This window comes from Elgaria multicarinata, chromosome 4 (genome assembly GCF_023053635.1).
Source record: "Elgaria multicarinata webbii isolate HBS135686 ecotype San Diego chromosome 4, rElgMul1.1.pri, whole genome shotgun sequence".
NCBI lineage: Eukaryota > Metazoa > Chordata > Lepidosauria > Squamata > Anguidae > Elgaria > Elgaria multicarinata.
Genome location: NC_086174.1, coordinates 44,538,155 through 44,682,333, shown reverse-complemented (window position 1 = coordinate 44,682,333; position 144,179 = coordinate 44,538,155). Strand labels below are relative to the sequence as shown.

Here is a 144,179-nt window from a genome sequence, read left to right as displayed (position 1 = left end):
CCGCTCCGCTCCGCTGCGGAGCTCCAGATCCGGATCGGAGCTCCGTTTCCCCCCCCCATAGGCTTGCATTAAGCTAAAAAAGTATACAACTTTTTTTCTGTGAAAGTTAGAAACCTCAAGTTTGGCACCATGACACCTCATGGAGGTATACACATGCACGCCAAGTTTCAAGCCAATCCCATCATCCCCTGATTTTTGGGGAATTTGTAAAAATTGGGCACCCCATTCACACCCCTTTCGATAGCTCCGTCAATTTGCACGTTAAAAATCTCAAACCTGCCACCATGATAGCTTATCCAGGGATATAGATGCATGCCAAGACTCAAGGCAGTCCCATCATCCCCTGTTTTTTGGCGGGGCTTAAACCTGCAGACATCTCAATGGGGCCATTTCAAAGGAAATCCCAACATGCCATGAATTGGGGAGTAGAGATCATCAACCTAATACGAATCTTCTTCCACACTTGAAAAATGGATTTGGAACTTCCAAAACTCCAAGTGAGCGCAGGAAGGACTTCTCCCCTGAGTCAAAGCCAGACACACACAACATCCCTGCGAGGCGGGCAGGGGAGGAGAGTGGGAACGCAGGCAGGCAGCAGACATTTCTGGGGGCATAAGGAAGTGAGCCAAAGATAAGCCAGTAATGCATATAAAATGGAATAAATAAATAAATAAATAAATAAATAAACGAAGGATGGGTGGAATTAAAAGCAGCAGTGTTGCTGTATAAACAACAAGAAGAACTTTTAAAAAAAGGCTATATCTGTCTTTTACCAGCAATAGGGGGACGTGTCCAGGGGAGAGAAGCAGCTGCCAATTTGACTGGTCCTAGTAACCAGTCTTTTAAGAAGCAAGGCTGTCAGTTCAACTGATGAAAGCCATTGCTCCACCATGAGAGCTCTGAGAAATAGAACTCTCACTTCAACTCATGATAGGCATTGCTTCACCGGGTTACTCTCTTGGAAGGCTTTGATGGCCCTCCAAGTACAGGAGAGAGTGAGGGCATGTCCACATGGGATGCCCTAGGGGAGCTCATCCCCTTGCACCACATCTTTTCAGTTGTTCCCCAAAGTTAGGGTGGGTAGCAGTGCTGTGTTTCTATCTCTTATTATTGGCTTAGTATATGATTTCACAGATTGTGTTTGTGCGTTTGGTGGGGCTACTGTTTTAAAAAACACTGGGAAAAGTCCATTCAGAGTAGAAAGAGAAGTTCCCAGAATCCCAAGTTACCAGTTTTGCCTATCCCCTCCTCCAACTTTGGGATCATGTGATCATGACCGGGAGTTGACTCTGCCCCTCAGCCCTTCGAAAAAGGTATTTCCCGCCGGTTTTTTAAAAAATTCTAGCGCACGACCCGCACCACGCAGAGAGCTGAGAGTAGTCTCAAAATGACCCCCATCCACGACTCTCCAAGCACAAGAATTTTCAGAAAGATAGCTTCAAAAACAACACAGTTATCCCCCTTTCTTTTCCGCAATGCAATCCTATGGGCGAAACGTTTCAAGATGGCGATAGAAGCGGACCGCGGAAACTGGAGCGCTCCGAAAATGGGCGCTTCTCTTCGCATTGCTTCTAGGGGTCCGTGGTCTGCTTCTACTCCGCCTCTGGGCAAGGCGGAGCAGGCCAATTCGCTCCTGCTTCTGCGCTTCTAATCGGAGCGGAGCACATGCCTACTGTATATTCCCATATGCAGGGTTGCAACAGACAGCTGACTGGGTTCAGGAGCCTGGTGGACCGCCCCACATCTGCCTCCCCCAGGACCCAGTTAAGTGCTCCTCGTGTGAGCGCAGGCCCCCCCCCAAGGATTTGCAAAGCCCTTCCAAGTGCTCAGCAGTGTAGGGGGAATTTTCTGGCGTTTTTTTTTAATTTATTTTAAGAGGTACCGATACCGAACGTAGGCTGCTTGGAAGCGTACGTTCCTGCAATACCTTGCAAGTACTCCTTAAATCCCCCACTATAGTAGTTATAAGGAAGATCCAGAGATAGACACCCAGAACGATTGACTTCACTCAGACTCACAAACTCAATGAAACTGTTATAACTTTAAAACATTTATTACAACAATTTAAGAAAGTTAAAGTCCAACAGACACATGAACCTCCATTCAGCAAAGCAGATTAAAAGAATATACTCACAACGTGACAGATTTCTGGAGAAGAAGACAAACATAGACAAACACAGATAAACACAGACAAACTCAGGCCTTAGCTAGACCTAAGGTTTATCCTGGGATCATCCCAGGGTCGTCCCTGCCTGCTCCCGGGATCCCCTGTGTGTCATTTACATGAACTGGGACGACCCCGGGATGATCCTGGGCTAAACCTTAGGTCTAGCTAAGGCCACAGACTCTGCGAAGGAGCTCTTCCTTACAGAGGAACTACCACCTCTCCCAGGCAAGACCCAGGGCTCATCTACACCAAGAAGGATATTCCACTATGAAAACAGTATATAAAAGGCAGGAGCCACACCAAGCAGCATATAGCAGTATGAAAGCGGTATATAGTATGTCTCAATGGGCCCCAACAGCTGTCAGTGCACTTCAATGCCGCTATAAAGCAGTAGTGTGGCTCCTGCATTTTATATACCACTTTCATGCCGCTTTCATAGCGTAGATGAGCCCCGAGTCATGCCTGAGGGAAAGGGAAGGCATCTTTTCCCTCTGTGCTCAGACTTAAATGCCCAATTTGACATCATCAATTCCTCCTATTGGCATCTTCTAAACTCCTAAACCCATTGGACCTCCTCATAATTTAGACCATCCTTTCCTGAAAACTTCCTCCCCTTTCTCCATTACTTGTTTATGACAATGAAAGGTCAAGTTCCCTGTTCTTATGGGTAACCTGCCTGAGTTTCTTCTCTGTTCTTATGGACACAGGGATTTTTCCAACCACAACCTCGCCTGTCCTTCACCCTGGACCCTTCACCTAGTTACAGTTAGTACATGTCACAAGTTCTTATGACTAATGTCTTTTGAGCAATAGCAAGTTGCAAGTCCTCATGAGTAATGTCTTTGAGCAACCTCAAATCATATTTCCAAATCATTTCCCATCAGGCCATATCTGAACTAAATCATCTGACCCTTGATACAGTGTTATATGTGTGCATGCCTACTTGCCCATTTAATATTAAAGCAATGCCCTATCACTTGTACACTCATTTAAAGCCATTCTATTCCCCAAAAAGCTTCTTTCTCTATGCTATGCCAACAAACTTCTATAACCCCAGTCTTACACTTAATTAGTAAAATTTCAAATGAAGAAATAATCTTACAGTAGTCACCCACCCAGACCCCTGAAATTCCGCACTTTACCCTTCCTGCTCAATGGCAGTTGCCAGTGACGCAACAGGGGAAGTGCGCATTTTGGGGAGCTTTTGTAAATTCTCCATTCCTCTCATGCCAGTGGCAGCCTTAAAGGCCCCATTGATGCCGGAGGTGGGAAATGTGTGATTTCAGTGCGCACACGGGTGGCTGCCAAGTCCTTGCCGGACCAAGCTGAGCCTCAGAAGAGACTCACACAGACTGCTAATTTCAGGTTTTCTCAATTTTTCATTTTTTCCAATCTTAAACTTGGTTTATCCTGAACTTTGTTTTGTTTTAATTTTTGCATGAAAACACATATGCTTTTAGTATGTTTTTAAGAAAGTTTTAACAATGTATACTATGTTTTTAATCAATATTTTATGTATTTTACACTTATTGTTGTTCCCGCCTCAATCAGGATGGAAAGACAGATAAGAAATATTATTATTATTACTATTATTATTATTATTATTATTATTATTATTATTATGCCATCAGGACTATTAGCCATTGATAATCTTCTCCTCCAGGAATTTATCTAATCCATTTTTAAAAAAGCCATCAAAATTGGCAGTTGTCACTATACCTTGTGGTAGCGAATTCCGTAGTTTAACTGTGCAAGGAAGTATTTCCTTTTATCTGCCCTGAATCTCCCACGAATCAGCTTAATTAGATGACACTGGGTTCACATTCTCTGCACCATGCTGATTTTTGTATATCTCCAATGCTACGTTATGTATTAAAATTTATGTACATGACCTTTGCAGGAAATGATCAACTCAAGGATTAGGAAATACTGTTGATTGCTTAGAATGCTCTTGAGCAAGACATGTACACATGCCGTGCTGCTAAAATCATCTTTAAATTAAACATTCAATCATAAATGAAACACTTCAATTCAGGCATGAGAGCCAGTGTGGTGCAGTGGTTAGAGTGTTAGACTGGGACTGGTAAGTCCTGGATTCAAGTATCCACTAAGCCATGAAAATCACTGGGTGACTTTAGGGCAGTCACTGACTTTCAGCCTAACCTACCTCACAGGGCTGTTGTGATGATAACATGGAGAGGAAGAGGAACATATCTGCAGCCTTGGGCTCCCTGGAGGAAGAGAATGGATATCAATATAACTAATGTGGTCAGAGCAATCATAAGTGTTCAGATGTGAACATAGCATCTGGGGATGGAGAGGAGAAGGATCATATATGCCAAAGGTGAAATTTGCTGCCACATCCAAAGGCTGTCCAGGGCAAGATCTACATTACTGCTTTAAAGTGCTTTTTAACAGTTTTGACAACTGTTGGGGCCCAGGACACACTCCATATACAGTTGTCAAAACTGTTATAAAGCGCTTTAAAGCAGTAGTGTAGATCTGGCCCAGGTCATTGCAGGCAAAGTGTGGGGGTGATTTTGCTGGGGAGGGGGGGTTGTCCATGGGACTTTGCATTCAGGAATATGTCATCCTAACCCCTGGAGCCAACATCAATAGCGGGTAGGGTTGTGCCCTAAGGGTAGCATCTCTCTAACAGTCCTAATTATTCCTCTCAGTTGCAGTGTCTACATTTCCCAAGAAATGTCCCAGTTTCTCAACTAGTAATTTCACCACCTGCAGAGAGGATAGCAGCTTTTGCAAGAAGATCTCAAATAAAGAACTTGTGGACTTGATGCAACCTTCAACTTCAGTAAACTTTTATTAAAACAAAACAATGGACTATGTGTGCTTGACCTTGGAATCTGAAGGATTGCCTTATCCCATATCATTCCTAAGGATGCATAAGAAATTTGTTTTCATTAGGTTTTGATCATGATTTTACCCTGTTCGCACCTTCCAGACCAAACACAGACTCAGGCAGGATCTACACTACTGCTTTATAATGGATTATAACAGTTTTGACACCTGTTCAGGCCTAGGACACATTCCATATACCATTTTCAAACTGTTTTCAAAGTATTATATCCTTCTTGGTGTAGATCTGGCCACAGATGCAATTGCGCTCTAAGTCCGTACATTTCCAAGTTTGCAATGTGATTCACAGACTAAAAATAAATAATAAAAAATGCATTCAACATTCAACAGCATGCATACATGTGAAGAATGTGTACTTTTGAAAAATGCACAGAAATATGCTTTAATCAATGAGAGAATGGCTACATTTCAAAAACCTGCACAGCTGATATGTACATTTGGGAAAATATGAACAAAAATACTCATGGATTTTCAACTCAGATACAGACATGACTCAGAACGGGCTCCAAGATTGAATTTGGAGAACTTCAGCAACCTGAAGTTTGCTGATTCACAAATTGGCAGTTTAGGAGGCAGAAAATGTAACATCCTTCAATTCCTTACATAGGGATGTATGGAATTTTACAAATCTATTCTGTCTGCATTGGTCAAATTTTCATGTGTGTTTCATTCTGAGATCTGCTCACTGATAGAATCAGTTTTTTTCCCAATTTCCAAAATTTATGCAAATTCACATTTGTGCAATTTTGCACTTGTAAAAATGTGCTAATCCATCATCCAAAATTCCCCAGAACACACAACCCACCCACCCCAATGTGGGAAATGCACAATTTTGGTCAGAGAGAGAGAGAGAGAGAGAGAGAGAGAGAGAGAGAGAGAGAGAGAGAGAGAGAGAGAGTATTTTGCTATTACTGAATTTGTGTAAAATTCCAAAAATGAAAAATGGTGCACTCCTCAGGAGGAGTGCAGAATCCATGGGTCAGATTCACATAAATCCAAACTCGTTTGATTTCATTGTGGATTTCTCTGACATCCCCTAGAGATATCGAATACAAAGAAAACATTCACCCAGCACTGTTAGCTGCCTTCAGTGATTAGGCAAGCTCAAAAAATCTACAAAAATAAAGTAAAGAATGCCCTGAGAATGAAGGAGAACAATGGAATCCTCTTTCACAGTGGAAGACAATTTTCAGCAAATTGAAAGAGAATTTTTGGCTCAGCACTAGCTCCTCTGCTTTCCTGGAGGCAACACTTGCCCCTCACACCTATGTCATGGTGGATGCAAAATAGGGGGGGGGGGCAGCCTGCCCACAAAGTTGATGCAGTTGCCACGTGAAGTGGCAGCACACACACACACACACACACACATAGTAACAACAGCCAAAAATAAGTGAAAGAAAGTAGCTGTGCTACAAGTCGTACCAATGGTGACACGTACTTATGGAAAATTGTTCAGAAATGTTATTTTATTACTTATTATTATTTAAGAAATTAAGAAAATTACTCCCCGAGAGAAATCTGGTGAAATTCCACCACCCCCTCTGGAATTTCTCTACACACAAATAGGGTGGAGGACTTTGAGAAGCCCTTTGCCCACAGTTTGCTACCTTGAGCGGTCTCCTGCCGTGAGAGGTGGCCTAGGAACATTTTAAATAAACAAACAAACAAATGCCAAGTTAATACAGATTGAATTGAGCCTGAGCCATCCCTAGTTCAATAGGGCTTATTTGAGTAGGGTAACCATATGGAAAGGAGGACAGGGCTCTTGTATCTTTAACAGTTGCATTCCAAAGGGAATTTCAGCCGGTGTCCTTTGTATGCATGCAGCACCTGGTGAAACTCCCTCTTCATCACAACAGTTAAAGCTACAGGAGCTATACTAGAGGGACCAGATACAAAAGAGGGCAGGGCTCCTGCAGCTTTAACCATTGTGATGAAGAGGATATTTCACCAGGTGCTGCATGCAAACAAAGGACACCTGCTGAAATTCCTTTTTCTATACTACTGTTAACGATACAGGAGCCCTGTCCTCCTTTCCATATGGTCATGCTATATTTGAGTCCCTGCCATCTCTGACTTACAGAAAGAGATGGCACTTTTCAGTGTTATTGTGAACCTTTCTGTTGCCCCATAGCCTAAATCTCAGTGGCAACAGTCTCTCCTTTTGCCAACAAACAAATGCATTTTAAAATGTTGTATAGGGTGACCATATGGAAAGGAGAACTGGGCTCCTATATCTTTAACAGTTGCATAGAAAAGGGAATTTCAGCAGGTGTCATTTGTATATATGGAAAACCTGATGAAATTCTGTCTTCATCACAACATTTAAAGGTGCAGGAGCTATATTAGAGTGACCAGATTTAAAAAGAGGGCAGGGCTCCTGCAGCTTTAACTGTTGTGATGAAGAGGAAATTTCACCAGGTTCCCCATATATACAAATGACACCTGCTGAAATTTCCTTTTCAATACAACTGTTAAAGACACAGGAGCCCTGTCCTCCTTTTCATACGGTCACCCTAATGTCAGGCAGCATTAGGTGACTTGTTAGCACAAATCTTCCTCCAGCCAGCGGCCAAAGGTAGCTCGGATGCTGCTCTCTCTCTCACTCCATCACAGCACAGGGGAGAGGTGAAAAGAGCAGCTAGAATGCACTCTTTAAGTTTGTGCAGGCCTTCTGACAACAGATGGGGTGATTTAATAGTTTTTTACTTCTTAACGATCAGCATGCTAAAGATGGAGGTACATTGGTGGGACAAATGAGAAGCAATAGCTAATAGTCAACTATTGGACTATTAACATCCATTGTAAGTGTTGGTTCAGCTTTAGGATTTCACTGCCTCCCCAGGATCTCTGCCAGTTTAATTTCAAAGGGGGCTATTGGATGCATACAAATGTATGCACAGACCATGAAATGTACACCTGGCCATTTTACATGCTAGGGTGGCTTGTTTCGAACTGATAATAATATATTGTGAGATCATTGTGGTTAGGGTGGCCATATGAAAAGGAGGACAGGGCTCCTGTATCTTTAACAGTTGCACAGAAAAGGGAATTTCAGCAGGTATCATTTGTATATATGGAGAACCTGGTGAAATTTCCTCTTCATCACAACAGTTAAGGCTGTAGGAGCCCTGCCTTCTTTTGTAGAGTGACCAGCAAGAGCTTCATGAAGGGGGGCACACCAGCCGTGGACTTTGAGCTTGTAGTGAGGAGCTGAGAAAACTACTACAAAACCAGTCAGCGATATTCCTGAATAACTGAGCGGTGGAGACGAGTTCACAGTGGGATCTGCAGTGTGTCATGCAGCCATTATTCCATTATCCTGGAATAAACAAATGGCATAGACATGGCCTCGGTCTGGCCCAGCATGGCTCTTATTATGTTCTTATGTTCTCTTGGCTTTCTCATCTTCCTCTACCCCCATTAGGAAGGGTTGAAATGTTTCTCCTAAAGCTGAGTTACTGGCACTCAAAGTTTTAAACTAAAGCAAAAGCTTGCATTTTTGGTATTTTGGACCCACTCCTTTTGCCTTTGGCCCTGCCCGCCAGTGGAATGTGGCCCCCGAGATCGTCCCCTAAATTGAATTCAGCCCTCGGGCTGAAAGAGGTTCAACATCCCTGGTCTAAAAGATTTGCAGCAGTGTAATTGACCACTACTTGCTACTGGTTGGTCCACTGTGTAACCTCAGGCAAAATTGCTCAGAATATACCATGCAACTTCTCCTGACTTTTCTTGCATGTCTTTCTGACAGCTACAAAACAATATGTATTGAAGTGGCCTTTAGCAGCCTGTTTTTGTACTCATTTTCCAGATATAGCCAAATGGTGTCCATGCCATCACCTCCATTTTTGGAATATTCCACCATATTCTACATTAACCAGGTCTGATGGAAGAAAAGTAAGAGGAGTGTAGATAAAAAAGAGCTATCCTGACATCTGCAAAAGCAGGTATTCCTGGAGAAACATCTGAGGGCATGTCTAGAATAGCCTTATATCCCGGGGTAGTTCCTTGAATTGTCCGTGCATCCCACAGGGATCCTGGGGACAACCTGGGATGACCGGGGACTTTCCCTGGGGTATCAGGAACTGCAATCAATCAAGTTTATTATGGTAAAATAACCAGCATAATCAGGAACCGCAGAAAACCTGATTTTTCTGTGGTTCCAGGTCCATCCCGCTGAGTGAGGGCCGTGTGGCCACTGCTCCTGGTTCATCCTGTCCTCCCCGTGAGTAGCAGGGCACTTGAAATGGGCATGGAGCTGCACAGCAGCAGTCCGTGCCCATCAGGGGCAGGGGGTGGGGTCGAGTTGTTTTTTTAAAAAACCCTTTATTTTGCAGAGGAGTGCAAGTGTTCTCCTTCTCCTCTTCTGTGAAAAAAACTGGCGGCTACAATGTCCTTCCAGGAAGTCACGTGGCCATCAAGATGCCCAGGGAGGATCACGGAAGCTGGTAAGTCCGCAATCCTCCCCCCTCCCTCCCTCTGCACCCTATGGTGTAGACATGCCCTGAGAAGCCCTGTGAGCTTATAAGTAAGAATGGGAGAGAAATTCACTCACCTAATTTCACCTAATTTTAAACTACTTATGTTAACTGAAACTTGGGCATTAGCTAGACGGGGCGAAATCCCAGGGCGATACCTGGGATCGTCCCTGTGCATCTACATGATGCACAGGGGATCCCGGGATCAGGGAGGGATGATCCCTCCCTTGCCCTGGAATCTCACCCTACATTTTAGGCCCACTTTTTCTGTGGTCTCGAGCTGAGCCTGAGACCGTGGAATGTGTGTGCAGGTGTCACAGTTTGTCCTGTTTCCTAGTGGTTCCTTGCAAGGAGCCAGAACCTGTGCACCGGGTGCAGAGCTCCTTAGGAGCTCTGCACCCATCGGGGGTGGGGTGGGGGGAGCGGGGGAAATATTTTTTTAAAAAAACCTTAGCTTTTGCGCACGAGCGCTTGTGCGCATCTTCTTTAAGAAAAAGCAAAATGGCGGGTGCGATGCCTCTCCCTCTGAGATCAGCATGTACCGCATGTGAACAGAGGGGGGGATCTCACGATAAAAATATCGTGAGATCTTCACCCCTCCATCCTGCTAGGCCGGTAGGTCTAGCTAATGCCTCGGCCATCCTTTGAAATACTCCAAATTTTGCCATGGAGATCTCCGGTGAGAAACAGAGAGAAACCAAAATTGACAGATTCATCCATCCCTTGTTACACATTGTGACAATGGGAAAACACTCACTTTGTCAGGCTGCAGAGCTACTGCAGCTGTACCCACATATCAAATGGATATAAAGCCATGAATGAGTGGTGGGCGAACTCATCTGCATCCATCCTGTTGGACGCTCGGCCTGCTGCCGCCATCATCTGCCCCTGTTCAATGGGCTGCACAAGTTTCTACCAAGGCTCGACTCGGCCCGGCAAGCTCTCGGCAGCTGTTCACCCCCCACTGCCAAACTTATGCACTTTCCCCATTGCATCAATGGAACCTTCTAAGGCCACGTATTATTATTATTATTATTATTATTATTATTATTATTATTATTATTACTAACTGTACCCTGCCACACATTGCTGTGGCTCAGTCTGGTTAAATTGAAAAGTAAGAAAAGACAAAGCGGATGTTTCTAATATGTTTAATTTCACAATGCTTGTGGATATACAATATTTTTAGTTGTTCCATTGTCTGTGGAGATATAGAGATTGTCTGGTTTGCCGACTCTAGAACAGGCAACATATAATTGTCCATGTGAGAAGCAATCTGTGTCTAGATCTAAACCGCACAATTCTAAAGATTGGCCCTGAGCTTTGTTGATGGTGATTGCAAATGCCAATCGAATTGGGAATTGCAATCTCTTAAATTGAAATGGCATATCCGTTGGAATCATAGGAATGCGAGGAATGAGGACATCTTCACCTTTGAAAGGTCCTGTCAAGATTGATTTCCGACTATAACAATTGCCACTTCGTCTATAGTTGGAGCATTGAATCTTCGCACAAAGATTAAAACATTGAAAATTAAAACTGATATATTAGTACAGTTAAGGGAAGTGCACAACTTCCAGAGCCTCCATGGTGTGCACAATGGGGGCACCCAAAATTGTCCACTTCTCCCTGCTGCATTAAGGCCGGCCTTAAAAGCCCCACTGGCACAATGGGGGACGGGGAAGTGCACAATTTCAGTGAACACTTGAGCATGAGTCTGTGTTCACACGGTGGGCACCCGATTGGGACTAGCATTGTGAATGTGGGGGGAGTCCATCGAACCCATGGACTTAGTTGGGTGCTCGAGACGTCCCTAATGGTGGATCAGCAGGTTACAGATGCTTCCAAGTTTGAATCTTTACTTCTTCATGATCCAAGGCACTGGTACTCGAAATCTAACACTATGTGGGACTTCAGATCAGCTATATGTGTTGAAGAATAGTAATGTCCTTACAATTGTGGAGTTGATGGAAGAATTTGATTCTGTAACTAAGAAGCATCTAAGACAGAGGTGGTGCACCTTTGCCCCTTCAGCTATTTTAGGACTTCATTTCACAGCCAGCATGGCCAATAATCAGGGACAATAGGACTTGTAGTCCAAGAACATCTGGAGGGCCACAACTTCCAAACCGCTGATCTAAGAAGACAAACTACCCAAAACACATCCACTCTTACTACCTGGGACGAAACAATGTGATTATCAATATATTTCTTTATTTAAAAATATATAAATGACCCCTTGATCCAAAAGGATTTCCAGGGTGGTATACATTAAAACAATTCAAACATATAACACAATATTGAAACAACATCACACTTTAAAGCAACATTACAATAAAACTGAGAGGCGTTACTGGCAATGGAAGTCAAACAAAAGATTTTGGCTTGCCTGAAGTCTGCAAAATATTACTTTGTCATTTTGGATTGTGTAGCTGACAGGAGCTGTGCTGAACAAATGACTTTAATAGCGCATTTTGTAACAGCAACAGAGCTGAGTGCAAATGCACCTGCAACAGTGAAGGTCAGAGAGCATGACTTGGAATTTATTGCTGTAGAAGATAAAATAGGAGTAGGATGACAAAGGCGTTGTTTTTTTTAAAAAAAAGCTGAAAGAAATGGGGGTTGATGTAGTATATATAAGAACTTGGGCCTATGATAATGGAGCTAACGTGAAAGGGAATGCAGGCAGAAGAGTAATTTCCAAGCTTTGTGTGGTTGTGGGTGTGGGTGTGCGTATTCATTGAGTTGCCATTCTTTGAACTTTTGAGGACCAGGCCTACTTGTAGTGCTTATCACCTGGCAAGTGCATAATTTGCAGGTGTCTATTATTATTATTATTATTATTATTATTATTATTATTATTATTATAATTATTATTATCATTATTCCGCCCCATAGCTGAAGCTCTCTGGGCAGTTTACATAATATTAAAGCACTTAAAAATAATATACAAAAATTAAAACCCACAAAAACATACAATATACACATGCACTTAAAACCACTATAACAACTTTAAAACCTATGAGCCTAAAAAAGAGCCAGACTCATTTCATATTGCTGAATGCCTGGACAAGAGAAAAGTCTTGACCTGGCACTGAAAAGATAATAATGTCAGAGCCAGGCAGGCCTCATCAGGGAGATTGTTCCACAGTTGGGGGGCCACCACAGAGAAGGCCCTCTCTCTTGTTGCCATACTCTGAGCTTTCCTCGGACTTGGCACCCGAAGGAGGACTTTAGATGTTATAACATAGTGTTCAGGTAGGTTCATGTTGGGAAAGGCATTCCGTTAGGCTGGCTCCTTACCCCATCTTCTTCCTTATAGGTGTGCTCTTTTTTTAGAACCTCAAACCCCATATTCATCTAACACCTTCTTAAGAGCAAGTCCTGCATGGTAATGTCCTCTCTAGATGGTGATGCTGGAGCAGAAGTGGGTAACATGTGGACTTCAGGCTGCATGCAACGCCCACTGCCCACTGCCCACTGCTCCCTCCCCCAATTTGTATTTTTGTTTGTTTGTTGTTGGTTTTGTTAAAAAACAAAATGAAGAAAACAAGTGAATTTTGTCCCTTTTGGTATTCCATAGCCACTCTAGATGCATTTTTAAAAATTATTATTCATTTTTTATATATATATACACACGCACACACGGCATTATAAGGGGTGAGTGGCAGCTTGCAGTGGGGGAGAGCCAATGAGCAAAAAGAAGCATCCAGGCCTTCCGAAGTCATCCATCCCTTTGCTGGAGCATGTGAGAATTTGAAGTGTTTTGCACAGATAGAGAGGAGGCATGGTCAAGCCATTGCCTCTTTGCTTTCAAGACCAAGCAGGGAGCGAATCGATTGCTGCAAACACTGCAGCATGATTAGGATATTTTCATAAGATCTTCCAGAGTTTCTTCTACACGCCATTAAGCCCTAATTGTGACACTAACGTTTTTCTATATATTAAGAGTAGCTCCAAATTCCTACTCTTATCGTCCCCAGTGGAATCTGAGCAGCCACTTAAGCCTTGCCAGGTTCTTGGATGTAACCTTTACAATTCATAATTATGATTCTGCCAGCATAGGCACACTCATTATTACTTACCAGTATCACTCCTTTCACCAAGACAATGTGCAGTTGTGTAAATTAGAGCCATAATTAACCCAGTTCAGTGCTGAAGGAAGCACCTTTCTACTGACACATTATGAATTGAAGGAGTCCCTGCCCTTTCTTTCGAAGGGAACTGCAGAGGTGGGGAATATGAGGCTCTCATCTCTTATGAAAAAGGTTCTGATTTGTGATCATTTGGGGCCAGCTTTATCATTAGGCAGCCTGAGGCAGCTGCCTCACTCTGCAGAGGCTGAGGGCAGGGAGGGAGCAGCAGTAAAATGCCAGAGGATGGAGTTGTGAGGGCACTCCCTCCGAGAGCCCGTAGCCCTGAGATGTGGCAGAATCTACTGCTGCATATCTAACCCACTTGCGGGGGGATCTTGTTCTTTCCTTTAGGCAGAAAAATGTCTTAGGCAAGCACTGTGGATACTAGTAATTGGTTTTAATGGTAAACTGCCCAGAGAGCCTTGGCTGCTGGGCAGTATAAGTATGTAATAAATAAATAAAAATATTTTTTTTAAAAAAAAAACCAAATGGTAGTAAATAGCACTATTTATTGATTGATTGATTTTATTATTATTATGTTTATGTCCTGCCTTTTTTCTCTTTCAAGGAACCCAAGGCAGCTTACACCCCTGATCTAATCAAAATCACTAGCCCCTGGGCTCATCTACACCAAGCAGGATATTCCACTATGAAAGCGGTACATAAAAGGCAGGAGCCACACGACTGCTTTAGAATGGTACTGAAGTACACTGACAACTGTTGGGGCCCATGACACAACTACACCAAGCAGGATATGAAAAGGTATGAAAGCGGTATATGGTATGTGTCCTGGGCCCAACAGTTGTCAGTGCACTTCAATACTGTTGTAAAACAGTAGTGAGGCTCCTGCCTTTTATATACAGCTTTCATACCACTTTCAAAGAGGTATATCCTACTTGGTGTAGACAAGCCCCCTGACTCTTATGGAGATTCAAGGGAAAACATATATGCAATATTCTCTAATTGCTCAATACAGGGCCATCAAAAGTCATTTCACTGCTTGAGCCAAAGGACAGAAGCCAATCAAGTGATAGTTAAATCCACTTAGGGAGGTTTGGGAAACTGATCTAGGAATCCAAATTGAGGAAAATGATTTGAATGCCTTGTGGGATAGATGTCCGTTTAACACAGAATCATGTGGAAACGGGGAAGTAATGTTAAAATTGACACATAAATAGTATCTGACACCAAGAAAAAGATATCACTGATGAGCCCAGGGACATCTGAATGTTGGAGGGGTTGCTTGGGAGTTGGGACGTATATACACATGTGGTGGTGATGCCCAAAGGTGAATAGTTTCTGGAATATAGTGTTCCAGTAGATTAGCTCAATAACTGGATAATGGGTTCACTCATCCTCTTACCTAGCACTGCTAAATTTATATAAAGGACTGGATAATAAGCTATTAGACAAGGTTTTAGCAAGCCACCTTCTCCTGGCAGCAAAATGGCAGATTGCAAAACACTGGAACGATGGCAAGGGACTTCACGTTGATAATTGGTAGCAAAGGGTTTGGCAGATTGCCCTTTCAGAATTATTGACAGATAAATGAGGAAAATGTGAGGACAATCAAGTGAAGAAAATTTTATTGACTTCGTGAACAAAGATGAAGAAGGGACAACTCCCCCGTTGATATATACAGACATTTGGAAAGGATAGGAGGAGGGTAACACTAGAAAAAATAACTTCCAATCCTTGCAGAAACCTGTAATCTGTATTTGAATCGATATGGGTTGTACAGATATAAATGTATAAATAAATATTGTAACACCTGATTTATGCAACCAGAACTACCAATAATAATAATAATAATAATAATAATAATAATAATAATAATAATGTCAAAATGTTAAACTTATTAGATTACTTGTATGTATGGTTTGGTCTTCAGTTTTTTGTTCATAATGTCCCCCCTGCTCCCCATTTGCCACTGCCTGTGTCCTTAGGCCCCATTGACAGAACCAATTGTGACAGGCCTTCCCCAGGCTCTTCTTCCAACCTAGCTCCTCTGCTTCCCCAACATTAACTTGTTTCCTGGGCCCAGACACAGCCAGCATGCCCCCCCTCAAGCCCCTGTGATTTGGCAGCCCAATTTGCCAGCCAACAAAGCCAGTTCAGAGCTTTGTGACAAGGTTGCCTCCCCAGCAGATCAGCTGGGCCACCAGCCAACTGGCCGATGGGAACGTGTCTGTGTGTGAGCTGCCAGCCACCAGCCGTGGGGAGCTAGCACTGTCAGGAGGCCGTGTGGGAACATGGCTTCAAGAGAATGAACTCTGTCACCTGGCTGAAATGAGAACCACGTTGATTATTCACCTTAGCCTGAAGGTTACACCACATGTAAACTATTGTGCCAGATGTTAAAAGCATGTTAAATTTGTCACTAAAAATGGATAAGTCTGAAGTGGAAATAATGGATCATGAGGCCTTTACTTTTCTCTTCTTTCTTATTTAAAATTATTTTAGGCCATCTTTAAGAGTAGAAACCCCACTTTTTTCTTTTTCTTTCATTTCCTTCTCTAGGGTGGCCAGGTGCTTTACAGAGGGCAATACTCTTATTTTGGAGAGCTGGCAGAGGACAAGGCTGTATTTGAAGGTGTTGTCTATTTGGAGAGGTGTTAAGTCAAAGTTGCCATCCTTCCAGATATTGTTTAAATGTGATAGAAACATGTGTTGTAAACCCAGGGAGCTTCGGCTATGGGGCAGTATATAAATGTAATAAAATAAATAAATAAATAAAGTAAGTAATTCCGATTTAAAGTTAAACATTGCAAGTGGAGAGAGTCACTTGGAGTGGCTCATTCACAATTGGGCAACTGGACAGCAGGCTGAGCAGGCACACAGGTAAGGATGTCACAAACATACGCAGGGCACCAGACCGCCTTACATCCAGCCCTCGTGGATCTGACCCAATGCTCTTGGTGCGAGCCCCACAAGTCCTTGGGCATGGGTCTGCCCTGGCTACCAGGATGGTGCCCTCACCCTCTCTGTTAATGGCAGCTGCCATTCATATAGCGGGGGAAATGTACGCTTTCCAGAGGCTACAGGAAGTGTGCTTTCCCCCTGCTCCAACGGGGGCCTTAACATCCCTCTTAATGCAAGGGTATCGCCCATTGGAGCGGGGTGGTGGTGTAGGCATGCTTTCTGAAGCCTCCAGAAAGGACACATGCTAATGGCAGCCACATTAACAGAGTGGGGGCGGGGGGGATGGACACTTTCCAGAGGCTCCAGAAAGTGCACATGTCCCACTTCGGATTTAATGGCAGCGGCCATTCACACAGCAGGCCAGCACAGGTGAGTGCCAAGTGCTCGCGAGCCTTGTAAATGCTCTGCGGGGGCTCACAATGCCTGATTTGTGGGATGGGTTGAAACAGCAGCAGGGTGAACACTTGGACAGTGAGTACTCGCTGAGTTTGGGCGCCCCTACAAACAGGTCCCCTGGTTAGTTGTCTCCAGTTTGGAGAGAGGTATGGTATCTGTGTGCAAATGTCAGTTATTATTTCTAAATTTGCACCCATATATATCTCAATTTGCATATGCACATTTCATGTAAATTTGTGTCCCCATTTGCCCTCTTCTTTGGCGATACAGTTCCTCTTTTTTGCCAATCCATAAATGGCCACCCAACTCCTGTCTCTTTGCCTCTCTCTTTCTTTCTCTCTTTGAAAATGAAATCTGCAGTTGGACCTTCTGCTGTCTTTTTTCGTGAATGTGAAACGTAAACAATGTGGCTATTTAGCTGGCTCATTTGCAGCGACATCTCCCTTCCATTAAATGGTGCCCAGCTGGGTTTTTCAGAGGGACTAATGAAGAGTGAACAAATTGCAAACACCCCATAGGCACAAACCATTGTTCGCGCAGGAGTTGGGGGAGGACTAGCAAGGGTTGGCAACTGCTCACTGCAGATGATAAATCCGCTCCTGCAGATTGGGATTGGTTAATAATACAATGATAGGGGTGGCGGGTGGGAAGGATTCAGGCTATTTCATAATTTAGTTCCTCTGAATAATTCAAATGGTTCTAATTGAAACAATCAGTCACAGGAACCAACAATGGGATTTCATCAATGAACACGGGAAACACCGTGTTCAGTGGAAGCCATGGAATCTGTTAGGGATGTCAGAGGAATCTGGTTGCAGAGCAGAGCTCAACAAGCTTTCATTGGCTTGCCTCCCCCAGCCCCCAGCTTTGGCTCTTCTACTGCTAGTGGGTTGTCCATTTTTTATATATGGAAATTGGCACAAATATTTTTTACATATGGACATTGGCACAAATTGCAGCAGTAATTTGCATAACTTGTGCAAGTTATGCAACTTGCGGTCAACATTTACATAAATGTCTATTTCCACACATCATCATCATCGTCATCATCGAGGAAAAAAGCTCCCAGATTTCATGGAAAACCCATGGTTTGGCTCGCAAATGCAACCTGACTTGGTGGCATTACAGAACTCTGGTGAGCCCCAAAGGGCCCAGATTTCCTGGTGACAGACATCCCTAGAATCTGTTAGCCCTTCGAGTTTGGCTTCTTCTTCTTAGATTGGTATGCCATCTTACCAATGTGTCACTGGGCAGTTTCCTCCCTGTGTAATTCCCTCCCTGGGGAGGCTCACTTGGCCAGCTTGCTAGTGACGTCTGGAGGTTGTCATAGATGTTTCTTGCTCAAGAAGGCTTTTGAATTGTGGAATAACTGATGTGACGATTTCTACAGCTCTTTGGTTATTGTTGAACCTGCTTGGTCTTTGTTATTTATTGTTTAAGACACCATGTGTCACAATTATACTAAGATTTTTAACTTCATTATTGTGAGCCAGATGTGAGAGCCTTTTGGCAGATGTATTGAAGGGAGTAAACACTTTAAGATACATTAAAGAAATAAATCAACACACGAGGCACACTGAAGTCAGAGGATTGTAGTCAAGTGAACCCCACAAATATAGGCCATTTATATTTACTCCTACTCCTCCTCCTCTTCCTCCCTCCTTTTTTTCCAGACATGCATCTTCCGGCTTGACTCATAAACCATTACAGACAGTAATTAACTGCCTGGCATGAAAATACTCCAGCACTGTTCATCCTGGAGAGGAAAATCCAGCCTATTAATAAATTATACATTGATGACTTTAAAAATACACTAACCCCAGTGGGAAAGAATCATTTCTTTCTGCAAAAGGAATTGTTTGAGGGAGCCATTCTCCATGTTGAGGCATGGGAAGCATTTAGAAAAACAGCAGCCCATGAATAATTTCCAGAAATGCAATTAATCTAAGTGAATAAATAACACCATTTAGTAAGCATTCAGAAGAAAGCAAGTGTTAAGGACTGGCTCCCTGGGAGTCAAGACGAACCGAAGTTAAAAGTGGATATCAAAGAGTGGTCCCCTCCTAAATGAATAATTAATATAGGGTTAAAACTACCATTGCATACTCCTAGGCAACAGCTTATATAGTTACAGGTTATTGATGTGTTGGTAGTGGGCAGTATTCAGTGCAGGCAGTCCATCAGTGTCAATCACGTTGCACTAGGAGGAATAAGCAGAAGGACATAGTAACTGACAGAGCAACCCTGAAAACTAGGTCAAACTCGCCCTTCTAAAGAGGAACGTATCAGTGGAGTTCCCTTCCATTAGCTCTGATGTCTTGGAGCATTTCAGAAGCGCTGGCTTGGGCGAACTTTCAATTTGTTTATTTATTTACAATATTTATATACCACTCCATATCTAAAATAAAGTCCAGAGCAGTGAACATAGGAATAAAAGTGTAAAAAGAAAGATTTAAAATAGCAAATTGAAATCATTTAATATAAAACAAAGTACCATAAATACAGTGGCTGGTCAGTTGAGGAATGCTTCCTGGAAAAGACGCAGAATCATGTTGGTGCCTGCCAGACCTCCAGGGACAGGGAGTTTCAAAGAGAAGGGGCCACCATACTAAAGGCTCTATTCCTGGTGGACTCCAGTCAGGCCTAAGGTCCATGTGGAACCACCAGGAGCATGCCCTCTAATGACCTCAGTGACTGGGCAGGTAGGTAAGGGAGAAGGCACTCTCAGGTATCCTGGTTCCAAGTTGCGCTACCATGCACTAGCTTCCAATTGTGCTAGTGGACATGTGAATCTGCAAAACTTGAGCTCATTGAAGTTTCTCCAAATTAGTATGGCTGTGCATGGACACACACACACACACACCAGGACTTGCTTTGGATCTTGATTTGGACCTTCCGAATTCAGGCCGATTCGCTTGAGATCGATTTGGACCCAGTCCACCTCGCGTTTTTGCATTGGGGAAAAAATAAATGCCTATAAACTTTTTTTTATTTTTTAACATAGAAACATGAACGTTGGTGACTTTACAGATGCCCAGGAGGTGCTCATGTGTGCCAGATTTCAGACACATCTGTGCAGTAGTTTTCCTGTAATCCACTGTTAAAATGTGATTTTTTCAGACAAACCATTCAAAGCAAAGTGCTATAACTTCCTCATTTTTTATGATACAAACATGTATGTCGGAAACCTTACAGATGCCCTGGAGGAGCTCATGTGAGCCAAATTTCAGGCACATCTGTTTAGTGGAATTTCTGTAATCCACTGCTAAAGATGTGATTTTTCAAGGAAACAAAGCAGCCACTCAAAGCAAAGAGCGATTTGAGAAGGTGTGTATTCATTCAAGCTCACACTATCCCTTGAAGTGCAAATCTCCCCTACTTTTTGTTTGTTTTTTCTGAAGCTGACACATCCTCAGACTCTTCCCATTCAGAGAGAAACAGGGAAAGTAGGGTGCCTGCAATACACACATTACCTGACTGGGAGCAATGCGAGTCAGAAATTGAGTCAAAGCAAAGCCAGAAACACAAACCATCCCTGCAAGGCGGGACCAGACAGATCATATTGGAGAAGTGTGCAGGTGCTTAGGCAGGCAGGCAGAGTGGCAAGGATGCAGCTATGCAGGTGGGCACAGAGATGCTGGCAGAAAGCAAACAAACTGACCCTGTGAGGCGGGCACAGAGGAGAAGAGGTAGCAGGCAGCTATGGCCATGGAGCACTGGAAGCAAGTATGCCATAGGCTTGTGGGGTTGACCCAACCCAGCCCATCTACATCTTCGAGGCACCAGGAGGGCAGAGAGGCAGGCTGGCCCAGACAGGCTGGCAGAAAGCAAATAAACTGGCCCTGTGAAACAGGCACAGTGGTTCAAAACATAGACAGTGAGAGATGCTTTGGCATCCCCTTAATAGGAGGCTAGAAGGAGGATTGTTTCAGGGTCCATCTTATTGCACTGTAAGCAGCACAGCCAATAACAACAACAACAACAACAACAACAACAAAATACCCTCCATGAGTTCTGTGTTGTTTACATTCTCAGGCCTTAGCTAGACCAGCGGTTATCCTGGGCTGATACCCGGGATTGCCCCTGTGCGTCCAGATGACGTACAGGGGATCCCGGGCTCAAGGAGGGATCACCCCTCCCTGGCCCCGGGATAAAGCCCTATACTTTGGGCCTGGTTTTTCCCACAATCTTGGGCTGAGCCTGAGACCACAAGCGTGTGGCCTGTTTCCACGGCTTTTCCCGGCTCCGCGCGATCACTTGCGCGGAGCCGGGAGCCGCGCATGGGTGCAGCACTCCTCAGGAGTGCTGCGCCCATTGGGGCTAGGGTGGGGGGAGCAGGGAAATTAATTTTAAAAAACCCTTACCTTTCTGCTCCAGCGCTCATGTGCAACTGGCCCTTTAAGTAAATTTAAAAATGGCGGGCGTGACACCTCTCCTCTTGAGCTTGTCACGCCTTGTGTGTAAACGAGGATGAGATCTTGCATTATTCACAACGTGAGGTCTCCCCTCCTCTCCCCAGGATTTTCAGTAGGTCTAGCAAAGGCCTCAGTGTCTTCTACTTTGTGTGTGTGTGTCTGTTGTGTGTTGTGCACAAGCAGTTCACAATAATAAAACCCACATGTATAAAATTCCATCAAAAAACAATTGTTCAACCGATCTGCTTCAAACTTGGCATGGCTGAAGCCCTACATGGTGCTAATTTTCATGTCTTTATCTGTAATTTCACCCCCCCATGAAACATGGTTACTTCTCAAGATGCTAGACCCCAATGAGGATGTTTGAGTTTGAAATTTAAAAATTCCAACAACAAAAACCCCCAAGGGATGAACTGATATGCTTCAAACTTGGCATACCTACAGCCATATTTAAGAGCTATTATAGTGCCAAGTTTCATCTGTTTATCTTTAAAAAATGAAAGTGTATTTTTAAAAAATAATTTTAAAACCTCATTTTTCAAAAACTCCTAAATATCAGGAAATGAATAGATATCGTTCAATCTTGGCATGCCTAAAGCCCTACATGAGAGCTGTCATGGTGCTAAGTTTCATCTCTTTATCTTTAAAAATGACAGTGTATTATTTAAAAAATAATTTAAAAACATCAAAAAAAATTAATTGCTAAAAATCAGGGGATGAGCCAATGTGCTTTTGCACATAGGATGAAGCACTACTGAAGCCCTACCATGGCACCAATTTTCATGTCTATCTGTGCTTGAGAAAAGGTCCAAATCAATCTGAATCGATTCGGATCATGCCGATTCGCTTCAGACAGATTCAGACCAGTTTTGATTTATTTCTTTCAAAGCCCTCCAAATCACCCTGATTCACCTCATATTTGGGATTCAAATCCAAAGCGATGCACAGCCCTACAAATGACATCTTGAAGCTTGTTCCAACCCAAGTACCATTGGATTGCGAGCTTTTTATCCCCTTCAGCATAGAAATCTGTCCATATTTCCATGTGTATTTTTCCAAATATACACATGAATTTTGCACATCTTTAAAATATATGCATTTGTCTCTCCTGGATTAAAGTGTATTTGTGTGCATTTTTTCCAAAGTACTTATCTTTCATGCACATTTTCAAATGTACGCATGCTGTTGAACACATTTTTCAGGGGTTTCCCCCCCACACACACAAATTACATTGCAAGTTCAGATACTGTACATACAGACTGCAACCTTACATTGTGTTTGAGTCCATGTTCAGTCCTGAAGATGTAAATTCGATAAATCTTGTTCAAAATGGAACTGGAATGAACTCTTCATACATTCCTAACTAGTGATCCTTGCTGTTCGTACAAGAGTAGTTTTGGATACTACCCAGTGTCTAGTTACAATTTTAGAATTACAGGTTGATATAATGCAAACTCGTTTCTTTAATAAGCCATAGATCCCCACTTACCAGAGGCAAGGGTGGCCATATGGAAATGAGGACAAAGTTCCTGTATCTTTAACAGGTGTATAGAAAATGGCACTTCTGCAGGTGTCATTTGCATACATGTAGCACCTGGTGAAATTCCCTCATCTTCACAACAGTTAAAACTGCAGGAGCCCTGCCCTCTTGACCAGATACTTTGAGAAAAAAGCAAAAGTTTGCATGAGAGGTTTTGTGAATTTTGTGCACATTTCTTCTTATACACACATTTTTTGTTCACAATTTTGCCCAACATATAGATTTTTGAAGCAATTTTCCTAATGTTTTGGACGTCCCTTAATATACATTTTTGTACTCATTTTTGATTGGGAACTCAACTGTTTTGAGTGTTGGCTATTGGTGGTATAAAAATGTAATGGATGAAATACATGAATGAACGATTGCAAAATTCAGAGAAGTGTGAATTTTGAAGGATAACTGAGATTAGGTTTGCATATTTGTTCAAAAGTGTGACCTTAGGGAAGTTCACATGAATAAATTTCTCCCCCATCCTTATTCCTATGTGGCAAATGCTATAAAAATAGCTACAAATCACTCAGGCCTTAGCTAGACCAGCCTTTATCCCGGGACGAACTCCGGCATTGTCCCTGTGTGTCCAGATGATGCACAGGGGATCCCCGGATGAGGGAGGGATCATCCCTCCCTGGCCCCGGGATACAGCCCTACACTTTGGGCCCACTTTTTCCGTGGTCCCAGGCTGAGCCCAGGACCGTGGAAGGTGTGTCCCGTTGCTGTGGCTTGAGCTGCCTCCTCTCAATTACTTGCACAGAGCCGAGAGCTGCGCCAATCGGGGCTAGGGTGGGGGGAGCGTTAGTAAAAAGCCCTTATCTTTGCACACGAGCGTTCATGTGCTCCGTCCCCTTTAAAAGAAAATTAAAAATGGTGGGTGCAACGCCTCTCTTCCTGAGGTCGTCGCGTCTAATGTGTAAACGAGGGCGAGATCTCGCGTTAATCGCAACACGAGATCACCCCTGCTCCATCCAGGATTATTCGGTAGGTCTAGCTAAGGCCTCAGTTGCAAGGGAAAGCAGAACTGGGTTATTTCAAAATGCATTCACATGACTCAGAGTGCAATGTGATGCAGAGACTCTTCAGAAGAAATGTCTATGTAAGAGCATTTCTTGTGAGGACTACATACTTCCAAATCTGAAGGGAGGCAAAAGTTCAAAATGGGTCTCTTCTCATGTTGCACAGTGCAGGAAATGACTGCAATACCTGAAAAAACATTGCAATGTTCCAGAACTCTTAAAAGACTGAAGTCTTGTGCCCATTGGTATCTGGCAATCCTATTGACGGTGGTTGTGAACCTTCTGGAATTTTGCTAGGTCCTAAAGTGTGTACAGATACAGAAAGAGTTACAGCTCTTCCTGTATCTGTATACAGTCTAGGACTGGTGGGTTATTGGTTCAATCCTTGACATCTCCAGGTAGTACTGAGAACTCTGGAGAACTACTACCAGTCAATGTACCGTAGACAATACTGAACTTGATGGAGCAGTGACCCGACTCAGTACAACGTTCCAGTATGTTTCTTTCTTGATGTACATATACATCGTTTGTATGTCAAGAAGAAAATATATATAATGTACATCATTTGTACATCTGGTTACAGGTAGATCAACGTTTTTGTAGATCTGATGGGAAGCCTTTAAGCTCTGTCAGTGAAAAACCATATTTAATGGTAAGTTGAGCAGCATGGTGCACCCAATTTTTAGTTGGTAATCCATAAGATAATTCTATCAAACATTTTTTGGGTAGCCTAGTATTATCCATCTGTTGTACCTTAAACCAATAGCATATTATTATTCTGTCTATTTGGCTCTCAGTACTCAGCACACAAGTTTCTAACCTAATCAAGGCAGATAATACATCTCTGGGTAAGCCTGCAAACATTCTCAAAAAATAATTCTGAAGGGGGTTCTAAATGTATGTTCCTTGGCACGTAGCTCTGTTTGCCACAGCTGCCAAAAAGATCAGAAAGAAACACATAGCAGAGATAGCCATCAACTGTAAAGGAGATGATCACATTTGACCATATCTGATTTATATTATACCACATATGCATCACCCATGACATGCTATTCCATACCTTCAAACTTTTAAATTTTGTGTATCATGTGTTACATGCAATATGTTTATATGCATTATGACTAACTTCTGTAATTTCTTTTGTTTTCTTTTGTTGGTGATTGTATCATTGTTGTTTGTTTTATGCAAAGACCATTGGCCAAAAGCAATAAATGTGACATTCATTTAGATCCTTTCCATATTTGGGGTTGTTGACCATCTCATATATTACAGATGATGAACTTGGGTTTGCCAGCAATGAACTGCATTCAGGCTTGATGAGTCTAAGGGCTCATCTACACCAAATAGGATATTCCACTATGAAAGTGGTATATAAAAGGCAGGTGCCACACTACTGCTTTATAGTGGTATTGAAGTGCACTGACAACTGTTGGGGCCCATTGACACATACCATATACCGCTTTCATACCACTTTCATAGTGTTATATCTTGCTTGATGTAGATGTGTCATGGGACCCAACAGTTGTCAATGCACTTCAGCACCACTATAAAGCAGTAGTGTAGATCCTACAGTGCACTTCAATACTGCTATAAAGCAGTAGTGTGGCTCCTGCCTTTTATATACCACTTTCATCCTGGAATATCCTGCTTGGTGTAGATGAGCCCTAACTGTAAATGTTTTGTTTTCTAATATATGTCTATTGCATTCACATATTTGGATCAAATCTTTGTATATATTTGATGGCCCCTGTGGTGCAAAAGGGAATAAAGATGTCCTGGGAAATAGGAAAATTCACATTCAAAAGTTGAACATCCTTATGTAGCAAAAAACTGTGTTAAATTCACCCATAGAACCCTAACAACAACCACGGCTTGGGACCACAATACCTGACGGAACGCCTCTCCCAACGTGAATATACCCGGTCATTATGTTCAACATCTAAGGTCCTCCTCCGGGTGCCTACTCCGAGAGAGGCTCTTAGCGTGGCAATGAGGGACAGGGCCTTTTCGGTGGTGGCCCCCAGACTCTGGAACGATCTCCCTGACGAGGCTCACCTGGCACCAACACTATCTTTCCGGCGCCAGGTTAAGACTTTCCTCTTTGCCCAGGCATATGGCGGCACATCTTAATCACCCACATGTTTAGTTTTTAAATGGTTTTTAAATGCTTTATGTGTGTACATTCTGTGTTTTAGAATTGTATATTTTGTATACTCGTTTTTATCTTAATTTTAGAATTTCTGTAAACCGCCCAGAGAGCCCTGGCTATGGGGGCAGTATATAAGTGTAATAAATAAATAAATAAACTTTAACCTTTGGTGAGAATTCGAAAAGGCAGTTATGCCTTGAAATGCAGGGCAATATCTTTCAGAACATTGCTCCATTTCACAGCTAGATCATTATAAATAAGAAAACCATTCCAGTCATTCTTTGTATTCATTTTCTACTACTATTCCATTAAATGGGAGCAATTTTCCTTTGCCAACTAATACCAAAAGAAAACACGCCACTGTGTGGACTCGGGCTGTCACATGTACATCACCACTTGATTCTCCTGCATGTGATTCTCTTACACCTGATGACTGGTAGATGATTTTGTGAACTGACTCAACTGTAAAGCACTGTGGCAATACAGAAGTTCTATTTGCGATTCTGGCGTTAGATCTGTGGTTGGCTCCTCCATCCATGCAAGTGATGGCTTACTCACAGGTTCAGCATCAGGTGATGGACATTCAGCTGTGAATCAGCTGTTGGTGGCATGAGATGTGCATACACATCCATATACAACAGTAGTGTTTTCCAACTTCTGCAAAATGTGCAGTAACAAGAGAGTAATATCTGGTGCTATGTGGTATAATAGCATCTTCTGTGACAGCTAATGCTGGAGAAGAGATTTGGAGTTGGAAGCATATTTCATTTGGGCTGACGCATGCATATGGGGAGGATATGTATGTGTCTGAGCGTGTGTGTGTGTGGCCCATTTTGAAACAAGCAGTTTCCAATGATTCTTCTCTCTCTCTCTCCTTTTTTTCTGGTCTGGGAAAAATAATTAGAAACAACAGAAAAAACATACAGATCAGCAACAGGCAATCTATAATCTATATATCTATATCTATGTGAAATAGGCTCTCTGGGCAGAAAGTTATAGGAACAGAGGCAATAGAAATGCTATTCATGGTAATTTCCCCCCTTTATTGTTCTGTTGTTGAGTGGCCTCCAACGTCAGAAATGGTCAAATAGCCCTTAATAAATAGATTTGCAACATTGCTCAGCTAGCTACTTCCTGAAATGTAGCTGGGTTAGGTGTTTGGGGACATAATATAAAATGAATCAGTGATGACCTTCTAGGTGTTTATTTCCTCTTTGAGGAGATAAGCAACAGGCCTGTGCATGGACCCCCCAGATACACTTCCAAATCAGCCCCAATCAACTCAGGGTGCTTTAGGCCTAGGGCAACCCACTTTGGATCTGGATCTGAAACAAGACCTGGACACCCAAAGAGGGTTGGCTGTTGAGGTTTTCTAGGTTCGATGCCAACCAGGAGTCCAATGGACTCCCCCTTTCCAGCTCACTTTCCCAAACCCAGAGCTGCAGCCCCTGCCTTCCCATGGGACTTACCTGAGTCCCTCAGCAGCTGCCTGTCCTCGAGAAGAACTGTCATTTTCAACGAGGATGGGCCCCCTGCCATTTATTAAGTCTAAGGTCTCAAAGTACAGCAGCCATAAAGGGCCATTTCAGAAGTATTTCTGAGGCAGACCAAACAGCTTCATACCACCTTGGCCTGATCTGATCCTGACTTGGATTTGAGCTAAGGCAGGCTAAATTGGCTTACCTCAGCTTGGATTTGGGCCCACAGCGATGCACAGCCCTAATGTAGGGTAACCATATGAAAAGGAGGACGGGGCTCCTGTATCTTTAACAGTTGTATTGAAAAGGGAATTTCTGCAGGTGTTATTTTTATATATGGAGAACCTGGTGAAATTCCCTCTTCATCACAACAGTTAAAGCTGCAGGTGCCCTGCCTTCTTTTAAATCTGGTCACTCTAGTATAGCTCCTGCAGCTTTAACTGTTGTGGTGAAGAGGGAATTTCACGAGGTTCTCCATATATACAAATGACACCTGCTGGAATTCTCTTTTCTATGTAACTGTTAGATACAAGAGCCCTGCCCTCCTTTTCATATGGTCACCCTACCTAATGAACAATTTGAGGGATCAAATCTGCATTTGCAATGCTGTAACAGGAGACTCTTTGTTATTCTAAAAACCGGTGCAGAAAAGTCAGTACTCATGATGCCCAGCAGTGATTTCTGTGTAATAACCCAGGGTTGACAATTCACTGACTGTGCTGGTGATGGGGGAATGGAAGTAAATGGATTCTAATGTCTGCACAATGTAATATATTTACACAGATGCCACCACCTTTAAGTCTGACAAGGCTGGATTGGAGACAATTAAGAAGAGTTGATATTTGTGCCATGAGGACAGGTGTTTCTTCCCAGACACAGGAGACATTATGGGTGCTGATGGGTGGTAATCAAATGTAAGTTGGGTCATGAGGAGGTCACTCCTGTACACTGATAAGTGCTCCAGTTTGAATGACCTGAACACCTATGATTTACAGGTGAGTTGAATTTGATGGGAATACTGACACACAAGCATTGTATTGGTTTTCCACATCAAGTGCCTTCTATGGTTATGTTCAAGACAGCAAACAGCAGTTGTGACAATATCATAACATACTTTAAGATATTTGAAGACCACTGTCATGTTCCTCCTTAATTTTCTCTTCACCAGTCTAAAGATACCCAACTCCTTCAATCATTCCTCATAGGTTGTGGTTTGAAGACCCCTTCCAATGGAGGCTTTTTCTTTCTTTTTTAAATACCACCTTCCATGGGAAAGTGGAATTTTGTGACAAAAGTGGGTGGATGGGAGAAACTTAAACCCTCCTCTCCCAAAGCACCATGGTCCCAATCCAAATCAGGGCCTAATGCACTGTAAGAAAGGAAATAAAAGTATAGCTCCTCTGTGCATGCCTATAGGAACATTTACGCCTAATCTACACCAAGCAAGATATTGCACTATGAAAGTGGTATGAAAGTGGCATATAAAAGGCAGGAGTCACACTACTGCTTTATAGTGGTATTGAAGTGCACTGACAACTGTTGGGGCCCATTGACACATTCCATATGCTGCTTTTATACCACTATATCCTGCTTGGTGTGGCTCCTGCCTTTTATATACTGCTTTCATGCCGGTTTCATAGTGTTATAGCCTGCTTGGTGTAGATTAGGCCTTAATTTGGACTGAGTTATTTACAGTCAAGGGTTATTTCATGTACGGAAATGACAGCTCTTGTGATCTGCAAGTAACCTATCTGGAGGAATGTACAATTTCACAGGTGCTTTCTTTTTGTTAGAAATATTCTTGGTCTAGTATTCAAAACAAACCATCAAAATAAATGAATGAAAGAAAGGAGGTTCAATGTTCCCAATAAGGATTTCTTTCTTTTCTTTTTACTGTACATTTTGTAGCAAAAGAGAGGGGGGAAATAAAATATTTTGATCACAAGGATGTCATTTTCTAAAACTTCAAATAGGAAACATGACAAATAACAAGATCAAATACACAGCCATGTCACAATATATCTCTGAGCTTTTTCTTTAAAAAATAAATAAATAACACATAGAGATTGTGTGTGTGTGTGTGTATATTTCTTTTGCACTTTACAATCTTTTTCTGCACACCCCTTTGAAATAATAAATAATGTGCAATTTCTGGAAGAGATTCTGGGTGGACAGATCCTTGGGAGCAAACAAATACGGGAAATGTATCTGAATTAAAAGCAGTTACTCTCACTGCTTTAAATGCTGAAAATTCACAGTTGTCATGATGGAGTAGGGTGTGAGGGAAGAACACATGTCCCCAGAACCATCCCAGGGCCTGTGGCAAGGCTCCCACCAATGCCATTGATGATCAGTTTACAATCCATAATGGATGGTTGCATATGGGCAAGGACCTTGGCAAGAGAAAGGGACACTTGAATGTGATGTGGGACTAGGGAAGGAGAAGACGCAGAACGGTTGGACCGGGGATAGGTATTCCCTATTCTGCCGTTGGTCTAGTTTTCCGTGGCTCTTGAGGAACATCCCCATCAACAAGGGGGGAAGCCTCAGATCCAAAAGGCCTCAGACCCCATGCCCTGGTTGTGACTGACATTATTACATGGCATCTTGTGGTACTGAGTGAGCATGAGGGCCTTGATTTTTGTTTTGTTTCCCTCCCCCCTCTTCACAATGGTATGTGTGAGCCTGCATTTTTCTTGCTCGGTTGAACAAACAGTGACTGCATAACCTTGGCCAGAAGCAATTTGTGAAGAGGTTGCCGGAACAGCTTTCTCTCTCTCTCCCTCCCCCACCCCGCCTTTGATTATGAAAACTGGATGTCTCCCTGTCTCTGATATCAAACTGCCTCCTCCTGTTGACCAATAACCTGTGGCAATCCACCTTGCACATTGACAAACAGCAGACCATGAATAAACAGACAGGTGTGTGTGTGTGTGTGTGGAAAATAATATTTTTTAAAAAATATTAGCCCCTAATGTATTCCTCCCCCCACCCCTGCTAGGATATAAGGTGGGAGGAGGAGGCGGAACGTCATGCAGCTTATTGGGTAATTGGACTTTTAAAAATTGGACTTTTGATTTTTGTAAACCACCCAGAGAGCTTCAGCTATTGGGCAGTATAAAAATGCAATAAATAAATAAATATTCCCAATAGCTGCCAAAACCATTTAGTTGGGGAAATAACAAATAAAGGCAAAAATACAAAAACAAAACCCAGAAACCCCCCTTTTTTATTCCTGGGAGGAAAATATCTTCCACCAAACGTTGGCAAGAGAACCTCCACAGGTTGCTGATACCACAAGGTGATTATGCTGAGAAGATGCTTTGAGTGCAAACACTCATTTTGTCCAGATGTTGTCTTTATGCAGCAGCAGCTGAGGTGATCCTCCTGTCAGCCTTATTTCCATGGGAGTGTTCTTCGCAGACAATGAGAAAATGAAGAGGGAAGGAATTCCCCTTTGAGTTAAATACGCATCGCTTAACCTGTGTTAATCCTCATTTAATCGTGTTCGACAGTTCACCAGGAGACTGGGAAAGCACTGGATGCTACCAGTGTTTTCCTTGAGACATTCACACATACATAACACATGTGTTGGGGGCCTTTCATCAACTCCTCACGCTACCTATTGACATGTCATTACCCTCTCTTATCCCACTTATTTCTTGTTTTTAATTTTAATATTTACTGACCAAGATACGGCTGAGTATGCGCATGTGTCTCTGTGTTTTCTCCCATCGTATTTATGGCCTTTTTTTTTTTTTTTTTAACAATCATGGACTTTATTATTATGCTTGACGGGACTAAGAATGGAATGGAGGGCAACTCTTATTTACACTGTGCTTTCCATCACCCACTCTGAGCTCCCATATGTCCCCTTTGCCCCTGTCAGGTCACTGTCATCATACTGCAAAAGCATCCCATTCACTGACAAGCTACGTTTTGTCCAAATGTTCGTGATCTTTTTTGGGTAGTTGCAACACTGAGAGGTGGAAAAGTCCCCCATGTCAAAAGAATGGCTACGTTTAGTTTTCCCCTCCAGCGGTAACATGAGGAGGCTACGGAACTTAGATTCCTGCTGGCCCAGCAGTGGCTCTTTGTCTGAGTGACGGGCCACTGTTGAAGTTCTGGAGTCTAGGGTGTCCTCCTTTTTCTGGCACTTCAGTTCCAGAGAGGCAAAAGCTCCCATGAGCCGATCAATGTTGTTGTGCTTTGACCTCGACGGGGGCCTCCATTTGCTGGACAATGTGCCCTGCTCACTTTGGAGGCTGTAGCCATCACAGTCACGGCTATTCACAGAGCTAGAGGAAGAGGAGATGCTGCTGTGCGCAGACTCGCAGTTAAACTCCATGAGCTCATTCCTGACCACCACTTTGGGGTTGACTTGCGGCAGGACCCCATTCTGGACTGGTTGGGATCCGTTGGTTTGCGAATAGACATTGCTCACATTCGCCATCTTCCCCGGGGCGTTGTTGCAAACCTTGTAGCGGACCATGAGTATGACGATGAACACCAGCAGAGTGGCCACAATGATGCCTCCAATGATTAGGATCATGGTCCCACCCAGGAACTGGCTGTGCATGGACTGGCACTGGGGATAGTCCTCTTTGGTGTAGAACTGGGCACAGCCCACAATGTTGGTAGCAGTGAGTGTAGTGGCAGTGTCATCCCACATGGCCAGAACACAAAGATCGTAGCCCATTCCGGACACAAGGTTATTCACGACAAAAGCCTTGTTCGTAGCAGGAATCATCCTTTAAAGAAAAGAAAAGAGTGAAATCAGATTAAAATGTACGTGAATATAGCAGGAGTGTTAGGAAGGCAAACATAGCAGGAGTCTGACAGAGGCACTAAGCAGCAGCAGACAAATATTTAAAGCTTAATTTGTTTCAACAATACTTCAAAGGACAATTAAAAAATAAATAGCGAAAACTTGTTTAGCAGCTCAGCCCTGAATATGTGCCATTTTTTATTTTATTTTTTTAATAAACCAGTTCTGGCATCAGATCTCCCCAGTGTGGCCTGCTTGTGGCAAACATTGTTATCTTTTCAGCACGATCTACAGCATATGATAAAGCTTTTAATCGGATCCAGGGATTTCTTATTGTTGATGGTTAAAAATGTATGTGTGTTTTCTTTTAGTATGTAAATGGTTTCATACTGTATTGGTGCAATATTGTATTTGTAAGGTTGTTTATCTTTTTTAAGCCTCCCAGGGAGCTTTGGCTATTGGGCAGTTCAGAAACGTAATCAATGAAATGAAATGAGATCCTCCCCGCAACCTTTCCAGTATGGTAGGGCTGTTGAACTTCTTTCAGCCCAAAGCCAGGTTCGGTTTCAGATTGAATTTTATTTGCCTGGCGCCAACATTATCATCCTTTCGGCACCATGTCAAGACTCCCCTCTCCTCTCAGGCATTTGATGGCATATGATGGGGCATTTATGCCAGTTATCTAAACAATCCTAGTATTTTATTGAAACTGGTTTTAGTGGTCTAATCTTTTAATTTGGGAGGGGGATATTTATATTTTGATGCTGTATTTTTAATGCTGTATGTTATTGTCTTATTAATTGTTGCAAACTGCCTGAGAGCTTTGGCTATTGGGCAGTATAGAAATGAATGAATAAATAAATAAATTGTGGGTGGAGCTGAATGCAAAAATGGGGTGGGAACAAAGGCAAAGGGACCAGAGCTAAAGCACTAAAGATACCATCATATTTTAGTTTCAAGGTCTTATTGCCAATAACTACATTTTGGAGAGGCATTTCAACCATCTAGAATTGGGGGGGGGGTGTCACAGAAGCCAGGAAACGATGGCTGGTCAGGAGAAAGTCACGATGGCCACTATTTATGTACCATTAGTCTTTCATTGTTCCTTCATTGAAAAGGTTTATTATTGTCCTTTAATTGAAAAGGGTGAGGGATCTGCCTGAGAACCACAGTTAAACATTGATATACTATAAATTTATATGATTGTTCATATGCTTGTATAAACATTCTTTTTGTGTGGTGCTTTACCAATGCTCAGGAGAGAATTTGCATATTACCAAAACACTGTACAAAAAGAAGCTTGATGAAACCATACAGAAAATCACACCAATTGCTTGTTTGCAGTGTTTTGTTTATACCCATGTATAACATGGGAGAGGTGTATTTAAACAGGAGGAACTTAAAGCAGTGGCACATGCTCCAATTCTAAACTTGATTCTAGAATTTCTTCTAGTTGAACCGGAATTTGTTACACGTGAACATAGAACAAATCGTTAGAAATCCTTTAATCCAGTAGTGGGCAAATTTGTGGTTATTGGGTCTGGGGAGTCACTTTCAGTCCTCAGCACACCACCCCCAGCCACACTCCTGATGCCATGCCAATAATAATAAAAAAAACCTTGATGGATTGCCACCAAATATTGGCAACAAACTCCTAAGGGGAGGGATAAAAAAGGGACACATTTTGCACACTTAGAACCATTTATTTTTTATTTTTTATTATTTTTTGCTGCCTTGGATTTTGGTGGCATGGCAGTAGGGTATGGCAGGGCAGTGGGGGTTGCATGTGGGCCACGTGCCATGTATTGCTCACCTCTGCTCCAATCCCTAACTCCAAAACAGATAGATGAATGCACGGGCATTATTTTCAACTGTAAAGCATTAACTTTGGTTTCCTCTCCTAATCTCTCTCTTCCTAATTGCTGTCATTTAGTCACAAGCTGACTGACAGATTCATCTTTAGCTTTTCTTCCACATGTTCTGAGTTAATTGCACCCCCAAAGCCATCTTTTCTCAGTAACTGCCAATGTCAGCCAAGAATAGTTTGGACTACTCTAGAGACATAAGGAAGGTGTAGGTATCTTCTGCCAGCCTTACTTTTGTAACCATACTGCTGGCAGCTCCTAGAAAAAGGCATGTTCTTCTTGACAGTTATAGTCCAAATAGTTTCACACAATCATGGCTGTTTTAGAGGTGATTAGGCTTCCATTGGGGTGGACTAATCTAAGGCAGGACATAGGGATGTTTCTCAACCAGCAGAATAGGTCAATCTAAACAGTGTCTATAACACACATCCACTGCTACACATATATGGTAAGTGTTATGTGAATATATTAAATTATAATAATACATTATCAAATAATAATAATCTACAAAGGTAACTGCCACTTGTAGCTTTGAATTTTCTGTAGACTGAAACAGCCTGTCAGTCATAATAACACATGTGAGAGTTAATGAACAAACATCGGGTTGATATTTCACCTTTGTGTTGCATCCAACACCAGCAGAGTAAAGCAACATTTTCTGCAGTTGTATGAAGACTAGGAATGGGTGAGTGAGCGATGCTAGGGAGCACAGGATTTTCCAAACATCATGTGGCTGCTCGTCCCCTGCCCGATTCCCGTTTGCCTTTGCAAGCGCTGCTCGCTCTGTGCGAATGGAAACATTGCACAAATCAAACAGCGATCCAACGGGAGATTTGTGCAACTTTTCCCCATTTGATTTGTGCAAATTTCCTGAATTTACTCAAATGCTGTAAATTTACACAAATGTCCTCAATTTATGCAAATTTCTTCCATAGAATAAAATGGGACTGATTCAGTTTACAGGGAAATTTGAATAAATTGAGGGCATTTTCATAAATTTAGGGCATTTGCATGGAGTTAGGACAATTGTGCAAATCGAATGCGAGCACATGTTTGGCAATTCACTAACATTTTTGACGGACGCATGGCCATGCTAGCAATCACATTAGGAGTTCTGGACAGGACACACTCTCATGTTTTGGGAGCAAAAACAAACTTCTTGTATATCGCTATAAAGACTGGCCCTGTGGCCTGCCACCCATGGTTCTTATGGTGCATGACAAGCAGTGAGTTACATCACAGAAAATGCATTCAGTATAAACAGCACTCTCAGTAGTGTTTTGTCTAAATGAGAGTTAACTATTTGAAATGCCTCCAGTGAAGTCTACAATCCCGTCTGTCCATTCCTCTCATCTCCCACCTTACTCCCTACTGCTACATTGTCTGCAGAAAAGGTTCAATTGTCAGTAAAAAATAATACCAATAAACATTACTTCTTTCATGTCCCCCTATGGAAGAATAACATGAATTGTTCCCCCCCTTCCTCAGCTGAAAGTTTCATTCACACTCTTGGATTAAACAAACAGCAGGTCCATCTTCTTACCTCAGCTGAAGTGTGAAACTAGCTGCTCTGGATTAATCATACTTTAATCCTTTCTTTTTAATTCACACAAACTTCATTTGAGATAGGAATTAGCCAGCACCTATAAGCCTTGTTAAATTCTGAGAGGACGCGGATGCCTTTGCTGGTTGTCTTGGATCATAAAGCATGAAAGCCAGAGGTGCTGTTACATCTGCCTTGCTGTGTTTGTATTCTATGATTGTATTCTGTGGAGTTGTCACCACAGACATCCTGAGCCTGTAAGACATTTCGTCCTTCTCTCACTCCTGAGGCCACATCCTGAGCAGCCCTTCTTCAAATGCTACCACTATCTCCCTCTTTCCTTGCCTTGACCTTCTGTGGCACTCCCTGAGAAAGAATTAATATCAATGTTAATTCGTTTTTACTGCTATCATTTTTACACATAAAGTAAGCCAAGTTGTTTTCAGTCCTTGGCCACAATCCCGACCTTGTTTTATAAAGCTGTCACAGAAATCCCTCTACCCAGCTTACCCGTGTAAATATATTGATGGGTGAGAAACTGCTTTTTAATGAGAATTTGCCAAATAAATAAATAAATCTGATTACTTCATATTCAGGACAGAAAGAACATACAATTAAAAGTTCTGAATGTTGGAGGAATAGAAATGGACAGATTCTTCCATCCAGGCCCAGGCCTTTGACTGCTAAGGTTTTATTACTTTGGCTTTGAATCTTTGTGTATTCCCTGTGAACTAGAGTTGACAGGGAATACACAAGAATACACAAGTTTTCCTCTGAGAGGCTCCTCATCTTTATCAGTTACATGGCAGGCAGGTGCACCAGGAACCTCTCTATGCTGGGAGTAATTAGGGATGTTGCGGGTGCCCGACTGGGTTAGGGAGAATGACAGGCTCCCCCAAGTCCACCCCTGGACACAGCCGGGCGCACTCGTGAACCCACACTCCGGGTGCCCGTGTGGCCTGATGAGCGGTTGGCAGCCATCTGCCCTCACCTGGAGCCTCCATTTTGTGCCACAATGGAGGATCCGAAAAGTAAGTAAATGGGGCCTTTGCAGCTGCCATTTGCACAATGGGGAAAGTGTGCAATTTCCGGAGTCACGGCAGACAGCTGCCAAACACTTGTCAGGCCTCACTGAGTCTCAGAAGAGGTTTGTGAGGCCCAACAAGCAGCAGTGGACAGCAGCAGCAGGGCAAACATCCGATGAATTGGATGTGGGTGAGTTTGCCCAACCCTAGGAGTAATTCTAACTATTGCATTTGGCCAGGGCAGAAGGGTGAAAATTTCATTTCAGTTAGTTTTTATAAGAATTTACCAATATTTGCAAACTTCTTTGTATTCAGGATGGAAGGACACTGAGATATTGTTTTTTAAAAAACGAATGCAGGAAAAAGCAAACATGACATATACATCTACCCCTAAGTAAATAGCTGCTTACGTGTGAGTCTATATTGAAGAACAGGACTCATGGAAGAGGATAGCCCTTCCTCCATGATTAGGAAAAAAAAAGAGATGGGTTTGTAATAAAAGGCAAAGAGCCACAATTTCCCACACCAGTAGACCACTCACATAAACATTATTTGCATGTACAAGTTGGCTACATTAATTTCTTCACTCTCTTTCAGTTGCCCCGAATAATCAGAAAAGTATAGCACAATGAGCTGCCCAATTTCCACATTAAACTAGCATGATCACTCCTTGTGTTCATATATTACTCTTAATCTATGTCACATTTGTTCTTCCTGGAATTTTTTTCCCTCAGCAGTAGGTGAATTTCCCCAAACAAAATTGTACATCTCCAAGCATAAACAAGTAAGCATGTTAATCAGTGGTTCCATTTCCAGCATTCTTTCTTGATGAGCCATTATCTCACTGAGCAAAGGCTAATCCACAACGACTAATTGCTGCTGTTTAAAAATTTGTGTGGTGGCAGCAGCATGCTAGGGTATTATATAGAAGCGATGTGATCCCTCCCCAGAGGACTTAGCGTTATTACAAGTCAGACAAGAGAACAATAACCTGAATAGGGAGATGAAGGAGTAAGAAGGACAGATGAGGGGAGGGTTAAGTTGAAGTAGATGGAACAGAGAAGTAGGACTGGGTGGACTTGCCTATGACCAGTTTCTTCAGGCAGTCCACCCCTACTCGCCCCCTCCCAGACCTGTTTGTGAGCCCCCAGCCCTTACTGGACCCGTCTGTGACTGCCCAGCAGCCATACTTCCCTTCAGTAAGTCGCCACTTGTGGAAAACAGCAACTCGTGTTTTTGCGTAAATTGATTCTTACACAAGTGGTGGCCATAAAGCAGCCATTTACGCAACACTACAGGCATAAATGGTCCATTTACAGCTGTAATGATGCGTAAATGGCCTTATGGCCACCAGTTGCTTAAGAATTTATTCATGAAAAATCACAAGCCACCATTTTATACAAATGGTGACTTGTTGAAGGGAAAGATTACTTCTGGGCACTGACAGAAGGGTCTGGTAACAGACAGGAGCTCATACTGCTCACTGAGCGGAGGCGGAGACTCTCTAAGTAGGGTCTGTGAGGACTCCTAGACCCAGTCGGGTGTTCATACCATCCCTACAGAGAAGGTGAACCTAGGGCGGATCCGCACATCGGCCCCAGAGCGCATTTATGCGACTCTAGGGCACCCCAGAAACGATAGTCTGTACTTGCCTGTAAAAAGAAACTAGGAAGAGACGGAGACACCGCTGCCGCCCAGTTCTCCCCGGCCGGCTCCTCGACCGGGACGGAGAGCTCGGCGGAAGAAGGTTGGGTGGACAGTGGAAGAAGCTATCTACTCCCGCCTTCTTCAAAAAGAGCTCTCCGAGCCGGCCAGGGAGAGCTGGGTGGTGTCGTCGTCATCGTTGTCTCCGTCTCTTCCCAGTTTCTTTTTACAGGCAAGTACAGACTATCGTTTCTGGGGTGCCCTAGAGTCACATAAATGCGCTCTGAGGCCGACATGCGGATCCGCCCCTACTGTTTTCCTCAAAGAATTGGATTTACAGAGAAGGAATTTTAAGGAAAGAGAAAAGATTTGTAGAGCACAAGGGAATGACAGAAATATGCTTGTATAATAGTGCTGAGCTGAAAGGGGGGTTGTTTCAAAAATATTTTTGTCACACGGAATGCTCCCCCTTTTCGACACCCTTTTACCAAGTGGTGCAACTGTCTGCAAGGGGGCAGGTGTTGTGGGGAACATGCAAAGCCATTGTCAAGGCAACTGAACCAATGTTTCCCCGTATTGGGACATTTCTCGACATATGCAGCAACTGAGAATAATGCAGCGCAGAGGAATGACATCCAGAACTGGATCTGAATGGAAGGCTTGAACTAGTTGTGGCCCTAAATTCATCGCTTGCCTTTGTGCCTTTCTTTATTAAACAATAATAACAACAGGTGTGGGGGCGATTTTCATCAGGACAACAACAGGGGAAGAGTCGACTCTTTCCTCCCACACCATGGTGAGTTAATAGTATGGGGGGTGATTTTCATTAGGAGCACAGCAAGTTAGGGCAAGTTTACACCTGCACACAAACACACACCACTCACCATAATGCTGACAAAATTTGGACCCATATTTGTCTTTTAAACAGGTGTTTTAAGTATTATTATTATTTAAGATGCAGGCACAAGTGACATGCTTGGTATCAGATCAGTTCCGGCCCTAAATATGCATCTGAATAAAGATGTCATCTTTCCTTCATGGTTTTTCCTTTCAAGGTGACAATGTAAGGGAGGGTTGGCCTGGTTGCCTCAGCGACAGGAGATCTCTGTCCCCACACTTGTAAGCAGCAATCGGAAGTGGGGTGTGCGGGGTGGGATGACAAAAGCATAGAAGAGTTGAAGAATGGGGGACGGGACTTTGTGATGGGAAAAATGCAACTTCTTAAAAAGAGGAAAGTGGTGCAAAATGAATGTGAAACAAGACGCTTGATTTGTGTTCCATGAACCTAATTAGTTCCAAGTTGCTCAGTGGATTTATTTTATTTTATTTTATTTATTTATTTATTGCACTTACCGCTCCCATAGCCAAGGCTCTCTGGGCGGTTTACAGAAATTCTAAAATTAAGATAAAAACGAGTATGCAAAATTTAAAATTCTAAAACAAAGAACATACACACATAAAGCATTAAAAACCATTAAAAAACTAAACATGTGGGTGATTCATTTCACGTTCAGAGAAATGCAACCTAGCTGTACCAAGGTCATATTTACTTGTGCTTGCATTTGTTTTACATCCCATGATCTCTCACTGGAAACCCAGATATACTTCCTGTGTTTGAATTAACCTGGTAGCTCTGCCTTCCTGCATTTAAATAGGTGGTAGTTTGGCTGCAGCATCCCTGAGTTCAGGTGCCAGTGCGAAACCTGGTTAGCCTCCTTTTCTAACCCACCTTAGGATCAGATCTGAGCTTTAGAAGTGCCTCAGCTAGAGGCAGCTGCACAGATCTGATGACATAGAAGTAGTTGCCTCAACACCACAAGCTCTCCACTCTGTGTAAATTTTTAGCAATTTCTGGATCTGATTGCCCCAATTAAAGTTTGTCCAGAGTTTCTAGCTCCCACAGGGACGGCAGCACAGATTACAGATAAAACTCTTGGGACATTGCCGAGTCCTGCCGTGTTGCAGGTTTATTTTGTGTGTTTTTAAGAGCCCCTTTGGCTCTTTGTTTCTTCCCTGCCACCAGGCCCACATGGCAAATGTTCCATGATTAACAGAGCTAGGAGTGCAGAGCAGCTGTGAAAGAATGCACCATGTGATGGAGCAAGGCAGAGATTGAAGTGGCCTCTCTCCGCTCTCCGTGTTGGGGATAATCAAAGAGTCATCAATATCCTAGAGTGAAAATGTGTCTGCATTGATTTCAGGTGTGAAGCCTCTTCAGAGGCGCCATCAATCACAGCCGACTAGCACTACGTTCTGGGGAAGGGCGGGGGGTTGTTTCAGAAAGTGTCTCGCAAATAGGCTCGAGATTAGGTAACTTCATGAAAAAGTAGATAATCTTCAGATATGGGAGAACAGGGGGGATTCCACACGTCGTACTGAGGGCGCTTCCATGCGCCCCCAGTGCGCACCCAAAGTGATTGTGTAGCTTGCCTGTTCAAAGAGACGAGGAAGAGGCGTCCTTGCCGCCGCCGCCGCCACCCACCTACCTCCTTGCCGGCTGGGTCCGAGAGCTCGGCTGAAGAACTCTCCACCCTGCCTTCTTCGGCCGAGCTCTCCGACCTGGCCGGCGAGGAGGTAGGTGGGTGGGGGCGGCGGCGGCAAGGACGCCTCTTCCTCGTCTCTTCCAGGTAAGCTACACGATCGCTTTGGGGGCACACTGGGGGCGCATGGAAGCGCCCTCAGTACGACGTGTGGAATCCCCCCTGGTCTGGCTTGTACTTGTTGACTCCCAGAGGACTTGGATATTTTCTTGTTCAACCCAAAGTGCTCATTTGTCAGAACTGAGTTAGAATTCCTCTTTGGAATAATAAGAAATACAGATTTGGCACGCAATTATGCGAGGAGGAGGAGGAGGGGGGGGGGAAATGCAACACAATTCTGAACGGTACTTTGCATGCTAACACGAGGTCAGAAGGGTATGGCAATGTTGCCTCTTCATCTCCGCCTCCAACATGCTGAGGAATCCAGAAACAAGACAGGATTGTATATCACAATAGACATCCCCTTTGCTACAAAGCATTCTCAGCAAATGGAGTAGACAGGGAATGTATGACGCATAGATTTCCTACTCAAGCCTAGGGAGTGTATCAGTTCTCCTGAGCATTCTCGAAGAGTTAATTTTTTGGTAATTCTGATATGAAGTGACCTGATGACGCACACTTCCCCAACTAAGATGAAAAGGTCAGAGCAGTTATCCACCGACATTTATGCTTCCTGAATGTTTTGATCCAGTTCTCAGCTCAAAAATAAATAAATCAAAGTACATTTTTCAAATGCATATATATTTTTTAGAGAAAATAGTTTAAAACAAGACAAATATGAAAACACACACATATTTATAATTTTATAATTTTTAAATTTTCTTTTTCAGACATCTTGATGCCAAAATCTCAGGCCTACTGATGCTGAACACTTGTGAGAATGGTATGGGATAGAGATAGCGATGCAGAAAGTTCTCAGTTTCTCTTTCTCTCACACTCAATCTTTTAAAATCTCAAGTTCTTTCCATCCGGCATGTGAAGAAATTTGTGGATTTTGGAAAATCCTGAACAAAAATGAACCCAAACAAAATCCTCACCCATCTGCACTACACCTGGTGTCCAGAGAGCTGCCGCCACCCGCCCATGTTTGCCACACCACACAAGCCCCTGGATAGCTTGGCAACTACCCAGCAAGTACCATGGGACCACCCATCCTCTCAGCAAGCTGCTATTTTGCCAGCAACACTGTCAAATACACAGCAATTCAAACTCCGGCTATTAGGAGGTGAGCACTCAAAGCCCTGGTTCTGGATGGATGAATCTGTCATTCAGTGTTTAGCCCTAATCCCAAATTTTTTCCAATCACATTTATGAAGAAATTTGGGGCAAGTTCTAATTAAAAATAAATAAATAAACCAGACAATATTCTCACCCATCCTTAACTGGAAATAGAGTGATTCTCCCATGCCGAATCCTATTGTTCTACATGGTTTGGGTCCAGGCTACCTGCGGGATCGCCTTGTCCCGTACAATCTGCCCCACACACTCAGGTCCTCTGGGAAAAATCTACTTCAGCTAGCAAAAACTAGATTAACAACTGTTACCCAGAGGACCTCTGCTCCCATACTGCGGAATGGCATGCCAGAGGAGACTCGTCAACTTAACAGTCTACTAGCATTCAAGAATTCCAGCAGGCCTATCCAGTGGAATTTTAAGATGTTTTTAAAATGTTTTTAGGATGTTTTTAACAATGTATATTATGTTTTAATTCAATTTTATGTATTTAACCATTTACTGTTATTCCCTGCCTCAATCAAAATGGAGAGGCGGGTAAGAAATAAAATTATTATTATCATCATCATCATCATCATCATCATCATCATCATCATCTTTGGAAGCTGTGGAAAATCAATGCCCCACGCCCTTACACCAGAGGTGTTGAGCCTCTTTCATCCCAAATTCCATTTCAAAGAAGCTCTCAGGATCTGGATTCCAGTGGTGGGCAGGGCTTAAGGCAAAGGGGGTGGAGCCAAAACACCAGCATACTTTTAGCTTGAAGCTCGTACTGCCTGTGGCTTAGCCTTAGGAGAAGCATTTCTGCCTTTTAGAATTGGTGGGGGGGACTGCACAAAATCCAGGAAACCACACAGTGACTGGTGGTCAGAGGAGACGGGTTGGGTCTAGGAGAAGAGGGCCTTTAAACCTGCCCCCTGCTCCAATCGGGGCTTTATACACGTGCTTTCCATGAGCGAAAGTGCACATTCCCCTCAGCTCGGTTAATGGTGGCCACCATCAATGCAGTGGGCCAATGCAGGCAGGTGCTGAGTGCTCACAAGCACTTCACAGGGGGTCACAAGGTCTAGTTCGTGGGGGTGGGTATCCAACAGTAGTGGGGTGAGTACTCACAGGGTGAGTGCTCCCCAGGTTGCTCACCCCTACCACACACACACACACACACACATTGTGAGGTGCTGATACCACCCCCGGAAGCTGTTTGCACCACCAGTGAGGTCTCACCCAATCTCTGACAATCACCACTCTACAGATTTTGGTGGTTCAAGTCTAATAAGATTAATATGGTATTTTTCTCTCAGCACTAAATATTAATGAATCCTATAACTGGATTTAATTCCAGCTCTCTTCTTTCATTTCTGTCTTGACAATCCACACCCCCTGGTGTGTTCTTTGGGCACATATCGGTAACATGCCATTTGATCTCTTGGGCACAGCACAACATAAATTGCTGCTTCTTCTTCTTCTTCTTCTTTGCAACATTTAACTAGGTCTGTGGCATCATTAACCAAATTAGGAAATAAAAAGCTTTGGAAACCCAGGAGGAATTTTTAATTCTCAGGTTTGTTGTGGACTGCACTCTTATTTCTGATGAGAACTTAATGCATCTATGTCCTGTCTGAAACCAATGGAATAACTCACAAGTTAACATTCCAACATTAAAGTTAAAAGTGAAGCAAAGGGGAAACTGATTAGGATAATTGGTTTGGCTATGTTATTCCCATTCTCCATCTTGTGGTAAGGGATAAGCTGCTATCTATTCTTAGCCTGATATGGGGAGCTTAGAAAGGGTGGATTTAAAGAGCGCCTTGTGTAAAGGCATCCAACCGCTGGATACGGTTGAGCATTTAGAAGAGCTATTTAGAATGACAGTTTAATGAAAGTTGCTGTGTTTGCCAGGGCAAAAGTCAAGGAAACATGTGCTCACCTTTATAGTATGAGGAGCATAATGAATTTTGACAAGTGAAATGTTTGGCTAAATATTATTCAGCCTGGAGATATTGAAGTTTTTGCTAGGGGGCAGAAGAGGTCCTCTTGGGTTAGGGTCCACATTTCTAGAATGTTCTGCCCAATGGAATATGATGTCTTTTAAAGATATCAGCCTGGGCAAAAGATTGGTTTGAAGTGCAAGCATTGTTTTGTTTCTCCCCCAAAAGCAAAGCACAGATGCAGTGCACAATCTTTTTGCCATGGGCTGAAAGGCAATTGATGGTAACCCATACAGTTATGAATTACAGAATCTGATCTCTGGGACAGGTCTGGCACCAAGAGTAGGCATGGTGAGGCACCTTCCAAGGGGCCACACCACAGTAGGGCTCCCTGCGCTTGGTCTTCCTCTTCACCTGTACAGCCTGCTTGTTCACCTGCCTCTTCCTCTGGTCCAGACAATGGTGGTGGTTAGAAGGAGGAGCAGGAGATGCTACTTGCTCCCTGCCTGGCAACAAAGAAAGAGGGAGCAATGACGGAGGATAAGAGGAAGACGAGGATAAGGATGAGGACATATATAATATCTGCACAGAACCAGCACAGAGCAGACTTGGAATTGGTAAAAGTAGGATGCCTATGAAATGAACTTGACAGATCCACCGATCCCTAGAATTCAGTGTTGGCGTGAGAGGGTGCCAAAGCCAAACTTTCTTCAGAATTCCAGAATGCCCCACCTCACAAGCCAATCTCCACAATGCCTTCCCAGAATTCTTAAGGTGGACTGATGACATCACAGCCCCCTTACGCACCTGTTTTGCTCCCAGGATGAGCTGCAGGGTGCTATGCAGGCACACGGTGAGCAGTGCACAGCTTCCCCACCCTTCAGTTAGGGAGCCACCATTTTGCCTAAAAATGGTGGTTCATTTTGCATAAAAGGACTTTTATGCGAATGGACCATTCATGCCTGTAATGTTGCATAAATTTACGGCAGTTTTACGGACACCATTTGTGAAAAAGCCCTTTTACATAAAACAACTATCTTGCTAAGTGGTTGGGCAGACATGCCCCACTTTCTGGGTGCCCGCAGACCACTCAGCGGCTGGTCCAGGGAGTTGAATGGGAGGTAAATAGCGACAGTGTCACGAGAGGTGCATGGGGCAGACACAGGGTGTTTCATCCATACCTCATTAGTTTTGTTTTTCAAGCACAAGTTCATCCCATGCCCCCCCACATCAGTTTGCAAAAAAAAAAAAAAAAAAAAAATTAAGTATGAAATTTCATATGCATTTTCATATACACACATTTTTACAAGCAATATCCAATAATACATGCCTTTTATGCTACCTTCCCCTAATGTGTATATTTTTGTACACAATTTCCCCTAATGTAAGCATTTTTGTACATGTTGTTTGATGGCAGAACTGCATCACAAAATTTGGAGAAGTGTGAAAATTTGGACAACTTTGTGTATTAGTTCAGGAAGTGTGAATTAAGTTGCTTTGTATTAAAATAGGAACTAAACCATTTTCTCCCCATCCCTCTCAGCAACATCATCAGTATATACCAATGGAGCATCTCTCTTTCTCCTGAAGCCCATGAATTGGAAATTATTATTATTATTATTATTATTATTATTATTATTATTATCAACATCATCATCATCATCATCATCATCTCACAGTTCCCAGACTAGCCAGCAATCCAATTGTCATGAATTTTCTGCTTGGTTCCTTTTCAATTTTTAATACATCATCCAAGCCCAGTCCTAATTTTGCCTTTTCAAAAAACAATTCTCATTAGAGTCCACTCCTTCCCCATCTTTCTGAATCCTGTCTTCTCATCACTCATATATCCAGCTGCCCTTTGGAGAATTTGTCTTGTCAGATGAAACCCACAGTACATGTTGCCTCATTATTATTTCCTAATTTGATTATGCTCTTTTCAACTCATTTGGAAAAGGGGGAAGAAAAGAGTGAGTCAAAGGAGCATTGATAAGCCTGGTATGAAATGGTGAGCAAGACAGATAGAGATAATGAACATTCCCCCTGAGCTTCAAAGAGAAAGGAAAGGCGTGTGAGATTCTGTGCATGAGGGAACATTAATTAATGTTGAAATTTATTAGGCTATGGAACTGTTTCTCAAGGGAAGAGTCAGAAAAAATGTTTTAAAGGTGATTGTACAAGTACAGGAGCACAGCTTAGATTTCTGCTATAAAAGTCCCACTTATGTGGGACAAGTCCCATTTATAGCCCCTGTTAATACTTCTTGAATATATACATTGCCCTCTCAGTGGTGTGGCACCATACTAATTGTACATGCAAAGAGACTCATTATGAAGGGAAAGGAGTTGAAAACCTCACAAGTGCAAAACAATCCATGTTTGCATTTGTGCTGTGCACCATGAGATTTTTCTCTTTATGATTTGGAAGAATATGAGTGCAGAATCAGGAGAAGCATCACACACCTTGCTCCAAAGCTGGCCAAACGTTCACTGAAATGTATTTTTGTCATCTTCACTGGCCTGCACTCCATTTCCAGGCACTGTCCAAAGGGCTTGGTTTGACTATTAAAGCAATTTATGGAAGATACCTGGAGGATCACATCTACTAACTAGAAATGGACTGATCTGTCCATCTCAGTTTCACTGGGATTGTTTGGTTTTTTTGAGATCACAATAATTCCATCCCATTTCTGCATGAGTTGAGGATTTGGATTAATTTTAAATTCTGTACAGAAATGTGTACTTTTTTGCATATTTTTTGTAATGTATACACTGATGTACATGTTTTGTGCGCATTTTAAAATGTAAAGGTTTCCCCACATACTTTACAGTGCTGAAATTTCTCAAATATGTGCATTTTGTACATATGTACATTTTTCTGTGCAGTTTTCCCAAGATCAGCTGCATCTGAAACCTTGCAAAACTGTTGACAGACTTGGGATGTGTGAATTGGGTAAATTTGTAAAACAAACAAAGAAATACTTTGATGAAGTATTTTTCCCCCTCCCCACCTGTGTCTACATGAAATGGGGTGGATGGCTACTGTGGAAAGGGCCTTTTCAGAAGTGTCACCAGGTTAGGGAATGTCTTTCCTAGTGAGACTCACCTAGCAACTACTTTGTAAGCATGTATGAAAAAAATGTTTCAGTTTGTTTAGATCAGAATTTATCCAGTTTGTACCTTTCGTATTGAATGTGGACTTGAAGCAGTGTGGACAATCTGCAGTTGAAATCCATACATTTCTAAGCTTCAATGCGATTCACAAATCTCCACACAATGAGTTCAACAGCATGCGTACATTTGGAAAATGCATATGGAAAAAATATAATTTTGAAAAAAATGCACAAATATGCTTTAATCAAAGGGAGAAGAATGCATACATTTCAAAGATGCGCACAATGGATGCATACATATGGAAATATATGCAAAAAATACATGTGGATTTTCATACAAAAATCATGATATGGACTTGAGTTAGAACAAGCTTTGACTTCAAACTCGGAGCTCACTATTTGCTGATTAACACATCCCTTCTGTCATTTTGCCACCAGGTGAGATTTTTTATATATATATTCGTTTCCCAAACCTTCTAAATATGTATTAGAGTGCAACCCTAAGGGATTGCCTTTCGATAGACCGAAGGCTCCAGTCTCAGAGCCCTCTGTCTATCCTATGTCCTGCCAACGGGAATGAGGCAGGATGGAGGGAAGACAGGGGTGAAAAAAACCTTTTCTTTCCATTTTCAGCTAGATAGGCTTAGGGCTAGTCTAGCTGACCTAACTTTTTATGGGTGGAATGGGTGTTCAAGAGGCTTTAGGATCATGTGGATCCTGGCATCTCTTCTTCTCACCCTTCTCTACCCACTATTCCTCCCACTCCCTCTCCCCAAGCTCTTCCAAGGCTATTGTTGCGACTTCGGAAGATCAGCAACCGTGTTGCTTCCCCCCTCCCAAAGTCTTATGGTATCTGAGATGCTTTCACAGGGAGCATAAGATTTCTCTGCTCGATCATTAAATCTCTGTAAATCCACTTTTTATTCTCTTTCCTGAATACTATGGCTGCACTGTATTTTATTTTATTCTTATTGTCATTGCGATTGAATTTTTAACTTGCTTTATGTTACAAGTTGCCCTAAGAATGTTTAGTTATAGAGTGGCCTCTAAAATCTGTAAATAAAGTCGTAAATTAGATGAGGAGTAAGGACTTACTCCATAGAAAACATGCATAGGGTTGTACTGTGAATGAGCCCTAATGACAAAAGCAATGCCACTTGTGTATGAGCAATCCCACAGTTCCTCTTTGCCCTCCACCTCCCTTAGCTCTGTTAGCAAACACAAAACCCTCATTATTTCTTGGCACCGCCTCCTAATGAGTTCATTCAGAACCCTATTCTCCTTATCAATAAACCACCATCTTAACTCTGATCAGCGTCTTGAGAATCCAGGCCAGATATTTGAAATTAAGCAAACACTATTATCTTGCCTCATCAAGAAACTCAAACATTAGTTACGGCAACACTCTCAATCACGATTTCTTTACGAACTGGTGAAAGCCAAGTGCGTCAAACAAATCATAAAGGCTTCCAAATTGGAACTCTTTTTATCTCCATTATGAATATATCAACAATAATTTATGGATAATGCTCAGAGACAATTACCATTCTGTGGTACGTGTAATATAGCATTTCACAGTTTTGTATCTGAATGCTCTCATAAAACCTATTAACATGTGGAGGTTATAAAGCATTGATTTGAGATAGCATTTGTTCAAAATGGATGAAAACTGCTTATTTTAACAAATTGCTAGAATATTAATTGACGAGGCTAGAAAAACCATTGATCACACCAAGAGTCCTATGTTGTTTCTTTCTTTTTTTTAGGTTAATTTTTTTATTAGTTACATTACATTAAATAAAACAACAGTGCACTGTCCTATGTTGTTTCTGCAGATGAAGTTATCCTCATTCATTTCAGTGAAGAGAACACCTTCATAGACACGTCTCTGGCTCTTCCCCTGAAGTGAATGGGGAAGTGCTCCTGATCAGAGAGGTTTGTCGTTGCATCAGAGCATCACTGTGAGGTTCACTTGACCTCTGTAAATAGAGGTGGCTCACTCAAACTCCTCAGTTGAAGATGGTGGTACTTCCCTGCTTTTTAGGGCCTCTTACACATTACACTGGGAATCTCTTAAAGCAGCCTTTCTCAACCTGGGGCGCTCCAGATGTGTTGGACTACAACTCCCAGAATGCCCCAGCCAGCTGGCTGGGGCATTCTGGGAGATGCAGTCCAACACATCTGGAGCGCCCCAGGTTGAGAAAGGCTGTCTTAAAGGAACCATAATCGTGGAAATCTCTGTGTGGAAGAAGAGGCGCTTTACCTAAGTGTGTGAAGTCTGGCACACCAGACAGGCACCTGATCACATACTACTGTATTTTTTTCTCTCCAAGGAGTTTATTTCTTTGCAAAAGGTGCTATGTGTGAAGCAGCCTCTTTTCTGTTGTTGATAAACTACCATCTTTATTAGAGGCTTTGGCCATGGCTGTGTGGAGAGGGGTCAGCAGCTGTCAATGTCTGTTTGCTAATGGGGGATATTAAATTATTATTTATTATTATTATTACTACTATTATTTATTTATTTATTTATTTATTTACTACCCGATAGCCGAAGCTCTCTGGGTGGTTTTCATAGGCCCTGTTCAGAAAACACCTTAAACCATGGCTTTAACCATGGTGATTAAGCCAGAAAGCCTCAAGCACTGTGGTTAAAACCGTGGTTTAAGGTGTCTTCTGAACAGGGCCATAGGCAGTTTACATACAAAGAAGGAGAAGCTTGAAAGCAATTCTGCGCTTTGTTCTTCCTTGGCTTTGGAATGAATACCCAACAAGGCCTCCTTCTTTAGCTGATGTCTATCTGTTTTAACTGCAATGTCACAGACTGTGGCTTCACTGTCATGGCTGAAGAAAGCATTTGATCTCTGGAAAGTGAGGTGCCTCCCTCTATTAGGGATGCCGAGCACTTGGTATGGCTAAGTTTCCTGTGTTTACCAGCACCCAAAGTGTTGCTGGAATACTGTGGAATGGGGATATCCAATAGTGACATGCACCAGTGTTATTCATTTATTTAGTACATTTCTAATCGGCCCAATAACTCATGTTCTCTGGGGAGATTAAAACGAGTTTTAAAAAATGAAAATGCCACTTTAAAATATAGGTAATATATAAAACAGAATACAAATGCATAAAATAATAAAATTCAATGACCCTGTTCAGACAACACACTAAGCCATGGTGGCAAATCATTTTGAGCTAAACATTATGATTTAGCGTGTTGTCAACCATTTTTAACCATAGTGGCTACAAAACCACCATTTAACGATTTGCTGCAAAAGAGTTAGCGGTCTAATCATGGCTTAGCATGTTGTCTAAACAGGCCCAATAAAATGTAAAACAGAAGGACAGGAATCAGTAAAGCAACCATAATTCCCTAAAACTAGGGCCCCAGCTAGACCTAAGGTTTATCCCGGGATCATCCAGGGTTCACCCCTGCCTGAGCACTGGATCCCCTGTGTGTCACCTATATGAACAGGTTTGACCCCTGGACAATCCAGGGATATACCTTAGGTCTAGCTATGGCCTAGGTCTCCAAAATGCCTGAGAGAAAAATAATTTTGCCTGGTGCTGAAAAGATAATAATGTAGGTGGCAGGCAAACCTCTTTGGGGAGTTTATTCCATAAATGGGGTGCCACTACTGAGAAGGCCCTCTCTCTTGTAGCCATCTGCCTTGCTTCCTTTGGCAGGGGCACTCAGAGGAGGGCCTCTGAAGAAGACCTAAGGGTCAGAGCAGGTACATGTGGGAGGAGACATGTCTTTAGGTACTCTGGTCTCAAGCTATTTAGGGCTTTAAAGGTAAACACCAAAACTTTGAACAGGGCTTTGAAATAGACTGGAAGCTAGTGCATCTGTCAAAGCACTGGCATCACATAGTTGAACTGGCCTGTCCCAGTTACAAACTAAACTTTAACTAACTAACTAACTGCTATAGACTTTATTCCTGATGTTACCAGCTCCTGAGTAGGGGTGTATGAAAATTCTGTTTATGTTCACAAAACATGCAAATATGTCCCATTTGCAACCCCAAATGTGAGCAGGAAGTATGTTCTCTGAAAATGCTAGCAACTTACTGAACATTACCAGTTGGGAAAAAAATGTGCATGTTTAAAAATGTGAATGTTCACACTTTGGTTTATGGGCGGGGGGGCAGTGCATATTTTCATTATTATGTTTAAAGTGCCTTTCCCCATTTGAAATGTATACTTTTCTTATTCACGTGTGTGTCAAGAACTGTGTCGAAACATTCAGTACATGTGTAATCCAGGAGATCATTAAATTCTAATTTGCATGTTAGTCCAGGAGATGTGGATTGTGTCAGTTCATATCACAATTCAGAAACAGTGAATTCTTCAACCATCCCTACATGCAACTACAAACATACAAACAAATAAATAGCTGCAGTGCTTCAACTAGTCATAAATGGCATGCAACTTTGAAGAAGTTGCCCATCCCTGCCACAGAAACTAGGCATATCATACAGTGCCATCTTGTGGATATCTTGGAAAATCCACATAGAAGGGTAGAGATGAGTCTGAAAGCATCTTAAGGAAAGCCCATATTTTTATTTCCTTGATCATGATATATTCAGAACCGCAGAAACTGAGGGCATGACCCAGTAGGAAGTTTTGATGCACATGCACCACTAAAATATGTGGATTAATGAAATGGGGGCCAGGAGACCCACACACACCATCATTTTATTTGGCTAGGAAAATAGAAGGAGCTGGAAAACCAGGTGTCCTTTTAGCCAATTGCTAACTACATTTTCAGCAATGAAGCTGTTCAAGTAATCTGATCAAAATCAATTCCATGGGAGCTAAAACCCTCCTTTCTAGAATGGCATTTTAAAGCCAGGATTCCATATCTTTTAATTACACAGCACAAAATCTACTTACATGTGCAAATTCAAATGGATGTGCTGCTTGATTCAGGAATTTAGATGTATGACCTTCAATATTTACTGATGTACCAATTCAGAAATTTAATTCTGCATTATGGCTGGTTGGTCATGTAATCAACATTGCAACGCAATGCCAATCTCCAATTTCAAATCTCCTCTTCCTTCCTTCCTTTCTTTTTGGAAAGAAATATGAACAACTAATCAAAATTAAGAACATAAGAACATAAGAACATAAAACAGCCATGCTGGATCAGATCACGTGTCCATCTAGTCTAGCACTCTGTTCACACAAATGGTGAACCAGCTGTCAACCAAAGGACCCACAAGCAGGACATGGTGCAACAGCACCCTCTTGCCTCTGATACTGGAGGTAGCACACATAGCCATCAGGGCTAGTAGCCATTGATAGCCTTCTCCTCCAGGAATTTATCCAACCCCCTTTTAAAGCCACCCAAATTGATGGCCATAATCACATCTTGTGGTAGTGAGTTCCATAATTTAACTATGTGCTGTGTGAAGAAGTTCTTCCTTTTATCTGTCCTGAACCACCCACAAATCAGCTTCATGGGATGACCCCACGTTCTAGTATTATGGGGAAAGTAGAAAAATGTCTCCCTATCCACATTATCCACACTATGTATGATTCTGTACACTTTTCTACGCCATGCGTAATTGTGTACACTATCGGATGAGACTGATTTTCTTGATCCTTTCCACTCTGGATTTTCACCCAGCCTCCACCAGTTCCCTGCTCCCCCCACACACAGAAGTTCCCTGCTGCCCTTGCACTATCGTCCCAAACCATTGTGCTGCCCCCACTAACTTCCCTCAGGCCCTTTGCTGGCTCCCCAACACCAACTGATTTTCTGCTCAACCCCACCCCACCTCACCCCACCCCAACACCCCCTTTCCCTCTGACTTTGCACTTCAGAGTTAAGAGCTGGCTTCCAGCCACCTGTCATCTTAAGAATGCCTCTGGGTCTATGTTGAGCTCAGAGGCATTTATGGGAAATAATGAGGCTGGTGTCTGGTGTCCCACTCTTCAATTTGAAGCGATGCCAGCCATTGGTAAGATTTTAATTTTGTTTTTATATTAAAAAAAATACAACTTGTCTAAAATAAAAAGTAAAATTTAAAAAAAAACCTCTGGAGTTGTAGGCCATTTCGACATCTGCCTTTCCCCCCCCCCCCGGGATCGTTCCTGGATCATCCTTGTGCATGCAAATGACACACAGGGGATCCCAGGAGCAGGCAGGGGCAATCCCTCCATTTTCTTGGGATAATCCTTAGGTGTAGAAAGGGTCACAGAGTCCCTTGGCAAGTGCCACGGGAGGTATCCAGGGTCATATTGCCATGGGCAGGTGCCACGTTTTCCAACTGCCACATATTAGACATTCAACGCAACGCCCTTTAGATCTTCTACTATTCTTGCTGCCTAGCAAAAGTCTCTGTGTTCAATATGTTGTACTTTACAATTATTTAGGACAGGGATTACATTATCTTCATCGACAGAAAGGAACAGCTGGAGGAAAGGCACACCAGTTTTTGATCATTTTTTTTTACAAAGGGGATCAGAATTCAATAGAAATAAATGACATTTAATGAAATACACATATTGAAACCCTGTAACAGCTGATGGTATTAGAACGTACCCAGAAAGAATCAGAAGTTGAAATTAATGTAGGGCAACTGCATTCTTATATTCTTTCAGGGTTATCTTATGAAGTTTTTTCAATATATATTTGATCCAAAACAAGAAAAAGAAAAAGAAAAGCTATTGCAGTGGTGTATATATGACTTTTGAATACATATGAATTAGCAAAGTATGAACTTTGAACATATTGCAATACTGTATTTATTGGCCTGATGCCCAAATGTGGTTCAGAGAAGCAATGCCAGCGATTGCTAAGATTTTTATCTTTGTCATGTATCAGCCATTCACTGGCGAAATTAGTACACAATTCCACACTTGAGTAATAACCTCTCAGTAGCATGTAAAACCTATGCTTATTTTGTGTATGTGGGAAGCTAAATATTTCATTTGTCATTACCAGCTACTTATGCCATATTTTAAATTCTTATATAAAAAATAAAATTTACTACCTAGAATTCAGTGCCTAAAAAATGGAAGAACAGCTGGGCAGCATCCAGTCGGACACTGGAGTTAACAGAAATTGCATGACACTTGTGTATGGTACCTAAAGCACAATACCAATAGTGTTAGTTGGCCTGACAGGATTCCCCAGAAAAGCCAATGCACCAGCTAATGCTATTGACATCGCACTAGCAGCTCCTCACGCTAGCGCAACGTAAATTGCATTAGTGTTCACGTCACATTGGATACTACCCACTATTTCATTTTTTTTATAGCAAGCATTATCTGTTTTGATTTATTTAAGGGAACTGCTAAGTTCTTTATTTCTTGGTAGAATTGGTTGACGCTTGCAGCCATAATTGCCCCTTCATGCTAAGACTGCCAAGTTTCTATGTTCATTTAGTATACTAATATTGTGTGGAATTGTACACATTTTGGCAAGCAATATCCCCTGATATATTGTATGGTGTTTTCTCAAATATATGCATTTATTTACATTTCTCCTAATCTATGCATTTTTTAAAGCAACAACAACAACAACGACACTTTGTTGTTGTTGTAAGAGAACTGCATCACAAAATTTAAGGTATTGTGAATACAAAATGATAAATGGGTTTTAGTTTGTGCATTGGTTCAGTGAATTAAGGGAAACAATTGTTCAGTTCATGGGCTCTGAAGTTGGAAACAGGACTCCAACCTCAGAGCCAAGAAGCTGCATGTTCCTCCCCTCATAGCGGGCACAATTCTGTCTGCGCCAGCTACACCTCCATGCTCAGAAACAGAGCATGGAGACAGGAAAAGGGGGCATTCCTGGGGGCGGGGAGGGGAAGAGACTGGGGAATTGACCGTATGATCAATCTTATGTCTGCCTCAGCCTCCTTCCCTCCCCATCCCCATAGCCTCTGCTAGATGGGTGAAATCGCCCCTCTAGCTTAAATGGAGAGCAGCAGGCACAGTGTGCCTGCTTCTTTAAATAGGATACTCATAAGCCTCCATTTTCAGAGGTTTATGAGTACCCAGGGTGGCCACTGCGTGAACAGAGTGCTGGACTAGATGGACCCTTGGTCTGATCCAGCATGACACTTCTTATGTTCTTATGGAATTGCACCCTAGGCAGATTTGCATCAAAATATGAACTGAACAAATTTCCCCCCCTACTCTGGTCATGACTAACTTAATGACATTGCATTCAGTGGGTCTACTCTAAGTTTGACAAACTCTAGATGTAACCCAATTTTGTCTTTTTGTATGGACATGGGCTCTGAAGTTGGAAACAGGGCTCCAACCTCAGAGCCCAGAAGCCACATGTCCCTGTCCTCATAGCCAGGGAGTGTGTGTGTGTGTAGTGTGTGTGTGTATTGGGGGAATCATTGTGTATGCAATTTATGTAGTTACAGCTTTAAAACTCACTACATGGCCTCATGGCTTGGGACCGCACTACCTGATGGAACAAACTCTCCTGACATGAACCTACCTGTACACTGCGCTCAACATCTAAGGTCCTCCTCCGAGTGCCTACTCCGAGGGAAGCTCGGAGGATGGCAACAAGGGAGAGGGCCTTCTCGGTGGTTGCCCCCCGACTGTGGAATGATCTCCCCAATGAGGCTTGCCTGGCGCCAACATTGTTATCTTTTTGGCACCAGTTCAAGACTTTTCTCTTCTCCCTGGCATTTTAACAGCATTTAACAACGTTAAGTTTGTTTTTAATGGACCCCAGAATTGTTGTTTTTAAATGGATACTGTTGCTTTTATACTGTTGTTTTTATGTTTTTGATGGTTTTAAAATTTTGTGTACTTTTTAATGTTTACCATTTTTAACTGTTGTAAACCGCCCAGAGAGCTTCGGCTGTGGGGTGGTATATAAATGTAATAAATAAATAAAATAAAAATAAATAAATAAAGATTGCACAATGGGCTTCAAATGTTAATGACTGAATGATAAGAAAAGAAATTTCCCTCATGTCTGTTGAATGTTCTGCACTCGCTTCAATTCGCTCATGGGAATTGGGCACTTTAATTTCAAAACATTCTGCAAAGTGTTTTGAGAGGGTGACTTGACCAAAGCTACTTACTGAACTCAGTAGCTGAAATGGGGTCTGAACTGAGAATGAACTAGTGAATGTTTCTGTTAATTTGCCTACTGGAAATGTAATCCTCCTCTTTCCCACTAGCCTGCCATACAGTAGCAAATGGCTTAGTATATCTTTGCTAATAGGAAAGAATCATATTTGTTTCAATATGAGTTCTGTTGCTATGGTATTTTGACGATTAGGATGTCCATTGCTGTAGCCTCCACAATAGCTGGGCACTGGCCATACATATTAGACAAATGGGAAAATGGCACTTTATGTCGTAAAATACAAAAGCAGCATTGGGAGGCGATATTTTCTTTGTATTATGCAAATATGCCTGCACATGCCTCATATAAACTAGCACAGCTCCAGTCTTGGTGGCAAGGGATGAACAATTAATATTTATTTTCTCTGACTTTGGAATTTAAAACACACACACACACACACACACACACACACACACACCATGAAATCAAATTAATGAAATGTTTATACTAAAGAGAACTTTATATGTGCTAGCGGGTTATCAGCACAGTTTATTTTTAGTTCTTTGAAGCATCATGCACATTATGACAAAGAAACAGCTTTCTTTTTCTTCATTGCTTCTAGGACACCATTAACAAGGTGCAATGAGCTCTGAAGATTGCAGTGTCTTCAGCCCAAAATGAGTAGTCAAGTGCAATAGCCTCTTATCTCAGGCTCTTCTGGTTATATTCTATGGGCCACCTGGTGAAGGCAGAAACTAATAATAATAATAATATAACCCTCAAGGTTATATTAAGATGGTATATAACTCCAATTCATCGCTCACATGCAACGACTTCAATCTCCCCGTTGTGTTGGAGAGGATGCGACGAAAAGGGCTTTTACTTACATATGTGGTGGGAGTGTAAGGCCCTGAAGCAGTTCTGGGAAACTATCTTCAATATAATTTCTAAGGCCACTGATCAGATAATCTTGCCAGAACCAAGCCTGTCCCTGCTGTCCCTGCCCTATGCTCTAAACCCCTCCCTTACCCATAAAGAATTGGTATTTATCCTCCTTACGGCAGCTCGTTTAGAAATCACCAAACATTGGAAGGATCCGAAGGGCCCTACATTCACTGGATGGAAAGGGAAAGTGTGGGATATAGCCTGCTCTGAAAAATTAACCTACCACCGCAGAGTTTCGTTGGGCCAACTTAGCTATGACCCTTTCAATGAAATATGGTCTCCTTTTCTTGATTACATCAATGGTACAGATGTGACATCCAACTCCGGTTTAACTAATCTTCCTATGACACAGTAAATTGAAGGAAACAAGCTCGGTTCGGCATCTACAGAAATCGTGAGGTCTTTGTTTGTGTCTTTATTAGAAACGCTGTCTGACTTGTATGTTTTTATATATGTATTTAATGTTTTTAACCACTTTGTTAAATAAAGTTTAATAAAGAAAAAAAATAAAAAAAAGAAGAATGTTATTTGTTTATGGCACAAAGGCCGTTAAAATCACAACAATAAAACAAGATGTCAGGGAACGACATCTTGTTTTATATTATTATTGTTGTTATTATTGTAGTAGTTGTCATTGTAAGTTATTGAAATTATTTTAACTTTTTTGGGGTTTTTTATTGTTGTGTTTTACCCAACAATGAGTGGAAGACTGATGTCTGCGATCACCTGGATTTTCTGAATATCATCTTGCCGCTTGTCCCCTGCCAATTCCCATTTGTGATCTGTGCGAATGGGAAATTTCTGCAACTCAAGCAGTAATCAAATTTATTTATTCATTTATTTATTTGTTGCATTTCTATACATTTATATACTTAGGGTCTGGGCAGGTTCATATGGAAGGAGGCGTTCCTTCAGATAGCCTGGCCCCAAGCCATTTAGGGCTTTAAATGTTAATACCAGCACTTTGAATCAGGCCCGGACCTGGACTGGCAGACAGTGAAGCAAGAAAAAGACAGGCATAATATGGTCTCATTGGCCAGTCCCTGTTAGTAAACGTTCTGCCCTGTTTTGTACCAGTTGAAGTTTCTGGGCTGTTTTCAAAGGCAGCCCCACGTATAACGCATTGCAGTAATAAAGATGAGAGGTTATCAGAGCATGGATAACTGTAGCTAGGCTATCTGCATCCAGATAAGGGCACAGTTAGTAGGGGTGTGCACGGACCCCCCGCTCCGCTTCTCTTCCAGATCCACAATTTGCGGATCGGGCCACTCCACCCCGCCCCCGCTCCGCCTATGGCCGCTCCGCTCCGCTGCGGAGCTCCGCATCCGGATCGGAGCTCTGTTTCCCCCCCATAGGCTTGCATTAAGCTAAATAAGTATACAACTTTTTTTCTGTTAAAGTTAGAAACCTCAAGTTTGGCACCATGACACCTCATGGATGTATACACACGCATGCCAAGACTCAAGGCAGTCCCATCATCCCCTGATTTTTGGGGAATTTATGAAAATCGGGCACCCCATTCACACCCCTTCCAATAGCTCCGTCAATTTGCACGTTAGAAACCTCAAACTCGCCGCCATGATAGCTTATCCAGGGATACACATGTATGCCAAGACTCAAGGCCATCCCATCATCCCCTGATTTTTGGGGAATTTATGAAAATCAGGCACTCCATTCACACCCCTTTCGATAGCTCCATCAATTTGCACGTTAAAAACCTCAAACTCGCCACCATGATAGCTTATCCAGGGATACACATGCATGCCCAGATTCAAGGCAGTCCCATCATCCCCTGATTTTTGGGGAATTTATGAAAATCGGGCACCCCATTCACACCCCTTTTGATAGCTCCGTCAATTTGCACGTTAAAAACCTCAAACTCGCCACCATGATAGCTTATCCAGGGTTACACATGCACGCCAAGGTACAAGCCGACGGCGATGGTGGCAGAGCCCGGTAAGGGACCAAGGGTCGACGGACTGCGGACGGAGGCAGGTAAGGGAGAGGAGGGCGGGGGGGTTACCGGGCCCTGCCGCCGCCGCCGCATGGGCGACAGCGACAGCAGCAGGGCCCGGTAAACCCCACTTACCTTTCCGGCGGAGCTCCGGATCTTGGCGAAGGATCCACCTTCACCTCGATCCTCTTCGTCACGCTCCGCCGGCCCCCCAATCCTCTTCGCCTCCGCCTTAAGGGCAGGCGAAGCCCCCCGCTCCGCTTCTAATTCGCCGGTCCAATTAGAAGCGGAGCACATCCCTAACAGTTAGTATATCAGCCTAAGCTGATAAAAGGTGCTCTTTGCCACTGAGTTCACCTGCATCTCAAGTGACAGTTCTGGATCCAAGAGGACCCCCAAACTATGAACCCAATCCTTTAGGGGGAGTGCAGAACAAGGTGAACATCAAATGGGAGATCTGTGCATCCCCCCCATACACAATTTGTGCAACTTTCCTAATTTGCAGAAATTTATAACAGACTGAAATGGGGCTGATTTAGTCTACAGAGGAATTAGGAATGAAATGTGTTTGACGATTTACAAATATTTGGGAGTTTCTTGTAATTTTGTAGTTTTGCTTTGTATTATGCATAGTGTGGAGAATGTGGATAGGGAGACATTTTTCTCCCTCTCTCATAATATCAGAACCTGGGTTCATTCTATGAAGCTCATTGTTGGGAGATTCAGGACAAATAATAGGAAGTACTTCTTTACACAGTGCATAGTTACATTATGGAACTCACTATTACAAGACGTAGCGACGGCCACTAATTTGGATGGCTTTAAAAGGGGGTTTGATAAATTCCTGAAGGAGAAGGCTATCAATGGCTACTAGTCCTAATGGCTATGTGCTATCTCCAGTATCTGAGGCAGTAACCCTATATGTACAAGTTGCTGGAGAATATGGGTTGAAGGATGCTGTTGCACCGTGTCCTGCTTTGTTGTTCCCTGGTCGACAGCTGGTTGGCCAATGAGTTAACAGAGTACTGGACTAAATGGACTCTTAGGCCTTAGCTAGACCTAAGGTTTATCCCGGGATCATCCCCGGGTCATCCCTGTTCATGTAAATGACACACAGGGGATCTCAGGAGCAGGCAGGGATGACCCCGGGATAAACCTTAGGTCTAGCTAAGGCCTCAGTCTGATCCAGCATGGCACTTCTTGGGGAGTAACCCTATGTTCCCTTGGAGTGCAGCTGGGGAGGGGGGGAACCATTGGATGTGATACATCACTCTCTCTGAGGAGGCACCACCACTGGCATCATGCCATTGGTTGGAAAGGTGGAATGTAAATATAACACACATATTCTTATTTATATTATTTACTCTGTTTTTCTGCATAAATACACCCAAATTGGCTAACCAAGGAAAATCTTCACTCAATACAGTCATTTTATAACACAAATACAAAAGACTAAAACCAAAGATGGGATAGTAACATAGGTAGGAATAAACAAACAAACAACTTATCCACTATAATTATTAGAGCTCCAGGCTATTAAAATCACAGGATGATGATGATGATGATGATGATTTTCAGATGTGCCTAAAAGCAGAAAGAGAGGAGGCTGGAAAGATCTCCCGAAGGAGACAATCCCAGAGTTTTGGCATCACCACCGAGAATGCTTCCCCCCTTTTTTGGGAGAGGGGAACTGTATCAGTTGTCCCTGGGTATGTAATCTGCAATTTTTTCAGAAGGACAGGTGCGGGAGCTAGGGAGTTATGATGACTGAAAACCAGCTTAGGTGCCAGGGGTGGATGATGGATGTGGTGCATACAGTATAGTGGCAAAAGCAGAAGGATTTCAACATCCAGAATTTTCCAAGCAAGCACCTAAGGTTGCGCTTCCGGGTCCCATGGACTCCACCAAACCTCTTTAACATTCCTTCTCCTGGGAGAGAGAAATAGCAAAGGTCAATGAACACTGGAACAGCCCTGCTATATATTGCTTCAATATCCCTGCCCCAAAGCTCTGGGATTAGAGAGGGCAGGTTAAACCATTCACTGTGATTAGAAACTAGAGCTGAGAGTCACTAAACTACAGCTCCTCTATCCCTCCCTCTCTTGCTAACCTGGTGTTTTTCTTAAATGGAGAACTTCGGTAGAAACTGATCCATTTTTACAGACATACTGTGTCCGAATCTAAACTGCTAACAAAGCTTCAGTTTCAGATTTGGACCTCATCTCCTGAATCTGTCCAGATCAGATCAATTCTATTCAGGATTCAGCCAAATCTAAAGCATACTCCTAGGCAATATTGTCAACTAGGTATTCTCTTATTCTGACAAGCAAGCATATAAAATCTATTTTAAAGAAAAGTGCCTTTCAGCAGCAGAAGAAAATAGACAAATGACATTCAATTCCTGTATTTGTGCCTCAAGAAAGAAAGTAGCATTTTTGCTTGTGATACCAACAATGATGCTAGTGTATTTATCATCACAGAATCTATTGCCTTGAAGGGAATCCATCTATCTATCTGTCTGTCTATCTATGTACTAAAATAATACAGATCGTATTTACAGAAGCATGGTAACATGATTACCAAAGCAATACAGTCCTAAGGGTGGGGGTGGGGAAATCAAAATCAGCATGAAAAACTATTTATGCCATTTTGTCGAGAATGATTTCACTAAATGTAAAACCATCTCCATCTTTTGTAAAAGACCTCCATCTTTGTAGGTATCGCTTGTGAACAGTGGAGGTAAATTTCAAGGTTGCAACATGAGAGATGCGGTGGAAGATTTCTTAGCCAATGCTACTCTGTGCCAGTCTAACCTGAGACTAGAGATCTTGCTAAATTCCTCATTTCTTCTCCCAGAGATACAATCTTGGCATCCCATAATGCTTGCCTACAATAAGAGGCAGGCATTGCAGCACTAAGAATTCAACTCGGGATGGGAGTATTTCTGCAGGAAGAATGTCCACACATGCAAAAAGAGTGCTTTTGAAATGAATTAATGAGTCAATTTATTTTTAGACAAAATTCTGAACAACAATTCTTTTTCTTCTTCCACAACATCATCACTAATACAACATTTTTTTCCTAGCTTTTTTTTTCCTCTAAGCAACCCAAGGTTGCTTACATGATCCTCCTCCTCCTCCCCCTCTCCATTTTATCCCCACAACAACAACCCTGTGAGGAAGGTTTGGCTGAGTATCAGTGACAGGCCCAAAGTCACCTAGTGAGCTTCATGAGAGTGGGGATTAGAACCCGGATCTCCCAGACCCCAGCCTAACACTTTAATCATTACCTTACACTGGCTGGATTACAATTCCCATAACCCATGCTGCTGGGAATGATAGGAGGTAGAGTACAATAATATTGGGAAAGCAAACAGATTTTCCACCCCCGAATTAAGTCCTCACATAGACCTAAACAAGCAGTCCCAAAGCCTTTTGTTTTTGTTTTTTAAAGGACTGTAAAGATTAGGGACGAATGAATCAGCCAAACTCAAACTCGCTGACTTTCTCCAAATTCCATCTCAAAGCTCGTACTGACTCGACTCTAGATCAGAATGCAAGCTTTGTTTTTGTTTGTCCTTTCTACATGAAAATCCATGCATATTTGAGTGTGTATTTTTTCCAAATGTACACGTCATTGTTGATTAAAGACAACGTGCACATTTGTACGTACACATTTTTCAAATGTACACATTTTTGCATGCACGTTCTTCAGATGTACCTATGCATCTTTTGGGAGGGTGTGTGTGTCTGCAAATCACATTGCAATATTGGAAATGTATGGATTTCGATCGCAGATGGCTTCTGAGTCCATATTCGGTTTTGAAGGTGCAAACTGGGTAAGCTTGATGAAAGACAAATTGAAACAAATTTCTCATACATCCCTAGAAGACTGCTGGGCCTGCACAGTAATTCTGCCAAGCCTCGTGGGGGGAAAAGTAGTACAGCCCAATAACTTGTGTGATCAGATTCTGGGATGCTACCTTGGAACAACACTATGGCATAGGAATGCTGCTGGGTGTCTGCACAGTTTTTCCTGTTTTTTATAATAATAGTAATAATAATAATAATAATAATAATAATAATGGAAAATTCCTAACCCCCCCCATCTGTGAAGGTGACCATATACCCAAAGTTATTCTATTTTACCCCATACCCCCCAAGATTAATTCAATCTTGATGGGGCGTTTTCACACACTCACCTCTGCAAAATGCCAAAACAACAACAACAAGAAGAGGAAGAAGAAGGCCTTAGCTAGACCAGGCTATATCCCGGGCTGATACCCGGGATCGCCCCTGTGCATCCAGATGATGCACAGGGGATCCCAGGCTCAGGGAGGGATCAACCCTCCCTGGCCCGGGGATATAGCCTACCAGTTTAAGCCCGATTTTTCCTGTGGTCTCGGGCTGAGCCCAAGGCTACGAGCATGTAGCCCGTTCCACTGCTTTTCCCGGCTCTGCACAATCACTTGCGCGTAGCCGGGAGAAGCTATGCATGGGGCACAGTGCTCCCCAGGAGTGCTGCGCCCATTAGGGGCAGGCTGGGGGGAGTGGGGAAATCAATCTTTTTTTAAAAAAAACCAAACCCTTATCTGAGCGCATGAGCGTTTTAGCGTATCGCCCCTTTAAAATTGAAAAGAAAAAGGTGGACGCGACGGGTCTTTCCTTCAGCTCGTTGTGTCTGATGTCTAGACTAGGGCGACAGCCCGCAATAGCTGCATCGCGGGCTCTCACCTTCTCCGTCATGGATTTTAAGGTAGGTCTAGCAAAGGCAGAAGAAGAAGAAGAAGAAGAAGAAGAAGAAGAAGAAGAAGAAGAAGAAGAAGAAGAAGAAGAAGAAGAAGAAGAAGAAGAAGATCTGACTTGAATACCTTAGCCCAGCACTATTTGGAAGCATCATTGTGTTTTCTCACCATCCTCGGAGATTAAGCAACCCCCTTTTATATTTATTTAGCTCTATTACTAATTGATGTCCAGAACTTTGACTAAGAATAGACTAAGAATAGATGGAATTTTAAACTGATTACAGTAGAGCCATCATTTGAAACAATTCATATCTCTCTGTGAGAGAAAACATATACCCAACAGTGCCATTTTTTCTTCTGAGAGTTCTTCTAATATCATGCCCATATTAGACTGATTACATCACATCATATGACCTGGGCAAAAAGACAAGCACAAAAAAGAAGAAATGTGAAAGAAAATTAATCCAAAATGTCTTGCAAAAATAACACTAATTGATTTTCTGCGCACCTAGCAGCTTTGATCAGACAGGAAAGTCTTCACGTAATGCAGACAGAACTTTTTCTTCCCGCAACATCATATACAGCTCTCCAGTAAACTGCACACTCGTCTGCCAGAATCCAAAGACATTGGTCTTTAGTTTCACTTAGCTACACAGCTAATTAAGGCATTATTCCAGCTCATTGTGATTAAATACAAATGCTTTATTAGAAAGATATTTAATTAGTATTAGCACTAACACTTTTCTAGTGGAGAAGGACTCATTCCGTAATAGCTGAACTTCACAGCTAAGTTTACAAAATCCAATTGCTATTTAACGAGCAAGCTGATTGTCTATGTAGCAGCAGAGGAAAAGACACTGGATTATGTGCCACAATCATTGATTTCATGGGAATTGGAACAGATGCACAAATAATTGGCAATATACTTGCAGGTCCAATACTGTTGTAATGTTGTGAAGTTTTCTATCTTCCTGCTTAGTTCTGTGCTTTGCAGCAGAGTGCTCCATTTGCATTTTTGAAGCCAATATTATAACCATCTTTTTCAAAATACTGAAGGTTTAGTTATTATCAAGACGTATTGCTAGTGGCCTTCCATTATGGTGCCCAGGATTTAGCAAGAAATGGGCTGTACTAAGCAAGAGGAATTAGTACCCCTGGGGTGCAGAAATTCCATCACCACACCATAAACAATCCCTTGTAATAGCTTTTTCCTCCATGGTTTTGGAGGATCTGTCCTCATAGTGTGAGTGGGCCATGGGAATTTACTCAGCCCATGAAGAATTCTGTCCAAATCAGCCCAAACATTAGCCTGATTCATACATTCCAGAGAATGTGTGAGACCTCAAAGTGGGGTGTGCCCTCATCTCATTCCCAACAACCTCACGTGTGCCAGGCCCCACTCCTTTATGCCCCAACCTGATTGCATGGAGCAGTGAGGTATGAAGCAGGGTCTTACTCATGCTCAGTTGAATATAAACAGAATGCTCCACATAGAAACATAGCATCATAGAATAGTAGAGTTGGGAGGGGCCTATAAGGCCATTGAGTCCAACCCACTTCTCAATGTAGGAATCCACCTTAAAGCAAACCTGACAGATGCCTGTCCAGCTGCCTGCTGAATGCCTCTAATGTGGGAGAGCCCATGACCTCCCTAGGTAACTGGTTCCATTGCCGTACTGCTCTAACAATCAGGAAGTTTTTCCTGATGTCCAGGTTCCATTGTCGTACTACTCTAACAGTCAGGAAGTTTTTCCTGATGTCCAGCCGGAATCTGGCTTCCTGTAACTTGAACCTATTATTCTGTGTCCTGCACTCTAGGATGACCGAGAAGAGATCCTGGCCCTCTGTGTGACAACCTTTCAAGTATTTGAAGAGTGCTATCATGTCTCCCTTCAGCCTTTTCGTTTCAAGGACTATTGTAATACAGCCATCTATATTTCTCACTCCAGACAAATATAGATGGCCATGTCATGTGTGATTTTGAGTACATTTGTCCAAATGTACACATCAGTTGTATATATTTTTGAAATGTACACATTTCTCTCCCATCAATTAAAGAGCGTTTATGCTCAATTTTAAAAGTGCACAGTTCTTCATGCACATTTTTCAAATACTCTTTTCATTCCATTAATTGCATCAGAAGCTTGGAAATGTATGGATTTCAACTGCAATTTGTGGGAAGTGTAAACTCGGAAAATTTTGGCCACGAACAAACTGAAATGAATTTCTCATATATCCCAAGTAAACATCAAAAGTGCTGCTGACACCAGTTTCACTTGCAAATGAAAAGGTGCTGGTGACATTAGGGATGTCATGAGCGTCTGAGGAGGAGGTCAAATCCAGCAGACACCCCCCCTCCCCGGCTTGGGCTCCTTGGCCCTACACAGTGGCTCCCAGGTGCTTGCAGACCTACTCTCTGAGGACTGTGCAGTCAGCAAGCACTGCAGGGATGCCTGTACCCATAATGAGCTGCCATTCAGGCCTGTAATATTGTATAAATGGCCCATTCATGGCCACCATTTATGCAACATTAGATTTTTGGAAATCCCCGAGCTGCCAATTTTACACAGAAGGGTGGCTTGCTATGGGCATGGGCAGCTCCATGATGCTTGTTGGGCGAGAGCATCACAGAAGTACAGCAAGGGGGGCAGGGGGCAGCAAAGGCTCAGCATAACTAGGCACATGTGAGTCTGTCCATTCCTAGGTGACATACATTTGATGGTTTTGATGTTCTTAACTGCTTAACATTCTGTATTATCAATCGAACAGAAGTTCTGGGGGTTCATTTAATCAAGGTTTATGAGTCCCACACTGTCACTTATGCATATAGCATACCTATTCATAAAGAAATATGTTTGATAGATTTCACTGTAGAGATCAACCAAAATGTTGTTAAGGCTGTGCAGTTGTTGTTTTTTTAAAAAAATGGAAATATGCACTACCATTGATATTAATGTAAAATGAATTTAAAAACACAAAGAATCTGGTCATATTTGTTTTCATATTTACATTTGGGTTCCCCCCCACCCCTTCAAGTTTGCCCAATGTCCATGAAATTGGGTAAGTATGATGGCCTGAGGGAGTAGTACAATTTCTTCAACAGTCATGGGCCCCATTCAGACAACACGCTAAACCATGCTGCTTAACCACAAATGGTTAACGGAATGCATTAACCTTAATGCATTCCATTAACCACTTTGTGGTTAAGCAGCATTGTTTGGCTGGGAATTACCATGGTTACAGGTAACAGAAGATATGGTGGGTCTCCATGGAAAGCAATGGAAAATAAAATGAACATGGATGTGGCCTCAAAATGAAACTTTTTACCTCACACACCCCTAATTTTTTTGTCATGAGGGATAACATAAGCATGTTGAATGAAAATTGAGTGCCCAAGCTCTGGGCTGTAATCACAGGTTGGACAAGGTTGTGCAAGAGGCCCATGACCTTTTTTCTTTTTTAATGCTGAAGGAAACTATACAGCTCCTCTGCTCCAAAAGGAAACTCCTGAACATTAGGAGTAAAGGAACTATGACCAAGTTCAGGACATTCTCCAAACCAATTTCTCTAAAGTTTAAGCAGACTTCCTTTATTTTAGCCTCCAGCAGAGGGGAGGCCACCATCTCCTGAGGCAAAGACACTTGGTTCCACTGTCACACAGCTATTACCATGAGGCGATTTCTCCTAAAATTTAGATGAAGCCCACTTCCTTGCAATTTAAATAAATAAATAAATAAATAAATAAAAGCTGTTTGGGCTCAGTTCTAATCTCAATAGCTTCTGATGCAGGGTCTTCGGGTTGCAGCAGACACTTAGTTCCATTGATTCTGTTGGTTTCAGTAAATATAATTGACTGATGAATCAACTTCTTTTAAGTTTTTGCCATTCTGAGTAGCTGTTTTTTTCCAGACTGATTGATTTCAAAGTTCAGCAGTAAGGTGGGGTACGCAAGGGAGCTGAAGAATATTCGTAGAATCCACCTTTTTGGCAACACGTGAAAAACCTGAGTTTGGATTAGCATTCCTATTACCTCCAGGCATCCTGGATAGAAAAGAAAATATCTGCCAAGTGTATTTTGCAGTCAATCCATGTAATTTAAATAACTAGAACCACAAATAAATCTGTCAGATAACTTTGAATACTGATAATTGTGTGGAAATCACGATCTGATCATGGAAAAATAAATATTTCAAATTCAGTATGCTTAGCTCTTTGTAGAGAATTTTAAAGAAAATAATAATAGATAAATGAAACTGATGTTTGTACTCAAATCCAACCTAAATTACTAACCTAAGGCAGCATCTTGCACTGCTGTGGATGAGTGATACCCCTCCCTTTCCAGTACAACAAAAAGCCAAGGCTTCCTAAAGCTTCTGGAAATGAGCCAAAACATTCATTCTGGAAGGGAAGAGGGCGTTCCAGTGATTTCTCCCATACTGGAAATGAGCATTTTGGCTCATTTCTGGATTGCATTAGCCTCCTGTTGCATCAACGGTGAATCCCACTGGCACAACATATTCAGGAGAGGTACAGGGGCAGCACGGGCCACTGCCCATACCCTGAAATAGCTTCTGGGAAATCTACATTTCCCATGGCCACCTTCTGTCTAGCATGCTGTTATCTAAGCATCAGAGAAAGGATGAAAGAGGAAGCTCCCTCTCTTCCTATCTCTCCTTGTAGTACTCTTGTAGTTTGCTCAGGAAGTTTGTGTGTTGAGGAGAGAAGTAGGGGAGAACTCAGGGGGAGTGAATACAGTAGGGATGTCTTTTGCCAGGAAATCCAGTTCTTATTTTGGCTTAAAAGAGTTCCGTGGTGTGTACAACTCACTAGGCGTCTATGAGCCGAGCTACAGACTGTTCCCCAAACTCCAGGAACCTTTTTTTTTTTTGCACATTGGGGGGGGGGATCTGTAATTTTCACAAATTTCTGAGCAATTTGAACCAATTTTTGAGCAATTCCAACCAATCCCAGGCAAATTTGAGTTATTTGCACAAATTCGGTCAAATTTTGTGCAAATTGCTCAGAAATTTGCACAAATTGCAGACCCCACCCCCAAATGCATAAAATCCCTGTAAAATCTGTAAACCACTCCAACTTGCTGCAGATTGAGTCGGGCACTGCAGCAGGAGCCAAAACCAAGTCCAGGGGGGCGGCTGAGCCTAGGAAAACCCGTTGAACTCATATTTATAGGTTTTAAAATGTACATGTTTTAAATTTTGTAAGGCCACCTTGAGGCCCAGTATTGAGCAAAAGGCAGGATGATACTACTACTAATAATAATAATAACAACTCCAACCTCCAAAGGGATTTTTCTGATATCCTCTGAATTCAGATTGCCTCAAAAGCTCGTCAAAAGTTCTCCATATTCCACCTCAAAGCTTGTTCCATCTCGTGTCCATATGAGATTGTGGCCTTTGGACTTTTGTTTTCTTTTTGCATGAAAATCCATGCATATTTTTGTACATATTTTCTGAAATATATACATCAATTATGCATATCTTAGAAATGTATGCATTCTTCTCCCAGTGATTAAAGCATGTTTGTGTACATTTTTTTCAGAAGTATCCATTTTTTAATAGCACATTTTCAAATAGATGCATGCTGTTAAATGCATTTTTGGGGATCCAGGTATCACACTTCAAGCTCTGAAATGTGCAGATTTCAATTGCATTCTGAGTTCTGTTTCAAAGGTATGAACTAGGTAATCCTAGTTGAAAACAAACTAAAACAAATTTTTCATACATCTTTAATCATGATTCCCTTTGGGTTTGGAGGACCAAGAGTTGTTAACAGAAATAGCTGAATAAGGCAAACTGAATCCCTAAAGTGAAGGGCTTGGCAAAACGTTATTGAGTTTTCAGATAGTCTTCTGGCCAGAAATATAAAACAACAGAACAAATTGGCCCAGAAGAAATGAAACCACCACTACTGCAGAACTTACTGAACATGGTGTCACTTTATATACAAGAAACCCAGGCTAAAAGTAAACTTACATGGCTCCACCTGGCTGCTAGGCAACATTTCCCTGCCTGATGTAAACCCTATTTTCACCTAAGGCTCTCAGATACATCCAGAGCTGTTAAGGAACTCTGCACCATGACTGACCCTTGTTATTATCCCTACTAACTGCATTAAAAACCCTTTGCTTTCATTCTTTGTGTGTATATGTGATTCCATGCCATCACTATTCCAAGAAAAGTTTATTTATTCAATTTATACCCCACCTATATATATATATATATATATATATATATATATATATATATATATCACTCAAGAGTAATGGTGGCTTTGCCTTAGTGGATGGGTGGAAACATGTTCCACTCATGCAAGTCATGGCACCTGATTTTTGCCAATTTCCTGTATCCACATAAGTCCCCCATCTCCCCCCAAACCCATTCCTGATGGCTGAGAGACCCTCAAAAACAGAATGGGATATAACACAGACGGTTGTAGCAGGTGGGTGCGGGTAGGGGTGGAGGGGGGTGGATCAGCACAATTTAATTTCCCTGCCTTGTGGGAGCATTTTCTGCTAAAGCCACAATTGGATACAACCTGAAGATCAATGCTCTTGTTGGCTACAGATCACATTTGCCTAGCTTTCCTAACAAAGAATCTGGATCATCTATTTATTTATGATTTATTTAGGATTGATGTTGATATACACCTTGTTTGCTAAGGGGGAAAAACCATGGAGGCACTGGACAACAATTTAAAACAGTAAAACCTTAAAATAAAAACAAGAATATTAAAAACAACAAAACATTACAACTACAGAATTTAAAAGGCAAACATTTAAAAATATGTGTCTTCAAGCCATAGCAGCTGAGAGATTGGGGATTATGCCTTGGTTTGCAGGTGTACATAGGTTGGTCCAAGATTAGACTTGGGCCTAGGAGATCTCAACAAGGTTATTTTGGGGTGGGGATCTAGGAGTGAATCTACAAGTTTTCTTCATGGGTCTAAAGAACAAGCAGATGTTGTATATTGTTTTTATGATGGTTTTAATATTTGTGAACCACCCAGAGAGCTTCGGCTATTGGGCGGTATAAAAATGTAATAAATAAATAAATAAATAAATAAGTATATTCTGTGCAGATGTTGTATAACACAGGGATGGCCCAACGTATTTTCCTGACTGACGCAAAGGACAAGATAGCACCCATGCCCATTTCATGTACAAGATCTGTCTGAATAGGCAGATGACTCTGGCCTTTGCTAGACCTACCTTAAAATCCGTGCCGGACAAGGGGAGAGCCCATGATGCAACTATCGCGGGATCTCACCCTCATTTACGTGTGAGGCGCAATGAGCTCACAAAGAGAGCCGTCGTGCCTGCCATTTTTTTCTTTTCTTAAAGGATCCGGATGTGCACAAACACTCGTGCACTTAGTTTTTTTAAAAAAAAATTGTTCTCCCCGTTCCCCCCACCCTGCCCCTAATGGGCGCAGCGCTCCTGGGGAGCGCTGTGCCCTGTGTGTGGCTTCTCCCAGCTACACATGAGTAATTGCACGGAGCTGGGAAAAGCGGTGGAATGGGCTACACGCTCACGGTCTCAGCCTGAGACCACAGGAAAAATCAGGCTAGAAGGGGTAGGCTATATCCCGGGGCCAGGGAGGATTGATCCCTCCCTGAGCCCAGGATCCCCTGTGTGTCATCTGGATGCACAGGGGTGATCCCAGGTATCAGCCTGGGATATAGCCTGGTCTAGCAATGGCCTCTGTCTTCAACAGTAGTGATGAGGTAATGTCTTCCACTGAACATAAAGTCAGCAGGCTAATTTAAGGGGCATAGAGTAGGCTGCAAGGCACATAATTTTCTCCTTGATAACCTTGCTGTTGCTTCCCAGCATTTGCTACCCTGTGCAGATGTTTTTTAAGATGTGCAGCTTTAAAAAAAATACAAAGGCGAGGGGAACTAGCCAGATCAAATGGAAAACCAGGGTGGATTTGATTTAAATTAATTTGATTTAAATCATGATTTAAATCACTACTCAGAAAAACTCGATTTAATCATGTGACTCCCACCCCCAAAAGTGCATTCTTACATGCTATATTTAACACAACTCAGAGTTACCAAAGACTCATTCTTGCTGGTATAATCTTAATATTTACAACAAGATGAAAGTTTCATTTTTAGAATAGCAACTTTTCAGATTAGTTTTACAGTTGTACATATATAAAAAAGTACTGATTCGGTTATACTATTAGAAACACATCATAGATGTGAACTATCTCCAGTTTAATAGGTTAATCATTCATATTTGGACAACTTTTCTGCTGTACTTTATTGGAAAGAGAAAAATAATCTTACAGAAATCTCTGGAAGAGCATGACATTGTGAATGGATTAATGGAATTCATTTACCAAAACATTTAAACAGCCTCGTGTTACATAATTAAAAACTAATCCTTATTTCATGATGAATAACCTTTGGACTATAATGTATCTTAAATAGAAAACTATCTTTATATAGATTTCTACTCAAAAAACATTTTATTTTAAAAAAATCCAATTTAAATAAACAAAAAATCTGATTTTTTAAAAAATCATTGATTTTTATCCACCCTGTGGAAAACAAAACAACAGAGTCTCATCATTCCCCCTACACTTCTGGTTCATTTGCAATTATGCCTCCCATAACTGTAGAAGAACTGTGCTTCTGAGATGTGGTATCTAAGTACCACTTTTGCAGCTTTCATATGGCTACTGAAGTATAACACTTCAAGTTGCTTCTGAGACACTTTGTGGGTTTTTCTCATAGAAGCATAAAGTGTGGACCACATGTGGAGACACGTAATAGGCCAAGGGAGCAAAATACAAAGATAACAATACTTGTCAGCGAAAGAGGATCTGGTTTCCTATGTGCCACCTGCTTCACCTTTACTAAGGCTTTGTGTGTGAGCATCAAGCCAATGGAAAGTGCTGAAGGAGAAAACAGATGAGACCTTTATTCCAACCATCTCTGTCTTCTTATTGCCTATGAAGGGTATGCATGGCCCTGCCTGCATTTGGCATATAGACCATGTGAGGAAGAAGTTGAGAACAATGTGTACTCAAAACAACCGGAAATGTAGGCAGTGACTCCATCTTCTGCTTACATGGATTAATGTGTGTGCCTTCAAGGGAGGGTAGCAGCTGGGATGAGGAGGCTGAAAATGTAAAACAGCCTTTTCCCTGACTTGCTATTGTACACTCAGAGAGCTCTGGAAATGCTATGTTTCACTGAATATCATACTATGAGTCTGAAATTGTTTACATGACTACCTATTATACAGTAGCAACCCACTTTAATCTTTATTTTCTGTCAATCTTTTTTCAGTTTCTTATTTCCCAGCTGTAAGGTTGTTTCTACCTGTTTCCACATCATTTTGTGAATTTGGCAAAATAAAAGGCATTTTTATGTACTTCTGTATACTTTTCTTCTAAATATGCATTTATATACACACTTGCCTATGTGCACACTTAAAATAATTTTATGCTAATATAACACATTTTGTGCATACTTTCCCATAATATACACATTTTTGTGTGCACTTTCCTTTCATATTTGTATCGTCATTCAAATTTTTGCAATACAAAATTCTGCAAAGTGTGAATTTTGGTATACAAGGGCAAAACCCAAATACAGCAACACTATCTTGACTTAGACATGGGTGGCTTCACTTGCCCTGCACCTTCCCCATTGGGAGGAAGCCAAGCAGGTGAGTTTGCTTCCCTTCACTCCTTCATCAGCCATCTCATCTTTACTCCACCTGGACTTTCAGATCTTGAGCAGGGCTCATGTTAAGTCAGGTTTCTCAGGGAAGCAAGACAGAAGAAAATATCATTACCATGGAAAGCTGTCTGGAAGCCAGAAAGGGTTGTCTGCATATTCTTCCAACAAGTAGCAAAACACATCTGAGCCTTAAATAAGGGCTGGTTGCATATGGGCTGGTTGCCCCCACCGCCATACTGACTTAGTTTTGTCCCTTAAAGGGGCCTGGCTAATTTTAGCACTCTTAGGCTACAAGACTGCAGAAGAGGCTGAGCATGCTGATGTCATTATGGGCTGAGTCCTGAAAACTGAGGATGATAATGCAATCTCTTCTGCACACAGGGGAGCTGACCCCTAGGATATTTCTGGAGAACTGGGCCTTGGGGAGGTAGATGCTAAGTCCTTGGAGGAAAAGGAGTGGGATATTAATGTAATAAATAAATAAAACAAACCATTAACCTTGGCGCTTCACCTCCTCAGGACAAGGGTTTGGGATCCTCTGAGAATGAGGGTTTAGGGTCTTGGTCCATGATACCTTCCTGCCCAGATTTGGTTGCATGTATGGGACCTGTTGGGACTGGGGAGACATTGAATGGAGGAAGACATTGGGCAGGCAGACTTGCAGGTCTCAGCCATTTGCCATCTGAGTCAGGCACCTCCTTTGTGTACTGATCATTGTCTCCATGAAGGTGGCACATAGTGTGTGAAGTTCAAATGTTCATTGGCCAGCACAGAGAGTAGCAGCTTTTCTGTGTACTGGGGCCCATCTACACTTGTCTAGATGAAATGTAACAAGTTGGCAGAGATGACATCATCAGTCAGGTGACGCTGTTGTTGTTACGTTTCTTCTGACTTTTAAAACCGTTCCACTTTCTGTTAAAATCGTTTTAAAACTAACAATGTGCCCCAACCTTTCGTTGTTTTCAATGCCGTCTTTCAAAGTCATGTCTCGTGACCATGGGCCATAGCTAGACCTGAGGTTTATCCCTGGTTCGTCCAGGGCTCAAACCTGTTCATCTAGGTGACACACAGGGGATCCAGTGCTCAGGCAGGGGCGAACCCTGGATGATCCCAGGATAAACCTTAGGTCTAGCTGTGGCCATGGTCTTTGCTTCCTGATTAGGACGACTTCTGGTAGGTGCCAAAAGCAGCTGTTTTCTCCTCAGCATGAGTGTGTGTGTGTGAGAGAGAGAGAACATAAACTACCCCAATCATAGAATCATAGAATAGCAGAGTTGAGATTCCGTTCTCCAGCCATTACATCTATCAGTGCAACCACCAAAGCAAGAAGTCCTCCAAAAATCCCGCCTGAAATCATTTCAAATGGGGAGGATGCGAATTGCAAATGGCCAAAGGCAGAGGCGCACAAGTGAGGGCTTTTCTAGACGAGGGGAGGGAGAGCTGGCACAACGCGACGAGGGGGAGGGAGGGCGGTGGCTTAATTTTTAAAAAAAACTGCTTATCTTTCAGGGCACACGTGGCCCCTTTAAGACGCTGCAGGACTTCCCTCGTCCCTACGCGTCACCCCGCCTCCCTGCCGGCTTATCCCGGCATGTCTAGCTCAGAGTCACCGGAAGAAGGAGGTTTACTTCAGAGCCGGTATGAGCATAATGAAGAAGGTTCTAAAGAAGAGTGTGCCGGGGTAAAACGATAGAAGAAAAGGTATTTCGATTGACTGGGCTCAAGTTGCATTTTGTAACGTAGCAAGGGAGGACGCAACAATGCACTTAAACAACGGTGTAATGAATAGTGTAGATCCTGCCCTGGTTAGTTGACAATCTCTTAAACTTTCTTCTCAGCATCCCTGTGAGGTTTGTGAGCCATGTGAGAATGGGAATCCTTGATGTTATCTTTAATCAGGGATAACATTGCAGATACTTCTCCTATGAATAAAGTGAGGCCTAGGGAGAGGGCCAAGCATGGAAGGAAACCTTTCTGGTCTGGATTAGGAATCCAGTGGGCCAGTTTAGGCCCATAGGCTGGAGATTTGTCAGTTTTGTCATAAAAGAAGACAAGAGACTCGTATTACTTCTGTGAGCCGTGTGTGTGTGTGTGTGTGTGTGTGTGTACCTGTAGTGAGTACTACAGCCCTAAAGTCCAGCCCTTGCTGTATGAGTGTACAGACACTAGAATAGGTATGGGCAACCTTGGAACATCTGAGGGCCATTCCTGGCCTCCAGACAATGCCCCCTCCATGGACCACAATCTGCTAGTCAACCCAAAAATCAACTTTTAAAGTTTGTGTGGTGTGTGTGTTGTGGTAAATAGTTAAAATTTGACCTTTTGGGGGTGCTGTAGTGCTGTGGATGCCATGTTTTACTTTTTAGGGGTGCAGAAGCTGCAGCGGGGTGGGGTAGGGGTTGGCCCATGTGCTACCCATCGCTGCACTAGAATTTATATTCTTGATAAGAACTCCAACTTTAGCATCCTATATAAGCCCTTTTCATTGGGCTTCTGTTAGCTTCTAGGTCACTCTCAGGCCAAACTCATCAGGAAAACACACAGACTTTTAATATCAAATATAATCTGAATATACGCCAAACGGATATAAACCAATTCCACGCTCCTCAAGCATTCATCAAAGGAGGGCAAAGGGATGTGGCTGGAGTGCCAGGGATTTTATTACCCATGTAATAAAGGTGGAAGTGGGATTTCTGACTGAAGTAAATCTTGGAATAAAATATACAGGCTATATGTGCCATTTCTTTAAAATGTAGCAAGTAACTAAGCCCAATGGACCCAAGGAAGTTTCAAGGAAGAGGTTGGTGAGCAATGAAGCAATGAAAGCAATTAAGAGAAACTGTGGGAACTTACTTATTCTTGTTTTCTTGCCCAGAAATCCTCCCTCTGTGGGTTTTTCTTTTATTGCATTCTCCCATACAGCACACAGTCCAATGAAGTAGATCACTATTTTGCAGGTGAAGCAGACAGATACTGATTTGCCCAAGGTCATAGAGTGAGTGCACAGCACAGATCTCCCAAATACAAGCCAAACTCATTATCCAATGGAACAGGATTGCTCCCATTAGGTTTACCATAATTAAACAGCAATGAAAATAACAAACCCAAAACTGGTAAGAAGTGAGTTAAAATTCTTGTGGCTTGATTTACTCTATGCTCCTGTGATTGCAAATATTATAACACACATACACACACGGTGAGCATTTTTTAATCCAAAGAAATGTCTTTTAAATGTGGTACTTAGTTATATTGAATTAACTACCGGTGAAAAAATATTTTGCTGATATTCTAAAAAAATATGAATACTCTAAATATTCTAAAACAAGGTTGTTCTCCAATTGCATTTAGTTTGGCTTTCAGATATTATCACTTTGTGTCTGGGTGTTTGCTGGTCAGTGTCAGCCAAAAGGTTAATGGTTTAGAAATCAAAAGTTTAGTTAGAATCTAGACATCAGGATATTTGCCCAGGAAGCCAGAAGATTATAAAGTTCAGCAGAAGCTCAGAGGAAGGGAGGAAAACTAAATAAATGCAGGAAATAGAAAATTAACTTGCAGAAATGACCAAGCAACTACCCTCCTGGTTCACTGGGAAGAGAAAAAAAAAGAATTTAAGAGACAAAAACCCAGGACAGGAACTTAGTATGCCTGTGAGCCAGTGTAAGTGACTGTTGGCACACTGGGGGTTTAGGAGTTGTGAGTGGAGAAGGAAGCATAGAATAAAGACACAGACACCAGAGCTTGGGTTCAACTAGGGCCTCTTTATTTAAGATTCAATCCCTCCCTGGATCTGCATGTGAAAGTGCGGGAATCTATGTGTCCTTACCTCAGGCAACTGGCCTGGCTTTATGGGTGAGCCTCGCTCCAAATCCAGGAGTGGGGTAAACCCGCCCCCTTTCTTATGTGACACTTTGTAAGTGTGGGGAGACCGCCCCACGTCACCCAAACCTGGTGGCACAAGGACTCCGAGTAGATGAGGCAGGAGGGTCTCCAAAGGCATACCATATCCTGACACGGGAGCCGCATAGTCACCTAGGAGCAGTTCCTCCAGATATGCCAATCACCAAAAGGTGCCAGAGTGCTCACCGCCTCTAATCAAATATAGCAAATTCCTGCACATCTCTACTACCAATCAACCTATTTATCCACTCTCCTCTAATGGAACTCCAATGGAGTAGGCAAAAACCTAACTCTTTAGTGGGAGGAAAAATTCCTACTCAGCCCTCCCACAAAGGGAGCAACTGGCTAATCCCATACTAGATGAAGGGAGGGAGGGTGGAAGCTGGAAAGCGAAAGACGCCGATGCTAAGCAGGGCTGGCCTTTATAGGCTCTGCCCTGCCCTTGACTCACGTGGCACATGTGGCACCTTCCCACCGTAACAGCTGTTTTCCCACCCAAGCCGTTCCAGCTGGGCGTGTACCAGGTTTCTAAAAACAACCCCAAATGAGCAGGGATGCTGTTTTCCAGAATGGGACTGTTCAGCGGCACTCACAGGAGGGAGTACTGCTGACTTGTTTCAATTGAGAAATTAGTGTTTCACTCCTTTTTGCAGTGACTTTCATAACTGCAAATTATTGGTTGTGTGAATGGTTCCTCCCACTGTCACAACACAATCAATGGCAGCACAGCCCCTAGGGAGAAAGGCAGAAGAGCGGAGAAGAAGAGAGAAGGAAGGATGGGAGGGAAAGAGGGAGTGAGTAGGGATGAACAAATGAGCGATACCTGAGATCGTTAGGATTCTATGAACATCGTCTCAGCACTCACTTTGAACATGGTCCCCATCCCAGTTTGCAATTCCTACTCATTTTGCCCGAATGGGAAACTCATGCAAATTGAGCAGTGATCAGAAGGGAGATTTGGACAAATTTTCTCAAATTTGCAAATTTTCGAACTTGCGAAAATTTTCTTCATAGACTAAAGTGGGTCTTATTAGGTCTACTGAGGAAATTTGTACAAATTAGATTTGCACAAACTGAAGTGGAAATCAGGAACAAGAGGGACATGAGCACAATATTCAACAGTTGGCAAACATTTTCAGTGGGCACATACTCACACTTGTGTTCAGGGCTACAAATGGGGCACACTCACATTTTTGTGTGTATGTAAAACTAAAATTAACGCTGACCAGTCTGCCTGCCCAAAGTTCTAGAGGAAAGAAACAGTCAGAGCTGCTTGATTGAGAGAGCTGGACCAAAGATATTGCTTGGGGAAAAGACCTGGATAAAATAGGGACACAGTCTAGTATGGTTAGCTAGGTGAGTTTATCCATGGGTGTTTTATTAGCCTATTGTTCAAATGGATGTGTTGTGTGTGTGTTGTGAATGTGTATCCATTAAGATTTTAAACATTTTTCCTGATTGACATTTTTCTTCAGTAAAATTTTAAACTTGGTTCTTTGAAACTTTGTGGTGCACCCCACATCTAAGACCCACACTACTTAAACTGGATACCTGAAACTCAGAGTTTTAGAGTGGATTTGGTGGAGAAGCAGGAGAAATGCTGGCGGCAGCAGAAAAAGCCACTGGAAATGAAGAGGAAAAAAGAAGGTGGGCAAGCTATTTTGCCGGTTTCTTCCTCTGTTGCTGGACACAGAAGGAAGGAATAGGAGTGAAGCTGTCACTGATCTCACTGAAGACAGAGTTAGGGAAGAGGAGGTCCATGCCAGGACTAGGCAATTTGCATTTCTCCATCCATACCTTTCCATGTTCACAATTGCCTCAATATGTATTAGTGCATTATGCACACATGCACAAAACAAAATTATTATTATTATTATTATTATTATTATTATTATTATTATTATTATTATTATTATTATTATTTTGCAAACCAGGCAAGGGCAGGAAAATTTGCCTACATCTACCTTGCCCCAATAGGGAGGGGCAGACACACCAAGGCTGTTTGGGCCTGTAGTATCCAGTTATTTGGGAACCCTAGGGAAAGATAGCAGTGGAAGAAATCTCAGTTAATGCTCACCGTCTTAAGCAACATTTGAAAATGACTCTGCCTTAGCACATGACACAGCAAAGCTTAAACCATGATGGTTGGTGAGACAAAATAAAAGGAAACCTTCCTTCAACTCCATACTCTTCTACAGCTGTAATGTTTCATCCATAATGTCTAGTATGTTTACACTCACAACCTCTTTCTCCCGAACAACGATAGCAGGTTTTTACAGAATGACAGGCTAATGTTGTTCAGAGCAAATGTTAGCTCTTTGCATTTGAAGATGCAATTTAAAAACCAAGCAAGCCTCATATATGTTTAAATAAACTCAGCCTTTAAAGTCCGTCATAAGAATGTTGAAATAAAAATGATCCAGCTTTTAAAAAATAAAGCACTGCCATTCTGCCTTGAAGCACAATGGCTGGCTGTTTCACACAGCACTGCTTTTTGTTGGTACTTCCAGGATTACATGAACCTCTGCCCTTTCTCCCATATCCTCCACCTAGATCATAAATTCTGGTTCACATCAGCTATAATCACCCCATGAAGTGTCCATGAAGAACCCCAGAGAGAAATGGTTTAAGAATAAATCTGTAAAACTATTTACTGCCAGAGTGTGTTACAGCTCTGGATTAGCTGGCGTTTGTTTTCCTTTCTGTTGCGTTTAGTTGTTGCTTAATTGATTGTTTTTAATTGATTGTCTTCTGCTGCTGTATTGCTTTGACCTGAATGGATTTCATTTGGAGTTTTATTGTACGCTGCTCTAAGAGTGATGTATAAATTTTGGCAATAAAATGAATACATAAAGTACGGCCAACGTGATGATAATGCAAAAGAGAGACTGCATGAGCAAAACAGAGCGCACAGGTATCACATCCAAAACATTATTTTCAATGCAATTATGAGAGGCCCAAGTCAAAGGGATCCTTACATTCTGGTGGTAGCAGAGGCCAGCATAGTTAAAACTAGTAGTTTCAGATCTGTCAAATCTGAAACTAGTAGTTTCAGATTTGACTGAATCCTAAACTGAATTGAGCTGATTTGGACCAGTCTGGGCAATGTCCCAATTGAAGCAGGTCTCCTCTGAAGCAAGCTGAATCTGAATCTAAACATTCTTGAAGACTTGAGATTTGGAGCTACATAGAGAAGCAGAGTATCTCCAAAAAATGATATATTTCTCAAGCTCTCCATATAAGAAAAACACCAGGTTGGGGATAGAGGGAGCGGATAGAAGGAGTGTAGTTTGGAGACTGTCAGCTCTAGCTTCTACTTATGGTGAATGGCTTTACCAGGGCTCTCCAATCCCAGTGTTTCGGGTGAGGGATGTTCCAGTGTTCGCTGTTCTTTGCTAGTTCTCTCTCCCAGGAGAAGGAATACTAAAAAACATTTGGTGGAGTCTACGGAACCTAGGAGGGTGCAGCATTGGGAGCTTGCTTGGAAAATGCTGTATGTTCAAGTCCTTCTGCTTCTGCCACTGTGTAATAGTCCGGGACGCGGGCAGCTGGGAGCACAGACTGAGTGCCAGGACTCGGGAGAGTGAAGATCTATAAAGACTAACCCACACACAAGCTGTTTAGAATAGAGCAGTTTACTGGTATGACCACAAAGTGGCATAGTCCAAAGAACTGTCCGAGGTCAAGAACAGACAAGGCATGGTGGAGACAATAGCAAGACCATAGTCCAAAGAGCAGTGCGAGGTCAGGAACAAACAAGGCATGGCAGAGGCAAAAGCAAGAGCATAGTCCAAAGAGCAGTGCGAGGTCAGGAACCAACAAGGCATCAGGAACAGGCGCCAAGCACCACAGGAACAGTGTTGCTGTGGCAAATGCTGCAGTCACAATGTGGGTCTTAAATAGCCCTGACTCTAGCTGCTCCCAGCTGCACCGAATTACCCTGTCATGAACTGCTGCTGGCCAGGGCCTGAGTCCTGCCAGCACTCTGCAGCAGAGCAGCCCTTTGAGCTTGGGCCTGGATCCTGAAAGTACTCATCCCTAGTACCTGATCCTGACACACTGGATGCTCCACATCCATCATCCACCATTGCCCTATTGCATTTTCTGAGATTTTGGTGTCAACCGAGCAAAAAACGAAATCTCTGTTTGTTTTTCATTCATCGAAACTCCTTAGCCCCTGCACCTCTCCTTTTAAAATTGTGCAGGTTTCCTCCCTAGTGGCATAGACTATTTTCATAGAAATTAACATACATACATACATACAAACCAAGCAACCAACCACAGAGAAGTGTAAGGGCAAATGAATCCCAGCCAGTTCAGACGATTTTCGGGATCACAAAATTAGGGTCCAAACTTAATCTTGTGGTAGGTGCACACACCTAATAGCAACACAATGCAATTAATGTAAACACAAAGCACAGAAAGTTAATTGAGGGGGAAACTCAGTCAAAAACATAGTAATTACAAACCCGTTCTTACAATGCACTGATCACCCTAATAATACATTGAACATTTTCTTCTGAGTGCTGCGCCAAACCTTTTCTCCCACATTTTCCCCAACCCTTCTCACCCAATTTGTTAGAAAAGAAATTGCTTTCGAAGATAAATTCAAAGGAGAAGAAATTTTCAGAGAAATGCTCCTGGGTTGGGTTCAGCTTTCTTGTGCTTACCTAATTTAGGAGGTGACCGAGGAGTGTGTATGAGTGTCCTGTCCTTCATTGTACAGTCATCTCTCCAGCAGCCTGTAGCCTCCTCAGCTTCCTATACTTCAATTAAAGACCAGGGGAAATCATCAGGAGGTAACTACTCCCAGAGGACTTTCTCAGCTCAGGAAGTGCAGGCAGCCTGGGAGGCTGCAGAGCAATGGAGACATGCATAACAGAAATGCAACACACGGCACCCTTGTCTGCCTCACAATGATAAAGTCAGCTCAAAAACAACACAAAAATAAGTAGAACAATAGAAACTTCCTTAATATGAAAAGAAAACTTTCAAGAAATTGGAGTACAGATTTTGGACCTAGACACAACAGTAGCTGCCTTGAGCTAGACACAACATTGCCCCTTCATATCTGCATGTGGTGGATGCAAAATGGAGGCCAGCCTGCAAACTTAGTTGTAGAAGAAGAGGATGAAGAGGATGATGATGAAGAAGAAGCTGTGCTACAATCCTTGCCAATGGTGAGCCCTTCCTATGAGAAACTGCTGAGGAATTCTCCTCTTGAGAAATCCCCCCTCCCAATTTCTCTGCCACACATTGGGTGGAGTATCTTGAGAGGCTTTTGCATACTGCTCTTTCCCCCGTTGTGTTCTTGTTTTGTTGTTGTTTTTCTTTTTAATGTTTGATATATGCTATATACCACCATGAAATCTGATACAATGAAGTCAATAGGGGTGTGTGCTCCACACTGAAAATCCATGGGTCTGACAGACCTCCGACGGACCTCTGAAGGTGCGGTGTGGTTAGGAGGCGGTTTCAAAACCATTGGAAATCCGTGGTGTGGTTAGAAGAACATTCAGTTTTTTAGTCAACATGAGGGCATGTTTCATGTTGATGGACAACTAACTGAACATTTCCATATTAGGAAGAGGCTGTCGCTGAGGGAGGGGTAGTTTTGAAATTGACATCTGTGATTAACCAATAGCCACAGTCTCCTCCTTGTTCCCCCAACCAATCACAGTGCTTAGGGGGAGGGATTGCAGATGATATAACCCATTTTCCCCACCCTGGAACTCATTCATTTGCTAGCTCATGGAGTGAGAAAGAGTCCAAGTTCCACTCCCCATATGTACTTCATCTTCTCGAGAGAGAGCTTGCAGAACTTTCAGAAACTAACCTCCCACAAAAATTGAATTTCCCCACGTGTGTCGATTTGATACCATACGTTTAGATTATGGGAGCTGTGTCTGAACCAGAATGAAGCTACAACCAATTTTCTTCACTTCTTGAACAATTGATGTTGGCTGAAAGGAAAGATTTAGGAAAAATGGTTCATATAATGAAAATAATGAAAACCATTCCATGTAAATGAGTTGTCCCAGGAAGTGATGATGACTGGCAGGCAGTATAGATCCATACAGTCTCCCAAGCCAATGTTAGGATATGGAAAATAATCTTGTGCCAAGGGCTGATCTGTGTACCACAAGTATGGATGCAACTAGGCCAGGCATAAAGTCAAGAGAAGAAGGGGTGGCGAGAGGAAAAAATTGCTATTGCTACACTAGTATCTCATTTTGAAGGCAGGACTCAAGTTTATATGCTTTGAATAAAATATAAAAATAAAGGTATTATATTTATGTTTGTTCTTATCTGACCTCTCATAGGGAGAGCATCCCACCATTTCACCCCATTAGAGCAAGTGGTCAGGGAACACAGCAGATCTCTATTTTTTATAAACTGATGATGCAAAACTGTGCATCAGCAAATTAAAGCATAAAAGGTCCTGCACAATTTCAGATGTGTGTGTATGTGTGTGTGTATGGGGTAAATGGTTTGAGGGGGATTTTTTAAAAAAAAAAAATCCTAAAACTCAAGGAATGAAGGGTTCAGCTCTCAGAGTAACAAGTTTCATCTCTTTACCTTTAAAAATGACAGAGCTGTAGCATTTTGGTTTTCCATAGGCTATAACAGGGCAGTTATCCGAAAATGAATGGTTCTCCAATGGGTAATCTGATGGGACAGAGAGACAGAGTTGCTCTGGAAATCAGAGCAGAGAATCACTTTATCGGAGCACCGCTCTGATTTTAGGAGCAGAGAAGTCCCGCTCCGCACAGTATAAAAATGTGCTGTGGTGTTTTTAAAACTCTGCTACAGTAAGTCTTTATTCTTGTCCTTTATAGGCACATCACGATGGAATAGTTTATGTGCTTTATTCTCAAGGCCAACTAACTGTGCATGAAAGAAATGAGAACATAACAAGGGCCCTGCGGATCAGACCAAAGGTTTATCTAGTCCAGCATTCAGTTCACACTGTGGCCAACCAAGATGTTACATATGTTCCCAGCAACTGACATATATAAGTATATTGCCCCTGATACTAGAAGTCAACATAGAACCATCATGACTAGTAGCTATGACATTGATGGCCATCACTACGTCTTGTGGTAGCCAGTCTCATAATTTAACTGAGCATGGGGGAAGAGATACTTCCTTTTATATGTCCTGAATCTCTTGGGATGATCCTGAGTTCTAGTATTATGAGGACAGGGACATTTCCCTATCCACTTTCTCCATGCCATGCATAATTCTATACACCCCTGTCATGTCTTCCCTGTACTCACCTAAACAGCCTGAAACATTGTAACCTTTCCTCATAGGGGAGCTGTATTCTATGAGGACTTTCTTTGCTGGGGTTCCCTTGCAACATTTCCCTCATCATTCCATTAAGGATGAGCCATGATCCAAGCACCCCTGCCCCGCATGTATGCAGCATATGCCAGCTGTCCATCTTTCAGTTGAGGGTGTACATCCTGGTTCACCATCACCCCAACCCCATGACTCTGAGCGTGCGCTCCAGGCTCAAAGGAGTTCCTTTGCCCAACCATACATGCCTTTAAGGACAAGTCTTGGTGAGCACCCCTTTCACCATAAAGGTTCTTCAAGGTGCTCACCAATAGGGAAACTGCTGATCTCTTTTCCTGTACTACACTGTCAACTTTGTGTATGAGCAATGTTGTCTTTCTGTATTCAGCATCATCTGTATTTTATTGTCTTATACTTTATAGTTTTAAGTGTTGTGAACTGTTCATAGAGTTTCAGCTACTGGTTGGTATAAAAATGAAATAAAGAAAGAAAGAAAGAAAGAAAGAAAGAAAGAAAGAAAGAAAGAAAGAAAGAAAGAAAGAAAGAAAGAAAATTCCATTCTTAAATATATCCTTTACTGGGCCAATGCAGAGTGGGCAAAAAGCCCTGAGAACCAGGTGCCAGTCAGATTTCAGGTAAAAAAAAATCCTACTCACCCCTGTAGTGACCAGTCATAATGGGACTGGTGCCAAGCATAACCCATTCTGCATGCCATATGGGTAGAAGGACGGGGTACAAATACAAGAGAATGAGAATCCCTATTCAGCCATTTAAAATCTGGCTTACTTTATCAGGTAATCAGGGAGCAGCACCATGCTGCATAACCTTCCCCTTGACATTGCATGCATGACATCACTTCCCCCCTCCGGCATTCACACACATGGCATGAACATCTGCAGAAGGGAGTCCTGCACTCATAGAGCTGTAAGCGCATCACCTTCACGAGAGCCAGAACCGTGATAGCGTGCAGTCCTCTTTTCTGCATGATGACACACACACACCTTGATCATGTGTGTGACATCAGAGGTGGGACTATGCAGTTCAGTTCTGCCTCCCACTCATGTGATAAGTTAAGCCAAATTTAGAACACCCAGGTAGGGATAATAAGCTATGTACATTTAATGTGCCATATGAATTATGATTGTTGTTGCTGCTGCTGCTGCTAATTGGAGCAACAATTTTCATATTATATTATTATAGTACCTGCAAATGTACTAGGTACTAAATCTGCTCATTATTTTAGACACTGAGTTTCCTGTCTATATGCAATTTGTAACTGTGGAAGCCATGGTCCTTGGAAAGGCAGTAAAGTGTTTACATGCCCCTTATTTCATGTGTGAAATATTGGCGATTGTGCATTACCTCCCTCAGTTGTTACTATAAACAAAAATGATCAGATCAATTAAATTTGAATAGAAAAGCTGAATACAGATGATCTACTGTCAAGGTTTTTGTTTATTTTTTAAAAAGAAATTAAGCTTGACCTACTGTGTTCTTTTAAAAAACAACCACAAAACAAACAACACAGAGAGAGAGAGAGAGAGAGAGAGAGAGAGAGAGAGAGCGAGAGGGAGAGATACAAAATAAAACTGAGGTAGTCAGGGTAGTTTCTCACTTTTTAAGTTATGTTATTTCAAAGATTTCTCTTGGGAAACTTATTGTAATCTTATGATGGCTGTTATTTTTCAAAGTCTGACAATGTGCTACAAGGCATAAAATAAACACAGTATATACTTCTGTAAATTCACTATCTACAAACACCATACACATAGAAGACAAAGACACACTGAGCAGAACAATTAGTGCAATCCTGACACTACTTAGCAAAAATAAAAGATTTGTGGTTGGCCAGCTGAAAACCCAGTTGAGATGGACAACTTGGTTTTAGGCTTAGAGAGACTAATTTAAATCAATAGGACTAAAATGGCCAAAGCTCATCCTCATTTTCTTAACTGGCATGTGAATTGGGCTATACTTGCATTCCACCTCCCCCCCGCTGGTATACCATTTCTTTATAAGGAGAGATGTGATGTAGGAATTACTTTTTTTGTGCTATTGTATATCCTGTTTTGAGAACATACAAATGAACAGCAAGAGAGCTTCATGGATTTATAAAATAAATATAGACTGTGCCTTTGATAGACCCAGGGAGAGATTTCATCTCTCTGAGAAGCTGCTCCGGAAGCTGGAGCTAGTGCAGAATGCTGCAGCTCCGCTGTCGTCTGGAGCTGCCCCTTTCCAGCATGTAACTCCTCTGCTGAGGGAACTGCACTGGCTACCTATTCACTACCGGGCCAGGGTTAAGGTTCTTGTACTTGTGTACAAAGCCCTAAACAACTTGGGACCAGGATACCTGAGAGAGCACTTTCTCCCTTACCAACCTGCCCGGTCACTGAGGTCATCCGAGGGCCTGCTCCTGGTGGTTCCACCTAGATCCATCCTCCAATTGGAATCCACCAAGGGAAGAGCCTTCAGCGTGGTGCGCCCCTCCTGTGGAATTCCCTGCCTCTGGAGGTCAGGCAGGCTCTGACCTTGTACTCATTTCGGCGCCTCCTGAAAACATCTTTATTCCAAGAAGCCTTTCTTTAACATGCAGCCTTGGATTTCTGTTTTTGCTTCTTTTAAATTTTGTTTTAACTGATTTTCCCCTGTTTTTATTTTTATTTTACCTTGTACACCGCTCCGAAATTTTTCAATGGGGAGCAGTATATAAATATTCTAAATAAATAAATAAATAAATAAATAATGTGCCAAGGATTAAAGATGGCTTCTCTGCCAAAGGGTGGCTACAGGTGGCTACATGCCAGATTTGCATTCCTTAATGGTGGACATAATGTGCTAGCAGACAAAGGGAAAAACTTTCAACCAATGGAGCATCGAATCAAACCTATGACTCATTGAGACTGTGCACCTTAACTTGAAAATTGAATGTAACTTAATTTGCTAATCCAGAACTGACCAATAGAAAGTTTAGAAAGAGACTAACATCCTCTTGTAGTCAGGGCGAATATATTAGGGTGACCATATGAAAATGAGGACAGGGCTCCTGTAACTTTAACTGTAATGTAGAAAAGGGAATTTCAGCAGGTGTCAATTGAAGAGGGTGAAATTCTCTCTTCATCAACACAGTTAAATGTTGATGAACACAGTTTAAATGTTGATTTAACACAGTTAAATGCAGAAGCCCTGCCCTCTTTTGTATCTGGCCACTCTACTATAGCTAGTGTAGCTTTAACAGTTGTGATGAAGAGGGAATTTCACTCACTTCAACTGACACCTGCTGAAATTCCCTTTTCTACATTACTGTTAAAGATACAGGAGCCCTGTCTTCCTTTTCATATGGTCACCCTATATAATACACACACACACACACAGTGAGATTCCTTTGTTCTTGGTGCCTCCATTTTGTGGAACCGGAGAGCACCCCCATACTGCAGTATCAGAAGTAAATGGATTAAGTGCATTCTCCAGACTCGTGTGTTTGATTGGCTACCAACATGCCAGGGTAGAGAGCCTTTAACCCCTAATTTTGAGGATCAACACCTTCATCTTCCCAACCCAAAGGATTTAGCCATTACTTAAGAGGAAGGAAGGAAGGAAGGAGAGAGAGAGAGAGAGAGTAGTTTTTCCCATCTAGTTTAATCCCACTTCCCAACTGCTGCTCTTACTGAAAACTGCTTCAGCCTAGACAGCCAGGGGTCAAAGGAAAGGTGTTCAAGCTCATGTGGCACTGTGCCTTCACTCCCTGGATGGAATTTGTATTACAGGAGAGAGCTTCATTTTTTCTTTCTTTACTTTTTGAAGCTAATTTGATATCATATCCCATTTTCAGCCCAAAGGCTAAATTAAAACACACTAAAACAACAATTTAAAAAGATGCAATAAAATAACAAGCAGAGCAGCTGAAAAATAAAATGTGGCCGATTCAGAGAAGGCTTAAAATTGTAAAGATCTCAAAGGCCTAGATTCATTACAAAAATAAATACATTTCTAGAAGTGAAAAGACTCAGTAGCAGGAGAAAGTTTTTAGATAGAACATTACAAAGTTGGAGTGTCAGAAGTAAAATAAATAAATACAAGAAGTGCCTCCCCACCCCCGAGACCCAGCTTCCTGACTTGCGGCACAATCACAGGCCTGCTAGTTGAATGACCCACGGTTCAGTGACTGCCTGGCAGCCGTCTGCTCTCATCCAGAGCCTCCACTGAGCACAACAATGGCAGTTCAGGAAATTGCATATTTCCAAAGTGGCATAAATGGCAGCTGTACAGACTCCATTTGCATAACATTAAAGGTGTGAATGGACCGTCTCCATCTGTAATTTTGCGTAAATGGCCCCGTTCATGGCTGCCAATTGTACAAAATGGGGATTTGCAGACAACGAGCCCCCATTTTGTGCAAAATGGCGGCCATCAGAGTCCCTGTCGCAGGACGCCAAGCCCTTGCTATCCCCTTGCAAGGAGAGAATGAGGGCTTGACCAGAATGTGTGACTTCTGCCACCGCCTGTCAAGATATATATCCCTGTTACCTTACCAACACCGGTATGAATCCAAACAGTGAATCCAAACAGGGGTGTTGAACCTCTTTCATTCCAAGAGTTGAATGGATCCCTTTTCAGAGAAGTTTTCACTGGCTGCCATTCCATTGTGGCAAAAGAGGTGGGGCCAAAAATACAACCCCCTCCAAATACCAGAGTATTGTAGCTTAAAGCACTTACTGCCTGTAATTATGCTTTTGGGGGAGGCATTTCAACCTTTTAGAATGAGGGAAAATGTTCACAAAGGCTGGAAAAGCACCAAAAGGTTTGTGGTCAGGGGAAACGGAAGGGGGCACAGGCATCTTGGAACAACAGGGGTCTGGATTTGGATCCTAAGCAGACCCCATTTCTCCCATGGGCTTGAAATCCTGCACCCTTAGATTAAAGGCTCTAATGGAATGAAAGGAATAAGACCATTAAAACTGACAAACTAGTGATGTGCTGAAAATTTCGTCCATTCCATTTTCAGCATTTCATGGGAGGGGAAGTGAAAACTCAGGCGAAGGAGGCTGGGAGAGGTGAGAATTTCAGAGAATTTTCTCCTTGGGGGGAATGTGTAAGGGTTTCCAAATACCTTTTCAAATGTATCCAGTTGCTGAGGGCTCTTCTTTCTTTCTTTCTTTCTTTCTTTCTTTCTTTCTTTCTTTCTTTCTATTCTTTTTAAAACATCCTTGGCATTTTCAGGCACCCAGGAGTTCTTCCTGAATGCTTATTGGAGAGGGGGAGGTCACATGGTCTCCAATAGGCATTCACTAAGAACTACTGGGCTCCTCCAAAAGCTGGAAGAAGGCTCCTCAGCAACCAGCTACACTTCAAGAAGTTATGTGGAAAACCTGTCCCCCTCCCCAATGAGAAAATTCTCTAAATTTCCCCCATCCTTGTGAAAAAGGCAGAAAAAACAATGACTCTTTCAAAGGGAGAGGGAAAGTTTCTGAAAATAGGGGGCAGGATTCAGCCCAACGCTATGACAAACCAATAATATTGAAACTTCTTTTTTTAAAAAATCAAGGAAGCAAATACCTGGACGAATATTGTTTTGCCTGAATAAAAAGCAGAACTATCCTAAGCAGGAACCATGACAAGAATTGTTCTTTCACAACATCCACTCCACAATCTAGTATATGAAATTCCATAAATTCCAACACTTCCAACAGGGGAAGTAGGCCATGGCTTTTAATAGCTCTGTTGTTAATATTCACAAACTGTACAAACATGAATATGCTAAAACATCCGACTCACACATGAAAACGGTGAGTCATTTGAAGTTTAAATAAAACACTCTTTCGGTGAGAGCATCGTCTCTCTGTGTCGAAAGTGCAAGTGTGGGCCTCGCCATTTGGGTGCCACACGGCTAAGAGAGGAAATGTGACAGATGTTGTGGGTAAGCAGTGTGACGTTAGTCATCCCAAATGTGCCTCGAGTGTGAATGTGGAGCCTTTGATGAGTTAGATAAACAATTAGAGGCAGTGCTGAAACAGAGCAGCACTAACATGCTTAAGTAGTTGCGACAGAGAAATTTTTAACACCCAGAAAACTTCCTGTGATATATTCACTTTCACAAGTACCACTCCTGTGGCTTTACTGATGATTAATGCCAGTGTTACAAGGAACACAGGCCGCCTTTTGTAAGTAACATTCCTAAGGCAAAGTTTGGCGCTATGCTTCTAATACACACATTTTCGAAACTTGCTTCATGACACTTAAAATAACAACTGATTTGTTTCCAAATCATTGGATGTTGTACATTCATTTTAGAGCTAATGGCATATGTGATATATTGCCACAGTTTCAGCCTGAAGGAAACTGATACAGCAGCCGACATCTCCTTTCCCTCAGCTTCAGCATCCCTTGCCATAAAATGTGACTTGGTATGATTCCCTTATTCATATGTTTAATTATTTATTTTATATCCCACCTTTCCACCCAAACAATTGCATTCAAGGGGCACGTCTACACCATAAGGTGTAGAGGGAGGGGGCGATCCCAGACTTACCCGCTTCCGGGATCGTCCCTGACCATCTAAACGGAAGTGCGACATCCGGGAAGGGAAAAGGGACGTCACACCTGCCAAGACAGGAGCTGGAGTGCACCTGCGCTCCAGCAAAAAAAGTAAGTTAAAAACAGCAACAACCTGATCCTGCTCCCTTCCGATGTCCGTGGACTCCCCCCAGCCCAGCTCCTTCCTTCTACCTGCAGGGAGGAGGGAAAAGCCGGGATGGGCACCCACACTGCCCATGGTCCTCGGGATCATCCCAAGATTGTGGGGGAAAACAGGAAAACGTGGTCCCAGAAATCTCAGGGAAATGGAGGGATCATCCCTGCCTGCTCCCAGGATCCCCTGTGCATCATGTGGACACACAGGCACGACTCAGGGAGGATCCCGGGGAAAAGGCATGGTATAGACATGCCCAAGGTGGTTTTACAATAAAATCCAGATTAAAACAAAAATCTTAATTAAAAACATAAAACAAAATGAAACAAAAACGCAAGAATAAAAAAATAAACAGCACCAACCAATCAAAGCTCCTTTCAATCACCAAAATTCTGTTTGTGTTCCCCTTGGATTGAGACGGACCAGTGGAGACTGATCTAGCAAAGCGACGTTGACTTGGGCCTTTGCTAGACGAGGGTTTAGCCCGGGCTGATACCCAGGCTCACCCCTGTGCATCCAGATGATGCGCCTAGGAGGTCAGCCCGGGGTCAACCCTCCCTTGGCCCGGGATAACCGGCACCACTTTTAGCCTCGTTTCATGGCTTTTCCCAGCTACATGGCTTACTCGCGAGTAGCCAGGAGAAGCCACGCACTGGGCACAGCGCTCCACAGGAGCACTGTGCCCATCGGGCCGGGGGGGGGGGAATCGCAGGGGGGAGATCAGGGCCAGGGGAGGCATCGCAGGGGGGGAGAGTGGAAACCTATTTTTAAAACAACAACAACAACAATCACTTTCCTGAGCGCTCCTGCACTCAGGTCCCTTTAAAACATTAAAAAATGGCGGACGCAACGGGGCTTTCTTTAACCCGTCATGTCTGACGTCTAGCTAGGAGTGACAGCCCATGCTAGCTGCAGCGCGGGCTGGCCCCTCCACTCGCCCGGATTAACAGTCACTGGCTATTTGAATGCCTTGATCACAGGGACCGGGAAGAACGTTTTTGGAAGGACTTTTGCAAATCTGATCAAGAGGGCTTTAAGTTAACTCCTGGGAGGTGGGGGTGGCAGAACAACAGAACTTACAATTGAGCCACGTATTCGAACCTTGCCAAGAGAGCAGAACACAAAGCACAAAGGTGGAGAAAAGACTGTGGAAGTGGATCCCAGTAAATTCCAGGTAAATACAGCCTAGAAACCAGGAAGCATATGCTAATACACACAGCATGGGAAATAAACAGGATGAACTTAAAAGCCTACTGGAAGGTGGTTACTGTGATCTGATAGGTGTCGTTGCAACTCAGTGGGATGAGATTTATGAATGGAATACAGCCCCTGATGGGTAAACATGGTTTAAAAATAATAGACCCAAAGAAACGGGGGAAGTAATGTCATATGTAAGGAATGTATACATCTGTGTGGAACTCCAAATACCCCAAGATTAATACCACATAGTGTATGGACATTGGCCTTTATTCTATTTTCTGTGATGTAACTTTAAGGTGTGGATGTGTGTCTTGGGAGCTTCTTCCCGTCCTTTGAGGGACATGATTATTTTTACAAGCCTACTTCTTCTGCCTGTCTAGATACTAGCTTTAATTATACAACTTCATAGCAGTCCTTTGGACTACTACACCCCCACACACACACCTTCCCCCTCCTTTAAGCAGCAGCTCTTCTGCATAATGTCTAAACTCTGGAAGTTTAAATGTTAAGGATGGGCTGTGACCCATGAGAGGAGTATGAAAGGCAGAGTACTTCACCAGAGTTGCTGAGGTCAGGTGTTTGTGAAGTTGGAAACCGAAGAGTTTGCTTTGTACCACCCACGTGCCACAGACTGTGCTCAGCACAGCAGGTAGGCTCTACAGCTCTTAACCAGGCACATGTTAAGTCAGGCACGGAATCATATGATCTCGGAGAGGAGGCACAGCAAGGCACAACCGTAACCTCTAAACCTCAACCTGAAGGCCAAACGAAGCATTCTGCTAATCATGCATAGTGCAGCGCTGCGTGATAGTTTTGCTCACTTTTGTGAAGGTATACATGGCCCTGATTCAGAGTGGGTACATGGCACTCAAAGTGGAGGGTGGGTTAAACATTCCCCCATTTCTTCCCCGAAAAAGTGGCTCAAGGTTTAATTCTGATTGAAAACATGAAAACAAATACAGTACATAAACATGTAATTAAAAATGCAACAATAAAAGTAATACACAGCACCAACCAATCAAAGCCCCCTTCAGCAACCAGAATAGTTATGTGATGATTCAATTGAGATGAATCACTGCAGACTGGTATAGCAAAAATGAAATCCAAATAACAGCCCAATTCTAAACAGTTTTATTTGGAAGTATATCGCACAGAGTTCAGTGGGACTTATATCTTAGGCCTTAGCTAGACCTAAGGATTATCCCAGGCAAATAGAGGGGTCATCCCTGCCTGCTCCCGGGATCCCCTGTGTGTCATTTGGATGCACAGGGATGATCTCGGGATAATCCCGGGATATACAGTAGGCCTGGTATAGCAAATATTAGCAAATATGTTTGCAGACTATACAGTGATGATGGTAAGGATGATGAAAAAGTATAATATCTAAGTAATCCATTCAACCTCACAATTATTTAAATATGCTTGGGACGTGAAGCATTTATATATTTTACAGATTATCCTCACTGGGCTATAAAATATATTGATATATATACTGGAGGTGATTCCCCATCTCCAGAGTCATGGTGAATAAAATAATGTATGAGCTGATGCTCAGTGTCAAGGAAAGTCTTGCTCATGCAGTTTCTCCTGCCCTCTCCTCCTTTTGAGGGAGAAAAATGGTGAAAACCAGTTTGCCATTGGATCAGCTGGCAGAGTGAACGCACTAATTCATTATTTTTCTTATGTGGATGTTTTGATGGGGACGCTTCATGTGGGGAATTTCTTAACATTTAAACGAGGATAGGATCTGGGACTAATTTCTAGCACAATTCCTAGTGCCACTTAGGCCATGGCTAGACGAGGGATTGTGCAGTGGCGGTCTCGCGATTTTATGATTGTTGCCCTCGTCTAGATGAGGTGCGCGACACTGCAAATGCCATTTTGAATTTATTTTTCTTAAAGGAACAGGAGCGCTCCACCGGAATCATAAGTTCGTTTGTTTTTTAAAAAAACACCTCGCGCTCCTCCCACCTCACTCCCGATGGGCACAGAGCTCTTGAGGTCCCAGCTCATCGCAAGGACCCGGGACAACCAGCGACACCTGGCCACACTTTCCTTGGTCTTGGGATCATCTCGAGACTGCAGAAAAATCGGGGGGAAAGGGCCTGCCAATATCCAGGGGCAAGGGAGGGATCATCCCTCCCTGCTCCCGGGATTCCCTGTGAGTCATGTGGACGATCCCTGGGATATCGACTGGTCTAGCTATGCCCTTAGATAATGTACAGAAATTGACCTATGCCTAGATATTTGCGGCTATGCTGTGAGTCTAATTCTCATTCCATAAACAGGATTTCTGAACTTCTGGGCGTACAGTCAGATGCTAACTAAAAGGGGACCAGAACACACATTTATTTAAAGATGTAGCTAGCAGCTACCTCCTTTTATATTTTACCCTATTTATTTATTTATTATTTATATAATAAATAAGTCTTGACCTGGCATCTGAAAGATAACAGTGTTGGCACCAGGCGAGCCTCATTGGAGAGATCATTCCACAGTCGGGGGGCCACTACCGAAAAGGCCCTCTCCCTTGTTGTCATCCTCTGAGCTTCCCTCGGATTAGGCACTTGGAGGAGCACCTTAGATGTTGAATGCAGTGTACGGGTAGGTTCATGTCGGAAGAGGCATTCCATCAGGTATTGTGGTCCCAAGCCATGTAGGGCAAGCACATATTGGCAAACTGACATGAGGGTAGGACGCTTTAACCCTTTCTCCTCTCAAATAGTTATCCATTTGCAGGGGCCCCTGCATTTACTCTAGAGTAAGAAAGAAATGAAGACATAGCTGCTAGCTACATCCTTAAAGTAAGATGTGCTTATATGTTGGAATTCCAGAAGAATATACCTGCACATTGCTGGTCAGCACTGTCATTAATCCTAATAACCCTGGCACAAACATTTCCATCAGCTGAGTTTTGCAGTCTGATTGACTTTCAAGCTCCATTCAACATCCAGGATTGATGGGAAACATTTCTCATTACTTCCTAGGTCTCCTAATTTGCAGGTCACTGCAACCCTGAGATCCCCTTCACACAGCCCAAGAATGATCCCGAGAAGGCAGCAGCGTCCTGCTGTCTGAAAGAAAGGCACTGCAAGTTCACGGTGGTACCCCCCCCCAAAAAAAAACAACCAAAACAACAACAACCCTACAGTTTACAAAACAACATTAAGCTCTAGAGCTTTCAACCAAGAACCAAATAGCAGGGAAATTGGGTGTTAAGGCTCAAAAGCCTTAACGCCATATCCTCCCTAAGGCAGCAGAAAGTGCCAGTGAAATTCTCATTCTCCTAAAGCAGATAAACCATGAGGACAGGATGGAGAAGATGATATGCAGAGATGACTGTGGGGTTGTGAGCCTTAACACCCAATTTCCCTGCTTTCTGATGCTTGGTTGAAAGCTCTAGAGCCTTAACATTGTTTTGTAAACCGTAGGTTTTTTGTTTAATGAATTTCATGGCTTTGTGTAATGGATGACAACAGTTGACAACCAAGCCAGTGTCAGCCAGGATGTTACACCAACTTGACATCCAATATAAATTCAAAGCTACTGTTATGTATTGAACCCACTTTTCAAATTAATAAATGACCCACAGAAGTTATGCTTCAATGATACTCATTTGAACTTTTCAATAGCCAGTGTCCAGAGATAAAAGCTTTTTATCACTGCCTCATGAAAAGGAAGCATTTTATGTTCTGCGTCTGTACTTGGAGACAACCTAAAAATTGTTCTACTGGAATTAAAAATCCCTGTTACCGGAAAATATTCTATATTATAATAAGTTACAGTTTACTATGTTAATTATTATAGCTTATTTTATGCTACATGATTTTTCTTCCTGTTTGGATCTCAAAGTAGCAGATTGTGGTCATGTTTGCGGTCAAGTTTCAAGCCAGCACAGGCTGCATTTCCATCCATAGATATTTACTCAAAACTAAGACCCATTGAATTTCCTTGGTTCTTGAAAAGCAACATACTTGCTTTAGCTTTGCCAGTCTCAGCACTCGATGTGTACTATGTATGCCTGCTCTGTCTGTCCCTATAGTTTCCAGCCAGGGGAAGTCAGTAAATTAAACCTAGGGGTGGTGGGTGTGATTCCATCAAGTTCAGCTGAGAGTGGTTGCTGTACAACATGGACCTGCCAGGATTGCTGAGGCTGTGTTTCTGGCCAAACCAGCCAGCCAACTTTATGGCCTCTTAGTCCCTCCATTTGGTAGCCCGAAGGAGCACCTGCCTCATAAAGCAAATGGGCACATGAGAACAGTTATTACGATCTGCCACTTTGTTTGTCTTTAGTAGTCTGTGGTCCAGACCTCTTCAGAAGGGGAAATAGTGTTATGTGGTTGGGTTCATTCTAAATTATCTCCAGGTGTACCTTACTCAGTGCCTCTGATTGCAAAGATTTCTCCCAACTCTGTAACTCTTGAAGTTACTAGGCCTTTTGAAAATAGATTTTAAAACATAAGCAGGAAAACAGTGAATACCCCTTTTAACTTGTTGAACCAATGAAAACGTGCCACACAAGAAGTCTTAAGGTATGAATGGTTTATAAAAAAAAAGTAAATGCAAAAGAACATCATATACAGAAGTGAAATGTGAAACATGCAATGATTAGAAAGAAAATATATGTGTACACTATGCAAAATACACTACACTTTAACTGCTTCTAAGGCTTAATAGAAAAACAGTGTGACTGTGAAAGGTTTCAAAGTTGTACTTAAATCGTACAGCAACTCAAACTAGTTAAATGAAGTATTTGAAGCTTTCAACTTTATAGCAGTATGGTCCAAACTTTTAGAAAAAGGGAAGGGAGCAGAGTGTGTGTGTGTGTGTGTGTATTGTGTGTGTGTGGGGTGATTAAAAGGAATGTATTGGAAGGTTGAAAGAGATCTCTCCTAGAATCCAGGATGTAGAACTCAGCAAAGTCCAGATATGGAAAATTAATCCAGGTAGAGAGTGAAGAAAATATTTTAAAATGGAAAGTGCTGTGACGCCCAGCTTTCACCAGTGAGAAAAAACAAATAGGGGACAAAAACTGCACCAAACTGCTCAGGAGCCTGGTGCCTGGGGGCAGGACTACACCAAGCAGGAAAACAGTTTGAAAACTGTATATGGAGTGTGTCCTAGGCCTGAACTACCCCAAGCAGGATATAACACTTTAAAAACGTTATGAAAACAGTATATGTAATGTGTCCTGGGCCTGAACAGTTGTCATAACCATTATAAACCATTATATGCAGTAGTATAGATCCTGCCCAGGGCCCCAACAGCAGTCAATACTGTTATAAACTGTTTTAAAGCACTACTGTGGATCCTGTCTGGGTCAGAGAAACTGGCCTTGGGAAAAGATGGCCCAAAATAGTCTCAAAGCCAAAGGAAAACATGTTCCAAAAGAGAAAAGAGGTCTATTCTTCTTTCAAAAGGGAGGCAAGAACCAGGCTGAGTCTTCAGGCAGCAAAACTCTCTGCCTTCAAGGAAAGCTAGGCCTGCTTATGAAATCATAGAACCATAGAATAGTAGGGTTGGAAGGGGCCTACAAGGAATCCACCTTAGAGCATACCTGACAGATGGCTGTCCAGCTGCCTCTTGAATGCCTCTAGTGTAAGGAAGTCCACAACCTCCCATGGTAGCTGGTTCCATTGTCATAGTGCTCTAACAGTTAGGAGGTTTTTCCTGGTGTCCAGCCAGAATCTGGCTTCCTGTAACATGAGCCCATGATTCCGTGTCCTGCACTCTGGGATGATCAAGAAGAGATCCTGGCCCTCCTCTGTTTCACTCCCATTCAATTCCATAGCTTCCTTGTGGTAGGAACTGGTCATGCTGAGTGGATTGCATGTACGCACACACACACACACACACACACACACACACACACACACACACACACAAACGTCACATAAATTCACGGCTGCTGTTGTTTGCTGTGGCAGTTATTCCCTCCTCCCCCTCTGCTCATCCTCAACATTTTGAGTGCCGTGTTATAAGGTTCCATTGGCTTTCATTAGCAATAAAAATATATATTTTTTAAAAAACCTAGTAGAGTAGAACGGGAGACTGGAAATGGCAACAGTTAACACGTGGCGGCCATCCTGGCCAGGCCACAGGCGAGCACAATTGGTTGCCAATACATTTTCAGGAACACTTTTGCGTGACAGAGTTTTTCTTTTTCTTTCTTATCCTGGTTGTTGTTTTTTAAATATTTTATTTTTAAAATATACTTTTATACTTTTTGTTTTATGTTTTGAATGCTTTTCATGCTTTTAATTTTTGTAAACCACCCAGAGAGCTTCGGCTATTGGGCGGTACAAAAATGCAATAAAGATTTTTCCCCCCTGTTAAGTGTCCTTTCTCCCTCACTCTTTAACCAATCTTCCTAAAATTTCCAACTCTTGTAAAATAGGCATTTCTTTCTGGACCATGCAAATTTCAGGAAGAATGGTGAAAAAATCTCAGTGTTATGAATGTTAGATTGACCAACCCTGCAATTACCCCTTTATAATGGTAGAATGCTTTTCCCGTGGAAACCTTAACTAAGATCATACTGTCGTGCATTCTTAAATAAAATACAAATGCAATAAAAGTATTCTTCACTGACAGTGGGAGGGTGGTCCTCCATACCCTTCTCCATTCCAATTTGAAAAAGAATTTACAAATTTGAGAATTCTATTGAGCAGAGGACATGAAAAAAAAAAAAACTTCCCTGTGACAAGGAACACAACAAGCTGCCCCCTCTTCTCCTGACAAAGAATCTTAGGGTGATACTATACAACAAGAACCTGGGGCTTGTTTTTCAGTTCCTGTAGACGTTTTCCTTCCTGCTTTGACTGAAAATGTGCATGATGAACAGTTGTGTGTAGAAAGCACACAATTATTAGCCTGCAAGTCACAAGCTATGAAGATTTCTTCATACAAACACACACTGCACTACCTGACCATTCATATGCATGGCAGCCAGGGGCTGGCCCAATACATTTTGCTGCCTGAGGAAAAATAGTGACCACTCCCATTCCATGTACAAAAGCTCACTAGGCTCAAAGCTGACTCCTTCAACAATGTAGGCAGGAGGCAGTATCCTCCACAGCACCTGAAGACAGCTTGCTATCTTTGGGGACACTGATTAGACCGTGATTAGACTCTCTTTGCCACCTGAAGCATTTGCCACCTGAAGCGCCCATCACATTTTGTCATATGGTAGGGCTGGCACTGAAGGCAGCATGCATATTCTGTAAGATTAAGGGGCAAAGTGAAGGTGAGTGGAAGCAGAAGGCAGGTACAGCTTTTCCCATAAAGAGGAGACAGAGATTTGCTGGAAGGAGAACAGAACAGAACTTCCTATTCAAATGTAGGAGGCTGAACTGTTTTATTTGCTATTATTAATAATCAGCATTGGCCTATGGATCAAGAAATTGAAGAATCTCACTTCATGCACAGAAAGGACAATATGCAGTTTATTCACATACTATGTTTTCCTCTGTCACTTCCTAGTATGTGCCCCAGCTGTCGGAGAGGTGGTAGAGGAAAGGGGAATTGCTATCTTTCAGTTCTTATCTTCTGTGACAAGTCTATCAGGAAACAGCAGATACTACGACTCATTCAACCAAATCACCTGCCACCCCATCATTTCTCTTCTAAGTAGGAAAGTTGGCAGCCAGTCACACTTACCTGTAGATTAGAACTTCATCATCAGAGCAGTTATATTGCAGCTGGTACATTTTAACTCTTGGCGCTGACTTGCTCACCATCCATTTGACCAAAGCTGAGGTAGTTGTAACCTCAGAGACCAAGACAGCCCTTTCTGGTGGCCCCTTGGTTTCCCCTCGATTTGACTTGCTGGAGCTGGAGCTGGTAATGTCAGAAAGTCTTGATTTCGGTGGGGCTGCCCGGCCTGTACCGTTGCTAAGATGTGGAAGCTGGACAATTGACAACTCAATTGTAGCAGTGGACTCTCCAGCAGCATTTGCTGCTATGCATGTGAATGTTCCATAATCCTTGGACGTTGTGATCAAGATTTCTAAGGTGCCATTGTCATAAACAGCCGTCCTTGAAGAATTTCCAATAAGACGATCATCTGGGGCCACCCAGTGAATAATTGGAGATGGATCTCCAATGGCTTTGCACTTTAAAGTGGCTGTTTGTCCTTCTAAAACCAACAGCTTGTGTGTATGCTGGGTAATCAGAGGTGGCTCGCAAACAAACTCCTCCTCCCGGACATACCAAAAGTACCTCCCCTTTAGACCTGGAGGAGAAGCGCAAGTTTCCATATCATCATCTCTGTCAAGACGCCGCAGCCACAGGAGTTCACAATTACAATGCAAAGGATTCCCTCCAAAGCTGAGAGATAAAGGTGGGGAAAATGGAGTTGAAGTTAATGGAGATGTTTGAGACCTGGCAAATATAGGATCAGGAGGAAGCTTCTGAAGTCTGTTGGAGGTCAGATCTAATCTGGCCAGTTTCTGAAGATCAGCAAAGGTCCCCTCTGTAATATAATCTATCAAATTATGGTCCAAACTAATCTGGTGCAAGTTTACCATCTTCCTTATAGATTCCCAAGGCACGCTTCTGAGGTTATTGTAGGAAAGATCCAGATCTTCTAAAGTGAACAAGAAGTCTTCAAAAGCGTCATCTGAGATATAGCCCAGCTGGTTGTTGTTCAGAATCAAATGCTGAAGATTGATCAGGCCTCTCAAAATATCCTCCCCAATGTCGGGCATCCTGTTACTATCCAAATGCAAAGACCGTAAGCTTTCCAAGTCAGCAAATGAATAGGGCTGTATGTAACTGATAGTATTCCTCGACAACGTAAGGTCAACAAGACCAGTCATGTTGGCAAAGTCCAGTCTACTGATGTTAATAATGAAGTTGCCCCCAAGCCGGAGTTCAACAGTCCTCCTGTCTATATCTGGTGGTACAAAAAGGAGGCCCTTAGAAGGGCAAAGTGTTCCCAGTGACTCTGACAGGTTCTGACAGACACAATATTTTGGACAAGCGTTGACCACAACAGCCACTCCAAACACCAGGATGCTACAGAACAGCTTTTCCATGGTAAATCACACGATGAGGCCTGCAAGAAAGGGAAACAGGTATACATTAGAAAGTGATTTCTATCTGGGACTTGAAAGGCAGTATTATCCCATTTAAACAAAACAAAACAAAAACAAAAAAAGGCAATTTTTTTAACTCCAACATTTGAGATTTTACTTCACCAAGCACTGCATGCCAAAATGCAGTTAGATGATTATATTTATTTATTTGTTATAGCACTTTTATCCCACCCTTTATTATTATTATTATTATTATTATTTATTTATATAGCACCATCAATGTACATGGTGCTGTACAGAGTAAAACAGTAAATAGCAAGACCCTGCCGCATAGGCTTACAATCTTTAGCCAAAACAGGCATTAAAACTGTCATTAACTATATGTGGAATTTATTTATTTATTTATTTATTGCATTTATATCCCAACTTTTTTTCCTCCAAGGAAGGGATACACAATCCTCCTTTTCATTTTATCTTCACAACAGAAATCCTCTGAGGTAGGTTGGGCTGAGAGTCTGTGAGTGGCCTGAAGTCACCCAATCAGCATCCATGGCTGAGTGGGGACTAGAAACTTTATCTCCCGACTCCCCATCCAACACTTTAGCCACTATACCACGCTGGATGAATGTGCATAGTTAGGATGGCATTGTTGTGGCAGGCTCCATCCCCAAATATAAAACAGCCCCATTGTAAAACAATTGAATTGACCCTATGTACAATTGAATGTTTTGAAGGAAACGTTCTTTCTTGTGCAGAGAACATACAATGAATGTTTTTTGTTCTACTCCTGGTGGAGATGAAAATGGCTAGAACTAGTTTGTTGATGTAAATTGACACAGCTGCCTACATTTTTGGACTCTCCTTGGGGGGCATGGCTATGGGATCAATCATGAGTGGCTATGCTTCAAAATGTACCTCTACAACACTGGTGTACGCTAGTATGTACTCCTCCCTCCATTGTGGCTGCACATTGCTTTAGACAAGCTGTCTTTTAGGTAAGGTGGTCCACCATCTTTTCTCTGAAGAACTGTTCAAAAAATTCCTAGGAACACAGTGTTTGGGGAACAACTGCCATAGGGTCATGTTACTCTGTAGGTTGCTAAAACATCATGCCAACACAATTCAGCTCTTCTCATCATCACTGCATTTTATCTCTTTTCTCCTGGAATACACTTCATCCTTACTATCCATCCCAGTTACTCTATTTCCTTATGGTCCTGTACACTCATGGACATTAACAGTACGTATCATAAGAAAACATGGCAGCTGGAACCAATTTCCACTGGAAACAGAAAGTGAATACAGCCACAGATGCTCATCAAACCATTTGAGTAATCTTTGCTATACTGTATGTTCATATTCATGTCAGTGCAACTTTAGTAAAGGTGAGGGAATGGAATTGTTTGTGTCATTCTGAAAATATACTCACTGCCTATAAATAATCACACCTCCTTGATTCATGGCAGGGAATGAAAGTTTGGGTCAAACGTGGTGGTTCATGCGATAAAAATAACAGCATGTTAATCTGTTATATTAGGGTTGTACAGCTAGAGGCCCTCCACCGCTCTCTCTGTGGCCCACCAAGCTGTTTTGCTAATTAATTAAGGTTTGGATTTCAGAAGCAATTACAACATAAGTGGTTAAAAGTCCATTGCTTTATTATCTAGCAAGCTAAAGAATAACATAGATAAGGCTAAAAACAAAGCTAAGCAAGACCTAACATTCTCCATTCAGTTGCTGGGATCACCATGAAAAGAAAGACAATGGAGAGACTCCATCTGCTGGCCAATTAAGTCCACAGCACCCTTTGCTGCAAACTTGGTTGGTGGCGAAGTTCCGCCTGACAGATGCCAGGGGCGCTATATTTATAGTCCTACAGACATGTGCAATTCATGCTGTTCAGATCTTACGTCACCGTGGGAGCTCTAATGTTCCCACCTCTTACCAGCGTGTTGCCAAAGGAACAGACGTTTGACGTGTGGGACATGAGACCGTCTCACAGATCAAAGGAAGCAGTTCTGGGAAGTATGCCAAGTAACGCCACCTGCTGGTAGATAAAACTTTTCTCAGGTTTGAAAGGCATTGCATTTCTATTGCCAATTTTAACTCCTTACTTGCATTAGACAGTGCAGGCAGCTCTTTATGTAAACGCTCTCTCAGAGATGTTTAGCATTGGGTCAAGATGGTTGCATATCAAACCTAGGCCTAATCTACACCAAGCAGCATATTGGACTATGAAAGCGGTATATAAAAGGCAGGAGACACACCGAGCAGAATATAGCAGTATGAAAGTGGTATATGGTACATGTCAATAGGTCCCAACAGTTGTCAGTGTACTTCAGCACCGCTCTAAAGCAATAGTGTGGCTCCTGCCTTTTATGTACTGCTTGCATACTGCTTTCATAGTGCAATATCCTGCTTGGTGTAGATTAGGCCCTAATCTCCTCGAGGTAACAAAGGTCTTCCGGATTTTCCCATACACAAGCCTGCAAGCTGTCCCATCCAGTTTTCCCCACATCCCAGAGACCCGGAAGCAGCTGGGATCACTGCTTTCCTGTTGCTAATGGCTAATCTCTTGGGTGGGTGGGTGGCCTTTGCTAGACCTACATTTTATTCCATGATGGAGGAGGGAAGATCCCGCGATGTGATTATCACGAGATCCCTCCTCCGTTTACATGTGGGGCGAGACAACCTCAGGAGGAGAGGCGTTGTGCCCGCCATTTTTTAAAAAAATTAAAGCAAAAGGAGCGCACAAGCGCCAGAAGGTAAGTTATTAATAATTTAATTTCCCTGTTCCCCCCACCCTTAGCCCAATGGGCGCAGGGCTCCTGAGGAGCGCTGTGCCCATGCGCAGCTCCCAGGTCCGTGTGAGGAATCGTGCAGAGCAGGGTCAACCCGCAGCAACGGGCCACACGTTCCGTGGTCTCAGGCTCAGCCCGAGACCACTGAAAAACCGGGCCCAAAGTGTAGGGCTCTATCCTGGAGCAAGGGAAGGATCATCCCTCCCTAATCCCGGGATCTGGATGCACAGGGATGATCCCAGAGTTCGCCCTGGGATAAAGCCCCATCTAGCTAAGGCCTGTGTGTGTGTTTGAGCATCTGTGTGCATGCATGTGATTGAGTGTGTGTATGAGCGTGTGCATATCTGAATGTATGTCTGCACATCTGTAGCCTCCTGGGCTGAAAATGTATTATTGCATTAAGACTCTAGTCTGATAATGTTCATGTGATTAAATTACTAATCCATAGATGGGTTCAGAGTGGAAAAAAAAACCTTTCTCCCTCAGCTATGGTTACTAAGCTAGGACAGTGAGCAACCTTTCATACTATCTGGAATGATGCATCTTATGATGAAGGATACAGAGCCAGGATAGATCTAGAAATCCAAGCAAGGTCTGGACTTTCTCAGAAATTCTAATCTGCTCTGAACAACTGAGAAAAAAATATTTAAATTATGACCTTTCTTCTCTTGCAGCATTGGAACCCCAAGCTCATAATGTGGCAGCATTATGATGCTCATCGTATTTGCCTCTGTGACTTGCTAAGCTCCAAAGAACTGCTTAAAATGCACATTCCTAGAATTGTGACAACTCTTTGGCACTTCCAACTCACAGCCACCTGTCATGCCTCCACCCTCTCCTCCCATGGCCAATTCCTCCTGCTGCTCAGTGCCTCGACAACAGCAGGGGAATTATATTATTTTAATGTATTTTAAGAATGTATAAACCACATTGTTATTAAACAAAATGGATTTCATAGTGGTTTACCTAAAAAGTTCAAATCAAAAGGATATTGAAACAGAATTCACTCCAATACAGTAAAATTTAGAGGAATAGAAACTATACAAACACAATAATTTCAACTGCCTGGGTAAATAAAAAGGTTTTAGTTTTAACAGACTTAATGTTATCCCCTTCTTAGAGATCATGATGGAACATGGAAACAGATTATCTAGGAATGTTTGCCCGGGCTGTATGATACAGTATTTTAAACTAATTGAGAACGAAGGTAGTTGTAGTGTTATGTCATATCATGTATCTTCTTTTTTATCATGAGTATTTTTCCCTTCACAATTGCTGAGATGCTGGCACATCCAAAACAATTACATTTGGGTGGAGAAGAAAGAGGAATGCAGGACATGGTTAGCTTCGTTTTACGTTCTGTATTAAACAAGAATCCAATGCTTTTTGTAGCTATGCTGTTCATGCAAATCTGTGGCATAGTGCTTTCTATTTATCCATTACTACCAGACAGTCGGCTGGAGAAACTTAAGTATAATTATATTCTGCAGGTTTAATTTAGTGTATTATCCTAGAAGCTGTAACTATAAACCAAAACAAAAGGAGTTTAGAAAACAATTTGGAGTAAAGAGATGGATATGGCTAATTAGCAATGAGTAGGACTTCCTTTACCTTCCTCCCCATATCATCTAGCCCAAAACTACATTTGAAAGGGTTTTGTGCAATATGGAAGTCTCCTTTAAGTGTGTTCCATTTCCCCAATCACAGTTTCAAGAGATGCAGTTATGTCTCATTGCACTCTTGGGAGCAAGCTGACATTGAGGAATAAAGCTGAGGAGAAGCGACAGAATGGGAATAGTTATGGGAAATAGGTAGCAGTACTGAGGAAAGGATGGCTGCATAACACGTCTATCAACTTCTGAGGAGATAAAAAGCTAAAGAAGGATCTTTCAAGTCATGTATGTGTGTGTGTGTGTGTGTGTGTGTGTGTGTGTGTGAGAGAGAGAGAGAGAGAGAGAGAGAGAGAGAGAGAGAGAGAGAGAGAGAGAGAGAGAGAGAGAGAGAGAGATGCATGAGGGAGAGTGAATAGTGTCTTCACCAGCAGAAGGATCAATAGCATCTTTGACAGGATGAAAATACCACTAGAGCAGTCATTCTGACTGTAGACACCTTTAGAGGTTCTGCTGTCACATAAATGGAAATACAAAACAGGCAATTCCCAGCTGTTACAACAACATTCCTCCCACAAAACTGGGGCTTGATCACTGTTGCAAAATACTCCCAAGCATCATCCAAAGAGGGCAATTGTGATGCTGGTCTCAGCCCTCAAAGCATCCTGGGTAAGAATGGTGGAGAGCATGTCCTCAGGGAGAATGACACGCTGAAGTTTGTTTAAAATTGTTTCAATATTTTGTCTGACTCTGTGTTGTCTGTTTATATGTTTGTAGATGGTTTTACACTCTCTAGAATGTATTTTAATGGGTTTTTTTATCTTTGTAAAGTGTCCAGGGAGCTTTGATTATTGGGTGGTATAGAAAGTGAATGAATGAATGAATGGCAGGTTGGCTGAAGCAAAGAACACGGTAGTTGTTGGTGTGAACAAAGGCAAACAGCTGAGAAGCCAATTCAGTGAGGATCAAAGAAGCGGTTTTGGGAACACTGGAAAGGATTGCTCAGGAAGGAACGCAAAGGACAAGGAGTATGCCTTCTTGACTGTTGCTGGGTTGTCAACACAGCTTATTGGACACCTCCATGCTGCTCCCCTCCCAGTGGTGGCAGTGCACACTTGTTAAAATCAGTTTAGACACCAGCATTGGCCTTACTTTCCTGAACGTGAAACCCTCATTTTAATTTCAGGGCTGGCAAAGTAATTGTTTACTATATGCCAGAGTCCCCTTAAAGTCCATGTAGCACATCTAAACTACAGGATGTACAATGAAAAAGTCTGAGACCCTGTGCAGTGGGCTGCAAAAAAAAAAAAGGAGAGAGAGAGAGAGAGAGATGGGTTCAGAAGAGGGCAACCAAGGTGCTCAGGGATCTGGAAAACAAATATAATGAGGAAAAATAGAAGTAAGTGGGTATGTTTAGCCTGGAGAAGAGTAGACCAAGGCTTTAAAATGGTTTGTAACAGTGGGCCCACTTTTGGGCCCAGGATACACTCCATGTACAGGTTTCAAACCATTTTCAAAGTGTCATATCCTGCTTGGTGTAGATCTGGCCCAACAGAGGAAATGACAGCACTGTTCAAATACCTGAAGGCCTATCACACTGAAGAGGGAAACAATGTGTTCTCTGAGGTTTCAAAGAGCAGAAATAGATCTAACAGGATTAAGTTACAGGAAGGAAGGTTTCAGTTGAAATGTTAGGTAAGAACGATTCAACGATGGAATTAATTACCTAGAGGTTACCTAGAGGTAATTTGTTGGAGAGCCCACCACCATCAGACAGAGACTGGATGTCTGTTGGGAATGGATTTCCTCCACAGATTAGGGGCTTGGACTATGTGGCCTACAAGTTCCTTCCCACTCAATGATTAAATGAGAAGTTTGGAGAAATGTCTGGGCAAGTGTCATCAAACATGAAACAGATGTTAATCAGAGAAGTCATAGACTGGAATCATAAACTGAAGAGAAAGGCAAGCAAAACAGCAGAAAACCTGTAGCTTCATTTAGAATCTTATTTGGGAGGGGGGAATTCCTACTAATCTCAAACATGGCAATTATACTGCCCCTGAACAAGAGCAAAAATACACCCATCAAGTCATTCCAATCGAAAACATAATAGGATACAACAACTTCATGCCTCTCAGCATCCTGCCCAAGTTGCAACATCTCCTAAAGCACCAGAAGACGTTTGTGGCTTAGCATCGTACCTCTCCGTGCAATCTGTCCAATTTGCCTCCCCTGGGGTGTTCTTCCCTCTGGCAGATATTTTAGAATCTCAGCTGTTCCCTTACCCAAGGCCAGGTAAACATATATTCTGGAACTCCTGACATTACCAGCAAATGTTTCACAGATGAGATACCTGTGATATCTCCGACTTTACTGATTTGCATTTAATAGGCATCTATCAGGCTGTGAAAGTGGCCTTCTCACAGCAAGTCTGTAAATCAAGGTAGGCTCCTGTCTTGACGTTGAATGAAAAACACGCTCCTTAGTAATCTTATAACATGGTTCAGCATGAATTAATAAGAGTGAGAGGCATAAAGATGCTTGTTTTGTATTCAAATATCCCCTCATAAAGATACAAGTCTTGAGAGGTGGCATCTCATTTTAGGGATATCTCCAAGATATTGTGTCCAAAAAGAATGTATTCATTTATTGAGCTTTGCATAGAAATGACAAATCACCTTTGCATATCCTGGCACTAGTTACAAGGTAATTATCAGGTAAACAGCTTCCATGATCAGGAGCTACAATTTTCCTTCTCTGTGTGTGTGTGTGTATGTGTGTGTATAAATCAGACTAGGTCCATCTAGTCCAGCGTGCTGTTTCTAGCAGTGAGTGGGTGGAACCCCCTGATCAACTACAAATAAAGCACAAAAATTATGGTCATTCAATTATTTGTCCCCACATCCTTTATTCTAAGGTACACTGCCTCTGTGCATAGTTACAGGCACTATGAACAACAGTTTTAAGTGGCTGCAGTCAGTGAGGCAGATGGTAATGTTCTATCCTGGATATTATCAGCGATATATGGGCCTCTTCCTTTTAAATGGCCATGTGAAGTACACAACAGTTCTGAAGTACATACTATTTCTATTCTCTTTGTGCGTGCATATGCACACACACACACACACACAGAGAGAGAGAGAGAGAGAGAGAGAGCAAACAACAGCAACAACACCTTGGAATTTACAATTGCATATTACTAATATGTTAAAGCACCCCCCCCCCAAAAAAAACCCTGTTTGCAAACCTAGATAAACAACAAGAAGAAATGCTCTAAGCCTGTGCAGTTTCACATTTTAAACATACTTAAATCATAGCACCATGATGACTACAGAAGTAACATAAAGTTTATACTTCTTCTGCCCTGAGCCTAAACACGTTTACTTTAGAAAAGGATGATATATTTTAAGAGTAAAAAAATAATACAGAGAGCAACTGTAACAATGTACAAACCTGGTTGTCCACTTCCTGACAAAAACATTTTAACAATAAAAAGAAAAGATGATGTGATGGTCAACCCTGTCATGCCCTGTCGTCCCAGGTGCTGATGTAGCCACTCCCTGGATGGTCATTTGTGGCGCTCTGAACTTTGGCCTGGGATCCAGCCCTAGCTGCACCACTGGCTTCTGTGTGGTTCATGGTTGTCTGGATTCACCCTAAGCTCCATGTGGTGGCAGTTGCCACATTTGTCATTCACATGTCTGTCCCATCTGCGTATAACAGAAGTGGGAAAAGACGCAGCCTGTGACGAGGATGTTCCAGACTTGCAAGCAAAATCACGCTACTAGAAGTGTGCTTTCAAACAAAGCATGTGCTCCCTATGTGTCATATTTCCCTGCAAAATTGCTACTTTTTTGGCTCCAGCAGTGGCAAATTTAGAAATATTTTTGATGGCAGCCATTGCTGCAGGAGCAGGGCGAGGAAATGCAGCTCCCTGGTGGTATAGCCGGCCCTCTCATGATGTAGACTGAGGAGGGGTGGGAAGGGAGTGGCAACAACAAGTGCTCTCACCTCAAGTGGCAAGAGACCTTGGGTGGGCCACCCGGTGCGTTTTGGGGTGGCAATCTCCACCCCGTCCCCCAGAAGTTGTCCTCCCCGATATATAAAGTTCCCTGATTTTAAGATCCAAAAGGACACACAAAGGAGCAGAATTGCGCCCTCCCTGGTCTTCTGCCTTTTCCCCTGAGGTCTGTCGGGGGAAACCCCTCCCTGCTGCTCCCAAAATTAGCTCTGCTACCAGAAGCAAGCCAGGCCAGGATTAGAGTGAGACTATGAGAGTCAGTGTGATGTAGCCATTCGGGTATTTGACTAGGGCAGGATCTACACTACCACTTTAAAACGGTTTATAATAGTAGTGACAACTATTGGGCCCAGGACACACTCCATATACAGTTTTCAAACTGTTTTCAAAGTGCCTAGCCTGCTTGGTATAGATCTGGCCTAGGACGGGTGGACACAGGTTCAAATCCCCACTCAACCACAGAATTCCTTGGGTGACCTTGAGCTAGTCAAGCTTGCTCAGCCTAATCTACACCACAGAGTTGTCATGAGGTTAAACGAGAATAGAACCATGAGCTCCTTGGAGGAAGGTGTGGAAAATGAAATAAAATGGGGTTTTGTCAAAAACAGCCCAAACTCTAAAGGAGCTGCCCAAGGTGCTGAACCCTATCCCCAAAATAGGTTTGGCACCTTGCTTAGCTCCTTTGGTGTTCTGGATTCACAGACCCACCAAAATCAGAGCCACCAGCCTCCACTGGGGCAGGCATGTGACCAAACAAACTCATCATGTGTAGTTTGGCTCTCACACATGCACTCAGATATGAAGCAACACAAGCAACTCTGCCATGCTGACAACCTCCCACCCCCACCCCGGCCCTAGTTTTCTGTAGCTCTGTGTCCCCAGGAATAATCCTTTCCATTCTTCCGCATCCTCCCTAAATGCCTCAGCTGTTTAGATGGTAAGCTCTTACAGGAAAGGTAAGAGAACGTTCTCTTAATATATGTCTGTGAGGTATTAACGCAGTGTGTGCTCTGTTCTTGGCTGGGACTCTCATGCCTAATTGCAACACAAGATAATTAGCAACATTAATTACACGAACTACAGATTTTATTCAGCCACGATTACCAACAGGAGGGAAATTATATCCAGGCACCTTTTGCTTCTATGGCCATCCTCCGTCCCTACCAATGTGATGGACAGTTTCATTTCCATGGCAACTGAATTGCATCAAAGAGAAATGAAAACACAGGGAGGGCCTGGAAAAGCCCCTGAAAGATATAATAAAGGAAGAAAAATAGACACCGTGAAGTCTTGTGTCAGTGGTGGTGGTGGTGGGGAGAATATTAAGTTCATACTGCCGTTTGTAACAACTCACTGATGGATAAGAGTTCATAGTAACCTGTGACTTCAAAACGGTTCCCTCCAAAAATATGAAGTGAGTTCCTTTTGATTTCTTTTGAGGAGACAAATTAAGCTTGATTCTCACATTTCTTTTCCCAGGCAACTGTGGACACAGCAATTCTTTATGGCTTTTTTATGCTCACAAGAAGAAGAGGAGAACAGGTATGGCAAACATTTTGATAGAGAACGTGAAATCCTTTCCCCATCCGCTGCTGCAATGATGCAATGAGTGTACGCCCCATCTAAGGGCCCATCTGCACATTAAGCAGCTTCATGAAGGCTACCTTCCATTTCCCCATGTGACAGCTGTCACCGAGCTGTTTGTGCGCAGAGCTGTTTGTGTGCATACAGATGGGACAATTACTGCATTTGATAGAATGCCAGGTAATTGTGTGTATTTCTGGGGTGTGTGTGAATCTCAGAAAGCTTACATGACAGTTTACCAGGTCTTCAGTTGAAGATGGTGTCCGTCTCTTTAAAAACTCTATGACAGATCCCACGTCTACCACCCCACCCCACTTTGGCAGCCTCTGTGCCCACCTGCCAATTGTTCCTGCTGTGGTGATAAGCAAGATTCTAGTTTCCCCTTGTCATTGTTATTTATGTTTGTATTGTTAGAAAGGTCTTACTGCTGTTGTTGTTTGTCATTGTTTAATCATGGATTGTGAACCACTGTGAGTGCTCTGCTACAGAGAAGCATAAGAGATACTATTTCCTGCAGAAGAAACCTCACAAGTGTATGTCAGCCTTCCCCAAGGTGTTGCCTTGCAGCTGTCTTGGCCTCCAGTTCCCATTATTCCCAGACAGCATGGCCAGTACCTGGGGATGAAGGAGAGTGCAATCCCACATGGACAAGTAGGGATACAGGCATGGGATTTCTTTTTCTAAGAAATGAACAGTCCTTATTTCCATGATTTTACTGGAATTTCACCATTAAGAATACATTTTAAAAATAAACAAATTTAAATGGAAAAATAATAATTATGGGTATTCCTCACTACATGGCAGAAAGTTCCCTTGTAAAAATGTTCAAGAAGACTATGCTACTGCACTCTAGACCCAGCTATATGTCTACTAAATTAAATACTGCTTGGTTTTTAAAGTTCTGCCTCTAGCAATAATGGTTTGTTCTCTATCAGTTGCTTTACCAAACCACAGAGATACAACCCCCCACCAACAAATTAAAAGTGAACATGGAACAAGGTTTGCTCAGAAAGCCATTTCATGTGAGTTACTCTTTAGCTTATGGAACACTTTAAAATATAAGACAGATTTTACGGTTCTTGCCATAATCAAGATCACTTTATGTTTAGTGTGTAATGAAATGCTTATTGCAAGGCATATCTAGGTACAAACGATCATGTATCCTGCTCAAGTATCTCTCTTTTTATTGTTGCAGGGAATTTGGCTTGAGACGGTGCAGAGACATGCCCAGCTGCAAGATGCAAAATTAAGCAGCACTCAGCTGTGTTACTTGGAGCCAGTGCTTAAAACATGGCAAATCAGTGCAGACAAATATGTTAGCCTTTCATGTTTTTCAGTGTAGAGAGGAAATGTGCAGACCTTATAGACCCCAAGAGACACATCCATTAACTTGCAACCCAACAGAATAAAACTCTTCTGTTTAGACACTTCTTCACATTCCAAGCACTTGCCAAAGTCATTCATTTCAACTATGGTTGAAGGTTAAAAGACTTTGAAGGTACAAGAGTCAGGAATAATGTTCTGTTCAGATATTGTTTGTGTCTTTGCAGTTCAGAAACTAGTATAAGCATCACATATATTTAGTCAAGCACTATGTTGTTCTTCAGGAGGCCTACACCAAGGTCACCATCAAAGGCAGGCATAATTGGGTGCCTGCCAAGGGCCCACTCCTTGTAGGGGTCCATTGACAAGAGTCATCTGAAGTTGCCCCTCCCCTCCACCAGTGCAACCAACTTGTTCATCTGCCTCTTGCTCTGGCCCAGGCAACAGTGGAGGTGAGAAGCAAGAGTGGTAGATGTTATTGCCTATTTCCTCACTGGCTCTCTTCCTGCCAAGCAAGCAAGCAAATGATGGGGGAAAAGAAAAGAAGAGGGGCAATAGCAGCCAGTGGCAATGGTGGTGAGAAGACAGAATTACTGGGGGGGGGGGATTGAGGGCATCTTCTTGTCCCAAAACTCTGAAAAAGAGGCACTGCCTACCCTTTGTAATAGCTGTGATGTCCTTCTCTTGATTTGGAATGAGTTCACTGCAAATGAGCTAATTCAAATTAGGTCTGAATTAACTCAATTTCAAACTTGCCTTATTCCAAGCTCCAGGCCTCCTCATGCTCCCAATGATCTCATCAGGAACATTAGCCCCTCTACCCTTTCCCTTAACCTTACCTTCCAACAGCAGTAACAAGGGTGGGGAGGACTGAAGAGGAAGTCCAGGGCCTTTGTCAGAGGTTGGCATAGCATGGCAGCTATCAACGGGCCAGTCTCAAAAGGGCCCATCCCCAAGAATGGCAGTTCCTAAGATGGCAGGTAGCAGGTGTGAAGTGAAGCCACACTTGTTAACATGGCTTCTGCAAAGGTAAGTCCTGCCTCTCCAACCTTTTTGAGTTTTTTGAGAGTATCAATAAACATGTAGACAAGGGTGATCCAATGGTAGGGTTGGCGTGAGCATCCAACTGGGTCCACAAGGGCAGTGGACACCACTCCCCCCCCATGTCCTGTCCTCATGGACACAGTTGGATGCACTCGGCCCAAGAACGGACCCGCAGCTGAGTGCTAGTGAGCTTGGGCAAAGGTCCGCCATGGCTTCCAGCCTCACGTCCTTTCCCCTCATTGCATTAATGGTAGCCACCATTAACATAGAAAGAGGAATGTCAACTTTCCAGAAGCTCCAGAAATTGCCTTTCTGTGCAGATGTGTAAAGGTCCTCTTAAGGCAAGGGTACCCAAGGCTGGGGAAATTGTGCATTTCCCCCTTCCACGTTAATGGCAGCCATCATTACCTTTAACCTTGCATTAATAGGGCCTTTAAGGCTCCTATTGGCATGGGAGGGGGACACACACAGGATTTCCTGAGGCTCCAGAAATTGTGCACCTCTCCCTGCTGCAGTAATGGTGGCCACCATTAATGCAGCAAGCTAGCTGGGTGGCTGCTAAGTGCTCACGAGCCTTGCAAGCACTCAGCAGAGGCTTGTGCGGAGTTGTTCATGGGAGCGGGCTGGAGGAGTGGCGGGGGCAAGCTCTCACAGGGCAAGGCGATGGCAATTTGGGCCACCCCTATCCATTGGACATTGTTTACTTGGACTTCTACAAGCTTTTTTGAGAAAGTCCTTCACCAAAGCCTCCTCAGCTGACCTAGCAGTCATGGAGAGATGCCTTTATTTGCATCAGCCACAGGCCTTAGCATTTGAAATGAAATGTACAAAAAAATGAAAGCAAGATTGTACTTGACCAAAACTACCTAAGTTGCATTTTAAAAAGTTACATTAAATACAAATTCCAAAGTTAATACAAGTCTTTGCACATAAAATAAAAATAAGTAAATAAAACAAATAAACTTCTGTTTAGTTAAAGGAACTGTGAGAAATTAAGACTCTGATCAAATGGTATATCTTATTTTGATAGCACCTGCTAATATTTTTTTTTGCAGTTTTTGCTGTCACCTGCTTATTCTGGTCTGCAAGAAGAAAAGACACAGAAACAATAACTGACCGCCCTGGAATAGATAACAGTAGTGGAGTGATCACCTCTTTTCTTAAGTCTCTGTAAAAAGTACAAAATGATAATACATGAGGTACTGTTTCTATACGGCTATCTCCACATGGGCATGTGCGGTTTTCCAATGGGATTCTTTTAAATAGACCCTCAACTACAACTGATGGCAGTACATTCAGTCTTGTATAAGTGAAAGCTTGTCTGTATTTTAAAACAGTTAAGTTTTGAAAATAAGATGCCAATGTGTCAAAAAGACCGGATGGAAAAGAGTCATACAACGGCCAATTTTTTTTTATGGTGGCCAAATTGTTCTGACATTCAATATCGTGTAGGCACTGTCTAATTAAATCTTTCGCTTTGCTTAACCCCAGAGTTAATAAATATTGTGGTGATAAACCAGAGGAGTAAAGTTTTAAAGTGGTGGTCTTCATCCAAACACTCTCATGAGAATCCTGCAGAACCTAGGGGAGTAAACCATTAGGAGTTAAGTTCAGCGGAAGCCAATAATTGCGTCCTGCACCAGGCCTGTAAACTAATAGAGGGAAGATTAGCCTCCAAACACAAGGAGGCATTTGGAACTTAGCAGTCATGGAATAAGAGGAGAGGTCCTCTTATGAATCAGGAACTGTTTAAAGAACAGAAAGCAGAGAGTAGGAATAAATAATACATTTTCCCAATGAAGTCAATAGTGGGGTCCCACAGGGATCTGTATTGGGACTAATTCTTTTCAACTTGTTCATAAATGATCTGGAATTAGGAGTGAGCAGTGAAGTGGGCAAGTTTGCCGATGACACCAAAGTATTTAAGGTGGTTAAAACAAAACCGGGATGGTGAGGAGGTCCAAAAGGATCGCTCTCAACTGGGGAAATGGGCATCCAAACTGCAGATGCAGTTCAATGTAAGCAAGTGCAAAATGATGCACGTTTATAGAAATCAGTAGTGTGACCTCACTTAGAAAACTGTATACAGTTTTGGTCACCACATATTTTTTAAAAAAAGGATATTGTAGAGCTGTAAAAAGTGCAGAAAAGGGAAAATAAATGATCAAGGGACTGATCCATCTCCCCTATGAGGGAAGGCTAAAACAGCTGGGATTGTTTAGCTTGGAGGGGAAAAGTGCTAAAGGGAGACATGGTAGAGGTGTACAAAATCATGCATTGTGTGGAGAATGTGGATAGGGAGACATTTCTCTCTCTCTCATAATACTAGGACCCGGGTCATCCCATGAAGCTGATTGGTGGGAGATTCAGGACAGACAAAAGCACTTCTTCACACAGCATATATTTATACTAAGGAACTCACTGTCACAAGATGTAGTCATGGCCACCAATTTGGATAGCATTAAAAGGGGTTGGATAAATTCTCGCAGCAGAAAGCTATCAATGGCTACTGGTCCTGATGGCTATGTGCTATTTCCAGTATAAGAGGCAGTGAGCCTATATACGCCAGTTGCTGGGGAACATGGATGGGAGGGTCCTGTTGCACCATGTCCTGCTTGTGGGTCCCTGATTGCCAGCTGGTTGGCCACTGTGTGAACAGAGTGCTGGACTAGATGGAACCTTGGTCAGATCCAGCACGGCTCTTATGTTCTTATGATTCCATCAATGAGTGAACAATGGAATAAGAGATGCCTAACAACCCATGAAATACAGATGGAATTGATTAAATGAAATCTGTACATTTCTAGGCTCAACTCCCTTAATACATCCCTTTTCACTGGTTCAGCTCTCCCAACTTCCCTCCCTAGAAATATGCCTCGATCACCCCCACCCTACCCCACCTGACTTTCCAATATTACCTGGGGTTCCTGATCCACTCATAGTGGAGTGCTTTCTGTTTTCTTTATAAACCCAATTTAAAACTTTATCTACATATTAGATGGCAGGTTATGGCTATGTGCTACCTCCAGTATCAGAGGCAGTAAGCCTATATGCACCAGTTACTGGGGAACATGGGCGGGAGGGTGTTGTTGCACCATGTCCTGTTTGTGGGTCCCTGATTGCCAGCTGATTGGCCACTATGTGAACAGAGTGCTGGACTAGATGGAACCTTGGTCAGATCCAGCACGGCTCTTCTTGTGTTCTTAAAAGCTTTGGATTTTGAATTGAGATTTTGAATTTGCACCCAGGTCAAATTGGGTGACCTCCAAATACATCCAAGAAGAATCAGGCTGTTTTCTGAATCAACAAATTTGGTTCAAACTGAAATTTGTGGTCTGTTCACCCCCTACTAGTTTTCTCTGTGCAGGTTTTGTTGGTTTGAATATTTATTAATGTCCATTTGCTTTTGCAGATGTTCAATTTAAATTCTTCCAAATAGTCAAACTGTTTTAGGGTGGGCAGTGGGATATTTAGGGATCTTTAATCTCAAGGCAAATCCTACCAAGAAGAAGGTGAATGGAGGACTGCTTAAGGATGGGGAGTGACCAATAGGTAGGACTTTTGCAACAGTCGAAACGTGAAATGTTCAGAATGCCCTCTGGTTGACTGCAGAATTGTTTATATTATTAAGATTTAACATGCATGCCTTCATCATGTTCATAAAGTATAGACTTTGATTCCTTCAAAGATCTTAAGTTATGTTGATGGGGCAAAAGGTGCATTAAGAAATTACCTTTCCAGAGCCTTTTATGGTTTCTATAGCATCAAGATTTCTTGTAGTAAAAACACTGCTTTTGTTACAATGATTAATTGCACCACATGACAGCCTTCTATTTGTGTGTTTAAATAAATATTCACATTCTACTTTTTGAACTATTATAATTTTGCCCCACATATTCACCCAAGAATACAGCTTAAAATTGAAATGTAGTTATTTTATTATACGAACGTAAGAACTCCCAAGTTTAAGATTCAACTCAACAACTTTACATTCCCTTTTCTCAAGTTATAATGGATAGAAAACTTTTCTGGCTAAATTAATTACCTTCCAGGTCAAAGGCAGACTTGCCACTTTCATCCCCCCAAGCCTTTTGTATGTTATTTGTATAACATAACTTTTGTATGTTATTTGTGCCTTCTTCAGGCCCACCAAACAAATGAGGAAGGGAATATGGCTCCGTAGAAGAGCACATGTTCTACATCAGCCTCCCTCTAGATGTTTTGGACTACAATGACTCTCATTCTTAACACTGGCTATGCTTGGTGGGTAGGGATGCTTTGCATGTTTAATGTCCCAGATTCAATTCCTAGGATCTCCAGTTGAAGAGCCTCATTAAGCAGGGCCTAGGAAAGGGCTTGTCGCCATCTGATACCTTAGTGAACTAGTGCCAGTTAGTATGGATCAAGCTGGGCTAAATGATTACCATGTATTATTTAAGTGATGGTGACAGACAAACAACAGGGTACACTGCAATGGAAGGCCCTGATCTTATTTTACGATACACACAACAATATTGAAACAATAACAAAAGACCTTCATCCTTATCAAAAACCATTCAATAAACAACAACAGCAACACATATTCCTTTATCCGACATATTTTCCTATCCATTCCCACCATTTATTCTGTGTCTCACTCCCTTACTCCTGTCTCCTTTTATTTACCCGTTATTACAGTTAACATGTACAAAACATTTTGTTGTGCAACCCCATCCTGATTTTCTTCTAAATAGTAAATGCTTTATTATTTTCCATGCTGTATTCAGCAGGGCAGGCACAATTCAGACCTCATTTCGCAGTAGAACATTAGACAGGCTGTTCTTTGTCTAATGTGTCACATTAGTAAAACCATTAAATGAAGAGAGAGAAAGAGAGAGAAATATCTTGGTAGTGCAGAAGGGGATACTACAAAGAGTCTATTTCTGGCCTACATCTGGGTCTTGTACATTACTATAGATAAGTAGCAGTGCTTCCTTTTTGAAGCTAGTGTTGTCTCTATAGCCCGTGAAAAAGGATGATTCAGGGTGGTTTCCATGCTCCAACATTTCAGAAATGGAAATAGGAACACACTCAGAACACCCCAAAGTTCATATTGAGGTCCACTGCCTGATACTCCCCACCATCATTCCACATATGCTAAAGTCCCTACCGTCCTTACTGTACGCTGCATTCATTTACTTTGCATTTGCAATTGCCTGTCCTCCACTAAGTTAAGGAATGGTTGAAAGAGTTGTATATTTTTTAGCCTGGAGAAGATAAGATTAAGTGGAGACATGATACCTGCCTTCCAATATCTGAAGGACTGTCACATAGAGAAGATGGAGCAGACTTCTTCTTTCTTGCTCCTGGACAGAACAAATAGGTGGATATTACAAAGAAACAGATTTTGACTAAATGTTAGGAGAAACTTCTAAGCAGTAAGAGCTGTTCCTACATCAGAATAGTCTGCCTCAGGAAGTGATGGACTCTCCTTTACTGGAGGTATTTAAGGAGAAGCTGCAGAGTCTTCTGCAAGGGATGCTCTATGTAATATATGTGATGTATTGCCACCTAGTGGTAAAATGGCAGGAGTGTTTCTTTTAGAAAACTTGGAACTGAGCATGCTCCAAGACTGTGCTTTTGGGTGTGTCTACAGGATGGATGCCAAAGAAATACATAGGAAGAAATAAACTAGTTATTATTTCATCTATAGTGTAACATGGGGCTCTCAATGTGGGGACCCCAACGTGGTCCACCTCCCTTGTTACTTGCCAGGTTTCCTTCCCCTCCTGATTGATTTATTTTTAAAAACAGGCATGCTTTAGAATAAGTCAGTGGTGGTCAAAGGATAAGATTGGTATTTTTATTATTATTATTATTATTATTATTATTATTATTATTATTATTATTATTATTATTATTATTATTATGTTATTATTTACATTTCTATACTGCCCCATAGCCAAACTCTCTGGGCATTTTACAGAGGTTAGAGACAACAATTATATATTATAGTACAATATAATTATAGTACAATATAATAGTACATTATAGTACAAATGCAGTCCTCTGGGCCTTGGGACAGAGCCGAGAAACATCCAACAGGCAGCATAGGAGAGGTAGACAGGAATGGAGGCCTGGTTCTATGCATCCCCTTTTTTCTGCTGTCTAGGGCAGGCTTTACATCGGTTTATAACAGTAGTGACAACTGACAACTGTTGGGGCCCAGGACACACTGCATATACAGTTTTCAAACCGTTTTCAAAGTGTCACATCCTGCTTGATGTAGATCTGTCCATATGCCACAGACCCTGTTCCCTGTGCCACATGGCATTTCTGCCACAGGTTGGATGTCCCTGACTCAGACTTCCAATGAAAAGAAGCAATGGACAAAGTCCCTTCGCTGGTACTGGAAACGGAAGCATACTGGAAACGCAAAACATACTGAAAATGCAAAACATACTGATAATCATGCTTTATGTGCTCTCCTTTCAGCAGTGAGGCACCACCCAGAGAGGAAATTGAACATGTAAACTGTCCCAAGATAAACACTATAAAAACATGAAAGCTAACAGTAAGCAATACATTTAAATATTTGCTATCACCAAGCCAATGCAGCCTGACAAACAATGGAATATTGTCCTTACAACACTGAAAGCACTATATATAAAATTTAGGGTGACCATATGAAAAGGAGGACAGGGCTCCTGTATCTTTAACAGTTGCATAGAAAAAGGAAATTCAGCAGGTGTCATTTATATATATGGAGAACCTGGTGAAATTCCCTCTTCCTCACAACAGTTAAAGGGGCAGGAGCTATACTAGAGTGACCAGATGCCAAAGAGGGCAGTGCACCTGCAGCTTTAACTGTTGTGATGAAGAGGGAATTTCACCAGGTTCTCCATACATACAAATGGCACCTGCTAAAATTCCCTTTTCTATGCAACTGTTAAAGATACAGGAGCCCTGTCCTCCTTTTCATATGGTCATCCTATATAATTATAATTGGAATGTTATTTTAATTCTAATTTTAGAATCCAATTCTGCTTGTTTAGGTGCTCTCTTATTCCCTTGTGAAACTACTGGAGATCTTCCAGAAATTGTCAGGTTCTCTGTCTCAGTTCAGAGGGTTGGACTAAATTATCATTTGTTACCTTGCAGCTGTAACCTCAATCCCCAACACCGTGTCCCAGTTGCGTAAAAGCGGTGGGCTTTTCTTTTCTTATCCACAAATTCAAATTGCCTGACACTTTCTCAAACCTGCTCCGTATGCATGTAGGAGAATGGTTCAGAGGCACTGTCAGCCACTCTTGCACTGACCAGAATAATGGGCTTGGAAATGAGAAACCCAGCTTGCAAATCCTCACCCACCCATGAAGCTCAATGGGGGGCTTTGGGCTTTTTCTCAGCTTACTGTACCTCAGAGTTCACAGCAAGCCAAATTGTCACTCTGAGGTTGCTGGAGAAATGGCATACAAATTAGAAAATAAAATAAGCCAGAACAGAAATAAAAGGCCTCTTGTGGGCATGTGTTGCATAAGTGTGTGTGTGCATGTGTGTGTGTGTTATATCCTGTGCTGGATCATGGGCTAAATGTTTAGAATACCTGGATTTCTGATTCTACCAAATATCTGGGTGTTCTAATGCTTGCACAATAGATTGTCCCATCACAGTACTTTCTTACTTGTATAGCAGTGAGACCATCCATCCCTCTCAGAAGGCCTTCCCTATTTATTTCGGTGGTAGGGATCGCTCTGTGTGTATAAAGCAGGCCACCTGTCTGGTAGGCCTTCAGTCCCCTAGCTGCTGCTAAAAAAAGAAAAGAAAAAGAAGAAAAACACTCTAGGAATGGGCTTTATGGTTCCAGCCAAAGGAGTCACACCTAGAGTGTCCTAGGGCCAGATCTACACTACTGCTATAAAGCGCTCTATAACAGTTTTGACAACTGTATATGGAGTGTGTCCTGGGCCCCAACAGTTGTCAAAACTGTTATAAAGTGCTTTAAAGCAGTAGTGTAGATCCTGCCCTAGAAAGCAATGCTCAAAGATTCTTGCCTGCTTCCTGAAATACTCTGAAGCCCCTCTAGGAATGAGGCTTCTATGACAAGGACCATGGACTTTGCTAGACCTACCTGAAAGTCCGGTCGGGAGGAGGGGCGAGCCTGCGCTGCAGCTAGCGTGGGCTGTCACCCCAGTCTATACATCAGACGCAACAGGCTAAAGGAAAGCCCCATCGTGTCTGCCATTTTTTTTCATTTTTAAAGGGGCAGGTGCGCAGGAGCACACGATCGACAAAGGTGAGTTATTGTTGTTGTTTTTTAAAAAAAGGTTTCCCTGCTCCCCCTGCCCCCGATCTCCCCCCACCCCCGATTTCCCTCCCTAGCTGCGATCTACCCCCTGGCTGCGATCTCTCCCCCTGCCCTGTGTGCGGCTTCTCCCAGCTACACACGAGTAAGCCACGTAGCCAGGAAAAGCCCGGAATAGGCTAGACCTTCCGCATTCCCAGGCTCAGCCCGGGACTGCAGAAATACCGGGCTACAAGTGGAGCCTATTACCCCGGGTCATGGAAGGGTTGACTCCTGCCTAAACCCGGGATCCCCTGTGCGTCATCTGGACGCACAGGAGCGATCCCGGGTATCACCCCGGGCTAACCCCTCATCTAACAAAGCCCAAAGTATCCCATTTTCAGTGTTTTCCTTCCTCCCTTTCTCTGCAGCAGGGGTGGGGTTAAAGCTGTGAGTGAGTTTGTTGTTCGTATGTGCAAGTGAATGGACAGGGTGGAGAAGTGTGTTTGAGGAATTAGAGAGTGAGGAGACAAGTGAGTGGATGTGAGTGAAGATAGCTTGTGTGTAAGGGGGAGGTATAGACAGTCCCTGGCCCCTGACAGATTACTCTCAAAGCAATGCAGCTAGGGTTGCCATATTCTGAATCCACAGAACTGGGACTTACTTACTTACTTACTTACTTATTTATTTATTTATTTATTTATTTATTCTGAGCACTCCAGAATGGGAGGAGGGGGATCCAGTGCCCTTGAGGATGAAAGACTGCAACTCCCAAAATGCCTCACGACACAGCACTCACAACAGATTTCTGTGTGTGGCCATTAATCATAGAATAGTAGAGTTGGAAGGGCATATAAGGTCATCGGGTTCAATTAAGATAGAGAAAAAGAGTTAATGTAAACAGAAAATTAGAAGAGAATTTGAAATATGTAAATATTTCACTTGGGAATAAGTTGAATGACCCCGCCAGGCTCTGGCACCCCTCCTGCATGAAGCCTTATGGTGCCTTGTGTCACTGCTGAAGCAGTAGTAGCAGCAACACCTGCCACTGCCATAGCACGGGCAAGCAGAGGTAACATTTGCTGGGCATTTGATTGGACCCATGATGGCAGCAGCAGTGCCAAGTGAACCACACTGGGCAAGAGAGCAGCTGCTCGAGCTCAGGCCCGATGGGTGAAGAAAGAAAGCACCTACGCAGGCAGGTGAGCAGGCCGGCCGGCAGGCCGCAAGGGCAATTGTGAGCGCTCCCTCCCGCAACAAACTAACGGAGCACCTTGCTAGTTGTTTGTGGGAAGGAAGGGGGTGGGATAGGGTCGGCTCTGTGTGGGTTAGAAACTCCTTGCCACCCGGCCTGCCTTTTTCACCTAGCGCAAAGCATGATGGGCTCCATAGTCTTATTGGGCTGCAGCCAGGACTTTGTAGTTTGTTTGCAGAAGGGAAAGAGCATCCAGTGTTCGCCTCCCTCTTGAGGGGAGGGAAGAAGCCATTGGAGGCTTGAGGAATGGAGCCAGATGGCTGGACCAGAGCTGCCCACCCCGTCTTAAACTGAAGGTGTGTTTTTTAAAATAAAAATAAAAATAAAAATAAATAGAAAGTACACAAGACAACCAGAGGGATGGAGGGAGTGAAGGGTGGTGTATGAGCGGCTGTGAGAGGGTTAGAACATAAGACGAGCCCTGCTGGATCAGACCGAGGGTCCATCTAGTCCAGCACTCTGTTCACACAGTGGCCAACCAGCTGTCAACCAGCGACCCACAAGCAGGACACCGTATGACAGCACTCTTCCTCCCAAGTTCCCAACAACAAGTGTATACAGGCGTAGTGCCTCTGATCAGGAGGTAGCACATAGCTATGAGGACTATTAGCCATTGGTGCAGCCCTCACCACCCCAGCAGATACCCCATGAAGCTCTTGGGGCTGAAAAGGTTGTGCAACCCTGGTATAAAGGGATTTATAAGCAATGTTTGATGTCCCTGAGTACCTAAGAAGACACACACAGCTCGCAGCTTGGGAACTTGCTTTGTGGCATTTACTATAATGTTATTTTATCCTGGCATAGTTGCCATCCATCCCCACCTTATATTGAAGATAAATCAGCTTAAACCCAAACTTTACAAGCTTGTAAATGGAGGTATTATTCAGCTCTTTAGAGCTGGCCACAATTCTGCTTCCTCAGCAAACTCCTCAAAAAAGTTGCAGCTCAATCTTCCATCTCTATTACGAAGAAATAGCAAAGGGATCAAGCAATGACCCCTCAGAACTATCCCCTACTGTGCGACATGAGATTGCTCATCAAGCAGGCCTTGTTTCCCCCTTTTACAGTCAATTCAGCGCCGACTTGCCTCATTCCGGCCCAAATTCCCTGCTGCTCAGAATGCTAGCGGCATCTCCTAGGGTGGCCTGTTATCATAGGCTTGCTGTAATGCAAGAAAATGGCTGTATGTGCTTCTACTTCCCTGATGCTTCAGTGAAAGATTATTAAGCTGAGGTCTTTCATTTCATTTTATGTCATTGTTAGATCTATGATTGCTCTTTTCTTAATCCTCTGCAAGTCCGTTCAGGACAATGCTGCATTCCCTACCATATACTTTAATTTTAAGTTACCAAATGAATTTTGTTAACTAAAAAAAAGAAAATGGAATACATGGTGGTTTGAGGCAGACCTGAGCCCAAATTGGTGGTGAATATTTTTGTCTGCATCAATCTGCCCCCGTCCACTTTCAGTGATGTGTGTGAGAGAGAGGGGGGGAGGGGTAATCGCATTGGCCAGGGGACATGTGCTTGTTATTTCAGAGTGAGGGCAATACTTCCTGAAGTGGCTTCTTTTGCCTTCAGTTATGTCAGCATAAAGCCAGATTTGATTGACTACGTAACGTCATGGTATCATCTCATTTACTATGTGATCCCAAATTGGCTGGATATCCCATGGTTCTTCTAATTAGACGATCCACTAAAAAGAAAGGAGAAGCAGTACCAAAGCATTATGAGGAAGAGGAAATAAGGGCAATGAAAGGGGGTGGGGAGTGAATGTTCTCATAACTAAGGGAATTTGATGTAAATATCCATTCTTCCCCTCTAAAGAGCACTTGCCTTCAACCTGAAAATCAAACTGGATAAATACTCAACACAGCCCGAGTACAGTCTCTTAAAATACTTCATTGATGGAATTTTGGACTGACACTGCATGGTACCCAATGGCCAGTGCTCAGGACAACCATGCACAAGATCTGTAGATGCAATGCGGCTTCTAAGCCTTCATTTTCTGCAATCAATTTCTCCACCACAGGACAATGCACATCCAACGAACATTGAACATCACTTCAGAAAGAAAGAAGGGAAAGAACTGAATACCTGCATCTGATGAAGAGTTCTCTGAAACTCAAAAAAACAAACAAAAAACCCCACCACTTGTCCAGTTGGAACTGTGTGTGGAACTTCAAGTGGTTCAACAAACACAGTGCAATCTATGTAATCTGGGTATGAAAATTCATCTATCTATCTATCTATCTATCTATCTATCTATCTATCTATCTATCATCTATCCTCTCTCTCTCTCTCTCTCTCTCTCTCTCTCTCTCTCTCTCTCTCTCTCCTTTCCGGAATGTCTGATTCTACTGTAAAATATCAGTCCAGTGACATTTCTAGCCCAATTTTAAAATGTATCAAAATTTAGACTAAATTGAGATTTTGGTTGTACTTCCTAGATAGAATCACTTAGACATCTCTATAATAAGAGATGAATGAACTCCCTCAAGCTCATGTTATTATTATTATTATTATTTATTTATATAGCACCATCAATGTACATGGTGCTGTACAGATAACACAGTAAATAGCAAGACCCTGCCGCATAGGCTTACAATCTAATAAAGTTGTAGTAAACAATAAAGAGGGAAGGAGAATGCAAACAGGCACAGGGAAGTGTAAACAGGCACAGGGTAGGGTGAAGCTAACAGTATGGAGTTAGAACAAACTCAATATTTAAAAGCTATAGGGAAAAGAAAAGTTTTTAGCTGAGTTTTAAAAGCTGTGATTGAGTTTGTAGTTCTCAAGTGTTCTGGAAGAGCGTTCCAGGCGTAAGGGGCAGCAGAAGAAAAAGGACGAAGCCGAGTAAGGGAAGTGGAGGTCCTGGGGCAGGCGAGAAGCATGGCATCAGAGGAGCGGAGAGCACGAGCGGGGCAATAGTGTGAGATGAGAGAGGAGAGATAGGCAGGAGCTAGACCGTGAAGAGCTTTGAAGGTCAGCAGGAGAAGTTTATATTGGATTCTGGAGTGAATTGGAAGCCAATGAAGAGATTTCAGAAGTGGAGTGACATGGTCAGAGCGGCGGGCCAAGAAGATGATCTTAGCGGCAGAGTGGTGGACACAGACCAGTGGACTGATGTGAGACGAAGGAAGGCCAGAGAGAAGAAGGTTGCAGTAGTCCAACCGAGAGATAACCAGTCTTGGCAGAAGAGACAGACAAAAATGGTCGAATCCTGGCAATATTATACAAGGAAGAAGCGACAGGATTTAGCTACTGCCTCGATATGAGGAGTAAAGGAGAGCGAGGAATCAAATATAAAGCCAAGACTACAAGCTTCCTTGACCGGAGTAAGCGTGAGGAATAATCCAGGCTATTTCCCCTAAATCTGGGAAACAGTTTAGCTAATTTCTGAACCACTCTGAATCTATGAGCAATTCTTCTAAACACAGCCCCTCTGCAAACCAATGGAGGCAATTGTCTCAGTTTTTTTTTTTTTTTGTAGGGGCTGCTTTGAAGAACTGCATCTAGGACATCATCCACTGAGGAGGAGAAGCCCACCCCCTACAAGGTATTCTCTTGCCCCAAGAACCCTATGATAGGGTTGGCATTTGCCTCCCAGTAGCAGCTTCCCCAAGTGAAGTCCTTCCAAGCAGCCCCTGGAGACTGGGCTGCAGCCAGGAAAACTGTGGCTGAGGCACAAATGCCCACTCTCTACATGGGACCACTTTGCCACATGGATCCCCTGCAGTTGGTGGGCTTTTGTCCTCACCAGTCATTTGTAGTAGGGCTGAAGGTTCTTTATTTCTCCATATGGACATCAATCAGCAGAGACCTCTTCCCCTTGATTTCAGCTGGGAGATTTAAAGTGACTGCAGCCCCAGAAACAGCTGGTGTGGAGCAAGCAGCAACTCACAGCTGAAGAACCTCTTGTACCAAGGGTCTGTGGTTATGGAGGACTGTTTGCCTTCCACCAGGTTTTGGGGTGGAGTAAAGTAGGGTGACCATATGGAAAAGAGGACAGGGCTCCTGTATCCTTAACAGTTGTATAAAAAAGGAAATTTCAGCATGTGTCATTTGTATGCATGCAGCAGCACCTGGTGAAATTTCCTCTTCATCACAACAGTTAAAGCTGCAGGAGCCCTGCCCTCTTTTGTATCTGGTCACTCTAGTATAGCTCCTGCATGCGTACAAATGACACCTGCTGAAATTCCCTTTTCTATACAATGGTTAAAGATACAGGAGCCCTGTCTTCCTTTTCATATGGTCACCCCAGGTAAAGTCTAAATTCTTCTCTAGCTGACATTTAAATACAATGTAAAGAAGAATTTGGGAGTTTCTAATGCTCAGCTCTCCTTTGAGACAAACATTATTGTTTGACCCTACCTGGATAATGACAGCATGGCTTAAGTGATCCATGCCTTGGTTACCTCTCAGTGGGATTACTGCAGTGTGTTGTATGTGGGGTTTCCCTTGAAGATGGTCCGGGAACTTCAGTTAGTACAAATATGGCAACTAGGGTACTAACTGGAACTGTGCATTATGACCACATTATGCCAGTATTGCACTATATTCAATTGGCTCCCAGTTCATTACTTGGCTGTTCTTAACTTACAAATCTGTTTATGGCTTGGGGCCACAGTACCTAAAGGACTACCTCTTTCCATATATTTCTGCCCATGCCCCATGATAGTCATCAGAGGCTCCGCTTCAAGTGATCCCTGATGTTCAGATTTGGTGGGTGGCAACTCAAGAGCAGGTCCTTTCTGCAGTGGCCCCAAATTGTAGAACGCCTCTAGAGAGATCTTCCTGGTGCCTGCTTTTGTTGACATGTCAGTGCCAGGCGAAGACCTCTGTATTCTCCCAGGCCCTTGAAAAGTAGTTTTAACTGCTGCTTGCTTTATTTATTTTAGTATGTTTAATGCTGTAATTTAAAAAATAAATCAGTAAATTTTTAGCGGCTCAGTTATTTTTCTCTTTTAAATGCAGAATGTGGTTGCTGCTTTTAAAACAATACTCTGTAATGTATTTTATTATTGGTTTCATTGGTTTTGCTTTTATTGTGTTCATCACACTGAGAGCTTCAGCTATAGGGTGACTCATAAATTGATTAAATAAATAAAAATAATTAAGGCCCCAAAGCTCAATTTTCAAGTGCAAGCCCATCAAAGGTCGCCAGCATTATTACCTTATAAATATAGCTACATTACAAACACCACAGCTAGGTACTCTCTAAACAGTAGTGTTCTCCGATACTAGAAAGCTAAGAGGAGGGCACGGGCTCACCCACTGCCACAGTAAACCAAGTCTCTTAAATTTACAGGGAATTGAAAATAAGTGGTAAATATAAACCTCATATAAATCTGGCCTCACTTTACAGTTCTTCCCAGCTATTCACAGAACAGCAGAGTAGTCCATTGTCACACAAACAGCCTGATGCTCTGGGCTGCATTTAAATCTATGTTGCACACAACAGACTTCATTATCTCCAAATTTGCTTACTGCATTCCTAACTCAGTGGTTTTCTATACTTTATCATTTCTCCCATTCCCATTATATCTATATCTATATCAAGGGCCATGGCTAGACCAGGACTATATCCCGGGATTATCCCTGTGCATCCAAATGACACAAAGGGGATCCTGGGAGCAGGCAGGGATAACCCCTCCATTTGCCTGGGATAATTCCTAGCTCTAGCTAAGGCCTATATCTAATCTATCTATGCCTCTGACACACACAATTGCATCCCCAAATGCCCCTCAGTTTGTTTTTCAGCTGCTCACTCCCTTCCCTGTCCCTCATCTTTGAAGCTGTCTTTTCCTATGATGTTTCTGCTATCTCATTGGGGGGGGGGGGGGCTTAGGTTCCTCTGCTCCTGTTCCTCACTTGCCTGCATGTTCCTTTCAAGTGTGTGTCAATCCAGCTGACACTCACTTTAATCATTTTTTTTTCAAAATAATGACCTCAGAGGTCTTCATTTGTTACAGTCATTTCCTTCATTGATCTTGGCCAGACCCGAAATCTGCTGACTCCTAATAGATTCCCTCACACAAGTTTCACTGAATTTAAAACTTGATGATTTTTCATGTTTCAATTAGCAGAACAGCCCTAGCTAATCTCAAAGGCCGTTGTCGCTTCTTTAATCTGTACAATGCGCTCAAGAAAACCTGTGGTAAATTCTGGTTAGATGAACTTCCCTGTTGAGGCTTGGAAAATCAATATATTTCCTTCAAATTTTGAAAACAAACAAATCTCAGTTTATTCCATGGGTGCAGAACGATTTTCAGCTCGAAGGCTAAAAACAGTTTGGAGATGTTTGTGGAGGCTGCATTCCGGTGATGGGAGGAGCCAAAGTAAAAGCGGAGGGGTTAAAAAAAACACCAGCATATTTTAAAGTTCTTGTGGCTTGTAGCTACATTTTAGAAGAGAACATTTCAACCTCTAGTCTAGGAGGAGGTGCACATAAGCTGGGAAACTGAATGATTGGTGTTGGGCCGAGATGAAGCTTTGTGTGGCCTTCTGGATAGGGTGACCATAGGAAAAGGAGGACAGGGCTCCTGTATCTTTAACAGTTGCATAGAAAAGGGAATTTCAGCAGGTGTCCTTTGTATATATGGAGAACCTGGTGAAATCCCCTCTTCCTCACAACAGTTAAAGCTGCAGGAGCTATACTAGAGTGACCAGAGTTAAAAGAGGGCAGGGCACCTGCAGCTTTAACTGTTGTGATGAAGAGGGAATTTCACCAGGTGCTGCATGCATGCAAATGACACCTGCTGAAATTCCCTTTTCTATGCAACTGTTAAAGATACAGGAACCCTGTCCTCCTTTTCATATGGCCACCCTACTTCTGGAGAATTCCGGAAGGCTAGGTTTGTCCCCTGCCACCCCTAGTATATTCTAACTCCAATTCTGAACTAAAATGGATCCCATCACGCCTCCTGATTATGTCATCTGAAACATGAAGGGGTCCAATTGCTTCCCACAACTGCCTGCTGAAACTTAAACCCCTTCTCAACCACCTCACTATTGACCTGCTTGCCTCCATCCCTCTTACAGGTTTGCTGCTCAGGTGGGAGTAGGAAGGATGAAGAGAGGCAGGTCTCTTCCCCCCCGTTTCTCTCTGTAAGGCCTGGCACACCGCTAAAGCAGCAACTAGACATATCTGGCGTGGTAAGAAATGTAGTGTTCTGATAGGGTGACCATATGGAAAGGAGGACAGGGCTCCTGTATCTTTAACAGTTACATAGAAAAGGGAATTTCAGCAGGTGTCATTTGTATATATGGGGAACCTGGTGAAATTTCCTCTTCATAACAACACTTAAAGGTGCAGGTGCCCTGCCCTCTTTTAAATCTGGTCACTCTAGTATAGCTCCTGCAGCTTTAACTGTTGTGATGAAGAGAAAATTTCACCAGGTTCCCCATATATACAAATGACACCTGCTGAAATTCCCTTTTCTATGCAGCTGTTAAAGATACGGGAGCCCTGTCCTCCTTTCCATATGGTTACCCTAGCTGAGAGTTGTTGAGAGGTTTCAGTTGCACTGGGGAAATGGCAGCTTTAGTGACCTGTAGTCCGAAACATGGGGACATGGAAAGAAAGATTTTCCTCTGCAGATCCTTGATCCAACCCTTTGAAATGTGGTTTTATATATTTTTAAAGGTCAACAATTAATGTGGGAATGAAGCAGAACGGAACTGTGGGTAAACACAATATGCAAAAGTGGCAGAGAACTGAGCCAGATTCTCCTATTAGTATTCTAAATCAGTATTCTCTAAAAGTGGCAACCCATTGCAAGCATCAAACTGACTGCCAGGAATGCAGGAAGCTAAACACCTCCCATTTGTGTGGATTGTGCATTTTGGAAACCACTTCAGTAGTGTAATTGGGGCCAAGAATGGGTGTGAATGAATTGGCTCACTCCTTGCTTGCTCTTGGCTTTTATGTCAGAGGTGTGCTGATTTGCAGCTGATATTTGCTCCTGGGGAGGTAAGGAGGACGGAAGAACAGGAAAAGAAATATCAATGAAAAGGTCTTTTTCAAATATGAGATATTGGATGCACGGCTCACATAATTTCTGGTCTTTAACCTTGTAGGGGTATTTCCCATTTCAGAGAAATCTTAGCTAGTTAATTGTCAGAAGTGAGTAATGAAGCCAAGGGTTTTGACCTTTCATCTTTTCTAGACAAAAAAAGCCAATTGTGCTGCAGCAGTGGGAAATTGCAGCTTGACAAATCCAGATGAGGTCACTTTGCCAGTGTGAAGGAAGAGAGAGTGCGCTCACCCACATTCATCACACCATGGTGAGTGCTAATCTAAATACTCATTGTCACAGCATGAGGGGGTACAGAAGCAGGCATGAAGTGTTGAGTTTCAACATGCAGTGATTATCACATGCCTCCTCAGTCTAAGTGAAAGGAATTTCTCTCTGGGGCCCCAGAGACACAACCAGATACCACCAATGGAAAAGGAATTATGGCACTGGGTATTTCCGTTTGCTTTGTCTTTATTTTTGTTCATTTATTTATTTATTTTATTATATTTTTATACCGCCCAATAGCCGAAGCTCTCTGGGCGGTTCACAGAAATTTATGTTCCATTTTATTGGCTCTGGGTACATATCAGAACCAGAGGAACAAATCAGGGAGCTACAACTCTATCTGATGAATGGAATAGTATCTCCAGTGCTATTTGGAGGTGATGGATCCGGACATTCTCCAGTACAGTAGTTATTTCCGGAGGGGATAGAATAGAATGCCAGTGAGAATTGGCTGTGTCTTTGGTGCAGATTTCTTAGCACTGGTGGTGCATGAGCACATCTCAGCAAAGAAACCTGCTCCCAGGCGCCACATTAGTAGTGAGTTACTACTGATAATATTTTAAGATTCTGGTATTGACCTATAAAGCTCCAAATCTCTCGGGGGCAGATTACTTGAAGGATGATTTATTTCCATATATACCTTCTCCGACCCTAACATCATATGCAGAGGAACGTCCCTTGATGCTCCCACTAAATAAAGTGAGGCAGGTGGCTACTAAGGAGATTTGGGGTCTCCCACCCCCATCATATACATTTTCCACCTCTCCCTTGAAATTTCTCCTACCTTCACTGGGGAATGAGGCTTCAGGGCAGTTGGGGTGGATTCATGGATACTGTCTGCCCTACAAATCCACCTCCATAAGGCAACCAACTATGCCCATACTTCTGTTTTCTTCAGAGCCTTGACATCTGCAACTGGATCATCAGAGAATAAAGAAATGCTCCCATAATACATTGCTGCTGGTGCCTTAGGATCAAACTCCATGTTGCGTTAATTGCACAACATATAGCTGATCCTATTCTTTTTTACTCAAGAGTATGTATGTGCGGCCCTGCTTTGGATCAGGACCAGTACACACGGGGAGGAGATTAAACCTCTGTCCATCCATGTGATTCCTCAAATCGCCACCCCCAGCCCTGGGGAAGAGATTAAAAAATAAAAATCTCGATTTGAGTCAATGGACACTCCCTCCTTTTTAATCCTCACACAGGGTGGGGCAGAATTTGGGGGGCCAAATAGGTGGGTGGGAGATTTAATCCTCACCTCTCAGTGCTTCCTAGTCTTGTTCTAAATCGGGGCTATGCAGACTTCCTCTATGAGTGTTTTGTGTTTGTATGTGTGTGTATAGACAAAACTACACAATTAACATAATCTATAGTCTGACCCTTGGGGCCCAAATTCTTCCTCTTCTCCTCCCTCCCACTCCTGCATTTTTATCAGTGCGACATCAGATGTTTGCTCGAAAGTACTTCCCCCGACATGAAATATATGGCAATGGTTCAGGCTTGTTGCAGCAGCTTGAGATCCTTCACAGGATGGAAGTGGGATTTATGCTTCAACACATCCCCCAGTGCTCATCAAGGGCACATATGAGATTAATCACACGGCAAAGTGCTGGAAGGAGCTCCAAAAAAAACCCTGCTAAACCTCCCCCCTCCTTTTCCGTTAGCAGAGCCAATTTGCTTCCTCAGGGCCGTCTATGAACTCTCGCTCCTTCCTCTTTCCTTAGAAGAGCCTGACAGCCAGGCTCTGTTGGACAAGAAGCAAGCACTCAACAGGCGTCTGGAGTGAGTTTGGCCTTGAGGAAAAGAAAGTGTTCTCCATTCCAGATACAACTGAGGAGGGTTGCCACAAAACAAGGCCCTGTGGCGAGGCTAGCGGTGATGATTAGCCATGTGAGACTTTAATCTCTGTGCTTCAATCAGCTGGAGGGATGTGTAAAACCTCCCTCAGCAGTTCTGCTCGGTTTGTTGGAACTCTTTTCAGTGCCTTTGAAATTCTTCAGAGGTCGTATCTGAGGGAGACCCCACATGCATTTTGCTTCTGGCCAAATCCAGTGGCACCTCTAATTGGAATACAATGGAAACGTAAAATTGGCACAGCCTAGTCTGTACACTGGATTCCTCTTCTGCACTGACATTCATGTCACATGTGTAGGAGTCTAATGTACTTTAAAAAAAATGAATGAGTGACAAACTGTCGAAAGAAAGGAAGGCCAAGATTGTGAAGTTGCCATGGGAAAACAAGACAAAGTTCATTGTCTCACCTAGGGTTTTCTCAAGGAGAGGACTGTAGTCAGTTACCCAATACATCTTTACGAAGATGACATCAGGGGAAAAAATAAGACCTTAAAGAGGCAGTATGAGTGAGTTGTGCTGCACTTGCATTATGGTTGTGGTTGTGCTTACACTGTGAAAAGCACGGATGTCCAGATGCCCAGAGAGCTTCGGCTATTGGGCGGTATAGAAATGCAATAAATAAATAAATCCATTCTGTTTGTGTTTCAGAAATTGTCAGGTGTAGTGGAACCTAATGGCTCCAATAATGGAGCAAACGAAAAAGCCATGAATGAACAGAAATAAGAAAGTTATGGCAAACTGTGCATACACAATGGGCTATGCAGAGTTCAGAAATATTAAAAACAAACATAGGTTTGTTTTTGATGCATTGGTTCCACTTTGGAAAGTAGACCCATTAATTTGGAATTTTAAAGTCTTGGGATAAATTTGGATATGGAGAAGTTTGTAAGAATCCCTTATAACAGGGAAATATTTAGTAATATCTCAGGGCAGTCGGACCGTGACATAGAAATTAAGACACAATCCCCTGTATCCTTTTATGATGTCTTTTCAATGTGACCCCCACTAGCAATAAATTGCTTTTTGCTGAAATAACCATTTGACTACAACATGTTGCATATGTGTTTCGTTTTGTTGTCCTTAAAGGCATAAAAGTGAAGGATATGGAAAAAGCATACAACATTTGATCTCCAAGTAGAAGTGTATTTTCCTGGCCCATAGAATTGTTTGATAACATCATGAAAAATTTAGCCCTACATTTTATTTTATTTTATTTTAAATCAGCCTTGATGAAAAATTCAGTTTAACCTTCAAGAAGAGAAAACATGGGGTGGGGAGGGTTAACTGCAGCAAAAGCAACTTAAAATATTAACTGGGCATTTACAATGGTAATATCACATTCATTTAAGCCACTATTATTTTAACACCAAGTTGTCTATTTGGGAAAAGGGATGGCTGAATATGCAGGCCATGGCTAGACCAGGCCTACAGTATATCCTGGAATCATCCCTGTGTATCCAAATGACACACAGGGGATCCCGGGAGCAGGCAGGGACGACCCCTCCATTTGCCTGGGATAATCCTTAGGTCTAGCTAAGGCCACAGTTCCAGAAAATGATCATTTTTTTTTAAATTTTTTCAAGTTAGGAAAATGTGCATTTTTAAAAGAGTGTACTTTTTTCCCCCAAGTGCACTTTTCTCCCATAGACTGAAGCATAAAAATGTGGGTGGGGAAGAATGAACGTTTGTACAAGTCACACACTTTAATGTGAACACAACTTCAGAAAATCATGTGAAAAAATATCCCAAGAATTACACTCCTGTTCATGTTCTCCTTCTGGGTTGTGAATGAGACATGTACTTGTGATTGCACTTACTGGTCCCGGCCCTGATGTCATGAGCTCTCCCTTCCCTCAGATGTCCAGAATCATAGAAATGTTAGTTGGAAGGGACCACAACGATCATCTAATCCATCCCTCTGCAATGTGCAGGAAAACCAATTAAACCATCCATGAGAGGTGCCTGTCCAGCCAATTCTTAAAAACCTCCAGAGATAGAGAACCCACAACCTCCATAGGTAGACTGTTCCACTGTTGTACAGATTTCAATGTCAGGAAGTTTTTCCTTATATTTAATCAGAATCTAGGTAGCTGTAACTCATACCACTATTTCGAGTCCTAATTTCTGTGGCCATGGAAAAGAGTTCTTGACCATTTCCCCCGTGGCTTCCTTTTACGTACCTGAACATTGCTAACATGGACAGCTAGATAAAGGAAACATTTGTAAGTGCATGTTCTTTTGGAATAATACTACCCCTCTTCAGATGTTCAACATGAGCACAATAAGAGGGCAGCAGGGACATAATGCTTGGGAGGGAGCAAGACAGTATTCTGCATGTAGGACTGAAGGGAGCTTCTACAGCTGAACCCACTGAGAACACTCCATTCCATGAACTGTACTAGATGTCACCTTGTCTGCTCAACAGGAGCAGCAACAATGCCACCTCCTTCATGTACTGGAGGCCTGTGGGTTTGAAGGTAGGAGCAGCAGAGCCAGAAAGAGCTCACACTGCACTATGGCAGCCTTCACCAACCTGTTGCCCTCCAGATGTGTTGGACTAGGGTGACCATATGGAAAGGAGGACAGGGCTCCTGTATCTTTAACAGTTGTATAGAAAAGGAAATTTCAGCAGATGTCATTTGTATATATGGAGAACCTGGTGAAATTCCCTCTTTATAACAACAGTTAAAGCTGCAGGAGCTATACTAGAGTGACCAGATTAACTAGTGTGATGAAGAAGAAATTTCATCAGGTTCTCCATATACACAAATGACACCTGCTGAAATTTCCTTTTCAATACAACTGTTAAAGATACAGGAGCCCTGTCCTCCTTTTCATATGGTCACCCTAGTTGGACTCCAAGCATTCCCCAGTGCAGCCTTCCATAGGTTGGAGAAGACTGCACTAGGCCCAGAATGTCCTGGAAAGTAGTGAGCCTTGGATGTACTTCCACCTCAACTGGAAACGATGCTTCTGGCTTGAATTCTGAAACTTTGCTCCATCCCTAAGGGGGGAAAATGTTCATATCTGCTGCAAAAGTCCGTTTGGTTTTCAATAAAAACTCCCCTCATGAATTGGGTTGACACTCCTCTGTGTACATTAAATAATGTCAAAACACAGCAGAGGAAAGCAGAAGACATTGAGTGACATTTGTTGACATTTTCCATGGAAGCGAAACAAGTTAACATTGTAGCTTAATGTTAAAAGGTCTGGGAGTTAATGTCCTTTCTCATCAGTGTGGCTGTGGGCAGGGATGACTGAATGCAGCCAGAGAATATGTTCCCTAACTGATATTCTTGGACTCCTCCGGAAGGAGTCAGAAACTTCCAGTCTAATTTTTTTTTAAAAAAAAAAACCTAGGGAAAAACAGGAAGGAAACTGGGGCCTGCCACCTTATTGCATTAATTTCACAGAACATCAGCTCCAAATGGGAACTCATACTAATTTTTATTTTAGCTGCTAAAGTTAGCTTAGGAGGTTGTTTTATGTGTGTACTTTATTTATTTATTTATTTTAAAAAGCAATGACTTTTCCTCACCCCTCTTTATTAAGAATCCAATCCTGCTGCTACTTCTGTTGACAGTGGTAAGTTTTATTTCTTTCAGTGGAATATACGAGCAAGTAAGCTAAGCAACTTTTAGATTGTAACCTTTCAGAACAGATATATGCACCTCAGCAAATCCATTTTCTAAGCAAGAGCCATTGCCATTTATGTGTCATATCAGGCCTGAGCCTCCTTCCAGTCCACTTTGATGAGTTTTCAGTGATTTTTTTAAAAAGTAAGGTCCTATCCCTTGTAGTGATGTCAGGAAAAATGCATAAGCAGTATTTGTCTCAATTATTCCTTAACAAGTAAACCAGCTGTCACCTCCCTGTTTCTGGTCAACAATTGCTAGGATAATGTAGAAGCACAATGCTCTTTAAAAAAAATCTTTGGGAGCAATCCTATCCCCCCACCCCCGCCCAAAACAGCATGTTGGGGAAAATAGGATTGTTTGGTCTCTGAGGTCAGAAACAGTACTCCAAGCTCAGAGCCCAGAAACTGCACCCCCATCCCTTTCCCTAAGAGGGGCGGGGATTGTTCTCATATATTAGGAAATGAAGAAACAGTTGTAAACCACAGAATGGCTGGGGGCAGGGAAGGAGAATGTTAGTTTTGTGACTCACAGCTGAAGTAATACACATGGGCAAGATCTACACTACTGCTTTAAAACGGTTTATAACAGTATTGACAACTGTTGGGGCCCAGGACACACCGCAGATACAGTTTTCAAACTGTTTTCAAAGTGTCTCATCCTGCTTGGTGTAGGTCTTCTAAGAGGCATCCCCATAAAGCCATTAAGTCCAGGCTCTAAAATTGGCTAGTTGCACCACTGCTCGAGTCCCCTGAAAATGCTACACAGAGGCCATAGCTAGACCTAAGGTTTATCCTTGGATCGTCCAGGGGTCAAACCTGTTCATCTAGGTGACACACAGGGGATCCAGTGCTCAGGCAGGGGCGAACCCTGGATGATCCCAGGATAAACCTTAGGTCTAGCTGTGGCCAGAAAGTTGGGGGACCCTGGTGAATGGGGTGAGCTCTAGTATGGGAGGAAGGTGGATATCTCTGGAAATTGGATACCTTCTGTGAGCAGAAACCTTCCATTTATAGAAGGCAGATCCTAAATCCAACCCAATCTGTTGGGTAAATAAAATGCAATTATAGATCTGGGTTGCATAGAATTTGGAAGAATGTGTTCAGGACAGGTACTAGCAGAATGCTTCCTCATTTATATGCAGCGTCAAAGATTACAATGCAAATACAGTTGACTGGTGAGATTTCACAGCCTTGTCTGTTTCATTCTCCATATTAGCAAACAGCACTTATGCCAACCTGAACAACCAATCGTCCTGTGTTTCAATAAAAGGCCCATGCTTTTAGATTATCATCAGCAAACTCAGAGTACAAAAATCTATTAATGCCTTAACATTACTGTCATTTGCACAGCAAGCTGGGAAGATTTCTAGCATAATATGGCAATACTTAACATCTCTGTAGCTTTTCAGAGCATTCAAAGCACTACACATACATCCACTCATTGTAATCTCCACAATAATCCTGTGAGGTAGATCAGCAGCATCATTCTCCCCATTTTGCAGACAGGGGGCTGAGGTTGACAGAACGAGGCTCGTCCAAGTCCCAGTGGTGAGCTCACTGGAGATTCAAACTGCCTCCTCTTATGTTCTTACTGAAATTATACATATTTAAATATTCTATAAACCCAAGGTAGCTATAGCTAACACTAGGGTTGGCCAATTTGTCCTGCATTCAGATTTTTTTAAATCGCAAGTTCTTTCCATCTCAAATATGAAGATATTTACAATTTTAGTATATGTTTTTTATTGAATAATTTTAATAAATATGTAACTTTTAGAACTGCTAAATTTCTCGTGCTGGCCCTGCTCTTGCACACAAAGGCCTAGGGAATGAATGAAACACCTCTATGTGAAACTGTATAATGGCTGGTTATTAAACTTGAGTTGGACTTGAAAAGCAAACTAAAACAAAATTGTTATCCATCTGCACCAGCCAAATTCAATAGATATAACTATTCCTAATATGGAGAGAACAATTTTATATCTCCCTGCTAGCGGTGAAAAAAGCACCACCCGTAAATCTGCAGTAATATGGTTGAATATATAGGGATTAAAATCCCGACCATTAAGTATAAAGCACTCAAAGCCCTGGGCCTGGATCGGCAAATTTGCCATTTTTGGTTTTCTCTCACATTTGAATTTTTGAAATCTCACGTTCTTTCTATTCTGAATATGAAGACAAATGTGAGTGTGGGTAAGCAAAAATGAAATGAAATGAAATTGTTATCCATCCCTAGCTAAAACTTAACTTAATAATCTTACCATTACCTAGTTGCACAGACTCCACTCATTGTACACTGCACAATAATCCTGTGAGGTAGGTCAGCATCATTATTCTCCCCATTTTGCAGACAGGGGGCTGGGGCTGAGGCTGACAGAGCAAAGGCTGGTCTAAGTCCCAGTAGTGAGCTCACTGGAGAGTCAAAGTGGAGACTTCTTGATTCTCCACACAATTTCATAGCCACTGTGGTTCTCCACCACTCCGCCATTGTGTGTTCCCATGATTTTCTATCCACCATTTGTATGAGCTTTTCATTCTTTAAAATTCACAAGGACACACTGCAAACTAAAGGGGCAATAATTCAATCACAGCTGAAAAATAGGACATTACTGTCACTCATTGTTAACTTTAGTTACCACCAGCTCTATCACCACGTAACAGGCTACTTGATAACGCCTATCTCTTATGTGGAGCTTGAACTGTTCACTGTGTAAAGCAGATGATAAGATGTAGTCTTTAATCACTGTGATAACTTTCAGTATAGACTGACAGACAGTAGGTTGGGGAACCTTGAGTTCCATTAGTGATTTGAATTTTGATTTTTTTGCCTTCATTGGTCAAATGTTGCAGCCTGGAGTTTACTGCTAAATGTTCATATGCATATATTGTGATATACAAACAGCATTTCCTAATTTTTAACAACTGCTGAATAATAATAATAATAATAATAATAATAATAATAATGTCATAATAATAAGTTACTGTATTTTAAATCTTTCCACTGCTGCTAGATTTTGCTTTATTTTTGTTTTTATTTTATATTGTAATTTTAAACTTTTAAACTTTTCTATTATATTTTATCATGTTGTATTTTAGGGTTTAGTTTTGTGAACTGCCCAGAGAGCTTCGGCTAATGGGCAGTAAAGAAATGTGATAAAAAATGATCATTTCCACCCTACTTGCTTAAGAGTAAGGCGGTGAACAACAATATAAAACCATTAAGGGTGGGGTGACAATCTGCCAGGGCCTATGAGCTTGATGGATTCCCAGGGCTTGGCCTTCTTGAGCCCTAGTGAGCCTGCCTGATGATTTCCACACTATGGTCCCTTAGGTGACAATGGGGGCGCTTCTCTGGTCGGGGGGGGGGGGGGAAATGCACAATTTCCCCAGCCTTGAGGAAATTTCTCTATTTTCCCCAGCCCCACCAATGGCCTTCCCTCTCTTACAGGGGTCATATAGGGGCCTGAAAGGGAGAGGGAGGGGTGGAGATATGGGAAACCATGCTTTCCCGGCCTCCGGAAAGTGTGCATATTCCTCCAGCCATGGCATTAGTGTGGCCAGGAGAATCTACACACTTTCCAGAGGCCTGGAAAGCACACTTTCCCTTGCCTCCCCCTTCCCTTGCCCATTGAGGCCAAAAGGGCCTCTTAAAGCTTGTATAAGGAGGCCCTTTTAGGCCAGGATGGGTGCAGGGGAGGGGAGTGCAATTTCTGGGCCTCCGGAAATTGTGTAATTCCCCCCTGCACGCTAATGGCATGCAATGGGAATTACACACTTTCCTGGAAGCCTCGGATGCGCACAACACCGAGCGCTCACTGGGCCCGTTCGGCCGAAAGAGGGCCGAGTGCGCAGAACTCAGCGAGCACCGGAGTCAAGCTCCCGGGGAGCTCGCCATTCCATAAAAATAACAAAACCACAATTTAAAATAATAAAACCATCACACAATGCAAACCATAAAAGTATCTTAAGGTCTCATTCCACAAACTCCAATCACTCTATCGGAGCTCCTTTTCTTTGTGCAAGTGGTTGTGCATTATGTTTGCACAATCCGATGCACCATGGATTGCGCAAGTGTAATAAGCACCTGCTTGCAGAATGGATTGTGAAAGCATAATGCGTAGCTGGTTGCACAACCAACCATGCAAACATAATGCACAACCATTTGCACAACAGATTGTTCAACCACACAATAGTCCTTTCTCTGCACCCTATAGCATGAAGTATAACATCTCGGAATATATTCTGTAAATACAGATGTGCCAGCTGCAGTGGGTAATCTCAGAGTAAGAGTAAGCAATGGGTGACCATTTCTGTCATTTTTGGTTTCTGACATTTTTTCATTTTTCCAACCTTAGCTTCAGTTTGTCTCTGGTCTAAAATTCAGTTTGAACTGATCATTGAGGGACTTTTTTTAATATCTATATCTATATCTATATTGCGTAAAAGTTCATAGGAATTTTTCTTCACATTTCAATGAATACTTGCATTTTTCTATGCATTTTTTCCTAATATACGCATTTCATGCAAATAGTTTTCCTAATACAATGCATATTTGAACATTATTTTCTCTAATTATTCAATTTTTAATTGGATAAATCCATTGCAAAATTCAGTAAAATGCAAATTCTGAAGAATGGCTGAGTTTTGGTCTGCATAATTGTTCATAAGTATGAAAATGGGTAAGTTCTCATTCTAGTGTAAACTGAATGAATTCCGCCCCCATCTCTAGTGCAAGCTGATAATCACTGTGGTAGCTTTTAGAGACTGCCAAAATCAGCCCAGGTCCACCCCGCTTTCAGCATGTATTAGCAGTCAGAAGGTTTGGAAACCTTGAGTTCCTCCTTTCTGGCTTATGACCTTGAGCAAGGAATCATTATTAGCAAGGAAAACATGAGAAAGGTTCTTCCACTTTCACCAGTGACAGAAGTGGTCAGGGTCTAATCTAGCACTCACTTTTCCAATGAAGGCGATGCAGTTTGGTTCTGTTTCTGTGACACTACATGAATTAGTTGAGAACACAGCACGGAACGTGATGAGCCCGGATGTACTCTACAGGTCTATCCCCGAAACACCAAGATCATATGCTCGCCTAAAGCACTATTTGTCCCCAACATCTTAGTGCAAAAAAATCCTCCTCAAGCAGCGAGGGATGGAAGCGGCATCCCTCAGACCTAGCTCTGTGTCACCAGGCAAAACAATTTGGTAGCCCTCAAATGCAATCATGTGCCTTTGCACAGAACAGACAGTGACAGATGGCTCTAACAAGGCTGCAGAGTCACCTTGGTTCAATGTAAGTCATTTAAAATCCACCTCTCTGTCCATCAAGGCACTCCACTCTTTTCCAAACCCATTTTCAAATTCCAGTTCATTGGCAACCTCTGTCCTAGTTTGCTGTAACCTCGCCTTTTCCACAACATTTGCTTCTTCTCAGTAATCCCCAACCTTCCGCATTCATGGTTTTTATCAGATCTTGCCTCCCCCCTTTCCTTTAATCTTTGTGCCATCTATCTAAAACAAAACTTCAAGCCTCTTGAGTAAGGGGCCATTTATGTTTAGATTTTAGTAGTAAACATACTGAAGGGAGGGGTGAAGGGAGGTTACATGGTAGCTACTGCATGGGAATAGTAGCTACATATACACCTTTGCTTGGCTGAAAAACTTTCATCCAAAGAGAAGGTGTTTTGAGTTAGAGGACCCAAAACTGGACCCAATTCAAAGTGCTGGTATTAACATTCAGAGCCCTAAATGGCTTGGGGCCAAGTGACCTAATGCATTCATTAGCCACATTCAGGGCCTGTTTAAAACCTCAGCATATGCTGCCAAATTCCTGAGAAAAGAAAGTCGTAACCTGGCGCTGAAAAGATAATAATGTTGGTGCCAGGTAGGCCTCATTGAGGAGATCATTCCATAATGATCACTCAGAAGATCCTTCCCTTGTCACCTTCTGAGCCTCGCTTGGAGGAGGCATCCGGAGGAGGGGCTTAAATAATTAATGTAGTGTATGGGTCATCATGACGTTTATCCTGCCATTGCCTCAGGGCAATTTCCACAACAGCAGAAATATATTTTTTTCCCATCAGGAGCAGAACATTAGGGATATATTTGTAGCATGCCTACTACATCCAGAAGGGTAATCTGAGAATAAAATGTCCTAAAAGTCTAGAGAATAACATTCTTTGACCTTGAGAACAGGTGTGTGGAACTTGAGGTGTATTTTGCTTCCCCCACCCCCAGAATCCTGGCAAGGAGTTGTTTACAGCATCTATGGGAATAAGCTAAAGAGCAAACTAGACGGCTGTGTGAAAGAACATTATGACCTTTCTGCCCGTGTCCCCAGGGAAGTCGCAAGTATGAAGAGTTCCTATTCTTCAGTGGGACTAGTCAACAGCACAAACAGCTTCAGGTGCCAGATCACACTCTACACACACACACACACACACACACACACACGGAGAGAGACATGGAGAAAAAGGCCAAACACTTTGAAGACGACTCCCTGCTGCTGGAGGGTATCAACAAATGTCAGCCTGAAACAATGAATTACAGTATTCATTCATAAAATAAATGGTTAATGTGGTCAGCTTATGTTGAAACGCAGGGCTGGCTACAGGGAAAAGGTTAGGAGTATGGGGCCAAATGGAGCTCAGGGTCTTACCTGCTTGCCATTTTTCTATGGAAACAAAGATCGGAAGGGTAAAACTGAATGGAAATGC

At 42.5% G+C, this 144,179-nt stretch overlaps 1 protein-coding gene across 1 annotated transcript; it reads right to left on the bottom strand.

The window, feature by feature from the left end:
* Positions 1–31,067: 31,067 nt before the first annotated feature.
* Positions 31,068–101,763, bottom strand: LRFN2 (leucine rich repeat and fibronectin type III domain containing 2). The gene is made up of 2 exons (XM_063125612.1): positions 100,385–101,763; positions 31,068–32,319 (listed from the first exon to the last, which is right to left on the bottom strand). The coding sequence occupies exons 1-2, from the start codon at positions 101,761–101,763 to the stop codon at positions 31,398–31,400; spliced, it is 2,301 nt and encodes a 766-aa protein (XP_062981682.1). The 3' UTR covers positions 31,068–31,397.
* Between the last annotated feature and the right edge of the window lie 42,416 nt (positions 101,764–144,179).

Excerpts from the sequence above, each read along its gene's own strand:
- LRFN2 (XM_063125612.1), bottom strand. The coding sequence starts at position 101,763 with ATGGAAAAGCTGTTCTGTAGCATCCTGGTGTTTGGAGTGGCTGTTGTG. Across the intron at positions 32,320-100,384 it reads GATGAAGTTCTAATCTACAG|GATGATTCCTGCTACGAACA; the intron begins GTAAGTGTGACT and ends TTTTCTTTAAAG.